The sequence below is a fragment of the Oncorhynchus mykiss genome, chromosome 16 (assembly GCF_013265735.2).
Source record: "Oncorhynchus mykiss isolate Arlee chromosome 16, USDA_OmykA_1.1, whole genome shotgun sequence".
Classification (NCBI taxonomy): domain Eukaryota; kingdom Metazoa; phylum Chordata; class Actinopteri; order Salmoniformes; family Salmonidae; genus Oncorhynchus; species Oncorhynchus mykiss.
Window position 1 is genome coordinate 28,447,275 of NC_048580.1, and position 108,565 is coordinate 28,555,839.

Consider the following 108,565-nt stretch of genomic DNA (forward strand, 5'->3'; position numbering starts at 1 on the left):
GTGACAAAAGTTTATTACAAAAACAGGAGGGCAGGCAATCGACAGGTCAAGGGCAGGCAGAGGGCAGTAGTCCAGAGCAGAGTCCGAAAGGTACAGAACGGCAGGCAGGCCCAGGGTCAGGGCAGGCAGGCAGTGGTCAGTAATCCAGGGTGGTATAACAAGGTACAGAACGATAGGCAGGCTCAGGGTCAAGGCAGGCAGAATGGTCAAAAACCGGGAAGGCTAGAAAACAGGAACTAGAGACAGACAAGAGCACGGGAAAACCGCTGGTAGCCTTGACGAAACAAAACAAACTGGCAACAGACAAACAGAGAACACAGGTATAAGTACACAGGGGATAATGGGAAGATCGGCGACACCTGGAGGGGGTGGAGACAAGCACAAAGACAGGTGAAACAGATCAGGGTGTGACAGTAACTAGACAGTCGTTATTATTACTTAACTCCAATCACACACGAAAGGTGTGTTAATCCCTGTTTGGAGATTATACGATGATCAGTCTAGCTAGTTTGTGTTTTCAATTACTCTCTGTCATTTACTCATTGTTGTATTTGACACACGTTTCTTTCTTAGTCTCGTTTCTTTATTTAGTTTTGGGTTACAGGTAAAAACATTTTTTAAATAAATGCATACAAAGATAACCCTGACACATTCTCCCCCCCGAAGAACGCATGCCGCCCACCCATTCCTATTCCACCCATACTTATCAATTCCCCTCCCACCCATCCATCCCCTGAGTCTCCTCTTAGGTTCCCCCAAATCCCCCCCTGCCCACCCACACAACAATACCAATGTTAAGTAACATAATGGCAAGCATGGAATATTAAAATTTTTGCACTTCAAAATTGAATTCCGTAACTTTTCCCCGGAAGCATTCAACTGCAGGGCACTCCCACATCATATGAAGGAATGTTCCTACCTGATTTAGGGGACACAGTGAACAGTGTGGAGTTGGGGCCAGTTTCATTGTAAAACATTTAATTGGCGTTAAATACAGTCTGTTAACAAACTTAAAATGTACAATTAATGGTTCAGATTATGGGATGCCAAGGTCATATTTACAGTGCCTTGCGAAAGTATTCGCCCCCCTTGAACTTTGCGACCTTTTGCCACATTTCAGGCTTCAAACATAAAGATATAAAACTGTATTTTTTTGTGAAGACTCAACAACAAGTGGGACACAATCATGAAGTGGAACGACATTTATTGGATATTTCAAACTTGTTTAACAAATCAAAAACAGAAAAATTGGGCGTGCAAAATGATTCAGCCCCCTTAAGTTAATACTTTGTAGCGCCACCTTTTGCTGCGATTACAGCTGTAAGTCGCTTGGGGTATGTCTCTATCAGTTTTGCACATCGAGAGACTGACATTTTTTCCCATTCCTCCTTGCAAAACAGCTCGAGCTCAGTGAGGTTGGATGGAGAGCATTTGTGAACAGCAGTTTTCAGTTCTTTCCACAGATTCTCGATTGGATTCAGGTCTGGACTTTGACTTGGCCATTCTAACACCTGGATATGTTTATTTTTGAACCATTCCATTATAGATTTTGCTTTATGTTTTGGATCTTTGTCTTGTTGGAAGACAAATCTCCGTCCCAGTCTCAGGTCTTTTGCAGACTCCATCAGGTTTTCTTCCAGAATGGTCCTGTATTTGGCTCCATCAATCTTCCCATCAATTTTAACCATCTTCCCTGTCCCTGCTGAAGAAAAGCAGGCCCAAACCATGATGCTGCCACCACCATGTTTGACAGTGGGCATGGTGTGTTCAGGGTGATGAGCTGTGTTGCTTTTACGCCAAACATAACGTTTTGCATTGTTGCCAAAAAGTTCAATTTTGGTTTCATCTGACCAGAGCACCTTCTTCCACATGTTTGGTGTGTCTCCCAGGTGGCTTGTGGCAAACTTTAAACAACACTTTTTATGGATATCTTTAAGAAATGGCTTTCTTCTTGCCACTCTTCCATAAAGGCCAGATTTGTGCAATATACATAGGATTGTTGTCCTATGGACAGAGTCTCCCGCCTCAGCTGTAGATCTCTGCAGTTCATCCAGAGTGATCATGGGCCTCTTGGCTACATCTCTGATCAGTCTTCTCCTTGTATGAGCTGAAAGTTTAGAGGGACGGCCAGGTCTTGGTAGATTTGCAGAGGTCTGATACTCCTTCCATTTCAATATTATCGCTTGCACAGTGCTCCTTGGGATGTTTAAAGCTTGGGAAATCTTTTTTGTATCCAAATCCGGCTTTAAACTTCTTCACAACAGTATCTCGGACCTGCCTGGTGTGTTCCTTGTTCTTCATGATGCTCTCTGCGCTTTTGATGGACCTCTGAGACAATCACAGTGCAGACTTGATTACACACAGGTGGATTGTATTTATCATCATTAGTCATTTAGGTCAACATTGGATCATTCAGAGATCCTCACTGAACTTCTGGAGAGAGTTTGCTGCACTGAAAGTAAAGGGGCTGAACAATTTCTCAGTTTTTGATTTGTTAAAAAAGTTTGAAATATCCAATAAATGTCGTTCCACTTCATGATTGTGTCCCACTTGTTGTTGATTCTTCACAAAAAAATACAGTTTTATATCTTTATGTTTGAAGCCTGAAATGTGGCAAAAGGTCGCAAAGTTCAAGGGGGCCGAATACTTTCGCAAGGCACTGTAGGTGCTGGCTTTGGGGGATGACCAGTGAGATATACCTGCTGGAGTGTGTGCTACGTGTGGGTGTTGTTATCATGACCAGTGAGCTGAGATAAGGCGGAGCTTTACCGAGCAAAGACTTATAGATGACATGGAGCCAGTGTCTGGCGACGAATATGTAGCGAGGGCCAGCCGACAAGAGCATACAGGTCGCAGTGGTGGGTGATGTATGGGGCTTTGGTGACAAAACGGATGGCACAGTGATAGACTGCATCCAATTTGCTGAGTAGAGTGTTGGAGGCTATTTTGTAAATGACATCGCCGAAGTTGAGGATCGGTAGGATGGTCAGTTTTACGAGGGTATGTTTGGCGGCATGAGTGAAGGAGGCTTTGTTGCGAAATAGGAAGCCGATTCTAGATTTAGTTTTGGATTGGAGATGTTTAATATGAGTCTGGAAGGAGAGTTTACAGTCTAGCCAGACACCTAGGTATTTGTAGTTGTCCACATATTCTAAGTCAGAACTGTCCAGAGTAGTGATGCTAGTCGGGCGGGCGGGTGTGGGCAGCAATTGGTTGAAAAGCATGCATTTAGTTTTACTAGTGTTTTAGAGCAGTTGGCGGCCACAGAAGGGGTGTTGTATGGCATTGAAGCTGGTTTGGAGGTTTGTTAACACAGTGTCCAAAGAATGGCCAGATGTATACAGAATGGTGTTGTCTGCGTAGGGGTGGATCAAGGAATCATCCGCAGCAAGAGCGACATCATTGACATTTACAGAGAAACGAGTCGGCCCAAGAATTGAACCCTGTGGTAACCCCATAGACTGCCAGAGGTCCGGACAACAGGCCCTCCGATTTGACACACTGAACTCTACCTGAGAAGTAGTTGGTGAACCAGGCGAGGCAGTCATTTGAGAAACCAAGGCTGTTATCTGCCGATAAGAATATGGTGATTGACAGAGTCGAAAGCCTTGCACAGTACTGCCTTTTATTGATGGCGATTATGATATCGTTTAATACCTTGAGCGTGGCTGAGGTGCACCCGTGGCCAGCTCCGAAATCGGATTGCACAGCGAAGAAGGTACGGTGGGATTCGAAATGGTCAGTGATCTGTTATTATTATTATGAAGACTTTAGAAAGGCAGGGCAGGATGAATATAGGTCTGTAACAGTTTGGGTCTAGAGTGTCACCCCATTTGAAGAGGGGGATGACCGTTGCAGCTGTCCAATCTTTAGGGATCTCAGACGATATGAAAGAGAGGTTGAATAGACTGGTAAAGGGGGTTGTGACAATGGCGGCAGATAATTTTAGAAAGAGAGGGTCCAGATTGTCATGCCCAGCTGATTTGTACGGCTCCAGGTTTTTCAGAACATCTGCTATCTGGATTTGGGTGAAGGAGAAGCTGGGGAGGCTTGGGCAAGTTGCTGTGGGTGGTGCGGAGCTGTTGGCCGTGGTTGGGGTAGCCATGAGGAAAGCATGGCCAGCCGTAGAGAAATGCTTATTGAAATTCTCGATTATTGTGGATTTATCGGTGGTGACAGTGTTTCCTCGCCTCAGTGCAGTAGGAAGCTGGGAGGAGGTGCTCTTAGTCTCCATGGACTTCACTGTGTCACAAAACATTTTGTCGTTAGAGCTACAGGATGAACATTTCTGTTTGAAAAAGCTAGCCTTCGCTTTCCTGACTGACTGCGTGTATTGGTTCCTGACTTCCCTGAAAAGTTGCATATCGCGCTGGGACTATTCGATGCTAGCGGATTCCTGCACAGGATGTTTTTGTGCTGGCCGAGGGCAGTCAGGTCTGTTCTTAGTTCTACATTTTTTGAAAGGGGCATGCTTATTTAAGATGGTGAGGGAATTACTTTTAAAGAACGACCAGGCATCCTCTACCGACGGGATGAGGTCAATATCCTTCCAGGATACCCAGGCCAGGTCAATTAGAAAGGCCTGCTCACAGAAGTGTTTTAGGGAGCGTTTGACAGTGATGAGGGGTGGCCGTTTGACCACGGATCCATAGCAAAGAGGCAGTGATCGCTGAGATCCTGATTGAAAACAGCAGAGGTGTATTTGGAGGGCAAGTTGGTCAGGATAATATCTATGAGGGTGCCCATGTTTACGGATTTAGGGTTGTACCTAGTGGGTTCCTTGATCATTTGTGTGAGATTTAGGGCACCTAATTTAGATTGTAGGACTGCTGGGGTGTTAAGCATATCCCAGTTTAGGTCACCTAACAGAACGAACTCTGAAGATAGATGGGGGGCATCAATTCACATATCAATTCACATATGGTGTCCAGGGAAAAGCTGGGAGCTGAGGGGGTCTATAACAGGAGGCAACAGTGAGATTTCTGGAAATTGTGGAAAACTGAGTTTAATTGTATTTGGCTAAGGTGTAGGTAAACTTCCGACTTTAACTATATATATACAGTATATCACAAAAGTGAGTACAACCCTCACATTTCTGTAAATATTTGAGTATATCTTTTCATGTGACAACACTGAAGAAATGACACTTTGCTACAACGTAAAGTAGTGAGTTTCCAGCTTGTATAACAGTGTAAATTTGCTGTCCCCTCAAAATAACTCAACACACAGCCATTAATGTCTAAACCGCTGGCAACAAAAGTGAATACACCCTTAAGTGAAAATGTCCAAATTGGGCCCAATTAGCCATTTTCCCTCCCCGGTGTCATGTGACTCATCAGTGTTACAAGGTCTCAGGTGTGAATGGGGAGCAGGTGTGTTAAATTTGGTGTCATCGCTCTCACACTCCCTCATACTGACTGGTCACTGGAAGTTCAACATGGCACCTCATGGCAAAGAACTTTGAGGAAATCCAAGGCTTAAAAACAAAGGTGTCCATGTATGCCGATGACTCAAGTTTTATATTAAGTCCGCAAGCTAGATACCTGCAATGTCTCATTGAAGATCAAGATAACTTTGGAACATTGGATCTTTAAAAAATACAACTTTTACATTACCCATGCAGTTTACCTATAAAATGGGCTGATGGTGAAGTAGACATACTCGCTATTCATATCACAAAAGATAGAAATAAGCTCTCCACAATCAATTTCAATAGAAAACTTGCCCAGATTAACTCCTTAGTCATATCTCAGTTTACTCACTTACTTATGGGTTGAGATTATTAAATATAAAAGCACTAATCCTCTCTCTAAAAGCTTCACTCATTCAAAAGTTTGTTTAACCCTAAAGTAGATTACTAAATAGATTACTAAGAAAAGCTCATCCATTGTTTAAAAAATGGCCTTTTTGCCTTTGTGCAGATTGCCATGTCTCATTTTGAATGAATTGAAAATTATACTTTTTTCAAAGTATCTCTCTTTTTCAAAAAAGCATTGCAGAGCTGGCTACAATTTCAGTTTCATCCCCCTGAAAAGATAGAACAAATATTATGGCTGAACTCAAATGTGCTGGTTGATAAAATACCTGTATTTATGGTAAATGTCTGAAAAGGGTATTTTGTTCTTAAATTATATTGTAAATTGGAATGGTAGAGTTATGTCCTTCATGGAGTTATCAGAATTGTACGGGAAGGTCTGCTCAATCCAAGAGCACAACCAATTGATTACAGCATTACCCCAAAAATGGAGGAGGCATGTGGCAGCGGGAGGAGGTAGTGAACTGGTCTGTCTGCCCAATATAAAGGATCAAAATTGGTGGGGGAATAAAAATAGCATAAATAGGAAAGTATACCAGTTTCATTTGAGGACCAGGATGTTGACAACTGTGCCATACAGATTGCAAAATAGTTGGGAAGAGATTTTTGATGTACAGATTCCATGGTACAGGGTGTATGAGTTGATATATTAAACAACGCATCACAGCATAGTTGAAAGATATGGGTTGCGTAGAAACCCGAAGTGGGTGGCCAGCAGAGATCGATGGGATGGGCTGAGGGAAGCTGAGGGTTGGGATGTGGAATTGGAGACACGTGTGAGTGGAGTTGCTGTGTGGGAGATAGAATGATGGTCAAAGAAAAACGTTTTTTTATTTATTTTTAAGTAAAAATAAAACACAATTACAAGTCAGTTTGAATTACACTGAGGGGCAGTGTTTTTCAACTAATGCCGGATTGCCTGAGGCTGATGCCGTGCAGGTGTTTGTACACATGCATATACACACACTCTCATTCAAATAAACATATACATATACTATTACATGTGCATGTCTGGCACATGTAATAGTGCCAGACATGCACACAAACATATACAATTGGCATTGCTGTTATGATTTTAGTTGACCTTAATGTCTTTTGTTTTAAATGTATTATTTTGTTTTATATATTTTTTTGCTTTGTTGTTTTCTGTTTTCTTCTCTTTAGTTCATTCTCTGTTTCGGGATATTCAATAAAAATACAAACAATACCACTTCTGTCCTATAAATATACAAACAGGGATTGAACGCATGCTCTTCAGATTACAAGACCAAATGACTTAGCACATCTCTGTTTCCTCCTTAGAATTTCAACATTCTGGAAAGTAGGAGTTGTGTAAATGAAAATGTAAAACTATTTAAGAGAAGCTGGGGATTGAACCCAGGACGTCATACATGCAAAGCATGCACTCTACCACTGAGATACATCCCCTTTCCGGGAAAGGAAATAACATAAAAATTATAATAACTTGTTCAAGTATGCCATTATATTCTTGAGATATGTGTTGACTGAATATAAGCAAGTGATGTCTGCTTGTTTTGCCTTTTTCTTGCTCACTCTAGGTTAAATGAAAACTAAATCTCTAAAATATTGTTACTTTTTAAACAAAGTGATTATTATTATTATTAATTAATTTAGAATGATATAAAATCCCCTTAGATATTCTCAGATATTCTCACAGATCCTAATGGAAAGTGCCCCTTAGATATTTATTTAGAGTCCTCCAATCCTCGAAATGTAATTATAGGCGGAGAGTTACGTCATTGAAAAAATTATTTTTCAATATACTGTAGACCTACCGTAGGCGAAATGAGTCTCACTTGTGTTGAGTAATGTCTAATGAATGTCTAATGAATGACACCTACTCATTCCAGTATTTTTCTTTATTTTTACAATTGTCTACATTGTAGAATAATAGTGAAGACATCACAACTATGAAAAAACACATATGGAATCAGTTAAGAACCAATTCAGTTAAGAATCAGTTAACTGATTCTTAACTGTAATTTTTATTTGAAATCTTGAAGAAACTTTCAAAGTTCTTGAAATGTATTTACTGACCTTCATGTCTTAAAGTAATAATGATGGATTCTCATTTCTCTTTGCTTATTTGAGCTGTTCTTGCCATAATATGGAGTTGGTCTTTTACCAAATAGGGCTATCTTCTGTATACAATCCTACCTTGTCACAACACAACTGATGGGCTCAAACAGATTTTTAAAGCAGGTTTCTCTGGTTACACTTGAACTTGTTATAGTGGGCAAGCTAACTAATTATATTTTTACATAAGGCTCAGGCATTCTATCTTAAAAAAATTACAGAAGGCTAGATTTACTAAATTAACTGGTTCTATTCAAACTGTCACACCTAGATCTGTTTCAACTGTCTTTGTGCTTGTCTCCACACCCCTCCTGGTGTCGCCCATTTTCCTCATCCCCAGTGTCCCCTGTTTGTCTGTTGCCAGTTTGTCTTGTCTTGTGTCAGGTCTTACAGGCGTGGTTTCCCATCTCCCTGCTTTCTCAAGTTCTGTTTCCTAGTTTCCCCAGGTTCTGACCATTCTGCCTGCCCTGAACCCGAGCCTGCCTGCCGTTCTGTACCTGCCTGACTCTGACCCGTTTACGAACCTCTGCCCATCCTGACCCCGAGCCTGCATGCTGTTCTGTACCTTATTGACTCTGCCCTGAATTACGGACCTCTGCCTGACTTTGACCTGTCTTTTGCCTGCCCCCTGTTTGGGTCAATAAACATCTGTGGCTCTAGCTGTCTGCGTCTGGGTCTTATCCTGAGTTCTGATACAAACTCAAACCCTATGTAAATTCCTTTTACTTCTGGGTATGTGCGCCTTACGGAAGAGATGACAAACAAAGGGATGACATGCCCGTACACCTCTTCCAAATGTCCCTTGTCCCCATAGGGTGAACTGGCGATAAGCTGCCAGCCTGTATGCTCTGCAAACAATATCATAAGAAAAGTTAGTCTGATACCAAATCTAAATCACAATGTATTTATATTGAGTAGAATGAGATTTCATGAATGATGATGCTGTCTGCAATTCGAGCTCCGGTTGTCTAATCAAAAGGTGAATTTGTTACCACCACACCAAACAGTGCTTGTGTATAATTTTCCAGAGCTTGAAGAATATTTTCAAGAATAATGGATAAATATCATACAATCCAGGTGTGCAAAGCTCTTAGACTCTTACCCAAAAAGGCTCACAGCTGTAATCACCACCAAAGGTCATTCTACAAAGTATTGACTATTTATGTAAATGATTTATTTCTGTATTTCATTTTCAAAAGCATGTTTTCACAATTATGGGGTATTATGTGTAGGAAAAAAAATATTGCATCGGTTTTGAATTCAGGTTGTAACAACCTATTCCAAAATGTGGAAAAAGTAAAAGGGTATGAATACTTTCTGAGGCACTGTATATGAGAGGACTCGGTCAAGTTGGGCACCATTCAATGTGCAGATATTAATAAATCCTGTTGGGGCTAGGGGACAGCATTTTCACTTTTGGATGAAAGGCGTGCCCAGAGTAAACTGCCTCCTACTCTTTCCCAAATGGGAATATATGCATATTATTATTATTACTGGTGGATAGAAAACACTCTGAAGTTTCTAAAACGGTTTGAATTATGTCTGTGAGTATAACAGAACTCATATGGCAGACAAAAACCTGAGAAGAAATCCAAACAGGAAGTGAGAACTCGATTTTGAAAACAGTGCCATTTGATGTCCATTTTAGATGTGGATGTGCATGCACTTCCTAGGGCTTCCACAAGATGTCACCGTCTTTAGATTCTGGTTGTATGATACTACTATAAAGGAGGAGTTCATAATAGCTCTTTGAGTGAGTGGTCTGGCAGAAAGCCTCGTTGTCATTGCGCGCGGTCACGAGAGAGTGTCCTCACGTTCCAATGCATTTCTTCAGACAATGAAATTCTCCGGTTGGAAGCTTATTGCTGATTAATGTTTAAAACATCCTAAATATGGATTGCATACATCATGTGACTTGTTTCTACGATCTGTAACGGAACTTTTTTAGTTTTTGTCTGGAGGAATTTGCTCGTGCTTTTTGAGGTTTGAATGCTGGGCTGAACAAGCGGCTAAATGATGGGCTTTATGGAACTTTATGGAACAAATCAGTCATTTATTTTCAAACTGGAATTCCTGGAACTGCCTTCTGATGAAGATATTCAAAGGTAAGTGAATATTTATACTGTTTTTTGTAGCTTCTGTTGACGCCAAAATGGCGGCTATTTCTTTGGGTTCTGAGCGCCGTTCTCAGATTATTACTTTTCCATAAAGTTTTTTTGAAATCTGTCACAGGGTAGAGAATCTGTTGCATAGAGGATACGTTTATCTTTAATTCTGTGAATAACACTTGCATCTTTTATCAATGTTTATTGTGAGTATTTCTGCAAAATCACCAGATGTTTTGGAATCAAAACATTACTGCACGTAACGCGCCAATGTAAACTGAGATTTTATATATATATACTGTATATATGCACATTATCGAACAAAACACACAATACATGTATAACATGATGTCCTATGAGTGATGGAGATAATCAAAGGTTAGTGATTCATTTTATCTATAATTCTGCTTTTGTGACTATCTTTGGCTGTGAAAAATGGCTGTGTGTTTTTGAATTTGGTGGTGATCTAACATAAATATATGTTATGTTTTCGCTGTAAAACAAAAATCGGACACGATGGGTAGATTAACAAGATGTTTATCTTTCATTTGCTGTATTGGACTTGTTAATGTGTGAAAGTTAAATATTTCTAAATAATATTTTTTGAATTTCCCGCGCCACCTTTTCAGCTGAATGGGGGGGGAGTTCCCCTAGGGGAACGCCTAGCCATGACAAGTTTTAATGTCTGTGCAGTCAATGTTGTGGGCTATTGAAAATAGCATTACATTGTTTTATCTGTATTCAGTACCGGTTTGTCAACAATAGCTTTTTGTATGACAAATATCAGCTATAGCCTGTTTCACAGAGTAGGCAGAAGAGTACAGCACAGTGTAATCAGACTTTGTGCACAGACATTAATATCTGCACATTGAATGGTGCCCAAATTGAGTGATTCCCCTCATAGAAATACTTTGGCATTTAACCCTTTCACACGTACCATCACACGGGTGTGATCGTTCTACAGTGGTCCCTGAAGCGTACGATCACACCCGTGTGTTTAGAACACTCATTTAGAATGCTCGTTTAGAACGGCAGTTTCGAATGACGCAACAATCAGCGTTTGAGCTGACCACACTTTTTTTCAGAAACTATTTACACAAACACAGTCTTTACAAAGTTATGTCCAGAATGTCAGCAGTTTATTTTTGGATGCATTGTTCAGATATTCACAGAAGTAAATATAGCATAACACAATCATCCTAACCGGAAAAATGTAGGCTACATTTGTCCTAGCGCTGAGGAAAGATTGACCCAACACAAGCAGTCATATTTTCTAACTCTCGGCTGACATAAACTACAATATGAATTAGCTAATAGCAATATATAATTAATCACATCACGGGTGAGCTCACCATTGATCGAAATAACTAGGTAAAACACTTTATAGAAATCGAAAGTAATCCGACGATTAGTTTCAGCGCGCAGCCATGCATTTTTTCCTCACAGAAACCGAAGATAATAAGAGAAGACGAGATGAGTTTGGTCTGTTTATAGTATGCATGTTGAAGGGGTGTGTCATCTACCGTCGTTCACATCCCATCATTAATTAATCCGGAAGTCCTCAAAAAATTTGTGAACTCTTACTCACCTCATTTTGTTATAACATCTTTGGTCAAACAGACGTGAATCCCAGAATGCATTGTATGTCAACAAACATGGCTACACAGCTGGAATTAGCTTAGCTCATCATAATCAGTACAACCTTCAAAAAAGTATTTTACACACATAATATGTGCCCATTACAATCTGTGCAAGAATCGGAATGCATGATTTGTCACCTAGAATTGAAAACATGTGAATAAAACCGTAAATACACAAACAATTGCCACACAAAACATTTTCTGATAGTGATTTATTGATACAAGTGGCACATGCTGGCAGTCAACCACATAACCTCCCACTCTGCGCCATTCAGTGTTGTTGTTTATGTATGTTGCTAGTGAGCTAAGCTGTAGCATTAACAATGTCTTTCAAAAGGAGACAACTCACAAATGTGGAAATTCTGGAGATTTTTTTTAAATGAAAGTCAGGAATCAGATTCTGACAGAGGAGCTGCCCCCCAACCTTGTAGTCATTGAGAACCCTGAATCTGAATTTCCCTTGTCCATTGAGGAAGTACCAGTTCCCTTTGAAGATGCTGGTGGTGATGGAGGCAGACCGACAGTGGATAAAGTACAGGAGTTCTGTGGTAGCTGGAAGGCCACCAGTCATTTCTCCCCTCCTGGCCCTGCTGTTTGCTTTGACGAGTCCCAGTCTGGAGTGCAACGCCCCTTGCCATTTCCAACTGAGGCAGAGTGCTTCAAGTTGTTTCTGACAGAGGAGCTGGTGGGAGACATAGTTGAGGAGACCAATCGCTATGCCTTAGAGCTACAGGAGAAGAGAGAGACAGGAGTGAGGGGGAAACTCGCTAAATGGGTGACAACCACAATTAGTGAAATGTATACCTTCCTGGTGACCGTCCTTCTCATTGGAATAGTAAAGAAGAACTCCCTAAGAGAATACTGGTTTACACAGGGTCCACCACTGACATCCAACATTATGAGGGGCTTGGGGTGTCCGGGTCCGTGGTGATGACCATGCTGGCTCCTCATCTCGGCAAGGGACACACTTTGTACGTGGACAATTGGTACAGCAGTCCCACACTCTTCCAGCATCTGCAGCAATAAGTGACTGACTGACCTGACAGGTGATCTGACATGTGACTTGCCATGATACTATGCCTTTAGAGATGGGGGTGGAAATGCAGTTGTTGTTCAGTCACTGCATGAATATTAAATATGGGTTATGCATATTCAGTTTTTTGTCCTCTAGTAAAACAAGTTGTTGAACCAACTACCAATACTGCAATAAAATAGATTACTATTACATATTGGCATATGTGTTTTCTTGCTGTGTTTTCATCCAGTAAAACTGTTAAAGAGTGTACGTTAGCATACAAAAGCTGTCCTCATTCTTCAGCTCCAAAGATGTCCAGCTCCAGTTATAATATTGGCAAATAATGTTTCTGGTTTCTGAAAGTACAGAATAAAGAGGAATTATTAATTAGAATACAATATAAGGATATAGCAATAAAACAATACTACAAAGAAGTAACATAATAAACACTGCTATAAAAAATAGTTTATTGCATTGACAAAATCACAGATTTGAGTTATAACAGTAAGAAACTAACTTTTGAGCTCCACAAGGGGGCAAGGCAGGGCAGAACAGAGCTATGCTGAATAGACCATATAAACAAACCATGGTCATATTTTTATTTATTTAACTAGGCAAGTAATTTAAGAACAAATTATTATTTACAATGATGGCCTACACCGGCCACTCGGACAACGCTGGGCCAATTGTGCACTGCACTATGGGACTCCCAATCACAGCCAGTTGTGATACAGCCTGGATTTGAACCAGGGTGTCTGTAGTGCCATAGACCGCTGCGCCACTTGGGAGTCATAAGGCCAGGGTAGCTTCAAAATACAACACAAGCTAATAGTTTTCTGACGCAACTAGCATTGTTTTACAGAGCTAATAGAATAATGTAGCTAGGTAAGCATGATTGACAATAACACCACAAAGGTTATAAAATGTGTAACGTTACCTCACGTGTCCGCAGTTATAAGGAATATATTATGATCTACAGCTACAGCAGAAACGGCATACGGAAACTATTATTATAACGTAATAAGGCACTTACTTTGATAGAAACGCAGCCTGGATTTGAACCAGGGAGTCTGTAGTGACGCCTCTAGCACTGAGATGTAGTGCCATAGACCGCTGCGCCACTTGGGAGTCATGAGGCCATGGTAGCTTCAAAATGCAACACAAGATAATACTTCTCTGACGCATTTAGCATTGTTTTACAGAGCTAATAGAAGAATGTGGCTACATAAGCACGATTGACTATAACACCATAAAGGTTATACAATGAGTAACGTTACCTCACGTGTCCGCGGTGATAAAGAATATACACAAATATATTATGCTCCATACATGCAGTACGCTACAATAGAAATGTGGAATGGAAAATGTGAACACGTGTGCAGACGGGAGATGAGCTGCAGACGTGAACTGCACAAACAATTGGGAAGTGCTTGGGGAATTTTGTCCGTGTCAGAAATGTCCCAAAAATGTAATTATCCGCAAAAGTAAAAATGACTATTTTTATGTGAATGAATGAGGAGGCGGAACACACCTAAATTCAAACTGTTTTTAGAAAATAAAAACTTGTTAGAAAATCATTTGAAATTGAAGTTAAAACAACCTATACATATAAACAGTCTGTGTGCTTTAGTTTGAGGGCAGCGCGGATAAAATGTACTGTTACGTATCAATCACATTCTGGAATGGAGAGGACATTCTAACATCACATGCATAAAAAAACTCACGCTGGGGCGACCGTTAGAGATATTTGGAACTCACGCATGAAAGGGTTAAAACGCATGTGGATGAGCGAACATAGAAACTGATATAAAAACTGGACTTCTTATTCAGAAATACATTGTGCCTTTTGTTTGACAGTAGAAAAAAATAGTTCAGCGGTGACAGGACAACAACCTCTCTCTCAACGTCAGCAAGACAAAAGAGATGACTACAGGAAACGGACATCTGAGCACTCCGCCATCCACATCGACGGGGCTGTAGTGGAGTGGTTCAAGAGCTTCAAGTTTCTCTGTGTCCACATCACTAAGGAATTAACACGGTCCACACACACCAACACAGTCGTGAAGAAGGCATGAGAGCGTCGCTTCTCCATCAGGAGGCTGAAAAGATTTGGCATGGGCAGCTGCACAATTGAGAGCTTCTTGACTGGATTCCTAACGACTTGGTATGGCAACTGCTTGGCAATCGACCGCAAGGCTCTACAGAGGGTAGTGTGTACAGACCAGTGCATCACGGGGGCCAAAAGTCCTATCATCCAGGACCTCTATACCAGGCAGTGTCAGAGGAAGGCCCTAAAAATAGCCAGGAACCAAAAGGAAGCTGAACAGCTTCTTAACCCCAAGCCGTAAGACTGCTAAATACTTAACTAAGTAGCTACCCGGACAATCTGGATTGACACCACTTTTGATTCATCACATACTCTGCTGATACTGCTTATTATCTATCGTGTTGCCTGGTCACTATACCCCTTCACATTGACTCGATAATGGTACCCCGTGTATATAGCCAAGATATATAGCCACTCATTGTGAATTTATTCCTTGTGTTATTATTTTTACATTTTTCTTTCTGCCTTGTTGAGAAGGGCCCGTAAATAAGCATTTCACTGTTAGTCTACACCTGTTGTTTACAAAGAATGTTACAAATAACATTTGATTTGATATGTTACGTCCTGCTAAAAATGTCTGTATATACAGTGCATTCGGAAAGTATTCAAATCCCTCGACTTTTTCCACATTTTGTTACGATAAAGCCTTATTCTTAAATGTATTACGTTGTTTTTTCCCCTCATCATTTACATACAGTACCCCATAATGACATAGCAAGAAAAGGTTTTTAGAAATGTTTGCAGATGTATTAAAAATAAAAATGGAAATATCATATTTACATAAGTATTCAGACCCTTTACTCAAGCTTTATACCACTTCAGCTGACGCTTGGCATTGCGCATGGTGATCTTAGGCTTGTGTGCGGCTGCTCAGCCATGGAATCCCATTTCATGAAGCTCTAGACAAACAGTTATTGTGCTGAAGTTTCTTACAGAGGTAGTTTGGAACTCGATAATTAGTGTTGCAACCAAGGACAGAGACTACTTTTATGCGCTACACACTTCAACACTCGGCGGTCCCGTTCTGTAAGCTTGTGTGGCCTACCACTGATCTGTTGTTGTTCCTAGACGTTTACACTTCACAATAACAGCACTTACAGTTGACCGGGGCCGCTCTAGCAGGGCAGAAATTTGATGTACTGACTTGTTGGAAAGGTGGCATCCTATGCAACATTGAAAGTCACTGAGTGATTCAGTAAGGCCATTCATTATACTGTCAATGTTTGTCTATAGAGATTGCATGGCTGTGTGCTCGATTTTATACCTCTGTTAGCAATGGATGTGGCTGAAATAGCCAAATCCAGTAATTTGATGGGCGTGTCCACATACTTTTGTATATATAGTGTATATTAACTGATGTTAACCCAAGTAAATTCAAATATCCAAGTGAATTGCACCGGGACAGGATTATGAGAGCAGCAGACTGTGATGAGCTGTGGCAACATCTCCTCCACTGAGAACATCTGCACTGGAGCAATGAACCTAGAGCAGGTAACAAGGGTTACTTCAGTTAAAGCATCCAGGTATAAATGCAGTATGATGCAGTTATAATGCATTGTAAGACTCGTCATGTATGATCCCTTAATAATGTATTATAAAGAGCTCTTAATGATCGAGATAAAATAACATCCAGTTTGAGACAGTTGCCAATTTTATGCATAGAGAGGCATTACATGCTGTATATTATAAGCCTTGTTTTAAGACATTATAAAGGCTCACAAATGGATACTTTAAGTGTTACCCATACTTCTCATGTTTGTTTCTTCAAAAAAGTATGTACAAGTTATAAAGCGTTATTCATAGGTAGCACCTCCGTCACTCGGCCGCGTCATGCCATTGCTATGAAGGTTCTTAAGCTCTAAACCCAGTCATTCTGAACACAGGCTAATTTACACTATAGTGACCTGAAAACAGGTGTCAGGTGGGTATGCCAGCTAAAGAACAAAATGTTTAAAGACGGCTTCAAAAAAGTTGAGTAAAATCAATCAAATCCCTATAAGAGTGCAATGGCTGTTTATGGCTGGCTTTAGGACCATGTGGAGTATCGCTCAGAGAGAAGCTGCCACCCAGCGCCAACTTTCTCTTACCTTTGGAAAGCAGAGAGCAGCGGCTGTGCCAGACAGTTTGCTTTGCCAGTCAGCCGTTTAGACAGATTGCTTTGAATTTGATGTAGGCCTTGTAAGCCTAGCCAACAGCTGTTGGCATATGCGGAGTGCCAAACAGGCTAGGAAAAGATACGCTTCCCCTACAGTAAATTGAATTACATTTGGAGAAAACTTTTTTGGGGGAGAATTAGTTCCTCCTCCGAGCTAGATTGACATCATATTGTACAATTTGTGTCTCCCCTTTTCGTAGGCCTAGGTTAGATGTTCAAGACAAAGTCATTTTTACTAATCTGTTTTTTTAGTGTCAGCAGAGTAGGCTTGTAACAATGTACGCTGAGAGTCGGGAAGCAAGTTCAGGTAGTGAATACATTTAATAAATAAAAGAACAAAACAAGAAACGCAAACAGCGCACTGACATGAAACAGCAACAATGACGACTGGGGAAAAAACCAACGGGAGTGACATATATAGGGCAGGTAAACAAGGAGGTGATGGAGTCCAGGTGAGTGTCTTTATGCGCTTGATGCTGGTGACAGGTGTGCGCCCTGACGAGCAGCCTGGTGACCTAGAGGCAGAAGACGGAACAAGGCTACCAATTTCTGTCGTATAAAAAAACATGTTGCTCATGTCTCCAGTCATATAAAGCGTAGTAGAATTGTATGAAATGTGTTTATAAAAGGTGACATGTTTTCCAAATAGCATTTTTGAGTATTGAAATTGTGTAGAAATGCAGTAAATTAGCTTTTAAAATAATTCCTTCCACCCCCTCCCACACCAAACCTTGCCATACCCTAGGTTTAGCTGAACTGACGCCACTCCCTGGAAATGCGATGACATTGCTAAAGTAGCCAAATATTAGTAGGATACGACTTAAGTTCCTCAAAAATAGCTAGTAACTAAAGTCTGGTGATGTCCCCTCAATCTTAGCTAGCTAGCTAATGTTAAATGCCACTTTAATAATGTTCACATATCTTGCATTACTCATCTCATATGTATATACTCTATTCTATAGTATCTATTGCATTTTAGCCTGCCGCTCTGTCATTGGATTACTGTACGGAAACCAAAAAACCCTGGCAGGAAAACGACAAGGCAATGTGATGCCTTGGAACTGGGAAACAGATACCGGGTATTGGAAGAGTAGGAGGTCTTTGCCGCTGGCCCCAAAGGAACAAACAACTCTGCCCGGAAGCAAGTGGATCCCCCGCCATCTAAACAATTTACAACGAAACAGCCCTACTACTAGCCCCAAACATTATTTATTTGAATGCTAGAAGCTCGATCCAAAAGTTAGATGTTATTGAAATATTGGTCTCACAATCAAATGCTGACATATTGATTATATCTGTATCCTGGCTCTGTGTCTCTGTTCCAGACTCAGATGTTCTGTTAGCTGGGTACAAAATATCTACAGAGCAGACAGAGTGGGTAAAGGTGGAGTTATTGCCATACATGTTCTTTTCATAAATGTTTACCTCCTTGGCGGATAAACACGCCCCATTAAAGCGACTTAGGGTAAAAAATCTAACTAATCCTTGTTTCTCCTCTGATTTGAAAATCCCTTTCCTGCAAAAGAATCAAGCATGGGCCTTGGCGAGGAAAACTGGTAAAACAGCTGATTGGCTCCTTTTTAGGCAATTGAGAAATAAATTGACCGGAGGAACAAAAAAGGCAAAATCTAGGTATATTCTTAGTGCTATGACAGAGTCTGCTGGTGATCCCTCTAAATTCTGGAAAACCGTTAACTCACTTAAACGAAGAAACTCCTCGACGTCCCTGTCAAAGCAAATTATATCGGAATCTGGGATCGTCAGTGACTAGACTGAAATTTGTGGTGTTTTTAATAGGCACTTTATTTCTGCTGGTTTTCTTTTTGAAAGAAGAAAAAATGGCCTATATGATCCTGACCGGTCTATTGTTTCAGCCCCTCGGCCCCCAGCTGATGTGGAAAACAGTAAGACGGTTTTTAATTTCCAAAAAGTCACAGAAGATGAGGTCTTGTGCAGTGACGCACATCTTTAATCAAACAGTCGTAGGAAAGATCCCTAAAGCTTGGAAAACATATTTTGTTTTACCACTCCTCAAGGGAGGTGATGGTAGTGAATTTGATATTTATTGTCCCATCTCTAAGCTCTCCTGTTTGGCAAAAATTATTGAGCCATTGGTGAATAGGCAACTACAATCATTTTTAACTGTTAACAATACTCTTTCTAGCAATCAATCTGGCTTCAGACCTAAACACAGTACCACTATGGCCATTATACGTGTTGTAAATGATATTGCTAATGCCCTAGATAATTGAAAGTACTGTGCCCCCTTTGTTCATAGATTTGTCTAAAGATTTTGACACTGTAGACTATGCAATACTTTTGCGTAAACTGTCATCAATAGGACTGGGATCGGATGCCTGTCGTTGGTTTCATGACTAGCTAAAGGATAGAAGTCAGGCTGTTAGAGTCTACGGCATCTAGTCAGAGCCATTGGAGTTGGTTAAAGGGGTGCCACACGTTTCTATACTTGGTTCATTACTGTTTACTCTCAACAAAAACAATATCGGTGATGAGGTAAGAAAGTATAAATTAATCTATATGCTGATGACACTGTCATGTACAGTTGAAGTTGGGAAGTTTACTTGCACTTAGGTTGGAGTCATTAAAACTCATTTTTCAACCACTCCACAAATGTCTTGTTAACAAATTATAGTTTTGGCAAGTCGGTTAGGACATCTACTGTGTGCATGACACAAGTAATTTTTCCAACAATTGTTAACAGACAGATTATTTCACTTATAATTCACTGTATCACAATTCCAGTGGGTCAGAAGTTTACATACACTAAGTTGACTTTGCATTTAAACAACTTGGAAAATTCCCAAAAATGATTTCATGGCTTTAGAAGCTTCTGATAAGCTAATTGACATAATTTGAGTCAATTGGAGGTGTACCTGTGGATGTATTTCAAGGCATACCTTCAAACTGAGGGCCTCTTTGCTTTACATCATGGGATAATCAAAAGATATCAGCCAAGACCTCAGAAAAAAATTGTAGACCTCCACAAGTCTGGTTTATCCTTGGGATGAACCAGACCACGTTCATCTGTACAAACAATAGTACGCAAGTATAAACACCATGGGATCACGCAACCGTCATACCGCTCAGAAAGGTGACGTGTTCTTTCTCCTAGAGATGAACGTACTTTGGTGCGATAAGTGCAAATCAATGCCAGAACAACAGCAAAGGACCTTGTGAAGATGCTGGAGGAAACAGGCACAAAAGTATCTATATCCACAATAAAACAAATCAAATTTAGACATAACCTGAATGGCCGCCCAGCAAGGAAGAAGTCACTGCTCCAAAACTACCATAAAAAAGCTAGACTATGGTTTGCAACTGCACATTATGACAAAGATTGTACTTTTTGAAGAAATGTCCTCTAGTCTGATGAACCAAAATAGAACTGTTTGGCCATAATGACCATTGTTATGTACGGAGGAAAAAGGGGGAGGCTTGCAAGTTGAAAGAAGAACACCATCCCAACCGTGAAGCACGGGGGTGGCAGCATCATGTTGTGGGGGTGCTTTGCTGCAGGAGGTCTGGTGCACTTCACAAAATAGATGGCATCATGAGGTAGGACAATTGTGTGGATATATTAAAGCAACATCTCAAGACATCAGTCAGAAGATTAAAGCTTGGTCGCAAATGGGTCTTCCAAATGGATAATGACCCCAAGCATACTTTCAAAGTTAAGCAAAATGGTTTAAGGACAACAAAGTCAAGGTATTGGAGTGGCCATCACAAAGCCCTGACCTCATTCCTATAGAAAATGTGTGGGCAGAACTGAAAAAGAGTATGCGAGCAAAGTGGCCTACAAAACCTGACTCAGTTACACCAGCTCTGTCAGGAGGAATGGGCCAAAAATCATCCAACTTATTGTGGGAAGGTTGTGGAAGGCTACCTGAAACATTTGGCCCAAGTTAAACAATTTAAAGGCAATGCTACGAAATACTAATTGAGTGTATGTAGTAAACTTCTGACCCACTGGGAATGTGATGAAAGAAATAAAAGCTGAAATAAATCATTTTCTCAACTATTATTCTGACATTTCACATTCTTAAATTAAAGTGGTTATCCTAACTGACCTAAGACAGAGAATTTTTACTCTGATTAAATGTCAGGAATTGTGAAAAACTGAGTTGAAATGTATTTGCCTAAGGTGTATGTAAACTTCCGACTTCAACTGTACATTACTCTATTGCTTTAACGGAGGACTAAGCTTTATCGTAGCTGGAGACATATTTTAAGATATTACAAGGTTATTTTTTACAGTTGAAACTTGTTTTAAATGCAAAGAAAACACAAGTCCAAAACGTTGGTTAAAAATACACTTGCACTTACGAGCTTAGATGGCTCTTGAATTATTAATCAGGTTCTGCATATACAGTGGGGCAAAAAAGTATTTAGTCAGCCACCAACTGTGCAAGATCTCCCACTTAAAAAGATGAGAGAGGCCTGTAATTTTCATCATAGGTACACTTCAACTATGACAGACAAAATGAGAAAAAAATCCATAAAATCACATTGTAGGATTTTTTATGAATTTATTTGCAAATTATGGTGGAAAATAAGTATTTGGTCACCTACAAACAAGCCAGATTTCTGGCTCTCACAGACCTGTAACTTCTTCTTTAAGAGGCTCCTCTGTCCTCCATTCGTTACCTGTATTAATGGCACCTGTTTGAACTTGTTATCAGTATTAAAGACACCTGTCCACAACCTCAAACAGTCACACTTCAAACTCCACTATGGCCAAGACCAAAGAGCTGTCAAAGGACACCAGAAACGAAATTGTAGACCTGCACCAGGCTGGGAAAACTGAATCTGCAATAGGTTTGAAGAAATCAATACAGTTCATGTCCAGGCCTGTCTGAAGTTTGCTACAGAGCATTTGGATGATGCAGAAGAAGATTGGGAGAATGTCATATGGTCAGATGAAACCAAAATATAACTTTTTGGTAAAACGCAACTCATGTTTGGAGGATAAAGAATGCTGAGTTGCATCCAAAGAACACCATACTTACTGTGAAGCATGGGGGTGGAAACATCATGCTTTGGGGCTGTTTTTCTGCAAAGGGACCAGGACGACTGATCCGTGTAAAGGAAAGAATGAATGGGGCCATGTATCGTGAGATTTTGAGTGAAAACCTCCTTCCATCAGCAAGGGCATTGAAGATGAAACGTGGCTGGGTCTTTCAGCATGACAATGATCCCAAACACACCGCGCGGGCAACGAAGGAGTGGCTTCGTAAGAAGCATTTCAAGGTCCTGGAGTTGCCTAGCCAGTCTCCAGATCTCAACCCCATAGAAAATCTTTGGAGGGAGTTGAAAGTCCATGTTGCCCAGCAACAGCCCCAAAACATCACTGCTCTAGAGGAGATCTGCATGGAGAAATTGGCCAAAATACCAGCAACAGTGTGTGAAAACCTTGTGAAGACTTACAGAAAACGTTTGACCACTGTCATTGCCAACAAAGGGTATATAACAAAGTATTGAGATAAACTTTTGTTATTGACAAAATACTTATTTTCCACCGAGCCTCTTAAAGAAGAAGTTACAGGTCTGTGAGAGCCAGAAATCTGGCTTGTTTGTAGGTGACCAAATACTTATTTTCCACCATAATTTGCAAATAAATTCATTAAAAATCCTACAATGTGATTTTCTGGATTTTTTTTCTCATTTTGTCTGTCATAGTTGAAGTGTACCTATGATGAAAATTACAGGCCTCTCTCATCTTTTTAAGTGGGAGAACTTGCAAAATTGGTGGCTGACTAAATACTTTTTTGCCACATTGTAAATGATTAGGGTTGTGGCTGGATGATAATCTGTCTTTTAAAATGCATTTTTACAAACTTTGTAAATGACTAAAAACCAAGCTAGGCTTCCTCCATAGAAACAGGACATGTTTGTCCTCCACAAATAGAAGACAAATTGTGCAAGCTACTTTTATGTCTGTTATAGATTATGGGGATATTATTTACATGCATGCTACGGCATTCACACTTAAACCGCTGGATTGTATTTATCATTGCGCACTTAAATGTATTACGGGTGCTAGCTACAGAACTCACCACTGTGTTTTATATCCAAATGTGAGTTGGACTTCGCTGTCCATGAGAGGAGAACAGCATGCTTTCGTGTTTGTCTCTAAAGCACTTCTGAATAAACTACCTTCTTATTTTTCATCACTTATCAACATTAGAATTATTATTAAGGATTGCACTTGAGGCCCCTGCGATCTCCACAGAGTTGGGTATGGCTGCCTTTTCCTGTTTCGCTCCTTGCTTATGGAATAGCCTGCAGACCAAACTTTAACTTGAGTCTCTTGTCCCCCTTGTCACGAATCCCACTGAAGATGATGCCTCTTCCTGTTCGGGCGGGGGTCGGCGGTCGTCCTCGCCAGCCTACTAGCTGCCACCGATCCCCTTTTTTTGTTTCATTTAGTTGTGTCTGATTTGTTGCACCTGTTTCGTGTTTAGGTTTTGGTTGTGGACTATTTAAACCCCGTTGGCCCGTCGGCTTTTGTGCGGGCTTGTTTTTCTGTTTATGGTGTTTGATTATTCTTGTGGTTTCTTTGTTCTGATCAGTTTCGTCCTGTTTGTTTGGACTGGGACTTTACGTGCCCTTGTGTGTGTAGTGTGACCGTCTCTCTGTTTTTTTGGGAATATTACAGATCCACATCTTTTGAACTACCCTGCTCTCTGCGCCTGACTCCTGCACTCACTACTTTTTGAAGCCGTGACACCCCTTGCCCATTTTAAACATTTATTGGAGGATTTTTATTTTAGTATTGCTTGTAACTGCTTCGGGTAATGCAAGTTCGTGTGCTATTAGGGGAATAACCTGTATGTGAATGTAACAATCTGCTGTTGTATTTTTTGATTGCTTGTCTTCTGTAATTTCTTCATTGTAGCTAAACTGTATGTGTAAACATGTATACGCAGGGCCCAGCTGTAAAAGAGACCTTGGTCTCAGTCTGTGTTCCTTGTTGAAATAAAGGTATAATAATAATATTTATATAGTCTTACTCCATTCCTTTACTTAGATGTGTGTATTGGGTATTTGTTGTAGAATTGTTAGATATTACTTGATAGATATTGCTGAACTGTTGGAACTACAAGCGCAAGCATTTCACTACACTCGCAATAACATCTGCTTACCATGTGTATGTGACCAATCAAATTTGATCTGATTTATACTGCATCTAAACTAAATTTGGCAACTTAAAAATGATGACAAAAGGTTTTCTGTATAAATAATTTTCCAAGGCACTGTAATGCAAATCTTCATCAGTGCTCATTGAGTAGAATGCTCAGTCGGGCATCAATCCTAAAACGAATGTTCAAAACAGTATTGTGACTAAACATGCAACCCATGATTACCGAGATGCTTTAAGTAAGGTGTTACTGATATGTCCTTGTCATTGCTGTGTGGTGAGGTAGGCTGTGAATGTGGGTGCAGGTCAGGAATATTCTCTCCCTGTTTAAGTGATTCTCATTTAATGTTGTTTGCTCTACAGGTGGCCCACTGTTCTGTAAGTCCAGCCAAGCATGGTTCAAGACTGGAGTGATAACAATGAATGAGCATGTAAATGGTACCAATTCTTGAGCGACTGAGATTCATGTTTTTGCCAAAACTTCCAGATTCGGGTACTTTTTTAATAAGATGGTCATTGACTTCTCCTTCCCGGCAACAACCACTGCCCCTAACATCAACACAGGTCATGTCTCCCCCAGCTCTTCTTTTCTCTTTTTCTCCCCATTTTTCTCCATGTTCTTGCTGTCAGGCTGGTAGTTCCTACAATCTCTCTGTTTGGCAGTGTCAAGAAACTTTATTAATGCACTTAAAGTGAACAAGGTTATTATTTTTTATTTTATTTAACCTTTATTTATACAGGTTTTTCTCATTGAGATAATATCTCTTTTTCAAGAGAGACCTGGTCCAATAGCAGCAGGGGAAACAATGTTTCAGACAAAACAACTTACATACACTAACACAACATTAAACAAAACTGTAAACACACATACAGTACAACAATTACATATTACATTACAAAACACAAAAGTCTTGACTAAAAAAACAGCTGTCCTAAAGACAATTATACTCTTCTATGATATATACAGTATATAACATCACTATGTAGCGTGAACCGTGAAAATATAACTTTCCGCTCCACAACCAGGGTAATGAAACGTAATGTTTACATTTGTGGTACCAAAGAAACAAACTAGCAATTTGACAAAAACGTGAATGTCAGGAATAATCTTTTTTTTAGGCACTTTTCCTCCCAATTTTATGATAGCAAATTGGTAGTGACAGTCTTGTCCAATCGCTGCAACTCCCCTACAGACTTGGGATGTCGAGAGCTATGCGTCCTTCAAAATAAATACCTGCCAAACCTGCTTCTTGACATACTGCTCGTTTAACCCAGAAGCCAGCCACACCAATGCATCGGAGGAAACACCATCCAGCTGGCGACCAAATTCAGCCTGCATAAGCCTGGCTCACCACAAGGGGTCGCTAGAGAGTGATTGGACAAGGAAATCCCAGGTGGCCAAACCCTCCCCTAACCTGACGACGCTGGACAATTGTGCGCCGCCTCATGGGTCTCCCGGTCACGGCCAGCTGTGACACAGCTTGGGATTGAACCAGGGGCTGTAGTGACACCCCAAGCACAGCGATGCAGTGCCTTAGAGCGCTGCGCCACTCGGGAGAGGATTAATCATTCTATGAAACTAATGAACAAAACATTTTATGAATCAGTAATATTTTGTTATAACTAGGGCTGTGGCAGTCACTAAATTTCATCAGCCGGGGATTGTCAAGCAAATAACTATCGGTCTCACGGTAATTGACCGTTAATTAACAAACACATTTAGCATTTCCTGGCTTACACACATAGCCTACAAGCTATGTGTGTCATTTTCAAAAGTAGAATAAATCCATGTAATATAACCTACTCCTTCACAATAAATCCATTATTTGTTTTAGACAGGTCTAAAGAAGCATGATATGAAGAAAATGTAGTCTATTTCAGCAGAAGCTGTCCTTATGTTAGGTCCTGATGTGGCTATGCCAAATGGCTGTGGGCTACACTAGTTCATTTAGCAGACAATATTTGCCTATAATTCCGTGACATCATTTCATGTTATTTTATAGTATGAAGAATACAAAAAAAACATAAAATCTACATATTTTCTCCAGACGATTTGAGGGAGTGCGCACATGCAGCTATTCTGTGTTGAGCGGTTACCAAAGAAATGGGTACTCCTATATTCTTACTTTAGAGTTATTCATGTAACTTTATTTGTTCTACAAACGTTGGGCTGTATGATGAGACTCCAATGATGGTTTGAAAAAAGTTGCTTGAAAGGCATGAGCTCTGCTTTGTTTTTTTGCACAGGCTGTGCACACTCCAATAGTCTCTCATTCACAATTTGACAAGCACTTGATAATGCCTAGAATTTCACGGCATCACCTTTGTGGCCATAATGCACCATAAAAAGATCCATGCCTTTTGTGCCCTTCTCCCTAGATGTGCTGCACAATCAGAAGCGCCTCTCACTCACATGGCTTTCTGTCAAGTGATAGGTTCTTTTTCATAGGCTTACAAGTGGAGACAGACAAATCGGGGATGTAACTGCGTTTTTCCTTATTCAATTACGAGGTGTATATTGAAGATATTGGAAGAACTGTCCACATTTACTTTTCGTCAACCAACAAGATGAGTATGCCTAACAAACAGCAAAAGCACTAGCCTATGTCAATCTACTATCCCCGATAGTACAAAAGTCGACCTACTCTAATCTGTGGGAGAAATAAATATTCCAAACATAGTCTGGGACAGTTGTGGGATGCGATATATCCCAAGTTTATACAACCATTAGCATCAAAAAAAATGTTTTATGCAATGTGGCTGACACAACAGATCAGAACATTTAGCTTAAAATGTTGATAAACTATTAGGCTATTTCTTCACATTATAAGCGCACCAATGCACACATAGGGTGTAAGCGCAAATGTTACATTAGCAGAAAACACCATTATCAAAAGTGACAGCAAATGCAATTATGCATGTAATACTTTTATTATAACGGTGCATTTTTATGGTAAAAATTATCTTCCCCAAACTTGAAACTCACAGGCTTCTTACAATTTATATGCCAGCTAGGCTCTACACCTCTTGTAAAGTGGATTAATGTGCTTTATTTCAAGAGGTTATTTGGCCAATATAGTTGGAATACAAACCTTATTAAAACAGCCTATGGGCTAGGCTACATGATTGTGTGCAACTATGATTAGAAAAAGTCGCTACATTTTATTTTTTTTTCTTATGCTTGGCATCATTCACAAGTGATAATATACAATTCACAAGTGATAGGTTAATATTGTCAACCATCAGATTATTCTTGATTTAATCTTGTCTTTACATATACTAAATAATATGTGTGACATTTGTTTTGATTTAGAATGGACCATTATCATGCACTTGTATCGAAACAGGGGCAGCGGGAAATAGTACATGTCATCTCAAATCAAATCAAATTTTATTGGTCACATACACATGGTTAGCAGACGTTAATGCGAGTGTAGCGAAATGCTTGTGCTTCTAGTTCTGACAGTGCAGTAATATCTAACAAGTAATCTAACAATGGGCTACACTATGCACTTAATGTAATGGCAGATTTCCTCCTCTTCGTCTGAAGAGGAGTAAGGATCGGACCAAGATGCGGCGTGGTAAGTGTTCATGTCGTTTATTTTAAAAACATAAACTGAACACTAAGAATACAAAAACAATAAACGATGACGTGAATAACCAAACCGAAACAGTACCGTGTGGCGACAAACACAGACACGGAAACAAACACCCACAAACCAACAGTGAAACCCAGGCTACCTAAGTATGACCGAGAGACTGAAAAACAGCTTCTATCTCAAGGCCATCAGACTGTTAAACAGCCACCACTATCTAGAAGAAAAATAAACGCACACCTATTAAGACAAGGTGCTGGCCAGCGGAGTGGAAACTTGAAAATAAAAGAGAGCCAGCCGCACACTCTTGGAGCTCAGATGCAAAAATGTTATACCAACGTTTCGACAGCCAAGCTGTCTTCATCAGGGTATAATCACAAACACTGCGGGATGAGTCGTTTATATAGTGTCAAAAGACACAGGTGTCTGTAATCATGGCCAGGAGTGGCTTAATATCATTGGTTAATAATCAAATATTAAAAAGTCATAAAAAGAACAGCATACAAACAAATGGATAGCATACGATCATAGATTAATTTGACTATACAAGTTTACACACAATTACAGTGGCAAAGTCACAATAATCACAAGAATGGCTTCAGATCAAAGTCTACGTTGAGACCGAAGGGCGCAAGGGTCTTTAAATTAAAGATCCAGGCAGCCTCTCGTTTTAACAATAAATTATCAAGGTCACCCCCTCTCCTAGGGAGGGTGACATGTTCGATGCCAATATAACGCAGAGACGAAATCGAGTGGCCTGCCTCCAAGAAGTGGGCCGCAACTGGATAAGTAAAGTTTTTACACCTAATGGTGCTACGATGCTCTGAAATACGTACTTTTAATTCGCGCTTTGTTTTACCTACATAATTTTTACCACAAGGACAAGTTATAAGATAAATAACTGCCTTAGTGGAGCACGTAATAACACCTTTTATTGGGATCGATTTCCCTGTTTGTGGGTGTTTGAAGGATCTACATTTTTAAGTGCCATTGCATTGAGCACAGCCATTACATTTGTAATTTCCATCCAGTAGGGGCGCAAATAGACGTTGTTCAGGAATATCTTGGGGTGGTAAATCAGAGTTTACCAATTGGTCTCTGAGATTTCTGCCCCGCGAGAATACGACCAAGGGAAGGTCCGAAAACACATTACCGAGACTATCATCGGATTTTAGGATGTGCCAATGTTTGTGAACAGAGCACTTTGAATAGCGGGTAGTTAGAACACAAGAATGCGTCTTTTTGCGAGACTGACCTTGAAAAAGGTCATGTCTCGTTTTGTTTTGAATTTTCTCAATGGCAATATTAATCTGATCATTCTTGTAGCCCCTCTCCTTGAACTTTCTTTGCGTCTCAGCCATATTTCTGTCGAAATCGGACTGTTTTTTGCAAATTCTTTTGATTCGACAGAATTGGCTGTAGGGCAAACTATTTTCAACTAACATTGAGTGGCTGCCGCCAACACACTGACACTGACACTGACTCAACTCCAGCCACTTTAATAATGGGAATTGATGGGAAATGATGTAAATATATCACTAGCCACTTTAAACAATGCTACCTTATATAATGTTACTTACCCTACATTATTCATCTCATATGCATACGTATATACTGTACTCTATATCATCGACTGCATCCTTATGTAATACATGTATCACTAGCCACTTTAACTATGCCACTTTGTTTACATACTCACCTCATGTATATACTGTACTCGATACCATCTACTGTATCCTGCCTATGCTGCTCTGTACCATCACTCATTCATATATCCTTATGTACATATTCTTTATCCCCTTACACTGTTTATAAGACAGTAGTTTTGGAATTGTTAGTTAGATTACTTGTTGGTTATTACTGCATTGTCGGAACTAGAAGCACAAGCATTTCGCTAAACTCGCATTAACATCTGCTAACCATGTGTATGTGACAAATACAATTTGATTTGATTTGATTTGATTCTCAGAGACAACTAACTCCTGCCTCTGATTGAGAACCATACTAGGCCGAAACAGAAACACAAACATAGAAACACAAAACATAGACTGCCCACCCCAACTCACACCCTGACCATACTAAATAAAGACAAAACAAAGGAAAATAAAGGTCAGAACGTGACACTTAAATATCAAATGGAGGACGCTTTTCCCCGTGGTTTATTTTCATGCCAGCCAGGTAGGCTATACTCCTGTTGTAAATATAAGCAATGTGCTTAATATTAGGAAAGTTGAGAAATAAATATAGTAGGCCTAGCCTATAGAAAGCTGATGGAATCCTCGTCTTTTTATTAGCGGCCAATGACCCAACACACCTCCAGGCTGCGTAAGGGCTATTTGACTAAGAAGGAGAGTGATGGAGTGCTGCATCAGATGACCTGGCCTCCACAATCACCTGACCTCAACTAAATTGAGATGAGTTAGCCCACAGAGTGAAGGAAAAGCAACCAACATGTGCTAAGCATCCTTCAAGACGGTTGGAAAAGCATTCCAGGTGAGGGTGGTTGAGAGAATGCCAAGAGTGTGCAAAGCTGTCAAAGGCAAAGGGTGGCTCCTTTAAAGAATCAAAAATGCAAAAAAAAATTTTGGGGGTACTACATGATTCTATCATGATTCTACAAATTTCCATTGGTCAAATGTCCATTGCTCGTGTTTCGTGGCCCAAGCAAGTCTCTTCTTCTTATTGTTGTCCGTTAGTAGTGGTTTCTTTGCAGCAATTCAACCATGAATGCTTGATTCACGCAGTCTACTCTGAACAGTTGATGTTGAGATGTGTCTGTTATTGAACTCTGTGAAGCATTTATTTGGGCTGCAATTTCTGAGGCTGATAACTCTAATGAACTTATCCTCTGCAGCCGAGGTAACTCTGGGTATTCCATTCCTGTGGCTGTCCTCATAAAAGCAAGTTTCATCATAGGGCTCAATGTTTTTGTGACTGCACTTTCTTGAAATGTTCCGTATTGACTGACCTTCATGTCTAAAAGTAATGATGGATTGTTGTTTCACCTTCCTTATTTGAGCTGTTTTTGCCATACTATGGTCTTTTACCAAATAGGGCAATCTTCTGTATACCCCCCTACCTTGTCACAACACAACTGATGGGCTCAAACTCTTTAAGAAGGAAAGAAATTCCACAAATTCACTTTAAAGAAGGCACACCTGTTAATGGAAATGCATTCCAGGTGACTTTTTCATGAAGCTGGTTGAGATAATGCCAAGAGTGTGGAAAGCTGTCATCAAGGCATAGGGTGGCCATTTGAAGAATCTCAAATATAAATTATATTTTGATTCGTTTAACACTTTTTTGGTTACTACATGATTCCATATGTGTTATTTCATAGTTTTGATGTCTTCACTATTATTCTACAATGTAGAAAATAGTCAAAATAAAGAAAAGCCCTTGAATGAGTATTTATGTCCAAACATTTGACTGGTACTGTATGTAAGTGTGATATTTCAGTTATTTTATACATTTGATAAAATTTCCAAAAGACTGTTTTTGCTTCATCATGAGAGGTTATTGTTTGTAGAGTTATGATGGGAAAAAATATGTAATACATTTTAGAACAAAGCTGTAACGTAACAAAATATGAAAAAAGTCAAAGGGTCTGAATGCTTTCCAAATGCACTGTATACTTTGAATTAATGAAGCCATGTTTAACATCAGTTGTACAGCTGTAAAGTACACAACGAACATAAGCTACCATACATTCTATTCTTTAACTGATGTTGTATGTTAACTATAATAATTGTATATTGTTAAATCAAACTAAATGTGAAAATGATTATTTATCATAAATGCAAGAAATGTTTAGCTTTTTTTGCCAGTTAGTTTATTTTGTAGAAATATTTACATTTATTGTCATGCTTGGTATGTTTCAATAGACTAAACTAACTCATGACATGTACTGTAAGCTCTAAGCTATTGCAAATTGGAAACCAAAGATCATGTCCAAAAATGAATCCAATCTTCCAACAAACAGATGGATATCTTGCCAGTTGGAAGATTGGATTCATTCATTTTTGGAGGGAATTATGAACATGATCATTGGTACCCAGTAGCACAAGGATAGGGGATGAATTTAAAGCATGCTATCTAGTCACTGTGTCAATTAAATGTGAAGAACAATAAAACAAACATTTACTATGTAGCACAATGTCTGTGCCATACAAATACCAGAAGGTTTCATAAGAAATGTTAAAATTAAAGCTGCAAGATTCCTAATTTAAAGCTGCAATATGTAACCTTTTGGGTGACCTGACCAAATTCACATAGAAATGTGAGTTATAGATCTGTCATTATCATTGAAAGCAAGTCTAAGAAGTGCTAGATGTGTTCTATGTGCGCTATTTCTATGCGTCCCATTCTTAAGCATCGTTTTTGCATCTTTAACTTTCATTTTTGTACACAAGCTTCAAACATCTGAAATTACAATATCTTTGAATATGTTTTTTACACCTGAATTAAGATGTTATTGCTGTAAAAGGACATTTGGGATTCAACCTCTCCTGGGATTTGAACTTACAACCTTCTGGTTGCCAGTGACCAGAAATGTTCTGCTTTTTGGGCATGGCAGCGATTGGCCACAGATTTATTGGGAAGAATAAATTTCTGCACTTTGCTAAAGGTTTCTCAGACTGTTATAAATGATCTATAATTATTATATATTACAGTAAACACTGGCTACTGAGTAGCAGTAAAAATACAGTAAATATACAATTTACAAGGGTGTTATTGCCCTAAAATAACTATGGTATGTTGCTGTATTCTGATTCCAGTAAACTTGGAACCTCTTGGTCAGAGGTGTGTTGATGTTTCTGCATTGCCACCAGGTACATATTTATTACCAGGAACATAATAAGGGTATGGTTAGGGTACAGTGTTGTTCCCTGGGGTACATAAAGGTAAAATATACACATAAGGCACCTTCAGAGGTACTTATATGATCTCACATGGTACTGTTTTGTGCCAAACGTTGGTTAGTGGAAGTGTTGCACCAGTTTAAGTGGTCTATGGTTATGTTAATTGAGGTTGAGCACCTCTTTTGTCCACTACCAATTCTGCAGTCTTTGTAAGAGCATGCGACAATAGAGAAGAACTGCACTGTAAAGGGGTTACTGAGCATTTTACAGTAGGCAGATAGTTGCCAGGAGGTTAACTTTTTATTTACAATAACTTTCTGAGTTGATCCATATGCTTTGGTGCATTTTGACCTCTTTTGATTTGAAATAATCTTTCCATACATATTTTTCCATACATACTAAAATCTGAATAAAATTGAAATTGTATCTTTGAAATGGTACCACAAACAAGGTTGCAGGTCCACCCATCAAAGAATGTTGACTTGAATGGGAATATCCATTATTCTAAATTCTGTTGTCAATCTTCCATAGGAAACCTATTGAAATCACAGAAAAATGGATAATAGGACATTCCCATTCAAGTTAACATTCAACAGGGTTGGACCGGTGGCCATCTTGTTGGTAATAATGCAAAGTTAAAATGTTAATTCAATTAAAATGTCAATGGTGTACCAGCTTAAATGCAGTGGTCACACACTACAAACTTCAGCTAACTTTAGCCACTGTTAGCTAACAATCAATGGAAGTGATAGTGGCAATTGTGCAAATGATTTACAATGGCCAAATCTCCCTTTACTGCACACGTTATTATAGAACCATGCCCCCTATCACTTCCATTTTTTATCACTTCAAATGGCCTCAAAAACAAATGTAGAACAATGTTTGAAAAAATCTATTTTAAAAGTTTTATTTAACTGTATGTTGCCATATGGAAATACTGCGACAACGGTAATACTCTTTTATTAATGATATTAGTAGTTGGGTTTTCTAATAAAAATGAGGTGTTTGAATTATAATTGTATTGTTTTATTCCTTCACACTTTCTGAAAATATGTTTTCTTAAAAAAACTATTAAATCTTGCCCTATTATATATTTATACATATAAAAATAATTGTATTTTCCATGCATATGTAAATAAAGTCGTATGTTATCTTGGCCAAATGTTATCTTTTTGGGTGGAGGGGGAGATGTAAAGATGATTGTTTTATGATAATCATTTGTGGAGCAAATGAATAACTAGCTCTTAGCTAGTTATGTGCGTGGTAGCTAGTTATTATCTAGTTAAAAGGCCATGGTGTATTTTTTCATTTAGGGAAGTAAGGGGGTAAAGAGAAATTATATGTTGCCACATGGTAACATTATGCGGTAAAGGTTTGTTAAGTAACGAAAAACCAACTATGTAGTTGATTTGGCCGATAACATTTCTAAATTGCACGATTGCATCTATCACGAGCATCGTTTTTTTGTTAGCAGTGGCTCAAGTTAGCTGAAGTTTGTAGTAGATTTAAAGAAAACCGAACCACGATTTACTGATTTTCCTGACCCATAGACTACTTTTTCGGTGAGGAACCATCTAACATCAAGTTGTAAAATCCTGAACTTCCCCTTTAATATTTGTACACATTCAGTGAGCATGTCCAATTGTTTGCTGTTATTCAGGCGAGGCAGCTTCTCCATCACCCCCTGGTCCATCTTCTGATGTATTCTGCATCATCTGCTTCAACTGGCTTTTGAAAAACCCAGCCTGAGAGAAAGAGACATGTGTAGAGAGAGATTATGACGTTATTTAACACTTTTTGGGCAAATTTATTGCATAGTAAGAGTATAAGAATGTGTACTACATATTGGATTCCTGCATCGGCCCAGGTACCCACTGTTTCCTTGGAGTAGGGAACTGTCTATTATTGGTGCAGAGGCGTTCACAACTGAAACTTTCATTCACCATACGCTGGTCATATAATTTGCGTTTGACTGGTGTGGCTGGCAAAGGTTAGAAGATTGTTGCAGGCTATATTAAATTCTGGCAATGCTTTATTTAAGTTTCAATTAAACAATTTGATAACCAAACCAATTTAGCCTGCAAAGGTTTTGAGTTGTTATAAATTAAAAAACTGTATTTTTCCTGCAAGTGATCGTGTTTTTCAACTAAATAAATAACATAAACATAACATAAAGGTTAGTAGAACTAGCTACTAGCTGAACTTGGTTACACAACTAACAGAGGACAGAACAATGATAACCTAACATAAAAACAAAAACAAGTTGCTGGCTGGCCCGTGTCTCTGATATTTGATGAGGAGCCTTTCACTATATAAGCAGGCTATTTTTAAAAGCGATTGAGTTATCAATGTGCCACATTGCGAAAATAAAAATAAATAATTTGTATGGTTTCCTTTTTCCAACGGTTAAATAAACATGCAGACAAATTAGGAAAATCAATGGGCTTGCATCCAATTTAAAAAATGGATGCAATTTGGCAGGTTCACAGATAATCTCTCGGAACAATTCTTTGTAGGAGGGTCGATTCGTGGAGAACAATCTGTCCTGGTGTCGAGTGGGTATCGGAAATGTGGCAGGCGTGGGGCGGGTCTGGCTCCAAAAAACGGACCCATGCAGAACTCTACTATACACAGTGCCTTCAGAAAGTATTCACACCCATTGACTTTTTTCACATTTTGTTGTGTTATAGCCTAAAATGTATTACATTGTCACTGGCCTACACATAATACCCCATAATGTCAAAGTGGAATCATGTTTTATTTTTTTTAATTTTTTTTTACAAAATAAAAATAAATAAAAGCTGAAATGTTTTCAGTCAATAATTATTTAACCCCTCTGCTATGGCAGGCCTAATTAAGTTCAGGACTACACATTAGCTTCACAAGTCACACAATAAGTTGCATGGATTTATGCGTGCAATAGCAGTGTTTAACATGATTTTTGAGGTAGTCATTTTTGAATATCTCATCTCTGTACCCCACACACACATCTGTACCCCACCTGTAAGGTCCCTCAGTCGAGCATTGAATTTCAAGCACAGATTCAACCACAAAGACCAGGGAGGTTTTCCAATGCCTTGCAAAGAAGGGCACCTATTGGTAAACATCTGAGTAGTTATTAATTACACTTTGGATGGTGTATCAATACACACAGGAATGTAGAAAACCGCTCAGGGATTTCAACATGAGGCCAATGGTGACTTTAAAACAGTTACAGAGTTTAATGGCTGTGATAGGAAAAAACAGGATGGGTCAACAACATTGTAGTTACTACACAATAATAACCTGAAGGACAGGGGGAAAAGAAGGAAGCCTGTACATAATTCAAATATTCCAAAGCATGCATCCTATTTGCAACAAGGCACTAAAGTAAAACTGCAAAATAATTTGGCAAAGCAATTCACTTTTTGTCCTGAATACAAAGTGTTCAGGGGGCAAATCCAATACAACACATTACTGAGTGAGTACCACTCTCCATATTTTCATGCAAAGTGATGGCTGCATCATGTTATGGGTATGCTTGTAATCATTAAGGACTGGGTATTTTTTCAGTATAAAAAATAAACGTAATGGAGCTAAGCACAAGCAAAATCCTAGTGGAGACCTGGTTCAGGCTGCTTTCCACCAGACACTGGGAGATTAATTCCCCTTTCAGCAGGACAATAACTTAAAACACAAGGCCAAATATACACGAGTTGCTTAGTAAGAAGACAGTAAATATTCCTGAGTGGCAGAGTTTCAGTCTTGACTTAAATCTACTTGAAAATCTATGGCAAGACCTCAAAATGGTTGTTTAGCAATGATCAACAACCAATTTGACAGAGCTTGAAGAATTTTGAAAATAAAAATGGGCAAAGGTTGCACAATCCAGGTGTGGAAAACTAATGAAATGTCTTCTTCCAACTCACTCTCAAACACTTAAATCCCCTGAAGGCAGCTCACTTTCTAGCCCACTTGAATAGCCCCCACGATATGCAACTTTTCAGGGAAGTCAGGAACCAATGTACTCAGTCAGTTAGGAAAGCTAAGGCTAGCTTTTGCAAACAGAAATTTGATTCCCGTAGCACTAATTCTAAAGTTTTCGGACACTGTAAAGTCCATGAAGAATGAGAGCACCTCCACCCAGCTGCCCACTGTACTGAGAATAGGAAACAATGTCACCACTGATAAATCTACGATAATCGCTAATTTTAATAAACATTTTTCCACGGCTGGCCATGCTTTCCACCTGGCTACCCCTACCCTGGCCAACATCTCAGCAACCCCTGCAGCAACTTGAGTGTTCAGTGTGTGAAATTGGAGGGCCTGTTGTCCGGACCTCTGGCAGTCTCTATGGGGGTGCCACAGGGTTCAATTCTCGGGCTGACTCTTTTCTCTCTATATATCAATGATGTCACTCTTGCTGCTGGTGATTCTCTGATCCACCTCTATGCAGACGACACCATTCTGTATACATATGGCCCTTCTTTGGACACTATGCTAACAAACCTCCAAACGAGCTTCAATGTCATATAACACTCCTTCCGTGGCCTTCAACTGCTTTTAAATGCTAGAAAAACTAAGTGTATGCTCTTCAACCAATTGCTGCCCGCAACCTCCCGCCCGACTAGCATCACTACTCTGGACGGTTCTAACCTAGAATATGTGGACAACTACAATTACCTAGGTGTCTGGCTAAACTGTAAACTCTCCTTCCAGAATCACATTAAGTGTCTCCAATACTAAATAAAATCTAGAATTGGCTTGCTATTTCGCAAAAAGCCTCCTTCACTCATGCCACCAAACATACCCTCATAAAACTGACCATCCTACCGATCCTTAACTTTGGCGATGAATGTAGTCTATCACAGTGCCATCCGTTTTATCACCAAAGCCCCATATACTACCCACCACTGCGACCTGTATGTCCTTGTTGGCTGGTCCTCACTACATATCCGTCGGCAAACCGACTGGCTCCAGGTCATCTATAAGTCTTTGCTCGGTAAAGCCCAGCCTTATCTCAGCTCACTGGTCACCATAGCAACACCCACCCGTAGCACACGTTCCAGCAGGTATTTTGCACTGGTCATCCCCAAAGCCAACACTTCTTTTGGCAGCCTTTCCTTCCAGTTCTCTGCTGCCAATGACTAGAACGAATTGCAAAAATCTCTGAAGCTGGAGTCTTATATCTCCCTCACTAACTTTAAGCATCAGCTGTCTGAGAAGCTTACCAATCACTGTACATGTACACAGCCAATCTGTAAATAGCACACCCGTCTACCTTATTCCTTTTGACATTACTTACCCGCTTGCTCTTTTGCACCCCAGTATCTCTACTTGCACATTCATCATCTGCACATCTATCACTCCAGTATTAATGTTGTAATTATTGTAATTATTTTCGCCTCTAGGGCCTATTTATTGCCTTCCTCCCTACATTTGCCCACACTGTACATATATTTTTCTATTTTTATTTTATTTTGTGTTATTGACTGTACGTTTGTTTATGTGTAACTCTGTGTTGTTGTTTTTGTCTCACTGCTTTGCTTTGTCTTGGCCAGATCGCAGTTGTAAATGAGAACTTGTTCTCAACTGCCCTACCTGGTTAAATAAAGGTTAAATAAAGATGAAACACTCTCAAACACATAGATCCCCTGAACGCAGCTCACTCTCTAGATCCCAATCACCTGAATTCTGATCACCTGTTCACACACCTGTATGTCATTATCACACACTATTTAGTTCAGTTCTTTGCACCCCATCATTGTGAGATATTGTTTGTTTTGTGACACACTTCTATTCGGAGCTCTGTTTTCCCTTAATTGAAATCCTCCCGTGTATGATAGTTTTTGCCTGCCTCACTAACGACGCTTTTTGCCTATTCCCTGCCTGTACTTTCGGATTTCTTGTTATCAACCTATTGTCTGATCTCCCGGACGGCGTTACTAGCCTTTTCCCTGCCTTTACTGTTGCCTTTTTGGACTCCCTGTGTATGACCTTCTGCCTTCCCCTGGACCCAGCTACCTGCCTCCTGTGGTCCTTCACAAATAAACACCTGCTGCGCCCTGCTCTTGAAACCAGCTCTCTGTCTCCCATCGTGTTCATTGCACATACCCAGAACGATTCACAGCTGTAATCGCTGCCAAAGGTGCTTCTACAAAGTATTGACTCAAGGGCGTCAATACTTAACTAAATTATATATTTCTGTATTTCATTTTCAATACATTTGCAAAAAAAATCTAAAAACATCTTTGCACATATGGGGTATTGTGTGTAGATGGGTGAGATTTTTTTATTTAATCTATTTTGAATTCAGGCTGTAACACAACAGAATGTGGAATGAGTTGAGGGGTATAAGTACTTTCTGAAGGCATTGTATGCTGTACATGGCACATTACATGGATATGAAAACGACCCTGGTTTTAGAACTACTTAATATAAAATGGTGATGTACATTAAAACCTTTGAGTATACTGTAGATATTCAACATATGAGAGTGAAATTGATTATACCAAATATGTAATGAATATTACCTTATAAAGCCCAGCTGTGATCAAAGCTAACAGCAGCAGACCTCCCACAACACCCCCAATGACCCCCTTTGTGAAGTTAACCTCAGGATACACCTCCACCTGAGTTTCAATCTGAGGATGACAAATGCATGTATTTTCAACTGAAGCTAAATTAAGTTATCAATCTTACTGGGCGGCAGGGTTGGAGTCAATTTGAAATTGAAGGCAGTCAATTCAGGAAGTAAACTGAAATTCCAATTCAATAAGTAAAACATTTTAATATATATTTTTTATAACTTTGCAATAAGCTGAAAAGGAGAAGCTGTTCAAGCCAAACGTTTTTACATATTTGGATTTTAAATTAAATTCACTCCCTGAATTGACTGATTTCAATTCCAATCGACCTCAACCCCGATTTGAGGAGATAACATCTAAAAGGCTACCTTTTGTATAGGTGGGTTGTTTTTGGAGTCCGAAGAATAATAGATGTATTGGTTTCTGTCATAATCTACAGTGGCACTGCTGACCAAGTTGAACTGGGCAGACTCAAGACCAATCTGAGAGCAGAGAGAAAGAGCGAGGAATGTTAGTAAGGAGACATGTTCTGTAAATTAGCACAGCTAGCATTGGGGGAAAATACTGTATACAATTATCCATACCTCCATCCTTTCATTTATTACCTGTTCTATCCATTGAGAGCTGAGGTTACCAGTGATGTTATAAGAGTTACGATCCAAATTTCGAATGAAGCTTTTGCACATGAACACCCCACAATTTGCGACAGAGCAGTCCTGTAGGATAGGGGGAAGAAAAAATAATTGCGATCACTTTTGAACTAATGACAATCGAACACATTAATATAATAGAATACATTATTTACTATTAACCCATGAATAAGCATTACAACTATTTATATATGCATTTTAGTTGGTAAGCATTTATAACATATATTATAATTTATAAAGCATTTATACTCCTTTATGGACAATTTATAATGGGTTATTCATGAGTTATAAAGTGTAACACAAATCAAGCATTTTGCCTTCATACAGAATCAGGCAACTACCTAAATGTAATTCTGTTTACATTTAACAGCATTTCTAGACACAGCAAATCTGTAATAACACCTGTAACAACACTTGGCTTCAACATCTAAACAATTATAGAATATATGTTTAGCCATTAGATTATGTGTTAAACAAATAATCTATTAGCAGAAAACCTGTCATTGCTACTGTTCGTGACACTCAAGGCAAGTTGGTGTTAGGTGTGACCGTTGCAATACCAGGAAGTTGCAATACCAGGAAGTTGTTGAGAAATATTATTTCAAATAGAAGTGGATGGCAATATAAAACTGAAATGGGCTAGCACTATTCACCACAGCATGATTTTTCTGCAGCTGGTCCACAAACTCTGTGGCAGTAGGTTCCTCATTCTTGTGTCTTTGACAACCTTGAATCTGAAACACAAAAGTTTCCTGTCAATTCCAATCATCACAAAACTGAAATAAAACCTGCAATATCCACCTTCTTTGTCATATTTCTTGGGATTGAACATAGTGCTTACTTTATATTTGTGCATTTATCATTACTAATGTATTTATACACTGAACAAAAATATTGTGTTTATATGTCTAGTGTTGGTCCCATGTTTCATGAGCTGAAATAAAAGATCCCAGAAATGTTACAAAAAGCAAAAAGTGTGCTCTTCACGGATGAATTCCGTTTTCAACTGTACTGGGCAAATGGCAGACCGAGTGTATTGCGTTGTGTGAGATACTAGTTTGCTGATGTCAATATTGTGAACAGTGGGGTTATGGTATGGGCAGCCATAAGCTACAGACAATCAAACACAATTGCATTTTATCAATGTCAATTTGAATGCCGAGATACTGTGACGAGATCCTGAGGCCCATTGTCGTGCTATTCATCCGCTGCCATTACCTCATGTTTCAGCATGATAATGCACGGCCCAGTTTCTAGTCCCTCCTGCAGCAAAGCACCCCCACAACATGATGCTGCCACCCCCGTGCTTCACGGTTGGGATTGTGTTCTTCGGCTTGCAAGCATCCCCCTTTTTCCTCCAAACATAACGATGGTCAATATGGCCAAACAATTATATTTTTGTTTCATCAGAGCAGAGGACATTTCTCCAAACGATCTTTGTCCCCATGTGCAGTTGCAAACCGTAGTCTGGCTTTTTTATGGCGGTTTTGGAGCAGTGGCTTCTTCTTTGCTGAGCGGCTTTTCAGGTTATGTCGATATAGGACTTGTTTTTACTGTGGATATAGATACTTTTGTACCTGTTTCCTCCAGCATCTTCAAAGGTCCTTTGCTGTTGTTCTGGGATTGATTTGCACTTTTCGCACCAAAGTACGTTCATCTATTGGAGACAGAATGCGTCTCCTTCCTGAGAGGTATGACGGCCGCGTGGTCCCATGGTGTTTATACTTGCATACTATTGTTTGTACAGATGAATGTGGGACATTCAGGCATTTGGAAACTTCTTTTGATTTTCCCATGATGTCAAGCAAAGAGGCACTGAGTTTGAAGGTAGGCCTTGAAATACATCCACAGGTACACCTCCAATTGACTCAAATTATGTCAGTTAGACTATCAGGAGCTTCTAAAGCCATGACATCATTTTCTGGAATTTTCCCAGCTGTTTAACGGCACAGTCAACTTAGTGTATGTAAACTTCTGACCCACTGGAATTGTGAGACAGTGAATTATAAGTGAAATAATCTGTCTGTAAACAATTGTTGGAAAAATTACTTGTGTCATGCACAAAGTAGATGTCCTAACCGACTTGCCAAAACTATAGTTTGTTAACAAGACATTTGTGGAGTGGTTGAAAAACGAGTTATAATGACTCCAACATAATTGTATGTAAACTTCCGACTTCAACTGTATATATATATATATACACACACTACCGTTCAGAAGTTTGGGGTCACTCAGAAATGTCCTTGTTTTTTAAAGAAAAGCACATTTTTTGTCCATTAAAAAAACATCAAATTGATCAGAAATAGAGTGTAGAGATTGTTAATGACTCTTGTAGCTGGAAATGGCAGATTTTTTATGGATTATCTACATAGGCTTACGAGGCCCATTATCAGCAACCATTACTCCTGTGTTCCAATGGCACGTTGTGTTAGCTAATTCAAGTTGATCATTTTTAAAGGCTAACTGATCATTAGAAAACCCTTTTGCAATTATGTTAGCACAGCTGAAAACTTTTGTCCTGTTTAAAGAAGCAATAAAACTGTCCTTCTTTAGACTAGTTGAGTATCTGGAGCATCAGCATTTCTGGGTTTGATTACAGGCTCAAAATGGCTAGAAACAAATACATTTCTTCTGAAAATTGTCAGTCTATTCTTGTTTGAGAAATGAAGGATATTCCATGCGAGAAATTGCCATCTTGTAAACTGAACATCTTGTACAATGCTGTGTACTACTCCCTTCAGAGAACAGCACAAGCAGACTCTAACCAGAATAGATAGTGGGAGACGCCGGTGCACAACTGCGTAAGAGGACATGTACATTAGTGTCTAGTTTGAGAAACAGATGCCTCACAAGTCCTCAACTGGTAGCTTCATTAAGTAGTACTTGCAAAACACCAGTCAAAACACATCAACAGTGCAGAGTTGACTCCGGGATGTTGTCTTTCTAGGCAGAGTTCCTCTGTCCAGTGTCTGTGTTCGTTTGCCCATCTCAATCTTATCGTTTTATTGGCCTGTCTGAGATATGGCTTTTTCTTTGCAACTATGCCTAGAAGGCCAGCATCCCGGAGTCGCCTCTTCAATGTTGACGTTGAGAATGGTGTTTTGCGAGTACTATTTACACACAATACCCCATAATGACAAAGTGAAAACAGGTTTTAAGAAATGTTTGCAAATGTATAAAAAAAACAGAAATACTTTATTTACATAATTATTCATACCCTTTGCTATGAGACTTGAAATTGGGCTCAGGTGCACCCTGTTTCCATTGATCATGCTTGAGATGCTTCTACAACTTGATTGCAATCCACCTGTGGTAAATTCAATTGATTGGACATGATTTGGAGGGCTGGCACCACTTTTGACAATGTTATGTCAGAGCAAAAACCAAGCCATGAGGTCGAAGGAATTGTCTGTAGCCCTCCGAGACAGGATTGTGTCGAGGCACCGATCTTGAATTGTACCAAAAACATTTCTGCAGCATTGAAGGTCCCCAACTTCACAGTGGCTTCCATCATTCTTAAATGGAAGAAATGTGGAACCACCAAGACTCTTGCAAGAGCAATCGGGGGAGAAGGGCCTTGGTCAGGGAGGTGACCAAGAACCCGATGGTCACTCTGACAGAGCTTTAGAGTTCATATGTGGAGATGGGAGAACCTTCCAGAAGGACAACCACCTTTTTAGCACGACCAATCAGGCCTTTATGGTAGAGCTGCCCGATGGAAGCCACTCCGCAGTAAAATGCACATGACCGTCATCTTGGAGTTTGTCAAAAAGCACCTAAAGGACTCAGACCATGAGAAACAAGATTATCTGGTTTTATGAAACCAAGATTGAACTCTTTGGCCTGAATGCCAAGCGTCACATCTGGAAGAAACCTGGCACCGGCCCTACTTTTAAGCATGGTGGTGGCAGCATCATGCTGTGGGGAAGTTTTTCAGTGGCAGGGACTGGGAGACTAGTCAGGATCGAGGGAAATATGAATGGAGCAATGTACAGAGAGATCCTTGACGAAAACCTGCTCCAGAGCGCTTAGGACCTCAGACTGGGGTGAAGGTTCTCTTTCCAACACGACAACAATGCTAAGCACACAGCCAAGACAACGCAGGAGTGGCTTTGGGACAAATCTCTGAATGTTCTTGAGTGGCCAAGCCAGAGCCCGGACTTGAACCCCCTCGAGCATCTCTGGAGAGATCTGAAAATACCTGTGCAGCAATGCTCCTCATCCAACCTGACAGAGCTTCAGAGGATCTGCAGAGAAGAATGGGAGAAACTCCCCAAATACAGGTGCGCAAATCTTGTAGCATCATACCCAAGAAGACTCAAGGCTGTAATCGCTGCCAAAGGTGCTTCAACAAAGTACTGAGTGAATGCTCTGAATACTTATGTAAATGTAATATTTGAGGGGGGGGGGGGGGTTTATACATTTGCAAAAATTAAAGAAAACCTGTTTTTGATTAGTGATTATGGGGTATTTTGTGTAGATTGATGAGGAAAAAAATGATGTATTACATTTTAGAACTGAATGTGGAAAAAGTCAAGGGGTCTGAATACTTTCCATATAGACTATCTACCAATCCCAGGCCTTTTTAAAGTTTGAGACATTGAAAATCAAGACAAACTGGAGCCAAACAGAATACTGGGCAGCTAAACCAAATGTTTTTTTTTCTGTCTAAGCTAAAAAAAAAAAAAAATTGCTTTCACATTGTAATTTGCTAAATGACGTACGGCAAATGTCTCTTCAATATCACTGTTCACCACTTAATCCCATTTTAACAGGGTGTAATTCATTCATTATTGGGAGATTAGACCAAGTTTACAATACCAGAAAGCTTCAATTCTCCTATTTTTTTATCAGTTGCATAGGGTAGGGGGTGTTGTGATTAAAAAAAATAGTTTCCAATCCTCTCACCTGTATACCATTTGGATCAGCCCAGATGTCTTTGTCACCAAGCTTCATTGGCACCTTGATTATCACAGTAAGATTGAAGCCTCTTTCATAATTTTCAACCTGAGAAAGAAGGGGGTATTTTAACTTATGCTATACATTTGAGACATATTAAGTAAATGACACATAAATACTGTATATTAGTATATTATCCTTACCTCAAAGGATTGTTTCACATGTTTCTGCAAATCATTTTTCCCGGCAGTGAAATTAACATAACTGGTTGAATCCTCATTTCTAAATAAATGGGGGGAAGATTTAGTGAAGACAAATATTCAGAACAGCTGGGCTAGATTAAGCCTGAGTCATACACTACCAGTCCAAAGTTTAAGAACACCTACTCATTCAAGGACTTTTCTTTATTTTTTTTTGCTATTTTCTACATTGTCGAATAATAGTGAAAACATCAAAACTATGAAATAACACATATGGAATCATGTAGTAACCAAAAAAGTGTTAAACCAATCAAAATATAATTTATATTTGAGATTCTTCAAATGGCCACCCTTTGCCTTGATGACAGCTTTGCACACTCTTGGCATTATCTCAACCAGCTTCATGAAATAGTCACCTGGAATGCATTTAAATTAACAGGTGTGCCTTCTTAAAAGTGAATTTGTGGAATTTCTTTCCTTCTTAATGCGTTTGAGCCCATTAGATGTGTTGTGACAAGGTAGGAATGGTATACAGAAGATAACCCTATTTGGTAAAATTCCATACTATGGCAAGAACAGCTCAAATAAGCAGAGATAAACAACAGTCCATCGTTACTTTAAGACAGGAAGATGGGTCAATACGGAAAATGTCAAGAAAGGGCAGTCACAAAAACATTGAGCACTATAATGAAACTGGCTCTCATGAAGACAGGAATGGAAGACCCAGAGTTACCTCTGCTGCAGAGGATAAGTTCATTAGAGTTATCAGCTTCAGAAATTGCAGCCCAAATAAATGCTTCACAGAGTTCAAATAACAGACACATCAACTGTTCAGAGGAGACTGCGTGAATCAGGCATTCATGGTTGAATTGCTGCAAAGAAAGCACTGCTAACGGACTCCAATATGAATAAGAGACTTGCTTGGGCCAAGAAACACGAGCAATGGACATTAGACCGGTGGAAATGTGTCCTTTGGTCTGGAGTCTGAATTTGAGATTTTGGGTTCCAACCGCCATGTCTTTGTGAGACACGGTGTTAATGAATGGATGATTTCCACATGTGTATTTCCCACTGTGAAGCATGGAGGAGGAGGTGTTATGGTGTGGGGGTACTTTGCTGGTGACACTGTCTGTGATTTATTTAGAATTCAAGGCACGCTTAAACTACATGGCTACCACAGCATTCTTCAGCGATATGCCATCCCATCTGATTTGGGCTTAGTGGGACATTTGTTTTCAACAGGACAATGACCCAACACACCTCCAGGCTGTGTAAGGTCTACTTTACCAGGATTGTGTCAAGGCACAGATCTGGGGAATTGTACCAAAATAAATCGCTGCAGCATTGAAGGTCCCCAAAGAACATAGAGGCCTCCATCATTCTTAAATGGAAGAAGCTTGGAACCACCAAGACCCAAACTGAGCAATCGGGGGAGAAGGACCTTGATCAGTAAGGAGACCAAGAACCCCGATGGTCACTCTGAAATAGCTCCAGAGTTCCTCTGGAGAGATGGGAGAACCTTCCAGATGGACAACCATCTCTACAGCACTCCACCAATCAGGCCTTTATGGTAGAGTGGTAGAGTGGTCAGACGGAAGCCACTGTATTGACTGTATTACCACCACACTGGCGGTCACGAGTCATGAAGGCAGTTAAATTCCATGTGACCGTTTGGTCATGGCAATTAGGCTTCTCCAAGCTCTAATTCTGCTGATGGTCATTAGTAACCACCAAACTTGCTAACTGCCTTGTACTCAGCACTCTATTGTTCCTTTAACCAGTTAGAGCTCTAGGGGCGCTATTTCATTTTTGGATAAAAAACGTTCCCGTTTTAAGCGCGATATTTTGTCACGAAAAGATGCTCGACTATGCATATTCTTGACAGTTTTGGAAAGAAAACACTCTGAAGTTTCAGAATCTGCAAAGATTTTGTCTGTAAGTGCCCCAGAACTCATTCTACAGGCGAAACCAAGATGATGCATCACCCAGGAATTAGCAGAATTTCTGAAGCTCTGTTTTCCATTCTCTCCTTATATGGCTGTGATTGCGCAAGGAACGAGCCTACACTTTCTGTCGTTCGCCCAAGGTCTTAGCAGCATTGTGACGTATTTGTAGGCATATCATTGGAAGATTGGCCATAAGAGACTACATTTTCCAGAGGTCCGCCCGGTGTCCTTTGTCTAAATTTGTGCGTAATCTTCAGGTGCGGTCATTTTCTCCTGGGATTCAGGAGAGAAAGCATGTATCCAAGAACGATGTATCAATGAAGAGATATGTGAAAAACACCTTGAGGCTTGATTCTAAAAAACGTTTGCCATGTTTTCAGTCGATATTATGGAGTTAATTTGGAAAAAAGTTTGCGTTTTGAGGACTGAATTTATGGATTTTTTTTGGTAGCCAAATGTGATGTATAAAACGGAGCTATTTCTAATACACAAGGAATCTTTTTGGAAAAACTGAGCATCTGCTATCTAACTGAGAGTATCCTCATTGAAAACATCAGAAGTTCTTCAAAGGTAAATGATTTTATTTGAAGGCTTTTATGTTTTTGTTAATGTTGCGTGCTGGATGCTAACGCTAATGCTAACGCTAAATGCTAACGCGAAATGCTAACTCTAGCTAGCTACTTTTACACAAATGATTGTTTTCCTATGGTTGAGAAGCATATTTTGAAAATCTGAGATGACAGTGTTGTTTACAAAAGGCTAAGCTTGAGAGATGGCATATTTATTTCATTTCATTTGCGATTTTCATAAATAGTTAACGTTGTGTTATGCTAATGAGCTTGCTGATAGATTTACACAATCCTGGATACAGGGGTTTTTTCATAGCTAAACGTGACGCAGAAAACGGAGCGATTTGTCCTAAACAAATAATCTTTCAGGAAAAACTGAACATTTGCTATCTGAGAGTCTCCTCATTGAAAACATCTGAAGTTCTTCAAAGGTAAATGATTTTTTTGAATGCTTTTCTGTTTTTTTGTGTAAATGTTGCCAGCTGAATGTTAATGCTAAATGCTACGTTAGCCATCAATACTGTTACACAAATGCTTGTTTTGCAATGGTTGAGAAGCATATTTTGAAAATCTGAGATGACAGTGTTGTTAACAAAAGGCTAAGCTTGAGAGATGGCATATTTATTTCATTTCATTTGCGATTTTCATGAATAGTTAACGTTGCGTTATGGTAATGAGCTTGAGTCTGTATTCACGAACCCGGATCCGGGATGGGGAGATCAGAAAGGTTAATCACTGACATAAATGCAAATGTAATCAAAAATCTAATCTAACACTTCATGAGATCCTATGAGCTCATGTTGCACAACATTTCTACAGGCTATGCAATTGGGGGAGAAAGCAGTTCGGATGGGTCTGCCATATAGGATTGGTCTGCCATAAAGAAGGCTTCTGTCCATTTGAGCTGGTCAGTCTGTGTTGGTAATCTGTCGAATTCAACTTTTTTAATGCATTGTGTAGTGGAGCTCCAGAACTTTCTGGAGGATCAAGTTTTGAAACCATTGGAATTAGAGTATGATAGCTAAAGAGATGGAGAAAACACCTGTGTCCGGATTACATCTTCAAACTAAGGGCAACCATGTCATGAAATTAGTGACAGGGAGACGCGTTCATCATGCATCATGATTTATACAGGTAAGACAGTCTAGCGTTAGCTAGCTACATTTTCAGATATTAAACGTTTCGAATTTTGACAGAAAGTGGTTTATTTCAAGCAAAATTGTACTGTTAGCTAGCTAACTAACGTTAGCTGGCTGGCTCCCTAGCTGACGTTATTATTTGTATAGCAGACCCGTTTGCTTTTCTAGTTAGAAACTAATGTTAGCTAGCTAACATTGAACCTGGTTGGTTAGCTCCCAGCATATTCCCAGCATATAGTCATGACATGATTTGGCACTGTGTTCATTGTTGTTTAACTGGCTAACTTTATGGGACTTGTTGTAACGGTTTTGACTTGAGGTTATTATTTATAGGGGTGCCAGGTAGGTTGTGCCTACCAGAGAAAACATTGGTTTCTCCTTTTAGTTTGGGAGGGAATGAGTCCCATCTGGTCCGTCAAGTCTACACCAATACAAAGGACTTATGTAAAAGTCAGGATGGAAATAAACTTTTCATAAACCCTCAAAGCACTGAGATATCAGCTGATGTACGAAGGGCTATATAAATACATTTGATTTTTGATTTGAAAACATTGAAAAGAACTTCAAAAACAACTATATTCTTTTGCGTGGGTTGTATTAGCAACATCAATGATTACACACACATAATAATATAACACAATGAGTTCTGGTTCCTCCAGAAATGTCCTGTACCTCGGGCCTAAAAAGAGTCCAGCCCGGTAAAGGAGTTCAGTGAACTCAAGTGACTTTTGTCACGCAATGTTTGTCCGTTCATTCCGTGTAGCGTAAACCCAGTATTAATCATACAATCAATATAACAATTATTTTACCACAGAACTTTAAAGCATATCAACTCTTACTAAGTCCTCAACTACAACTAACGACATAAATCATCACCGTATACATCACATCAAAACAAATGAAATACCGTATACAAAAAGGTGGTAGTCAATCGGTCAGTCAGACAATCCAATCCGCCAACAGATCTCCAGCGGAGAAAGGCCACGAAGAACGGAGAGGTGTAGTCCACGGACGCAAAGAGTGGATCCGATCCTGGGTAAACTCTTAGGCTACAAAACACACGTATAAATCCTCTTAAGTCTACCCCTTCCTTTTTCGAACATTCTGTTAAAAATCGCGCAACTTTTCAGCATCCTGCTACTCATGCCAGGAATATAGTATATGCATATGATTAGTATGTGTGGATAGAAAACACTCTGAAGTTTCTAAAACTGGTTAAATCACGGCTGTGACTATAACAGATTGTGTGTTTCATCGAAAAGCGCAAGAAAAACTGCTCTCTGAAAGCTAAAAATAATTTCCATGCGTCACTTTCATGGGTTGTTAAAAGGGCACAAAATTAATTATGGACCTGCATGCAATTCCTACAGATTCCACACGATGTCGCCATTGTCGTCATTTTCCAGGGACTTTTTTGTTGGTAAATCCAACTAACTGGATTCAATTTCTTCCGGTCTCCACCAGGATGTTTTGAATGTGCACATTGGCAGCCATTGATTTGAAGACGAGGAGCTATTGAATACACATCGCCCTGTAATCATTTTGATAGATTATAAACGTTTACTAATACCTAAAGTTGGATTACAAAAGTATTTTGAAGTGTTTTGTGAAAGTTTATCGTCGACTTTTTTAATTTTAAAAAATGACGCAGCGTTTTAAAACTATGTTTTTTTCTGAATCACACAGCTTCCATAGAAAGCTATTTTGGGTATATATGGGCCGATTTAAACGAAAAAAAGACCCAATAGTGATGTTTATGGGGCATATAGGAGTGCCAAGAAAGAAGCTCGTCAAAGGTAATGAATGTTTTATATTTTATTTCTGCGTTTTGTGTAGCGCCGGCTAAGCTAAATCTTTGTTTACGTCGCATTCAGGCATTTTGGGGTGTTGCATGCTATCAGATAATAGCTTCTCATGCTTTCGCCGAAAAGCATTTTAAAAATCTGACTTGTTGGCTAGGTTCACAACGAGTGCAGCTTTAATTCAATACCCTGCATGTGCATTTTGATGAACGTTTGAGTTTTAACGAGTACATTTAGCATTTAGCGTATTGCATTTGCATTTCCAGGTGTCTACTTGAGACATCTGCGTCTCAAGTAGGAGCAAGAAGTTAACGGCAACAAAACAAACCGAATAGAGAAGCTTCAGAACTGAGGGTTGAACACATCCTCATTCACGTCTCCATCACAACCCCACTTTTGCGCAGCTGATGCTGGCTATTTAATTGGGAATTAAAGGGAAAGCACCCTATTGGAAGGAGAAGCACTGAGACGGTTCAGAATAATTCAGGGCCGTCACAGTGTGATCTTACACCTTTTTTTTTTACCTAACTAGGTTCATTGTTTACCTAGATTGCTAGCTAGCTACATGTCTTAAGCTAAAGTGTACAACACCCGTTGAATATGGCCGTTGTCAGTAAACGTAGACAAAAAAGCGTAATGAAATTGTTGCTAGCAGAGCTGATTAGGCTGTTTTCATGTTATCCAGAGGTAAACAAATTGTGCGCTCTGAACGCTCCGACAGCGAAACGAGATGGGTGGGGCTAAAGCTGAAGAGGGTGTGAACGATGCTGAATGGGTGTAGACAAAGAAGATCTCTTCACTAGTTACCAAAACATTCGAAGGCCATTTTCTCAAAAGTGAGTTTACAAGTTTATCAATTTTTAAAGCAGAATTAATTTCCCATTGTTCCTCACAAATGCAGTGTACGATATACCATTTTGTAGCTCGGAGTCTCTGCTTTTATCCAATGTAAAACACTTTTGTAAAAAACTATGTAAAATGTTGCTACATAAGACCAAATCCAGGTGTTGAGTCACATATTTATTTCCCTCACAGAAAAGAATGTTAACTTTTGTACTATGTGGAATAGTAGATTGACATAGGCTAGTGCTTTGCTGTTCGTTAGGCCTACTCATCTTGTTGGCTGACGAAATGCAAATGTGGACAGTTCTTCCAATATCTTCAATTTGCACCTCGGAATTGGATAAGGACACACACAGTTGCGTCCCCGATGAGTCTGTCTTCACTTGCAGCCTGTGAGAAAGACCCGATCACATGAGCCATGTGAGTGAGAGGTGCTTTGTAGTACGCAGCACTCAGGGAGAAGGGCACAATGCAGCACACCGGGCCAGCACACAGGTGCTTTGTAGTACGCAGCACTCAGGGAGAAGGGCACAATGCAGCACACCGGGCCAAGGGCACAACAGCCACTGGTCGCAAAAGGCAAGTTTTTTTTAGGGTGCATTACGGCGACACAAAGGGGATGCCGCCAGGAAATTTGAGGCGTTATCAAGGGCTTGTCAAATTGTGAATGAGAGACTGATGTAGTGTAGAGTCCGCACAAAAAACAAAGAAGGATCTCATGCCTTTCAAGCAACTTTTTTCAAATCATCATTAGAGTCGCATCATGCAGCCTTACAATGTATTAAAAATCAAAACATATAGCTCAACGTTTGTAGAACAACTAAAGATACATTAAAACATCTTAAGGCTAGGGGGCGGTATTTTCACTTCCGGATGAAAAGCGTGCCCAAAGTAAACTGCCTGCTACTCAGGCCCAGAAGCTAGGATATGCATATTATTAGTATATTTGGATATAAAACACTCTGAAGTTTCTCGAACTGTTTGAATGATGTCTGTGAGTATAACAGAACTTATTTGGCAGGCGAAACCCCGAGGACAAACCATCCAGGAATTTATTTTTGGGGGGGCACTCTTTTCAATGGTTTTCTATGGGCATCTGGATTTGTAAAGCACTTGCTTGCAGTTCCTATCGCTTCCACTGGATGTCAACAGTCTGTAGAAATTGGTTGATGTTTTTCCTTTGTGTAATGAAGAAGTAGCCCTGTTCAGAACAAGGGTCGGGTGAAGTGTACTGTTTGATAGAGGCACATGACCTGAAAAGCTTGCTCACTTTGTTTTCCTCCGGTATTGAACACTGTTTATCACGTCTTAAATTGTATCGATTATTTACGTTAAAAAATACCTAAAGTTGTATTAGGAAAGTTGTTTGAAATATTTGGATAAAGATAACAGGTAATTTATGAGATATTTTGTAGTCATGTTGCGCAAGTTGAAACTGGTGTTTTTCTGGATCAAACGCGCCAAATAAATGGGCATTTTGGATATATAACGACGGAATTGATGTGATGTTTATGGGACATATTGGAGTGCCAACAGAAGAAGCTCGTCAAATGCATGAATTATATCTTTATTGCTGAGTTTCGTGTCCCGCCTGGCAGGTTGAATTATGATTGTCTGTCTTTTTTTGATGGGAGGCTGTCCTCAGATAATAACATGGTTTGCTTTCACCGTAAAGCCTTTTTCAAATCTGATACGTTGGCTGGATTAACAACAAGTGTAGCTTTAATTTGATGAATTGCATGTGTGATTTCATGAAAGTTTAATATTTATAGTAATTTAATTTGAATTTGGCGCTCTGCAATTTCACTGGATGTTGTCAAAATCGATCCCGCTAAAGGGATTTGATCCCTAAGAAGTTGTTAATAACTCTAAATTAAGGATATAGTACAACCTATTTCTTTGTTACCGCTCAACACAGGATAGCGGCATGTGTCTCAAATTGTTTGGAGAAAATATCCTTTCTATTTTATTCAGCTATTCTCAATTGTATTCTTTATACTATAAAATAATATAAAATAATGCCACGGAATTCTAAGCAAATCCTGTCCGCTGAATGAAGTAGTGAAGCCCACAGCCATTTGGCATAGCCAGATCAGGACCTAACATCAGGACAACTCTGAGTATGCTTGTAGCGGAATCCTGCATGGATTTGTTCATCTGAAGTAGACTACATTTTCTTCATATTATGTTTCTTTAGACCTGTCTGAAGTAAATAATGGATTTCTTGAGAAAGTGTAGGCTATATTACATGGATTTATTATACTTTTTCAAACAGATGTTCCAAAGGTCTGCGTCAGTGGCTTGTAGGCTATGTCTGGAAGTCAAGGAGATGCTGAATGTGTTTATGTTATTAGACTGTCAATTACCGTGAAACTGACAGTTATTTGCTTGACAATCACAGGCGGCCAAAAATCGTGACCGCCACAGCCCTAAGTCTGATGAAACCAAGATTAAACTCTTTGGCTTGAATGCCAAGCATCACGCCTGGAGGAAACCTGACACCATCCCTACAGTGAAGCATGGTGGTAGCAGCATCATGCTGAGGGGATGTTTTTCAGCGGCAGGGACTGGGAGACTAGTCAGGATAGAAGGAAAGATGAACAGAGCAAAGTACAGAGGGATCCTTGATGAAAACTTGCTCCAGAGCGCTCAGGGTCTCAGACTGTGGCGAAGGTTCACCTTCCAACAGGACAATGACCCTAAGCAGACAGCCAAGACAATGCAGGAGTGGCTTTGGGACAAGTCTCTGAATGTCCTTGAGTGGCCCAGCCAGAGCCCAGACTTCAACCTATATTTATACCAGTGAAGGCTACTGAAGGGAGGACGGCTCATAATAATGGCTGGAATGGAGCGATTGGAAAGGCATTAAACACATAGGAACCATGTGTTTGATACCGTTCCACTCATTCTGCTCCAGCCATTACCACGAGCCCGTCCTCACCAATTAAGGTGCCACCAAGCCTCTTTGATTTGTACAGTTTATTGACTGTATACATCTCGTTTATAATTCCTGAAATTAAAGCTAGACAGTCAGGGAATATTGGAAATTCCAAAAACGATGGATAAGGACTATCTTTTGCAAATTTTGACAGTGAGGACATAACACATTTTCAGTGCGACCCTCCAGACCTTGTGCAGCCCCCAGGGCAAACTAAGTTTTACACACCTGAGTTAGAGCATTGATGTACGTGATCCAACTGCAAAATGTTGTGTTTTTAAAAAATGTACGCAAATAATGTCTGAGGGACATAAAAGGCCCTATATTTGTAGAACGAGCTAGACCCACATATAGGAAAATATGGTATAAAAATTAAATAGCACATACCTTTTAATCACAACAAAAATGCTGTATTTCACACCAATCTCTTTCACTTTGGAAAGTTCACTCTTTGGCGAGTGTGTATTTCCACTAAACAGGATGAGACGGGGTAATGCAGTTACTACAAATATTGCTAGACAAAACATCATAAGACATGATAACTTTATCTGAGTGTGTACCGCACATACCTTGAGGCATTTGCAATGAATGTCATCATTTGGCCAAATTGAGTGTTTCTATCAATCCCATAGGAAATTACTAAGAGAGCCTGAGATGAAGGGAAGGAGAATACAATGTTTATTTAAAATATTACCTTAGACTCCTGTAGAAGCGCAGCAAAAAAAGTATGTCATACGGGCATTAGGCGACATTACCATAAATTCCCTTTTAGGGTTTCAGTGAGACGTTATCCCACTGACGTTCTGAGAACGTTCTATGGACTTTAAAACGTTTAAAACATTATCATTGGGACCATAAAGGGATGTTCAGTACAGATCCCGGTTTGGTCACAGTATAAAGTTATAAAAAAGGTATTTTGGTGACGACTAGGGAATTTTACAAATAGGCTCCTATTGGTTTCTGAAAGGACGTTATCCTTTGGGGCATTCAATGTCAATGTTCAGAAGGAGACATTTCAGGCAGGTCCTGGCCTTCAAACAATAATTGGTCGTTAGGAATTTCCCAGAATGTCACAAAATGGAGAAAAGGATGTTGTGGCATGGTCCTGTGGATGTGTTGTCTAGTTCCCAGTTTGTTCTGGGGATGTCCCCTAGAACGATTTTAGGACATTCTTAAAACCTTCTGTCATGGTCCCCTGTTTTTTTTATTTTATCTTCGTTATGGAGACGTCCCCAACGATGGTTAAAGGATGCTCTTAGAATGTACTGTCATGGTTCCCTGGAGTTTTTTTGGTCTAGTTCACGGCTTGTTCTGGGGACTAGAACAAATCTAAAGATGTTTTTTGTATGTTCCCAAGACATGCATTTTTTCCTGTCATTGGGAAGTTGTTTGATGGTCCCAAAGAAATGTTCTCTGGGGGACCTTTGTCTAGATCCCTGTAAGGTACAGTACCAGTACGTCACTGAGGACCATGTCAGGACTTTGTTTTTTTACATTCTCAGGACATACATTTTACTAATCATTATGACTTTGTGTGATGGTCCCAAGGGAACGTTTTCTGGGGGACCTTTGTCTAGTTCCCTCTAAGTTAACAGGACATTGTTGAGGACAATATAAGGATATCCTCAAGACATCCTCAGGACATTTGTTTTATAAGTTAAGTAATGAAATGGGAGAGGGTGTTTGAGCTAAGTGGGACACTGTTCAGCTAAAATAATGTAAATGACAATAAAATTACATATAACATGATCACTTTTAGAGTACTTACATTTCAATATGACCCCATTTGAGATTTGAACTCACAACCTCTGGATTTGAAATATATAGATGTCTGCTGCACCACAAGATCTGGAGCATACTCAGAAGTCCCCCACACATTTCTTGCCTATAACACATCTCACTGCACTTAGCAAAAGAGTGCCATTGGCACTGGTATTTTAGTTATCAGTTAATCTGACTATTCTCTAATCGATTTGATTGATCTATTTCTGCAATTTGTGGCTTTTCTGTATAGTTGTCTAATGTTAGTGGGGCATATTACTCTGTTTTAATGTAACTCCTGAATCACTAAGAAATAAAATAGTTTTTCTTGAGTGTATTTTTAACCAAGCTTAATTTACTTAGAAGTGCAAACTGTAGCAATACAGGTGGAATCAGGCATTGACACAGACATGGTGGCATAGCAGGACAATCCGAATGCGGTGAACCAAGAGGTTGTGAGTTAAAATGCCAGGTGAGGACATGTTGAATAATACTTACTGTATAAATGAACATGTGCAATGTATTCATGTATGTCAAAGTGTGTCAAATATGTTGAAAACACTGTATGTTAAAAGCACTGTTTGTGTGTAGGTGTCCCTAAACCTACCAACAGACAAAGAGCTGTTAATAGATCAGTAGTTCACCAATCAGGGCCTTGATGGGCTCGACAACAGTAACTAGGGGTGATGTGTAATGAAACGAGTGTGTGAATCCCCAGGTAGGTGGGTATAATGTTTTTTTGGGGGGGACTATCAGACTATCCTGATGACTGATACACTGAATGTCCTGAGAACGTCCTAAAATCATTCTGACCTGACCTTCAATGACATCCCAGGAACATGGAGGGAACTAGACAAAAGTCACCTGGAGAACATTCCTTTGTGACCATCACACAATGTCCCGATGACAGGAAAAAATGATATCTTGAGAAGTCCCTAAAAACGTATTTAGGGACATCCCCGGGAACAAGCCAGGAACTAGACAAAAACCTACACAGGGCCATGACACAATGTCTACAGAACATCCTAAAATTGTCCTTGGGGACGGCCCCGGAACAAAACAGGGAACTAGACAAAATCTCCACAGGACCATGAAACAATTTCCTGACGACTTTCGGTAACCATTTCCTGACTTTCTGTGGACGTCCTAATGACATTTTTTTTTTGCAGGGAGTACAGATTGCTTCTACAGTTCAATAGGATGTTTTATTTAGTAAGTAATAGGGATGTTATTACAATACAGTCTCGTTTTACTGTTATTGTAATGATGAACATATGTTGTAAGTGAGACAGACCTTAGAATCGCTTTTGAAGATTGGCTTGTCAATGGTGCAGTCACTTAGTCCCCACATTACATTTCCCACACTGTCTGATGAGTTACACTCCACTCTTCCCTGGAGAGCAATGACAGGACAATGACAATTTATGTCAACTTCAGGCAATAGTTCACTGAAATTACCAATGAAACACTGGAAATGTACATACTGGACCTACAGAAATGACTATCACTTAAACAATATAAATCCTTCCTGCCCCTCAAACACCGAGTTTATAGCTACTCACTCCCTCTCCTTCCTTATATGTACTCTTACCTGGAGTATGGTGAACTTCCTGAATGAAAGTCCTGCAGGGTATTTGAGAATAACGTGGCTGTTGTAAGAGTTCTCTTCCCTGCTTTCGACTGACACTGTCACATTTATCACCTCATCTATGCCAACCCTCACCTCTGAACTCCTGAGAGAAGTGAGAAAGAGAGCGCAAAAGTAATAAAGAAATGATTCTCATTGTCATTACATCATGCTTGTTTTCCTCAACCTTTGCCTATCATTGACATCATCATCCTATCCATCTTCATCATCATTTTCATCTTCATCCATTTTACTCGTCAGCTGCTGCAACGCTCTAATCGACATTCTAATCATCATACTTTTTACTTTAAAAAAAAGTTTAATCTTACCCAGTAGAAAAACAGAAAGGCTCTGAGTCAATGCTAGTTATCTTACCTAGTGAAATTAAAATCCACTTTCAGGTTGTCAATGCAGTTGTTATCAGCGCCACAGTTGATCTCAAAACCTAACTGTGGGATGAAGAAAGATGTTCACCAAGTTCACTTAACACGTTACCTTCTTCACAATGACTAGGATATAGATGTATCTTTACCCCCCCCCCCCTCCACACACACACACACACTCTCAACAGCCTTTTTTGAGGGATTTCAAATCAACTTTGACACAGTTTTTATTGTCAAAAGTTAAGAGAAGAAACATACAGGATGATATGTTGAAGTCGGAGACCGCGGGGAAAGGCTAGAGCTGAGGCCACCAGGAGATGTTGTTGGCAACCCTTCAAATGTGAAGTCAAGTTCATTGGACAGTTCATTGAGGGAGTCCTCTGGGCAAGCCTATAAAAAATAGAATCTTCAGAGACATTTTATCATTCAAACTCCTCTAAAGAGGTTTACTGTACTGTGATATTGTTAACATTGACATGTCAAGGCTCTATGGCTGTATCCTTTAGAGTGTTTAGTAATGACAGAGGGGAGAAACCAATGAGCATGCGCTTTTGAGGTTGTCGACATGTGACAGCCATAAAGCCCAGACTTAAAGCTGATACAATTTGATGTGTACTCCACATAATAGTCACATAGTATGTCATTCCAAAGTTTCAGCTGCTATTCTCTCATTGGATCCCGAAAAATACTCTAGAGCACTAAAACTACACCTGAAAAAGGCACATCATTCAACTTATGGTGACAGTAACGCCCTTGTTTGCTGTATTGTTGTAGGCTAAAGCTTCTTCGTCATATGAACCTATCATGTACAGAAAAGGTGGCCAGGAATTTATTCTGCAATGGTTATGAAACTATATATTATGTTTTATGTTTATAAATTAAATATAGTTTACTTGAGACATTTGAAATTACAGTAGACTATTCAGACGTATACACAGTAGCCTAGCTCTGGATAGTTTCTCGTTACTACTGTAAAGTGGGTCCAATTCAATGAGAGATGGGACGTTGTAGGCTACTTTGCGAGTATGAAACCATAACCGTCAGAAAAGGAAAAATTCTGTTTCCTAGTGTTCCCGGTTCTGATTATTTTGCCTGCTCTGACCCCAAGCCTGCCTGCCGTCCTGTACCTGCCTGACTCTGACCTGATTACGAACCTCTCCCTGCCCTGACCCCGAACATGCCTGCCGTCCTGTACCTGCCTGACTCTGACCTGATCACAAACCCTTGTCTGTCCTCGACCTGCCCTTTGCCTGCCCTTTGCCGCCCCGTGTTTACAATAAATAATCTGAGAACTGTACTATCCGCCTCCTGTGTCTGCATCTGGGTCATATCCTGAGTCGTGGTAGTCACCAAGTGCATTCAGAAAGTATTCACACAATTTGACATTATCCACATTTTGTTGTTACAACCTGAATTGTAATTTAATTAAATGTAGATTTGTTTTGTCATTGGCCTGGCCAGTGACAAATGAAAAGCTGAAATGTCTTGAGTCAATAAGTAAAAAAATAAAACTTGTTATGTCAAGCCAAAATAAGTTCAGGAGTAAAATGTGCATAACAAGTCACATAATAAGTTGCATGGACGCACTCTCTGTACCCCACACATGAAATGATCTGTAAGGTCCCTCAGTCGAGCAGTGAATTTCAAGCACAGATTCAACCGCAAAGACCAGGGAGCTTTTCCAATGCCTCGCAAAGAAGGGCGGAGAGAGGAAGGAAACCACTCAGGGATTTCACCATGAGGCCAATGGTGACTTTTAAACAGTTACAGAGTTTAATGACTGTGACAGGAGAAAACTAAGGATGAGTCAACAACATTGTAGTTACTCTCCTCATGGCCCACTAGATATCATCAGAATGAGATAAAATAGATAATCTGTAGATTTTCCCACCTATGCATTTATTTCTGATTTGGAGCCAAGCTCAAAAAATGACAAATTAAAAATACTTTGCCGACTAAGTTCACTCACCTGAATGCCAGATTCGAGTTTTTGGTATATGAGCGCTGTGTTGTTGGGCATGAGGTTATACTAATACTGGTCATTTTCTTGATTGATAACTTTTTGGCAAACCCAAATGGAGGGCTAAGATTCAAACCTACCTCAATAAAGAAGTTATGAGAGAAGCATTGCTCTTGAAGTCTTAATGTAATAGTATTCGTTTCCTCCCGTATCTTTGGACTGATATAAGCACGATAGTTTGGAGCTTGGCGGGTCACATCCAGAGTTAAAGTATAGTTAATCTTTGCTTGAAGATCTGGAGCAAAAGAGATTGCATTTAATGAAAAGGATAAGCTACTCGCATGCATATGTACGGTGCCTGTATTCAGACCACTTTACTTTTCCCAAATGTTTTTAACGTTACAGCCTTATTCTAAAATGGATTAAATAAAACATGTTACTCAGCAATCTACAAACAATACCCCATAATGACAAAGAAAAAACAGATTTTTAGAATGTTTAGCAAATGTATTAAAAATAAAAAACAGAAATACCATATTTACAAAAGTATTCAGACCCTTTGCTATGAGACTTGAAATTGAGCTCAGGTGTATTCTGTATCCTTGAGATATTTCTACAACTTGGAGTCCACCTGTGGTAAATACAATTGATTGGACATGATTTAGAAAGAAACACACCTGTCAATGTAAGGTCCCAAAGTTTACTGTGCATGTCAGAGCAAAAACCAAGCCATGAGGTCGAAGGAATTGTCCGTAGAGCGCCAAGACAGGATTGTGTTGAGGCACAAATCTGGGGGAAGGGTACAAAAAAAATTCTGCAGCATTGAAGGTCCCCAAGAACACAGTGGCCTCCATCATTCTTAAATGGAAGAAGTTTGGAACCACCAAGACTCTTCCTAGAACTGGCCACCCGGCCAAACTGAGCAATTGGGGGAGAAGGGGGGTGACAAAGAACCTGATGGTCACTCTGACAGAGCTCTGGAGTTCCTCTGTGGAGATGGAAGAACCTTCCAGAAGGATAACCATCTTTGCAGCACTCTTCCCATCAGGCCTTTAAGATAGAAGCCACTCCTCAGTAAAAGCCACATGACAGCCCACTTGGAGTTTGCCAAAAGGCACCCAAAGACTTTCAGACCATGAGAAACAAGATTCTCTGGTCTGATGAAACCAAGATTGAAATATTTGGCCTTAATGCCAAATGTCTTGTCTGAAGGAAACCTAGCACCGTCCCTACGGTGAAGCATGGTGGTGGCAGCATCATGCTGTGGGGATGTTTTTCAGTGGCAGGGACTAAGAGACTTAACAGGATTGAGGGAAAGACGAACGGAGCAAAGTACAGAGACATCCTTGATGAAAACCTGCTCCAGAGCGCTCAGGACCTCAGACTGGGACGAAGGTACACAGCCAATACAACGCAGGAGTGGCTTCGGGACAAGTCTCTGAATGTCCTTGAGTGGTCCAGCCAGAGCCTGGACTTGAACCCGATCGAACATCTCTGGAGAAACCTGAAAATAGCTGTGCAGCAACGCTCCCCATCGAACATGACAGAGCTTATGATCTGCAGAGAAGAATGGGAGAAACTCTCCAAATACAGGTGTGCCAAGCTTGTTGTGTCATACCCAAGAAGACTCGAGGCTGTAATCTTTGTCAAAAGTTATTCAACAAAGGACTGAGTAAAGGGTCTGAAATACTTATGTAAATGTGATATTTCAGTTTTTAATTTTAATACATTTGCAAGCATTTCTAAAACCCTTTTTTTTCTTTGTCATTATGGGGCATTGTGTATAGATTGATGAGGGAAAAAAACACTTTATTAATCCATTTTAGAATAAGGCTACAACGTTACAAAATTTTGAAAAAGTACTCCGAATGCACTGTAGATAAGAACAATTTTGAGGTCAGAAACCTTTTGTGTCTGTTGTTTGTCTGGTCATGGTGAAACAGACTTTAGCAATGTTTCTCAGAGGTGTACTGCAGTCCACCTGGTTGGTGGGGATTTTGGGTGGGTTGAAGGAAACTCGTGCCATCAATGTTACAATAGGCCTGGACCTGGAAGAAAAAAAATATAATGTATCAGTTTGATACTCAAAGTATACGTACATTCCACAATGAAGGGTGAGTTATTGGCCTCTAAAGCCTCATTTCCATTGACACCTAAATTAGGGCCAAATTCGAGCTGGCTCAATTTTCAAATTTGAGCTGGTTCAGGGAGTCCCGGGCCAACACAGCCCAGATTCACAACTGGTGCTGGCTGGATTAGGTTCAGGCTGTTGACGCCGTTACAATGCCACCACCAGCTAGCTGATCACTCGCTCAATGCTGATACATTTGGCTTTGGGTTTGTTGCTGCTCGCTAGCTGAGCTACTGCAATAGTCAGACATGACACTCCACTTAGTTTGATATGTTTCATTCTTATGGTATGTGTTAATTTGTGGATTCCCATCATCCATTTCGGATTGGATTTGACAAATTACAATTCATGTGATATGTTACGTACAAAGTGTTACACATTTGCCAAACGTTCAATATGTTAGGAATTTGCAAAATGTATTAAATGTTACCAATTCCAATTTTTTTGTTGATAATGTTAAATAGGTGGCAAATGTTAGCTGGGTTCGGGGTGAAGGTTAGGAGTTAGGTAAAAGGGTTAAGGTTAGGGTTAGCTAACATGCTAAGTAGTTGCAAAGTAGCTACCTTTGGGTTGCTTCACATTTGCGTAATAAGCCCACCCTCCTTGTGTTTTTGCAACATTCTGTCTTATGCAACGATTCCAAATGTAAGATATCATACTAATTTGAGTGTCCTGGATTTACATTCACTATGAGACCAGGCTGCTGAACAATAACCTTTTGTTAGAACAGTGTCGTTTTTGGTTAGCAGCTAGCTAATGTTAGCTTGAAACGACCCTGCAAACAAAAATGAGTCATTAGGACTTTGTGTCGTGGTCCTGTGGAGGTTTTGACTAGTTCCCAGCTTGTTCCGGGGATGTCCCCTTTGATGATTTGAGGACGTTGTGTCATGGTCTCGTGTAGGTTTTTGTCTAGTTCACGTTTTGTTCGGGGGACATCCCAAAGGATGTTTTTAAGACCCTCTTAGAATGTTCTGTCATGGTTCCCTGCAAGTTTTTGTCTAGTACCCAGTTTGTTCAGTGGACGTCCCCAAGGACGTTTACAGGGCCTTCTTAGAACTTTCTGTCATGGTCCCCTGGAGGTTTTTGTCTAGTTCCCAGCGTGTTCTGGGGACGTCCTTAGAACCATTTTTAGGAGATTCACAATATTTAATTTGTTCCTTTCATCAGGATGTAATGCAATGTTCACAAGGAACGTTTTCTGGGAGACTTTTTTCTAGTTCCTTCTATGTTCCTTGGACATCATTGAGAACCGGGTCAGGATGAATTTAGAACAAATGTTTTTAGGTCAACTGCAACCAACATTGAGCACCATCCCAACACGAGGTGCTCTCTCGGTAAACCATCAATATGTGCTAAGATCACCCGCACAGCTGATCTCAATTGCAACCACTATTGGTCAACATATTACCACTCCCTAAATCTGTTTATTGTTTGTGTTTTGGGATCCCCATTAGCTTTTCCAGAAGCAGCAGCTACTCTTTCTGGAGTCCACAAAAAAAATGACATGAAGTAACAAAACACTGATCCACTTATAGACAAGGACAGTCACACAAATTTAGAATGCAAAAAAAAAATACAACAAAAATATTGTGTGTTAGAGTGTTTGTGTGTGTGTCCTCACAGTCCCCGCCGTTCCATGAGATGTTTAATCAATCTAAAGGTAATTTTGCTGTTTTGCTTGAGTAATTGGAGATGGAAGAGAAATCCATGCGATCATGGCTCTGTATAATACTGTGCATTGACGTGAATTCGTTTTGGGCTTGTTGACTGAAGAGACCCTTGGTGGCATGTCTTGTGGGGTATGTATGGGCAGGGCTCAACATTCATGGCTGCCTGCTGTCCTGGCCACATCTGCCAAGCTTACAAGGCCAGTTAATCAATCTTTCATATGGTCTGCTTGGGCCAGTACATTTAAAAACACTCCAAAACAGACAATAATAATTTATATTTGTATTTAATCCTTCATAATCTTCCCAACATCTGATGCTTCAAACTTGTTATCAACCAGCATTCGGTTTCCAATTGGAGTCAAGAATGTCAAAACCTTCTCTCTCCATCTCGAGTGAGCACCACCTCAGTACATCCTGGCTACTCAATCAGGAAAGAATATATATATATAGTGAAAAATAAATTGTTCAATATAATTGCTTAAAAAACAGATTCATTCCCGAAGCTGTGCCAATTATTCATCAGCAGAATATCAACTGTCCGGTGGCAAGACCACGCAACTCCTCATACATCTGATTGCTGCATGGAAAGAAATGTGTTCTAATAAGTCCAGTCACTGTGCAACATTCCTAAATGCAATCTCGTTAAAGACAACACTTTTGATGGCAATTATTGAAAAGAGCAGGATCCCAGATTTCCAGTACTGTTTGATTTATTTCCCAACTACAGTTTTTGCGCAATTGGCAGGGTTTTAGAATCTGGCATGACAATAAAATGTGTCTGGCATGACAATAAAATGTGTCTGGCATGACAATAAAAAAAGTAACTGCAGGAAGTGCGTAACGGCCATTCGAGTGCATAAACGGTAGGCCTATATTCACTGCAAAAATCGCATTATTTTTTTAGGCTCTAGTGCCATTAGGGTAAACAATGCAGATGAGCAACCCCATGCTTCAGCCATGCATCAGGTGATAATGCTTATTGCTAAAATAGCACACCTGCCAGCAAAATGGACCATGTACAGGACCTAAAGATATTACCTTTCTTGAATATTTTATTGGGCTCATTTCTGGAAGGGAATATTACATTTCAAACAGTTTCATATGTTAAGGCTATATGTCATCATTGAGAGGGGGGGATGGTTTTACATTGAACAAAAATATAAAAGCAACATGGCACAATTTTTACTTGAGTTACAGTTCATATAGGGAAATCAGTCAATTGAAATTAATTCATTAGGCCCTAATCTATGGATTTCACATGACTGGGAATACAGATATGCATCTCTTGGTCACAGATACCTTAAAAAACGGTAGGGGTGTGGATCAGAAAAACAGTATCTGGTGTGACAACCATTTGCCTCATGCAGTATGACACATCTCCTTTGCATAGACTTGATCAGGCTGTTGATTGTGGCCTGTGGAATGTTGTCCCACTCCTCTTCAATGTGCAAAGTTGCTGGACATTGGCGGGAACTGGAGCACGCTGTCGTACACTTCGATCCAGAACATCCCAAACATGCTCAAGGGGTGACATGTCTGGTGAGTATGCAGGCCATGGAAGAACTGGGATATTTTTGGCTTACACAAACTGTGTTCAGATCCTTGCGACATGGGGCCATGCATTATCATGCTGAAACATGAGGTCATGGCGGGCAGATGAATGGCACGACAATGATCTCATCAGGATCTCGTCACAGTATCTCTGTGCATTGAAATTGCCATTGATAAAATGCAATTATGTTCATTGTCCATAACTTATGCCTGCCCATACCGTAACCCCAGCACCACCATGGGGCACTCTGTTCACAACGTTGACATCAGCAAACCACTCACCCACACAACGCTATCTGCCATCTGCCCGATACAGTTGAAACTGGGATTCATCCCTGAAGAGCACACTTCTCCAGCATGCCAGTGGCCATCGAAGGTGAGCATTTGCCCACTGAAGTCAGTTACGACGCCAAACTGCAGTCAGCTCAAGACCCTGGTGAGGACGACGAGCACGCAGATGAGCTTCCTTAAGAAGGTTTCTGACTGCAAATATTCTTCGGTTGTGCGAACCCACAGTTTCATCAGCTGCCCGGGGCTGGCATGGTTACACGGGATCTGCAGTTGTGAGGCCGTTTGGACGTACTGCCAAACTCTCTAAAACAACATTGGAGGTGGCTTATGGTAGAGAAATTAACTATACATTCTCTGGCAACAGCTCTGGTGGACATACCTGCAGTCAGCATGCCAATTGCACGCTCCCTCAAAACTTGAGACATCTGTGGCATTGTGTTGTGTGACAAAACTGCACATTTTAGAGTGACCTTTTATTGTCCCCAGCACAAGGTGCACCTGTGTAATGATCATGCTGTTTAATCGTCTTCTTGATATGCCACACCTGTCATGTGGATGGATTATCTTGGCAAAGGAGAAATGCTCACTAACAGGGATGTAAACAAATTTGCGCACAAAATATTGGAGAAATAAGCTTTTTATGGGTATGTAACATTTCTGGGATTTTTATGTAGTTTTTTTTTTTTAAATTTCAGCTCATGAAACATGTGACCAACAATTTATGTTTTATTAATTACTAATCTTGCTATTTTCAATGTTCCTGATAGGTTGATATTTCATCGGGGCCGGGGGTAGAGAACCAAGACAAATCTGTCTGGTATCTAATTCTTTGACGCATTTTAAGAAGTCCAGCGCTAACCTGCAGCTGCATGTTAAATGTAGCCTGTTGGTTGCATTTGACCCTCAGTGTATCAATCATCAGGACAGAAACATTTTAAAATAATCAGTTTCATTACACATCACACCTTTTTACTATTGAAGAGTCCGTTATGGCCCTGATTGGTGAACCACTGATTCAGTCAAAGGTCTTTGTCTGTTGATAACATGACGGGAAAACCCACATACACAAACCAGTGCTTTTAACATAGTTTTTTCAACTTACATGATTACATTGTGTATGTTCAAATGTACATTATGTCCTCAAGGCAAATATTATATCCTGGGATTTGAATTCACAACCTCTTAGTTCACAGCATTCCAATCATCCTGCTAAGCCACCATGTCTGTGTCAATGATTCAATTCACCTGTATCACTACACTTGACTTCAATGCAAAAAATTAACTCAAGAAAAACTATTGTATTTAATCATAGTGATTCACGAGTAACATTAAAATAGAGTAATATGCCCCCATCAACATTAGACAACTATACAGAAAACCCTCAGTGCTGAATTAAGTCAATCAAATCAATGATGAGAGAATAGTCAGTTTAACTGATATGGTGAAATTGTGGCGCTGCAGAAAGATCAGTGTAATCCAAATCAGAGGTTGTGAGTTTTAATCCCAGATGGGGTCATATTGAAAAGTCAGTACTATGAAAGTGATTGTGTCAAATGTTACCGTTGATAAACGTTTTTTTTAAACTTTAGCTGAACAGGGTCCCACTTATCGTAAAATTCCCATCACATTTTATTACTTTACTTATAATGTTTTGGGACACCTGGGACCATAACGCAACGTCCTGACGACTGGTAAACAAATGTCCTGAAAACGTCCTGACATGGTCCTCAACACCGTCCAGGAAACTGACAGGGAACTAGACAAAGGTCCCTGAGAGAATGTTCCCAGAGGACCATCATGCGACATCCTAATGACTAGTAAAATGAAGTATCCTTAGGATGTCCTCCGTTTGCTGGGGAGCTAGTTAGCCAATGTTGCTATCATGGATTTTAGCTAGCCAGGTCATATTGATACATTGAAAGCAAGCTAGATACATATTATTTAAATTTATATTTATATATATATATATATATAAGCTAGCTAGCTAGTAGCCTATGCCATGGTAAGCAAGGTAAGAATTTAGCTAGCTAGCTTGCCTATTCATTGAGTTAACAAATGACAATAGTAACCATTTAACTAACTAACAAGCTAAACACTTGGCAAGCTGGTACTAGCACTATGGGGTAATGGAAAGTAAATAAAAATTGTTTATCAGCATTTTGTTAGCTAGTTATGATCATTTAGCTATCAGCAAGGGCATTCTACAAATTCTAGTTAGCTAGCAACATTAGTCCATTAGTGTTAGCTAAATTGGCAAATTCATAAGCAACAACCTGACATAATTTCTAAATTCTAGAGGCAATGAATAAACAATTCGAGCTGTGCCCATCAAGGCCTGCCCAACTTGGCTTGAATTTAATTGCCAATGGAAACAAAGCTCAAAATATTATTTGGAGATACCTGAGTAAGAGAACAGCCCCCTTTGATCCCACGGCCAAGTCTGGGAGAGAATCCAAACTCATGTCCAGGGAAGTCTGACTGATGGACAGTCCAAAATACTTTAATCCAGACTGTACATCTGAGGCTGAAATTTTCTATCAAGAGATGGAAAGAAAGAGAAAAAGACACAGTAGATATAATCCAATTTTCTATTAGACCTTCAATTATCTCTGCTGTGTTTCTCTAGTGGATTTACACTTTAGTTTAAAGAATGGAGACAATGTCTGTCTGTCTCTCTTTATGCTCACATCCTCCACCCTCATTCAATTTCTATCTTTCTCCCATATACCTGAGATTTGATTTTGCTGATTCCACTACTCGTCCCATGGAATATGTAGACACTTCCTTGACCATCGTTCTCTAGAGGTGCTCCGACTGCTAAATCATTAAATCCATCCATATTCAGGTCAGGCAGTGGGGCAAGAGAAGTTCCAAACCTGCCCATTTGTCCTGCATCCCCCACCAGTGTCATCTCAGCATTTAATTGACAGGCCACCCCAGACTGGGAGAAAAACAGGCAATCAGTAAAAGTGATCAGGCTGAAACATGTTTCTATCAATTGTTTTGTCAGATTTGGTCAATTATGAGGTGAATCAAAAAAAGATCTACCAATTACCCAGTCATTGATGGTACAGACATATACCCTGCCCTCTCTGTCTCTGTCTGTGAACATCGGAGCTGATATGAGGACTAGGTCGCTATATGAGTCTTTATTCACATCCATTGCACAGACCTCTGCACCAAAATAAGCGCCAATCTGAAAGAATGAGAGAACCACAATTATGATTATTTCCCCACCAGATAACAAATAACCTTTCTGACAGATCACACTAACACTTAATTTTTTTATTCTCACTATTAATTAAATCATGCATTGGCATACATGCCCACATTATTGGTGCATTTCTACTGTCAGGCTTTGTAGCAGTGTTTGGTCAAAAAGTCCAAACATCCTGGGCCATGAACCTACCCAGACTTGGGGCCAGACTGGGAGATGGTGGAAGATACATTATTAACTTCTCTTGGATACTGGGCACTATTTTCACGTCCGGATGAAAAGCATGCCCAAAGTAAACTGCCTGCTACTCAGGCCGAGAAGCTAGGATATGCATATTATTAGTACATTTGTATAAAAAAACAATCTGAAGTTTCTAAAACTGTTTGAATAATGTCTGTGAGTATAACAGAACTGATTTGGCAGGCCAAACCCCGAGCACAATCCATCCAGGGAAAACATTTGAGGTCAATCTGTTTTCCATTAGTTTTCTATGGGAAGCCCTTTTTAACAGGAATCTGGTTGCAGTTCCTATGACTTCCACTAGATGTCAACAGTCTTTAGAATTTGGTTGATGTTTTTCCTTTTGAGAAAAATTCTACTGTTTTCTACTGAATTCTACTGTTTGGTGCACATGACCTGGACCGCGCTTCACGTTGTTTTTATCCGGTATTGAACACAGTATTTCCCATCTTAAAATGTATCGATTATTTACGTTTTAGGGTACCTGAAGTTGGATTAGGAAAGTTGTTTGCAATGTTTGGACCAAGTTTGCAGGTAACTTATTAGATACTTTGTAGGCATGTTGGGCGAGTTGAAACCGATGTATTTCTGAATCAAAGCGCCAAATAAATGGAAATTTTTGGGACATAAAGAAGGACATTATCGAACAAAAGGACCATTTGTGATGTTTCTGGGACATTTTGGAGTGCCAACAGAAGAAGATCTTCCAAGGTCAGGCATATATTATATCGCTATTTCTGACTTTTGTCGCACACCTGCCTGGTTGAAATCTGATTATCATGTGTTTGAATGCGGGGTGCTGTCCTCAGATAATTGCATGGTTTGCTTTCGCCGTAAAGCCTTTTTCAAATCTGACACCTTGGCTGGATTAACAATAAATTAAGCTTTATTTTGATGTATTACACATGCGATTTCATGAAAGTTAAATATTTATAGTAATTTAATTTGGCGCTATGCAATTTTACTGGATGTTGGCCAAGTGGGATGCTACCATCCCACGTATCCATAAGAAGTTTTAACAAAACAATGGTCAACAATTTTACTGAGTTACAGTTCATATTATCAAATTCAAATACATTTTTTAGGCCCAAATCTATGGATTTCACATGACTGGGACCCAGGCCCAACCACTAGAGAGCCAGGCCCAGCCAATCAGAATGAGTTTTTCCCACAAAGGCTTTATTACAGACATAAATACTCCTCAGCACCCCCACCCTTCCCCTCAGACAATTCCGCAGGTGAAGAAGCAGGATGTGGAGGTCCTGGTCTGCGTTTTGAGGCCGGTTGGACGTACTGCCAAATTATCTAAAATGACATTGGAGGCAGCTTATGGTAGAGAAATTAACATTCTATTCCTTGCCGCAGCTTGTATGTGAGGAGTCTGAATAAATATATGTGCATATTATGTGTGCATGAGCAAATTATGGAGTGAGTGTTTGTGTGTGTGTTGGAGTGACAGTGTGTTGGGCCCTGTGAGTGTGCATAGAGTGCAAAGATTGAAATAAAAGGTCGATAAAGGTATAAGGTTAACTCAGATAGTCAGTGTAACTATTTTGTTAGCTATTTATCAGTCATATTGTTTGGGGACAAGCTGTTAAAGAACCTGTTGGTGTCAGACTTGATGCACCGGTTCCTCTTGCCGTGCTGCAGCAGATTAAATAAACTTGTTCAACCTCCCGTGGGGGAAGAGGCACTGTAGTCAGTGTGTGTGTGGACCATTTTAAATCTTTAATGATTTGGACACCGATGAAATTGAAGCTTTCTAACTGCTCCACTGCCACCCTGTCGATGTGGATGGGGGAGTGCTCGTGGTGGAAGTGACGTTGCCTACCCTCACCACCAGGGGTCAGCCCGTTAGGGAGTCCAGAATCCAGTTGCAGAGGGAGGTGTTCAGACCCAGAGCCTAAGCTTGGTGACGAGCATAGAGGGGCCAATGGTGTTGAACGCTGAGCTGTAGTCAATGAACAGGATTCTCACATAGGTATTCATCTTCTCTAGGTGGGTGAGGGTAGTGAGGAGAGCAATTGAGTTTGCGTCATTTATGGATCTATTGGGGCAGTACGCAAAATGGAGTAGGTCTAGGGTGGCTGGGACGGTGGAGTTAATGTGTGCCATAACCAGCCTCTCAAAACACTTCATGATTACAGAAATGAGTGCTATAGGGCGGTAGTCATTGTGGCATTAAGTTTTAGAGTTCTTAGGAACAGGAATGATTGTGGTCATCTTAAAATGTGGAGATTACAGACTGGGACAAGGAGAGGTTGAAAATGACCGTGAATATGCCTGCCAGCTGTTCTGCGCATGCTCTGAGAACGCGCCCTGAAATATCGTCGAGGCTCCCAGCCTTGCAAGTGTTGACCTGATTAAAGACCCTTCTCACATCGGCCTCAGAGAGCGAGATCACCCAATCCTCTGGGTCGGTGATGGCCCTCACAGCCGACTTGATGTTGTTGTCAAAGTGTGCATAAAGCGCATTGAGTTCGTCTGGTAGAGAGGCATCATTGGGCAGATCACGGATGAATCTTCCTTTGTAATCCGCAATGGACTGTAGCCCCTGCCGGAGTCTCATAGTCCTATAGCATATCCTCAGACTCTGGTGACCATATCTCAATGGAGTGAATCGCAGGAACTTCCTGTTTCAGCTTCTGTTTGTCATGATCTGATTTGTTTAATGGCGGAAGAGGGAGGGCCTTGTATGCTTGCTTGTGGGTAGAATAGCAGTGGTCTGGGACTTTATCGCCTTTAGTGGCATTGGAGACATGTTGATGGATGTTGGGCATCACGTATCTTAGTGACGCCAAAATAAAATCGCTGACAACCAGAAAGTCAGCCTCTGGGTGTAGGTTTTCCTGCTTGTTTATAGCCATGTAGAGTTTGTTAAGCGACAGTTTGTTAATTTATTGTCCTGAGATGGAGTGCATACAGCAGTCGTGATAACACCTGAAACCCCCCTTTAGGAGGTAGAAGGATTGGCATTTGACCGCCAGGTATTCCAAGATGGGTGAACAGTGGGTCAACACTTCCACCACGCTGGAATCATCACACCAGTTGGCAAACCCCTCTCCACCTCAATTTCCCCGACTCTACTGTCCTGTCCGCCCGGTGAATGGAGAATCTATCGAGTTGGATAGACATGGGGGGTATCTTGTCCGATAGCCATGTTTCTGAAAAGCAAAGAATATTGCAGTCCTGAGAGTCCAATTGGTAGAAAATCCATCCATTTTATCATCAAGTGACTGTACATTTGCCAGTAGGATGGAGGGAAGAGGTGTCCGGTTTTCCCTTCACCTTAATCTCACCAGGAATCCCCCTCTCTTGCCTCTCTAATGTCAATGTTTCCTCTTGGGTAGCCCAAAAATTGGGTTGGAATTACAGAGAGAGCCCAGGGCAGATGAGTCGAAGTTGAAGCTAGAATTGTGGTAAGTAACTGCCGATCTGATGTTCAAGAGTTCTTGTCGGTTGTAAGAAATAACAACAAAAATAAAACGTCTAAATAATCACAAAATATCTAAGTTGGGTCGGAGCGTGCAAAACAGCGGCCATCCAGTACAGTACCATCTTAGTGTCAGGCCTGGTGATGGAAACACAAATAACACTACCACTTCCACCCCAAAAATGTCTGCTAACACCAGTGCTATAGTGAAAAAGCACCATATATAGTATGAACAAGTCAAATAATAAGTTGCAGGGACTCACTCTGTGTGCAATAATAGTGTTTAACATGATTTTTGAATGACTCATCTCTGACCCCACACATACAAATTTTCTTTTTACAATAGTAATACTGCAATGCAATTCTCTTTTTGTCCTGAATACAAAATGTTGTTTGAGGCAAATCCAATAGAACACTTTAATGAGTATCACTGTCCATATGTTCAAGCATAGTGGTGGCTGCATCATGTTTTGGAAATGCTTGTAATCATTAAGGACTGGGGAGTGTTTCAGGATAAAAAATAAATGGAATTGGGTTAAACACAGAATCCTAGAGAAAAACCTGCTTCACTCTGCTATCCACCAGACACTGGGAGATGAATTCACCTTTCAGCGGACAATAACCTAAAACACAAGGCCAAATATACACTAGAGTTTCTTACCAAGAAGACAGTGAATCTTACTGAGTGGCCAAGTTACAATTTTGACTTAATTCTACTTTAAACTCAATGGCAAGACCTGAAAAAAATGGTTGTCTATCAATGATCAACAACCAAAAACAGAGCTTGAAGAATTTTGAAAAGAATATTGAGCAAATGTTGAACAATCCAGGTGTCGAAAGCTCTTAGAGAGACTTACCCAGAAGTACTGACAGCTGTAATCGCAGCCAAAGCTGCTTCTACAACGTATTGAATGTGAATACTATAAATTGGAATATTTGTATTTCATTTTCAATACATTTGCTCAAATTTCTCAATTTGTTTTTACTTTGTCATTATGGGGTAGATCGGTGTGTAGATCGGTGAGAAGAGAAATCTATTTAATCAATTTTGAATTCAGTCTGAAACTCTCAAAATGTGGAATAAATCAAGGGGTATGATTAATTTCTGAAGGCACTGTAGTAGTCTATAGTCTAATTTTGCATTTCAAACAGGCTTAAATTACTTAAATAGCAAGAAATAGGTTGAAACACAATGCCTTGTTGATGTTAGTAGCCTAAAATGAAGACGGTTGAAATCGTTAGATGCCTACTCAAATGTGCCTACTTTCAGCACCATGAGTTGTCCATTTCCGATTGATTGTGCCACGCCTGCGGTTTCAGCACCACAATGTAAGTTACTCGAATCTGGCTTATTGTGAGGTCAATAACTCTGATAAATGCATAATGGGCAAGAAACATCATGTTTAAAAAAAATATATATATATTATATATATTATATATATATTATATATATATATATAGTAGTAACAAGCTATTAAAGTTGACCTCCGGTCATTCTCCTCATCTTCTCGCTCTCCTTCTCAAAATGAACAGAACATAGGCTAGTCTGCCAGCAAGATATTTTTTGGGACTAGGCCAAATAAAAATATATTTTCAGAAGAAGCATTTGACTTGCCTCCTGAACTGCCACTGTAGGCCTACACAGCAGAGAATTGATCAGGCAGCACACAAAAGGTTTTGATCAGCAAAAGCAGAGCAGAGAATTGCAGTGTGTAATGGAGCTTAGTTTTATTTATTTATCTTAGAAATATAACTTTTCTGTGTGCTTCTCTGAGCATGCACTTCATAGCCTATAGTCTAAGGCTATGGATAATTTGATTGAGACCACATTAAATAGCCAATAGGTGCACTAGATATTGCGCGGCAGGTGGAGAATCAAAGATGAGGAGTGGCATCGTCACACATTGATATCTAGCAACTAATTCTAAAACACTGAGAAAATTGACATTTCATTAATTACAAATTACATGACTAGATTTTAAAATGACTAAACCTTCCCCTTGACTGTAATTGAACAAGCATGACCCTCCCCCGTTTTTCTCCAAGTATCAATTCTGTACATTTTGATCCATCCCTAAGCATGGAGGAAAGGGGTCTACAACAGACCCATGTTTGTAAAGTCTGTTTAATAATACATTCCTTTAGATATTTAGTCTCAACTCCCTGTCCAACCGTCTTGGCCACCAGCACAGTAAGTTGAAATTAAATTGAATTTAACTTTTGGCTTCCCGCAGACTGTTTATGTGCAACCCAATACAATAGGGATCAACACTAGTGTATGTAAATACACCTGCGTTGCTAAAAGCAGCTATAATTGTTGCAATGATTAGGCTGAGTTCGGAAAGTATGCATCTTATAAATATTTTTCACATAAACTTTATACAGTACATTTGAAAAGTATTCAGACCCATTGACTTTTTCCACATGATGTTATGTTACAGCCTTATTCTAAAATGGATTCAATTGTTTTTTTCCCTCATATATCTACACACAATACCTCATAATGACAAAGAAAAAACAGGTTTTCAGAAATACTTGCAAAATGATTAACATTTAAAAATATAAGTATTCAGTCCCTTTATTCCGTACTTTGTTGAAGCAACTTTGGCAGCGATTACAGCCTTGAGTCTTCTTGGGTATGACGCTACAAGCTTGGCACACCTGTATTTGGGGAATTTCTCCCACTCTTCTATGCAAATCCTCTCAAGCTCTGTTTATGTTGGATGGGGAGCATTGCTGCACAGCTATTTTCAGTTCTCTCCAGAGATGTTTGATTGGGTTCAAGACCGGGTTCTGGCTGGGCCACTCAAGAACATTCAGAGACTTCCTGTAGCCACTCCTGCGTTGTCTTGCCTGTGTGCTTAGGGTCATTGTCCTGTTAGAAGGTGAACCTTCCCCCCAGTCTGAGGTCCTGAGCACTCTGGAGCAGGTTTTCATCAAGGATCTCTCTATAATTTGCTTCGTTCATCTTTCCCTCGATTCAAATCCCTGAGCTGAAAAACATATCTACAGCATGATGCTGCCAGCACCATACTTCACCGTAGGGATGGTTCCAGGTTTCCTCCAGACGTGACGCTTGGCATTCAGGCCAAAGAGTTCAATCTTGGTTTCATCACATCTTTATTTTGATTGACAATTTTGCGCATTCATCAAAATCCCATCAGGTAGCCTGATTTCAGATGTGTCATGTAAACATGACTGCATATTCAGTGCCAGCCGTGTTCCTATTGGTCAGTCACCAGGATTGGCTCATATCAACAGTCACACTAAAGGCAAACGAAATGACACTGCCAGAACTTTCGGAGCCTATGACCACACGTAGAGGTACTTAATCAGCAGACCTATACGCTGTCTCACTGAACGGTCTCCTGATATGGTTTAAGTATTGTTGTGGACTTCAAACATATCTTTGTAATTTTTCTATAAAACGGTGTGATTTTGAGAGTGAAAACCTGATAAAACTATAGGAAAACATAGCACAAGGCACCTTTCATTCACCGGGCGGGCCATTTGGGCAACTCTTTTGCCAAATTGGGGAACACCCACTTAGCTTTCACATGATCAAATCTCAAACAAACTAAAATGTTGTTCAACATTCATTAATTCATTGGACAAAAATTCTCAGGTTGAATCCATCACCTATAATAATCATGGAGCAACACTGTGTCATAATTTTATTTTACAATTTGCTACTGGTTCAGGATTTACCTGTAGGTCTGCTGCTACCCACATACTTTTTTTGGAGAACGCAAGTTATGATATTCAACATTGTTTAAGTTGTCTACAAACCTGTCCAGAATATTCTATCGGCTTGTCTGTGTCTCTGGACGGAAGAACCACCACTCGTCCAGTGTGTTTAAATCTTGGAGCACCTAAAATGGTAAACTGGCGAGTGTGTGTCGTAGCAACTGCCATGGAGTACCCTGAGGTGGGAAATTCATAGGGTCAGAGCCAATAATAACAGTGTACGTTTGGGTATTTTTTTTTCAGTAGATTTTCTCACCCATATAGCTATCTGGTTCCATGTTCTGACTCTGTTGTGGTGTAGGGTCTAAAGTGCTGCCTTTGTATTCCTGGTAAGCCCCCTTCCATTGGAAGGCTCCAACAGCTCCCATCTGGAATCCTCTCTGGCAAGGATGGGGAAATGTACTAATTGAAGACTATACATTTTATTTGACTTATATTACATGCAATTATATTTTAATTAGTGACCAGAAAACAGGATTAGTGCTTGGCATGAAAGCCAAGCCAGCCAATGAAGAAGCATGCAGGACTTGAACCATTTATGGACAAGGGAGTATTTCCTACCCTAGGAATGTATGCTGCACTGAATCCCTCCTGGGCCATTTCCATCTTAATAGATTCCCCAGTAGTCTGAGATCCTGCAATACAAAAAAAGACAGTCTGAGATATCACATTCACGTAAGTGGTTTAACAGTGTGAGATGGTCTGATTCCTATCAACATTCACATGAGTTAGTATTATACAGTATGTCCTGTAGGTTACATATTATGTTATTGTTAACAATCAACTAAGGTAGAGGTAGACTCATACAAGCTTTAGCAGGACAGATATTCAAGATGGGTAAACACCTCATTCACACTTCATTAAAAGTTAGATTGCAATGGTGTGGTGGACTGATGAGGACTGTAGTAGCTTGACAGACACATCAAGAAAAGCAACCATACCTTCAATAGGAAAAATGCTGTTCTGTAATGTATCCTTGATTTGGTCAAGTGCTTGGAAGCTGCCCACTTGAAACACGTGGTTGCTTGGTGGAGAGGAGGCAATTGTTTCTAACTCCTTCATTGCTGAGGACGAAGAAAAGGCTCTGCCCACCTGAGGAAATCCAGAAATAGACACTGGTACTTAAAGTCGCTGTTCATTCAAAAATCATAATTTCTGAGTAGTGGCATTATACAGTTGAAGTCAGAAGTTTACATACACCTTAGCCAAATACATTTAAACTCATTTTTTTTTTTACAATTCCTGACATTTAATAATAGTAAAAATTCCCTGTCTTAGGTCAGTTAGGATCACCACTTTATTTTAAATATGTGAAATGTCAGAATAATAGTAGAGAGAATGATTTATTTCAGCTTTTATTTCTTTCATCACATTCCCAGTGGGTCAGAAGTTTACATACCCTCAATTAGTATTTGGTAGCATTGCCTTTAAAATTGCTGAACATGGGTCAAACGTTTCAGGTAGCCTTCCACAACCTTCCCACAATAAGTTGGGTGAATTTTGGACCATTCCTCCTGACAGAGCTGGTGTAATTGAGTCAGGTTTGTAGGCCTCCTTGCTCGCACACGCTTTTTCAGTTCTGTCCACAAATTTTCTATAGGATTGAGGTCAGCGCTTTGTGATGGCCACTCCAATACCTTGACTTTGTTGTCCTTAAGCCATTTTGCTTAACTTTGGAAGTATGCTTAGGGTCATTGTCCATTTGGAAGATCCATTTGCGACCAAGCTTTAACTTCCTGACTGATGTCTTGATATATTCACATAATTTTCCTTACCTCATGATGCCATCTATTTTGTGAAGTGCACTAGTCCCACCTGCAGCAAAGCACCCCCACAACATGATGCTGCCACCCCCGTGCTTCACGGTTGGGATGCTGTTCTTCAGCTTGCAAGCCTCCCCTTTTTTCCTCCAAACATAACGATGGTCATTATGGCCAAACAGTTCTATTTTTGTTTCATCAGACCAGAGGGCATTTCTTCATAAAGTACGATCTTTGTCACCATGTGCAGTTGCAAACCGTAGTCTGACTTTATGGCGGTTTGGAAGCAGGGGCTTCTTCCTTGCTGAGCGTCCTTTCAGGTTATGTCGATATAGGACTTGTTTTACTGTGGATATAGATACTTTTGTACCTGTTTCCTCCAGCATCTTCACAAGGTCTTTTGCTGTTTTTCTGGGATTGATTTGCACTTTTCGCACCAAAGTACGTTCATCTCTAGGAGACAGAACGCGTCTCATTCCTGAGCGGTATGACGGCTGTGTGGTTCCATGGTGTATATACTTGCATACTATTGTTTGTACAGATGAACGTGGTACCTTTAGACGTTTGGAAATTGCTCCCAAGGATGAACCAGACTTGTGGAGGTCTTTGCTGATTTCTTTAGATTTTCTCATGATGTCAAACAAAGAGGCAATTAGTTTGAAGGTATGCCTTGAAATACATCCACAGGTTCACCTCCAATTAACTCAAATTTTCTGGATTTTCCCAAATTGTTTAAAGGCACAGTCAACTTATTGTTTGTAAACTTCTGACCCACTGGAATTGTGACACAGTGAGTTATAAGTGAAATAATCTGTCTAAACAATTGTTGGAAAAATTACTTGTGTCAGGCACGAAGAAGATGTCCTAACCGACATGCCAAAACTATAGTTTGTTAACAAGAAATTTGTGGTGTAAAACTTTTATCGAGACCTGTGACAAAATCCCAAATACAAAAGAGGCATTGATCAATTTATAATTTATTTTTTTAAAGAATATAATAACACGTAATGAAAAATAACATTATTTTGCATAGTATGGTGAACAAAGAAACATTGAGGCAAACAACTTACCCCAATGGCAAATCGAATAATGTTTTTGGCTTCAGCCTCAGAGGCTGCATTTTTCAGCATCCCGCTGTCATTTGATTGTCCATCTGTAATGACTATCATGATCCTCTTTGCCTTTGGTCTGGATCCTCTACTCGTTGAAAAGACCTCTTGGCTTTTTGATCAGAAAAGGTCAAAAAGCCAAGAGCCAAGTTACTTTAACATGTTGTGTGGTAATATTCTGTATGATGACTCTGAGGAAATATACTGTAATATGTCTACATAAATATTATGCACTTACACAACTTTTCTCATGGATGCTGCCGTGTAAGTCCCTCCACCTTGTTGAGTAATACTATTCACTTGATAATCCCGATTCATGACATTAAACGTATTTAAGTCAAAATGTATAGTACAATAGCCTGAATACTGGGCAACTGCAAACTGTAAAAAGGAAGAGAACAGTCGTGTATACAATTATTGACACAATTGATAAGGATGAACAAAGAAATACTGTATAAAATAATTACAAATACTGAGCGATATTGTACGCTCAGAATTAATATATATATATTTATATATTATACTAATACAATTGCTATATAAAAAAAAGAAAAATTGTTAAACAAGTAATCTTTCTTTTCTCAAAAAGATTGAGGTCAAAATTATTGGCACCCCTGTTTTCAATACTCCAGCACCCTCCCTCCCCTTGTGAGGATAACAGCACTGAGCATTTTCTAAAATATTTTATGAGATTTCAGAACACATTGGGAGGGATCTTAAATCATTCCTTCATACAGAATAATTCCAGATCCTTGAAATCCTTTGTCTACACCTATGGACTGCCCTCTTCAATTCAAACCACAGGTTTTCAATGGGGTTCAAGTCTGGAGACTGAGATGGCCATTGTAAAATTTAGATTTCATGGTCAATTAACCATTTCTTTGTGAATTTTGATGTGTGCTTGGGGTTATGGTCTTGCTGGAAGAGCCACTTATGGCCAAGTTACAGCCTCCTGGCAGAGGCCACCGGGTTTTTGGATAAAATATCCTGGTACTGAGTAAAGTAAATTGTATTAGTATAAAATATTATAACTTACCTTTTTGTTTTGGCATACAATATAGCTCACTATTTGTATTATTTATTTTATAGTCTTTTTTTCTGATCTTTATCAAGGGTGCCATTAATTTCGGTAGTGACTGTATCTATCAGTATAATGGAGACACTCAAAATACCAACAAGAAGCTTAGTCATATGAATACCTCAGTGGCATTTTTATTGTTGATCTCGTCATAACAAATACAAATACAATTTCCAGTCTACATAAACTAATAACTACATGTTGCATATTTGACTAAATATGGTTATGTTGAGCAATATCAGGGTTGTGGTCAATTATAATTGAAGTCACTCAATTCAGAGTGATTTGAATAAAACAAAAGGATGATAAATAGCTTATCCTTTTCAGCTTATTGAGAAATCATTGAAAATATATAATTTTTTTCCGACCTCAACCATAATCACCAATGATATTTTGAGTAATCACCAATGAATGCAATTAAAACAGTGCATCTTTTAGCTTTCTTTCTATAATAACATGTAAAAGTAGTTCTTACCTTAGTATCCCTTTCCAGAAATTCCCTGATCAGATCTTTCACGAAGTCTTTCATTTTTTCAAAATCAAATTTGTTAACACTTCCTGACCCATCCAATAGAAAGGCTATGTCTGTTTGTCCAGGACATTCTGGTAAAAATGTGTAGAAAAAGAGCAGAACAGAGCAAAAACAATGTGAAGTCAAATGGTAGAGACCCCCACCATTAGTGCTTAATGTAAATGCTTTAAATGCAATGTAATATTTAGGCATTGCGTTTGTCATTGTCACATTGCAATTTAGCATTTAAGCATTGCATTTAAGAATTGGCACTGATAAACCTCCGTAATTATGTGGCGTGCTGTGGCGTGACACACAAAAAGACAGCATCTGTACCACAATAGGTTTATTTTCTTTTAATATTGACTCAACCAACCAGAATACCTTAAAATACAACCTTGGATTACCTTCCAGAGATGAAGGGACAGGTTGTTTCACATGAAGACTTTGGTCAATTTCAAAGCACATCCCATTGTAGGTGGTGATGGATTTGCACTCTCTTGGGATGGTTGGTCCGCATACCTATAAGGAACAGAAGGTTGGAGAGATGATGAACAAAATGATAATCATCATGAAAAGCAATGCACCAATTTGATTATTTCCTTGTGGTTTTTCATCAATACGGCTAAGACGTGAACACACATTCCACTCACCATGGTGTTTAGTGACTCGGGATCCTTTGTCATTGACAAACCAAGAGACATATTGATCCCATGACTGGGCTCTTTAAAACACAACAGGGGAGAATTTGCGGTATAAACATCTAGATTTGTATTTGTATTTTTAGATCCCCCCCCCCCCCCCCCCCAATTTTTTTATTATTAGATTTTCTTGTTAGAGATTAGTCAAGTACCGTCTCTCAACTCATCTCTTATTCTACAGAAGTCTATTGTCACTGTCAGATGAAAACCTCATATCTCCAAAATATAAACCTTTTAGGAAATAGAAAAAAGTGCCATATTTTACTGTTAACGAACATACAATTATCAAACTTCAAAAGCTATTTTGAATAGTCATAATTTTGTTAGTCCTAGAGTCATATAATGTGTATAGTACATTTAGGGAAGTGACTCCTTTCATTACATGTAAAAAAAATATGGAAAATTGGCAAGAATAGAATTACAAGGTTTTCATCCGACAGCACAGGTAGGCTCAACAGTAATCAAGAAATGTCCCATTGCTAATGAACAGAGATATTTGAGTAGTATATTCTACCATACATACCTTGTATTGACAATGGTATGCAAGATGAATCTCTGACCAGACATCGGTAAACTTGTCCCCTCCTATTTTGCTTATACTGATCCAGGGGGGCACTTATAAGCAAGCTTGTGATAGAGGTCAAAGGTGTGTTTGTTATATTAATTGACAAAAATACAACACCAAAAATGATTAAGCCAATTTTAGATACATAAGATGCGACAAGACATTTTTATACAGATTTAGAACAAAGTTTACTTGATCTGAGCGGTCTAGTTTTAGAACGTCTCAAGACGGCTGCTGGGGTTTCCAAGTTTCAACATGTCAAATCTTGAGCTAAAGTTTTGCTACGAGACTGATCCATTTAGCCAATCAGAGAACAATGTGCTAACGTTTTGTTTTAGCCTTGCAGATTGTTAGCTAGCGATTTTGCTGCAGCTATAGCTAGCCTTGCTTAGCCTTGCTAATATTTCTCTGACAAGTCACAAAGTCTCATCTGCTTGATCTGAATGCCTGGTCTTCAGTCAGCTGTTCTACAACACAACATACTGTAGATGCAGTAAAGAAGTCAATGGAACTCGACCAAAACAATGGAAATGGCATGGAAACATGTGGGGGAAAGGTGCCGTGGGGGAAAAAATTCCCGAATCTCCTCATTGCCCCCCAGTAAAATGTGTCAACATTTAGGCTATTATTTATATGTGTATTTTACACTATGTTGAGGTAAAAATAGTGTTTTAATGCTTGTATGGACGTCATCCCATAGACTCATGCTGCTTACGGCCAAATGCTGACTCAACAGGAACTGGGATTTGTCGGACCAGGCAATGTTTTTCCACTCCTCAATTGTCCAGTGTTGCTGATCGCGTGCCCACTGGAGCCAGTTCTTGTTTTTAGCTGTGTAGTCATCGGCTGCAATAGCCCATCCATGACAAGGACCGATGAGTTGTGAGTCCTGAGATGTTGTTCTGCATTATTTGCCTGTTTGTGTCGCTCCTGTTAGCTTGCATGATTCTTGCCATTCTCCTTCGACCTCTCATCAATGAGCTGTTTTCACCCACAGGACTGCCACTGACTGGATGTTTTTTTGTTTATAGCACCATTCTCGTGCGTGAAATGCCCAGGAGGCCGGACGTTTCTGAGATACTTGGACCGGCACACCTGGCACCATCGATCATACCATGCTCAAAGTCGCTTAGGTCACTTCTTTTTACACATTCTAACATTCAATCGAACAGTAACTGAATACCTTGATGAATGTCTGCCTGCTTTATATCGCAAGCCACTACGAACCATTTTTGTGTACCTAATACACTGACCAATGAGGAAAATCAAATTTTTGAAAATGAAAGAAAAGGTCAAACCAAGTCACTAGACTTATCTCCATATGATTTTTCTTACCTTGATGGGTTATTCTGTACCACCTTGTATCCAAACCCAGCAGCAGGTTCGCTGACATACTTCCAAGCAGCTGGGTCAATGTTAAAAGCCAAAGCACCTTGAGGCACTAAGCAGAGGAGACAATATATCAGAAAGAGCATTACCACAACCCAAACGTTCCACATTTTCTTTCAAAGCATGTATGAGAATCTATTTAAGAGTGAAGATATTGAAACCGATCACAAAAATCAATCTTAAATACTTGACTAGGACAGCTCCACTGAGTGGAGGATATACACAGTTATACGCCCTATACCCACTTTTTTTTCAGTGGGCATTGCCTATACTCATTGCTTAATCCCTACTGTTGCATATCGAAGTGTGGTGGAGGTATACGATTTATTAATTATGTAGGACAACATGCACAAAGTTGCCTACACAATCGCAAAGCACATTAAATATATTCACGTGTCTGGAGCACAATTAGCCTCATTTCAACAGTATGATGTATTTATCTAGGCAAGTCAGTTAAGAACAAATTCTTATTTTCAATGACAGCCTAGGAACAGGTTAACTGCCTTGTTCAGGGGCTGACCTTGTCAGCTTGGGGATTTGATCTTGCAACCTTTACAGTTAGTAGTCCAACACTCTAACCACTAGGCTACCCTGCCACCCTGCTGAATATCATTTGAAGGCAGAAAGAGTGCTCAGCTCTCAACTGGTGGTTGCATGGAGCAGCTCACAAAATAATGACATCGGCACCTGGTAGGTAGGAAAGACGTTTCAACTTCTGGTATCGACCAGTAAATGCTAACTAAGGCAACAATCGGTATGCAAACCAGGTATTGAAAAAGGTTGGTCCGTAATCTTGGTTAGTAGGCTATTTGCGATGCACAATTCATTCGTCATGAACATTTCTAAAGGTTTTCCCAAAAAACCTTGCCAATAAAATGTAGACAAAAATGTCAGTCTACCTGACAGAATGACATAATGTTGATTTGTTTCAATAGGGAGAGCATTTGTTTTGCTCGTTTGTATTAAAGGGCAACTACAACCTCCCAGACTTCAAAAACAGTCTCCTGATATGGTTTAAGCATTGTTGTGGACTTAGAACATACATTTTTTATTTGTTTATTATTTGAGAGTGAAAAATCAGACAAATCTATAGGAAGACAAAGGATTTTTCACACAGAGCGCATTTCCTTCACAAAGAACCCACTTCTCCAGGCACCACAACACCACTGCATATGGCAGATGGAAAGACAGCAGTCACACACAGCATGATGATAAACAGTCCATTCACTCGGACATAATAAGCCATTAGGTCATCATCTTAAGAATACAAAAACACAACCATTAGGCTAGCATTTCCTAATCAAAATGTACAACTATTACTTCCCATTGCAAAAAACATTTCACATTTAGTACAAAGTAACAGGTGATCTAAAGTTTAAATGCAACAATGTTTCACACACAAGTTATTTTCAAAGAGATGGCTAACAGCATTTCAGCTGCAATAAAAATCACAGTTCCACTCACCAGATGATAATAATTTGAAACTTAACTTCTTGTTGAAACATAATCTTGAAAAGGGAAGAACTAACAAATTAGCAACATCATCCTCTTCGATAATACCTGCTGCAGCTGCTGCAAACTAGCCTACAACAAAAGCTAGCTAGCTAGACCTGTTGGCCTTCGAGAAGGCAGAAGTTTCCATACGTTTTCCCATGGTCTAGCTAGCTAGCTTTTGTTAATGTGAAGTCAATGTGATTGGTTGACTCCACTGTCACTCCAACGTTTTGCCCTAATACAGGCAGATGGCAGATGCAACACAGTACACCCACACACTAATCCATTTGGCAAAATATACTGAACAAATATATTATCGCAATATGCAACAATTTCAAAGATTTTACTGAGTTATAGTTTATATAAGGAAATCAGTCAATTGAAATATATTCATTAGGCCCTAAACTATGGATTTCACATGATTGGGAATACAGATATGCATCTTTTGGTCACAGATACCTTAAAAAAAGGTTTAGGGGCGTGGATCAAAAAAACAGTCAGTGTCTGGTGTGACCACCATTTGCCTCATGCAGTGTGACACATCTCCTTTGCATAATGTTGATCAGGCTGTTGATTGTGGCCTGTGGAATGTTGTCCCACTCCTCTTAAAGGGTTGTACGATGTTGCTGAATATAAGTGAGAACTGGAACATGGTGTTGTACATGTCGATCCAGAGCATCCCGAACATGCTCAATGGGTGACGTGTCTGGTGAGTATGCAGGCCATGGAAAAACTGGGATATTTACAGCTTCAAGGAATTGTGTACAGGTACTTGCAACATGGGGCTGTGTATTATCATGCTGAAACATGAGGTGATAGCTTATTCCTGCCCACACCATAACCCATAGCTTATGCCTGCCCAGACCATAACCACACCTCCACCATGGGGCACTCTGTTTACAATGTTGACATCAGCAAACAGCACTCCCACATGATGCCATACATGTGGTCTGCGGTTGTGTCTCAAAACTCAAAAAAACATTTTAGAGTGGCCTTTTATTCTCCCCAGCACAAGGTGCACCTGTGTATTGATCATGCTGTTTAATCATCTTCTTGATATGCCACACCTGTCAGGTGGATGGATTATCTTGGCAAAGGATAAATGCTCACTAACAGGGATGTAAACACATTTGAGACAAATATGCTTTTTTTGTGGGTATGGAACATTTCAGGGATCTTATATTCCATTTCATGAAACATGGGACCAATACTTTACATGTTGTGTTTATATTGTTGTTCAGTGTACTGTATATAACAAGCACATGCAGTGTAATTAATGCTTATATTGTAACAAGTCTTACAATACATTATTAATGTGATAAAGGGGCTGATATTTATGCATCATGGACAGGTTCATAATTACACTAAGTTTCATGTGTAAAGCTTAGAAAAATGCTCATAGCTGTAAGCATGCTATACTTTCAATAATACTAGTATGGCCCTCTATTAAAGAACTAGAGAGCCCAACATGGTCTGAGGGAGGCAATAACCTGTGGCTTCATAAGAGTTTTCTACCACAAGGTTTCAACATAAAATGTACGCTTGCATTTACTTACACCCTCACATTATATGGAGATAGATTTCTATGGAAACAGGACTTAAGTAGTAGCGTAGCAAGCAAAAAGTCAATACAAGAGTAGTAGTAGTAGTAGAGGTAATAGTAGTTGTAGGAGTTTTTTACGGGGAGGAAAAAATGACATGTGAGAACTCAGGATGTCTAAAATATATCAATGGCTCTGCAAAAACTGGCACAAATGTAGTCTGTGGAGATACAAAATCAAGACTGTAAATATATAACAGTAAGTTGTATGTGTAAAAGTATAATAGTCTCTATCAAGCATTTATGTATGGGAAGACAATCAATCATCTGGGATTAGTATCCAATTGCTACGCATTTAAAGAAGCTTCCCTGACTTATTTTCCAACCTCTTTCCAAATGTACATGTTTTATGTCATTGGATGATACCAAAAATGACCCCCCAAAAAGTCAAATATTGGCAGACAATGGACTGAACATTATTATTTCCAGCAATGTTAGAGTAAATATATTTTGCCTACCTGATAAGTAGAAAGAAAGGGGTATTATCCAATCCATTGTCATGCTCGTATGAACACACAAATGGAAGGAGAGGTCTGAGTTCTGAGGTCTTAAGGCTGTGTCAGTTTGAGAAGAGGAACTTGATAAAGAGGAAATGGCTTAGTTTAACACTTTGTTTGAATAGTTCCAAGTAGCAGCTGAACTGATGGGGTGAAACGCTAACAATATTTTATCCAATCTTTTCCACTCTCTCTCCATTTAGCTTTCCCCCTTTCTCTTGCTGTATAACAGGATTCCCCAATAGGCGGCACGTGGGCCAAATTTGGCTCGAAGGTGATTTTATTTTGGGAAAAAACATTGACAAATGTTTTATTTATTTATTATTTTTCATTGTTTGACATAAAATACTATAAAATCACCAGGAAATCAGATCAAAGTTATTTCAATTCAGGGAATATTTTCCTAAGTATTCCCATGCTTAAATAGAGAGGCATATGTGATCGTATCTCATTGTAGTCAAGGTTTGAAATTATTCTGTTTTTGTCAAATAATATATATATATTTCTGAGTCGATTTACGCTGTACAACCGTCCGCTCAAGGAAAATTCGGCCACAGCTGAATGTAATTATAATATTCCTCTCTTTCTTGCACTTTCTGTCTGTCTTTGTCTACTGTAGCTCAATTGGCCTTCTTGCTTTGTCCATATTTATCTGTTTTGCTACTCTTCATCTGGTGTGATAAAGGTTTACAAGTTTGAAGATCATGATGATGATGCTTATGAAGATAATGATTATTATTATTATTATTATGAAGACGACTATGATGAAACACAATTAATGTATGCAGTCAACAGAATATACAAACATTTTTTTAGTCTCATTTGTACTTTCAAAACAGCCCCATGTTGAGGTCAACTGCTTTGCTCTCTATTTTCTGTTAGCTGCTTGTATCACCAGGTGGATATTCTTGATCATATTTACAGTAATTTCTGTTATTACTATTATAAATTCTTACAAATGCCTTATTTGCAAGAATTTGCCTTCTTGTTTGCTATAGTGCATTGTTCAGTGATACTGGTCTTGAGAAAAGCCTTTGAGTTGGAATGTCAACATTAAACAGTCTCCCCTCCCCTTTTTTAATATGGTAATATGTATCGACATCAATATCCAACAGTACATTCTAAATAAATAGGAAGTAGTCATTGCGCCGAGCAGGATGTTCAATGATGTTGTGTAAATTGTCAGTTACTTTGAAATACAATAAGGAAGGAAGCAAAGCAACATATTGTGGATACATACTTTATTCCATGGCTCCATTACAAACATTATACTGAGTTAGGTGTTACAGACCCAGGAATAATATTACATGTTTTGTAAAAACACAACGATGGGAATCTCTTCACCTTAAAAAAGGTGTGAAATGGTAGGGAGAGGGAATGGAGGCAGAACACATTTTTTTTGTAATCTTCTCTCTGAAGCAAGAGCCCAAAGAAAGGTTTCCGTTTCTCTCTCTTTCTCCGTGCTGAGGTACCAAACGAGTAATGTTGCAGAGGGTCGAGTAGAGACGGCTTCTTAGGAGGTGCCGAATAAGACATGGCACTCCCCATGTGGGGGAGGGTGGCGGGTACAGGGAGATGGTGTGAGGGTTAGGAGAGGGATGCTGGTAAAGTGTCCATGCCTAATAAGCGTGGTTGGCCACGAACAGTGATTCTCCAGCGGCGGTGCTGTCTCCGGACGCGACATACTTGCCTTGGCAGGCCAGGCTGTTGGCCTGTGGAAGGAAAGAATAACAACATAAGAACAACATAAACTTGTATTCTGCTGATATTTTCTAAATGTGGAATTGACATTGTGGCTTCTTATACGTCTATAATATAAACATGTAGCCACTGTACAGACATAAATAATCACATTTGAAATATGAGCAAAATAAAATATTTGTTATCTTTTTATATATAATGCTAAAAATATGACAGTCACGTGGAATATATGCAAAATCTATTAAAAAAAATGTGGGAAAATATATTTGGGTATTCATACCAGAGCTCTCTTGATGAACTCCTCCTGGGCAGCCTTTCCGTTCGCAGGTTTGCCACCCCATGCCTTCAGGGCGGATGCCTGGAGGGCACGGCCATAGGAAAAAGTCAATGCCCATGGCCTGTGCAGGGGACACTGGTTCATGACGTTCAGGTTGATGGATGCCTCCTCCTCAGACTGGCCACCGGACAGGAAGGTGACGCCTGTGGGTGAAGAGGGGAAGAAGAGAGGTTATTTTTTTGTAAAAACCTACCTAAAGAAGATACAACACATTGTATATTTCACATACAACACAATTGTATGTGAAATATACACAATAATAAATTATATAATATTGTAACTACATACTGTATGTGAAAGTGCCATATCCATGGAGAGTGAGTTTGTGTTTGTGAAAATGTGTCATAACATCGAGTGTGAGAGGGTGAAGGTGGATGTTTAGAAATGTATATGTGTATCGTGCTGTATATTGTGCTGTATTCAGTGTGTTGTCGGCCGCTCACCAGGAACTGCTGGGGGCACGGTGCGGCGCAGGGCCGTGACGGTGGCCATGGCGATCTCCTGGTGGGTATACTTGTGTGAGCAGGAGTGTCCGGCAGTGACCATGTTGGGCTTCAGGAGGGTACCCTCCAGGTAGACATGGTGGTCGGACAGAGCCTTGTACATTGCGGCCAGGACCTTCTCAGTCACGTACTGGGTGCGCTTCAGGTCGTGGTCACCATCGGGGAGGATCTCGGGCTCAACAATGGGGACAATGCCGTGCTAGAAGAAGGAAGAGGTCATGAGTACTAAAATAGACTTTTAGCCAATGGTGCATGTTGTTGACCTTGACAGTTAACAGTCCAAACAGTAAAGCTTTAGTGGTGAGTGGCTCTCCTCCTATGTTTCCTCTCTATCCCTCTACAGCATGGATTAGCAACTTTGATGTGGGTGGGGGCCACAAAAAATCTGAACTCATCATGAGGGGCTGCAGTTGCCTGCGAGCAAAACATTTTAATGGCCCCTATCTTAACAGTGGAGAGACAATGTTTTAGTTCTACACATTTTGCCATGGGGTGTAGAGAAAATGTTGCTGCTTTAAAGCAAGTTTGATGCATCTCTATAAATTTTGCCACGGGGCGGAGAGAAGATTCTGTAATTTTATAACTAATTAAATGCAATTCTACTCATTTTGGGGCGGGGAGAAGATTTAGCCATTTTTAATAGGATATCTGAGTGAGACTGACTAACAATATCAGTGGCGGCCCCCCGGCCGGTAATTCAACCATGATAACACGTTTAAATAGCTGGCTGCTAAATTAACTCATCAATCTAAATATATTTAGCTGACATGGACTAATTGACTATCAGTGACTGACATAACAAAAACTGCTGATGGACAACCAAATAGTAAGTTGAAACTCTGACTGCCGGGGGCCGCCAGTTGCCCATCCCTGCTCTACACTTACCTGTGTTTTCTGATACTGTGATTTTATAAAAGTGTAATCATTTCTGAGGAATTTACAAGAATTTAAAACATTTATAATAGCTTATTTCATGAAAGTTTAACCCACATGTTTCAAGAGAGTCAATGATTCTAAGGTAACTTGTGGGCCATAGGATAATTGAACCCACAACTTTGTCATTGGTGGCAATGTGCTTTAACTACATGAGCTAATGAACTAACAAGACCCCTGAGGCCTTAAAGGGTTGTGTGATTCTTACCATCTGGCAGATACTGGCATAACGAGCCAAGACATTGCAATTCTCCATGATGGCCAGGCGGGAGGGGGTGGTGGAGGTGATCTTCAGCACACAACGCCACTTGGCGAAGTCACAACCGTCCTTCTTGTACTGGGCGCAACGCTCATACAGGCCATCCAGACCTGATGGAGAAATGGATTGAGATTTGGGAGATAAAATAGAGATGAGTATGGTATCTTGTAAGTAGCCTTGCACAAGAAAACCAGAACCTATATCAAGGTAGCTTGATGGTAGCTTGATGATGACAAGTACATGCCCAGGACAGTAGTCTATTGCAGAGCCTTTCCCCCAAACTATCTCCTTATTGCTGAGTGCCAAGTGAAGATGTATAGGTCCCATTTTTACAGTCTTCAGTATGACCCAACTAGGGATTGAACTCACAACCTTCCAATCTCAGGGAGGACACTCTAACCATTAGGTCACTAGGCCACTGAGTATTTTAGCTAGGTTGGAATAATATATAATCATTTTTGATCTTATAAACAAATGATTGTATGTTGTTGTACTGTATTCCAATTAGTGGGGAATGCCATCGGTTCTTCCTATTCTTCCTCCTTACCCTGAGTGGTGGTCTCTCCATTGGTTCCAGCAAGGGGGACAACACCTTTGTCAACCTTGATGCCTACAACCCAGCCTCTGGACTTGACGTGCTCGGGGAAGGTCTTGCCGGCATCGGTCTTCTGGTACAGGGTCTCGTGGAAGAAGATGACGCCACCAATGCAAGGACCGGCACGGTCGTCAGCGGTGAAGAGGAGCTGACGGTACAGCCTCCTGTTCTCTTCAGTGTTCTCAGCATTGATGCTCTGGAAGCGCTTGGCAACGCTGCCTGTTGGGGGGGAAAAAGCGATAGGGAATGAAGGTTAGACTCACAGAATGAAATAGAACAAATATTATGTTATATCTCTATGGTTAAACTGAATTCCGAATTTGCACAAATCAGTAGTTCAATTGTCCTTAGCCATGTGAATGAAATAAAATTAACTTGAACTGAACTATGAAACGGTTATAGCATTTTGAATGTAGCATTATAAGCTGAAGTGTGGTATTGCTTGTTTTTTTCTCATGTAACGTTTTGAAGAAGTTATAATAAGGTGAAAAAAACACTCATTGTGTACATTGTGACAATGTAGTTGATCTGATTATGAGTATGTCTTTGCATGTCATAAAATATGAGTGCCTTTTCTTTCCATAGGTGTGTGTTTAATAATATGTGTGCAACCAGTTTCTGTTGGCCAGCTTTGCGTACCGGTAGACTCGTCAGCGGCGAGGATTCCCTTGCCCTTGGCGACAATCTTGAGAGCGATGTCACTGAGCTCCTTCTTCTGATCAGGAGTGAGGAAGGGGAATGAGTGAGGCATTTTGACTCTTATCAGAAGGAAGAGAAAGAGTGGGGTGACAATGTTTAAAATTCTGAGGGGGGAGAGAGAGGGCTTGAGATACACAGAAGCGCATACAGAAATAGATAAGTAGCAAATAAACAAAGGTATATTTCATGTAAAGCAGTCAGTGACGTGAAAAGAGTGTAGACTACTTTCACTGTAAAATTACAATATGTGGAAAGGTTCAAAGAAAAGAGAAGTAAGCTATCGATGAAGAAAGTGGCAAGTATTTGCATCTGTCCGTTTGGGTGATTGTCTGTACGTTATTTTAATGTACTATTTTTGTCTGTCTTCCTCTCTTGTAATATATAGGCTTAACATGCCTGTCTGTATGTCTGTCCTGTCTGTATGTTTCCTGTCTGTATGTCTGTCCATTTGAGATTGCTGTGTGACTGTTCTTGTCTGCCTTTCTGTCTATAATTTGCATGCCTGCCTACTGCATGTTAAGCTCTGGTATCTGTTGCAGCAGCCACCCCCACAGCCATGATAGGCATGTGAATGACTTTTTCCATTTTCTAGTCTCTGATAACCCTGACCTTTCCATTGGCTGCTCCCCCCTCCTCTCCCCTCCACTACTCACACTACACCTCCTTTATCCAACCCAGTCTTGTCACAGTACCACTCAACCCAATAGGTCAAACTAAATATAAACATTGGAACACGGCAGCTGTTACCAAAGCACCTCGTGCTTGTGTGGGGCCTCCTTCAGTCGCTAACTCAGATCTATATAGATAACATTATGTGCTGTAGCTGTAGTACAGTACAGTTAATTAAGTACAGTACAGGCTAAGTTAAAAGTGTGCAAAGTGAGTAAAAGCAATTAGTAAGTAATTTACACTTTTTGGTGTAAGCAGGCTAGCATAAAGCAAAGAAATAATGATACCTAATGTAGCAAAGCAACATTGTGGTATGCTAGCTTGGGTGAGCATTTAAGAGATTCATTTCGTATGAATGTTTTTTAGCATAGAGATGTGTCTAATGCATGCATAAAATGTTGATTAGCATTGATGCACCATTGATTGTATAATAACAACAATGCTTCTGAAAATTCTACTCATGCATTTGCTCTTGCAGTTTCATATACGTTTTATAATGCCAGCATACAATGTTTGCAGTGCTCTTTCAATTGTATATCACACACAATATAAAGTACAAGCAGTCAGAGCTATCCTAGATTAAAAAATATGTATATATATACTTTTATTCTAATTAAAGATGTGATAAATATATTAGTAAGATATAAGTGTTTGGGGGGAAAAAAATATATGAATTTCCGTCTTATTAAGATATGATTCGATTCATTTACCTTGGAGGGTTGGAGGAGAGCTGGGAGAAGAGAGGGGAGAAGATCCGACTAAAGTTCGCGACAACCTCCTGGTCCGCCTGGGACACTTTTTATCCTCCTATTGTGACCCCTCACATTTCAGCCGCCGGCTAAAAAAAGAATGGCAAGCAACCGGAGAAGGCCGGTGACATTAAAAAAAAAGAAACATGCTAGTGTAACGCAGCTAGGCGTCCCATGCAATCTGGGAAAGGAAAGGGCAAAGAGGGAATAAATGGGCGATGAGCAGGAGGTGGTGAGAGGGAGAGAAGGATGGTGAGGAGAACAAATAAGAGTGGGTGCACGTTAAATGATGTGATATATGCCGTTTAGCAAACAGTTTTATCTAAAGCGACTTACAGTAGTGCGAGCACACATTTCCATATGGTGATCATCATTATGTTGCAAAAACCATGCCCTACCAACTGAGCCACACAGGACCATATAGGAGTAAAAAGAGGGTAATATGAAGCAAAATCATTGGAAGAGAGGGGAAAAGAGCTGAGAGGCCATGGGATGAGAGGGTTGGGGAATAAATGTAGACAAATATTCAGGTTGGAATAACGAGAGAATCAAGGGCTTTGAGCGAAAATATTTTATATCTGTCAATGTAGAAAGTTTTCAACTGAGATACTTATGACAAGTCATATAAGGTATTAAAAAACCACAAAGGATGGAAACCGCTAAATAATGAAAGTTATTATAAACTGTAACTTGCGAACCAGCTGTGAGTTCACAGAGTTTCACCAGTTAGAATGTTCTGAAAGAGCAACATGGCTAACCTGCTCATAGAAATCCAATCCAGACATGGCAGCACTGTGTGATGATCCTTGACCTTTTCTTGAACTTCTATGGCCTTTGCTTGGCAGGATGGGGTCAGGTGGGTGTCTTGGCAAAGGTTGTATATGCATGAAAACATTGGACTTGTCTGACCTCAAGTTTTTTTCACTTTCTGACCCTATATATCTTTGTTTGTTTGTGAAGTTTACTCACTGTTTTGTTTTCGACACATCTCATCTCCTTTAAATGTTGTGTGGTGTAATGAAAGAAATCTGAAGGCCTTGTGTGTTCACTGTCAGAGTAAAAGTGGGCTGCAGCTGCCAAATGCCATATGTTGGCCAAATGCTGGGGCAAGTCATAATGTGATATGAGACAGCTCATGTCACACATCTTTAGGGTTGTGAGAAGCTGTTCGTTGTGTCTGCAATAGTATTCGAGGCAACTTCAGTTTTACCATGGAAACCTGCAGTACGTTTGCTGATGCATTACCAACAATGACACACAGCCGATGTGTCGGAGACTGAGGCACTGAAATAGACTGATGACTTCCTGAAAATAAGTAACACAGAGTTGAGAATCAGCCCCACTCAAAGTTCTACTGATTGCAGCATGAGCTTTCTCGCATTTAGTGTAGTCTCAAATTACGAAATATATCAAGAGCATGGAATAACCAATAGTGAAGAAAATAGTATCTCATAGTAGAAAATGTATATCTCATGCAATTTCAACATGTGCTTCACAATGTGGTATTTAGGACTTAACATGTTAATTAGTTATTTATGCGTTTTAACTTGCATGACTAGTCATATCAAAACCATATCAATTAAACATAGTAAATAAGAGCATGTAACTTCATGTCACGACTCCTACCGAATGTTACTCCTCTCCCTGTTCGGGTGGCGCTCGGCGGTTGTCGTCACCGGCCTACTAGCTGCCACCGATCCCTTTTCCCTTTTCTGTTTGTTTTGTCTGTTTACTTTCACCTGTTCCTTGTTGAGGTTGATTAGTTGGGCTATTTAAGCAGGTAGGCCCGCCTGCTCTTTGTGCGGGCTTAACTATTTTTCTGTACATATTGTGTTGGGCATTTGTTATTGTGCGCCTGGTATTCTTGGCGAGCGCAATTTTTTCCCTTTGCCTAATAAACGCTATCCTGAACTTTCTGCCTCCTGCGCCTGACTCCGCACCCACTATGCCCAGACCATTACAGAAGCCCGCACCCTGAGCATGGAGTCAGCAGGAGCAGCGGCCACCCCCCTCCCATCGATGGAGGAACATTGGACCAGATTGGACCAGATTATGGAGAGAATGAACCGATGGGAGAGGAGTGGTCTCACCACTTCACCTCCGGCACCTCCCTCCGGCGTCCGGCTCCAGCGCACTTCGTCTTGCGCCCCCGAGGGAGTACGATGGAGCGGCGGCTGGGTGCCAGGGTTTTCTACTCCAGCTCGAGTTGTACCTGTCTACCGTGAGGCCGACTCCCTCGGGGGAGGAGAGAGTGTGAGCATCCTCGTCTCCTGCCAACGCTGTCTGGAATGGCCCAGACTCGGCGAGGGAGCACTATCCGGAGTTCACCCATCCGGAGGGTGGTATTCGACCACCCTCCAGAGGGCTGAGCGGTGGGGGAGCGACTATTCCACCTCAGGCAGGAGAAGAAGAGCGCGCAGGACTTTGCGTTGGAGTTCCAGACCTTGGCCGCTGGGGCCGGGTGGAACGACAGGGCCCTGATGGACCTCTACCGGTGCAGCCTCCGGGAGGACGTCCGCCAGGAGTTAGCATGTCGTGACGCCACTCTCTCTCTCGACGAACTTATAAACATGTCAATCCGGCTGGACAATCTGATAGCTGCCCGTGGGCGTTCAGAAAGGGTTCTGTCAGTTCCATCTCCTAGCACTCCCGCTCACATTCCTATGGAGTTAGGGGGGGGCCACTTCGAGGGGAACCGGAGGGGGAGGCTCCTCCTGCACCAGCTGTGGTCGGAGAACTTCTGTAAGAAGAGGTTGACTAAATTACCACCTCATCGACAGGGGGATTGTGCGATAAACCTCCAGGTAAACACTGCGCTTCCCAGGAGTCACGTGTACCCATTGTCACAGGAGGAGACGTTGGCTATGGAGACATATGTCACGGAATCTCTGGGACAGGGGTACATTCGGCTCTCCATTTCACCCGTCTCCTCAAGTTTATTTTTTGTGAATAAAAAGGAGGGAGGTCTGCGTCCGTGCATTGATTATAGAGGTTCGCTACGGCGGTGGATTAATTTCACGGAGCGCAGTTCTTCACGAAACTGGACCTCAGGAGCGCGTATAATCTGGTGCGTATTCGGGAGGGAGACGAGTGGAAAACCGCGTTTAGTACCACATCGGGCCATTATGAGTACCTCGTCATGCCGTATGGGTTAAAGAATTCTCCAGACGTCTTTCAATCCTTTGTAGACGAGATTCTCAGGGACCTGCACGGGCAGGGTGTGGTTGTATATATAGATGATATCCTGATCTATTCCGCCACACAGGTAGACTGCTGGAGCATGACCTATACGTCAAGGCTGAGAAGTGTGTGTTCTCCAAACGAGCCGTCTCCTTCCTGGGTTATTGCATTTCCACCTCGGGAGTGGTGATGGAGTGTGACCGCGTTAAGGCCATGCGTAATTGGTCGACTCCAACCACGGTGAAGGAGCTGCAGCGGTATTTCGGGTTTGCCAATTACTACCTGAGGTTTATCCGGCCAGGTAGCGGCCCCCATTACCTCACTGCGTTTACGGTGGTCGGCAGAGGCTGACAGAGCCTTCAATCGGTTGAAGGCGCTGTTCACTGATGCGCCCGTGTTGGGCACCCGGACCCCTCTTTAGCGTTCATAGTGGAGGTGGACGTGTCCGAGGCTGGGGTGGGTGCCGTGCTATCACAGTGCTCGGGTACGCAACCGAAACTCCGCCCCTGCGCTTTCTTTTCAAGGAAACTCGGTCCGGCGGAGCCTAACTATGATGTGGGGGACCGGGAGTTGTTAGCTGTGGTAAAGGCCCTGAAGGTGTGGATACACTGGCTTGAAGGGGCTAGGCACCCTTTTCTCATCTGGAACGACCACCAGAATCTGGAGTATATCCGGGCAGCGAGAAGACTGAATCCATGTCAGGCAAGGTGGGCCATGTTCTTCACCCGATTTAAGTTCACAATCTCGTATAGACCAGGTTCCCTGAACACGAAGGCCGACGGGCTGTCCTGTCTCTATGACACGGAGGATCGGCCCATCGATCCTACTCCCATCCTTCCAGCCTCTAGGCTAGTGGCACCGGTGATATGGGAGGTGGACGCGGACATTGAGCGGGCGTTACGGGTGGAACCTGCACCCCCACAATGTCCTACAGGTCGCAAGTACGTGCCGCTTGGTGTTCGTGATCAATTGATTCGGTGGGCTCACACACTACCCTCTTCGTTCATCCTGGTGTGGCGAGGACAGTGCAGGGTCTTAGGGGGAAGTACTGGTGGCCCACCTTGGCTAGGGACGTGAGATTCTATGTCTCTTCCTGTTCGGTGTGCGCCCAGAGTAAGGCTCCTAGGCACCTTCCTAGTGGGAAGTTACAACCCCTCCCCGTTCCACAACGGCCGTGATCTCACCTGTCGGTGGATTTCCGTCTCAGGGGAACACCACGGTCCTGGTTGTTGTGGATCGGTTTTCTAAGTCCTGCCGTCTCCTCCCGTTGCCCAGTCTCCCTACGGCCCTACAGACTGCAGAGGCTTTTTTTACCCACGTCTTCCGGCACTACGGGTGTTGGAGGACATCGTCTCTGATCGGGGTCCCCAGTTCACGTCCCGAGTGTGGAGGATGGAATGTCTGGGGGTCTCGGTCAGCTTGACCTCCGGTTATCACCCCGAGAGTAATGGGCAGGTGGAGAGAGTAAACCAGGAGGTGGGTAGGTTTCTGCGGTTGTATTGCCGGGACCGGCCAGGGGAGTGGTCAAGGTACATCCCATGGGCGGAGTTGGCCCAGAACTCACTCCGCCACTCCTCCACGAACATGTCACAATTTCAATGCGTTTTGGGCTACCAGCCGGTCCTGGCACCGTGGCATCTGAGTCAGACCGAGGCTCCTGCGGTGGAGGAGTGGGTGCAGCACTCCAAGGAGAACTGGAGGGCTGTCCAGAAATCCCTCAAGCAGGCCACCACTGCAGTGGTGAGAGGAGCGCTGACCACCACTGCAGTGAGGTCCCCGTGTTCGTACCGGGGGACAGGGTCTGGCTCTCGACCCGAAACCTACCCCTCCGCTTGCCCTGCCGGAAGCTGGGGCCGCAGTGTGTGGGGTCCTTTAAAGTCCTGAAGAGGATAAACGAGGTGTGTTATAGATTACAACTCCCTTCCTATTATCATATTAACCCCTGGTTTCATGTGTCTCTCCTCAGGCCGGTGGTAGCTGGTCCCCTGCAAGAGGGTGAGGTGCCCGAGGTCCCTCCGCCCCCCTCTGGACATCGAGGGGTCCTCGGCTTACACAGTACGTGCTGTTCTGGACTCGAGACGCCGGGTGATGGGCCTGCAGTTCCCTTGTGGACTGGGAGGGGTATGGCCCGGAGGCGAGGTGCTGGGTACCGGTGGGGTTCCCTTGAGCAAGGAACTTAACCCCCTAAACTACTCATTGGGTGCTGCGCTCTGCTCCAGCCTCTCTAATGTGTGTGTATATAGGGGGGTTGGATAAAAGCAGAAGACAAATTTATATCTAGCATGGACTTACAAATTATATCTTAATTATGTTGGCAGTCATTGATCTACAAGTAATTTTGAATGCCGAACAATCCCAGGCAAAATCAGTAGCATTGACAAATTTTGCACTGTGCGCTGCTTCGCATGCTGACCAATGAGAGGTAGGCATATTCCTGATCTGTCACATATGCGTGTCACCTTTAGCATTCAAATGTTTCTAAAATAGCTTGCACAATATAAAGCTTAATTAGTTGAGTGACAACCATTGTCATTTTCTTGGTTATTTTTCTTAAATGCCTGTTGAAAATAAAAGTAGTCTAAGCTACCACCGGCGACACAACTCTCATCTGGCTATAGGTAGGCTACATGGTGATTGGGGCTTACATTAGATGTTATTTTGATTGTTCAGGTTCACCATCAGCAATAGTTTTGGTAGTTTTGGTTCAGTATATGAGGTCATTTTTAGATTTGCAGGGTAAAGTTGATCATTTCATAATGAAGACAGCAATAACCCTTGCTACCAGCACTGCATGGTAGAAGCAGGAGAAGAAGATAAGCTCATGCCGAGTCCATCAAAACTTCCAATGGGGTCTAAACCACTTGATTATGAGATGGATGAAATATGAAGTTGTGCTATATATTCATTAGCAATTTTTTAAAAGATAAATACTATACATTACTGTCTCTAGCACTTTTAATCTGCAAAAATGACAAATAATTTATTGGGTGATGGTAAAAAAGCAAACATTGCACATGCACGCGCACGCGCACGCACACGCGCACACACACACACAGAGAGAAGTCAGCTCAGACAGATCCTGTTCAGAGAGGCCCAGCTCATGATCTCCATCAGCAGCAGAATTACATTTTGAATGGAAAATGAGTAATGTTAGTGCAACAACTGGTAGTGCATCAAATCGTATCGCATCGGGCAGAATCGCATCAATTCAATCCTCTGGTCGAACCGCATCTCACCAAATCGTTTCAAACTAAAACGTATCACTCCTGTATTGTATCGGAGCCCATGTACAGTGGGGCAAAAAAAGTATTTAGTCAGCCACCAATTGTTCAAGTTCTCCAACTTACAAAGATGAGAGAGAACTGTAATTTTCATCGTAGGAACACTTCAACTACGACAGACAAAATGAGGAAAACAAATCCAGAAAATCATATTGTAGGATTTTTAATGAATTTATTTGCAAATGATGGTGGAAAATAAGTATTTGATCAATAACAACATTTTATCTCAATACTTTGTTATATACCCTTTGTTGGCAATGACAGAGGTCAAACGTTTCTGTAAGTCTCCACAAGGTTTTCACACACTGTTGCTGGTATTTTGGCCCATTCCTCCATGCAGATCTCCTCTAGAGCATTGATGTTTTGGGGCTGTTGTTGGGCAACACAGACTTTCAACTCCCTCCAAATAATTTCTATGGGGTTGAGATCTGGAGACTGGCTCGGCCACTACAGGACCTTGAAATGCTTCTTACGAAACCACTCCTGCGTTGCCCGGGCGGTGTGTTTGGGATCATTGTCATGCTGAAAGACCCATACATGTTTCATCTTCAATGCCCTTGCTGATGGAAGGAGGTTTTCACTCAAAATCTCACGACACATGGCCCCATTCATTCTTTCCTTTACACGGATCAGACGTCCTGGTCCCTTTGCAGAAAAACAGCCCCAAAGCATGATGTTTCCACCCCCATGCTTCACAGTAGGTATGGTGTTCTTTGGATGCAACTCAGCATTCTTTCTCCTCCAAACACGACGAGTTGAGTTTTTACCAAAAAGTTATATTTTGGTTTCATCTGACCATATAACATCCTCCCAATCTTCTTCTGGATCATCTAAATGCTCTCTAGCAAACTTCAGACGGGCCTGGGCATGTACTGGCTTAAGCAGGGGGACACGTCTGGCACTGCAGGATTTGAGTCCCTGGCGGCGTAGTGTGTTACTGATGGTAGGCTTTATTACTTTGGTCCCAGCTCTCTGCAGGTCATTCACTAGCTTCCCCCGTGTGGTTCTGGGATTTTTGCTCACCGTTCTTGTGATCATTTTGACCCCACGGGGTGAGATCTTGCGTGGAGCCCCAGATCGAGGGAGATTATCAGCGGTCTTGTATGTCTTTCGTTTCCTAATAATTGCTCCCACAGTTGATTTCTCCAAACCAAGCTGCTTACCTATTGCAGATTCAGTCTTCCCAGCCTGGTGCAGGTCTACAATTTTGTTTCTGGTGTCCTTTGACAGCTCTTTGGTCTTGGCCATAGTGGAGTTTGGAGTGTGACTGTTTGAGGTTGTGGACTGATGTCTTTTATACTGATAACAAGTTCAAACAGGTGCCATTAATACAGTTAACGAGTGGAGGACAGAGGAGCCTCTTAAAGAAGAAGTTACAGGTCTGTGAGAGCCGGAAATCTTGCTTGTTTGTAGGTGACCAAATACTTATTTTCCACCATAATTTGCAAATAAATTCATAAAAAATTCTACAATGTGATTTTCTGGATTTTTGTTTCTGATTTTGTCTGTCATAGTTGAAGTGTACCTATGATGAAATGATTACAGGCCTCTCTCATCTTTTTAAGTTGGAGAACTTGCACAATTGGTGGCTGACTAAATACTTTTTTTCCCCACTGTATCTTTCTGGGTAAGTCTCTGAGAGCTTTGCACACCTGGATTGAACAGTATTTGGCCATTATTATTTAAAGAAAATGTCAAGCTCTGTCAAGTTGGTTGTTGATCATTGTCTGCTGGAAAGCAGTGTCTACTGGAAAGCAGACTGAACCAAGTTTTCCTCTAGGACTTTGCCTGAGCTTAGCCCTATTCCATTTATTTTTATCGTACAATCCTCTCTAGTCCTTGCTGATGACAAGCATACCCATGACATAATGTAGCCACCACCATGCTTGAAAATATGGAGAGTGGTACTCAGTAATGTGTTGTACTGGATTTGTCCTAACCATAACACTTTGTATTCATGACAAAAGTACATTTCTTTGCCACATTCTTTGCATTATTACTTTTATGCCTTACTGCAAACAGGATGCATGTTTTGGGAATAATTGGATTCTATACAGGCTTCCTTCTTTTCATTCTGTCATTTATGTTACTATTGTGGAGTAACTTTAATGTTGTTGATTCATCCTCAGCTATCTACTGTTTTAAAATCACCATTGGCCTCATGGTGAAATCCCAGAATGGTTTCCTTCCTCTCCGGCAACTGAGTTAGGAAGGGCGCCTGTATCTTTGTACCCATCTACCAATAGTGGACCTTTCTTGCGAACCATTGGAAAACCTCCCTGGTCTTTGTGGTTGAATCTGTGCTTGAAATTCACTGCCCGACCGAGGGACCTTACAGATATGTAAGTATGTACAGTATGTGTGGGGTACAGAGATTGGATAGTCATTAAATAATCATGTTAAACACCATTATTGCACACTGAGTGAGTCCATGCAATTTATGATGTGACTCGTTAAGCACATTTTTACTCCTGAACTTGTTTAGGCTTGCCATAACAAAACGGTTGAATACTTATTGTCTTAAGAAATGTTGGCTTTTCAATTTTAATTCATTTGTAAATATTTCGAAAAATGTAATTCCACTTTGACATTATGGGGTATTGTGTGTAGCTCAGTGACACAAAATCACAATTTAATCCATTTTCAATTCTGTCTGTAACAACAAAATGTGGAAAAAGGGGAGTGAATATTTTCTGAAAGCACTAATCAAAATACATGATCAACTAAAAGAAAATAATAGACATTAAAAACGAATACTTGTGTTTTCTCAGACATACTTTAAAAAAAGGAATGACTTTACTGTAGACAGAAAAAATATCTGATGAACCTACAGTATAGGGGAAGTGAAAGAAAAAGGAGAAATGGTCTGATTATCTTGGACATACTTTTTTTCTGTTGTTTCTTTTCACAGTAAGTGCATCAAATCAAATCAAATTTTGCATATGGAGTACATGATGTCATCACGATAATTAACATAATGAGAGAAAACACCCTATGAGAGAAAGGTTCCCCTTTACCCATACCACTCCGAGGTGTAGTCTCCTAGGTACAGATCTAGGATCAGCTTCCCCTCCCCGAACCTTAACCAATAGCAGGGAAATTTAAATACTAACGTAAGATCATTGTCTAGAGGTAACTTCACTATACACCCCTACGGGTCTGGCTTAAATTGGACCATGTGGCCTGAATGAATGGGAGTAGAGAACCCTAGAGCCAGCGAGAGCGAAGGGCCCTCAAATCACTGTGGGCCAAAACTGCAGAATATCTCTCTAATTTATGTTTAGCCCTAATAATACATCACATTACATGTGGCACAAATTCCCTTACAACACAGTTGTTGCTCTGAAAAGGTATCGGACAACAACTGCACGTATCATGCTGTCATTACCATCCATTCTATTTCTATTGCTACCACTTCCCTTTGTTTATGTATCACGAGCATAGCCTTGGACCGTTTTATTAGTTACTGATAGCTTGCAGACACAACCATATTAATGGCAATGACTGCATACTCAACATGGAAATGATGTGCACTCACATGGGATATTATATTATGAATGAATCAATTTGTTCATTTTATTTGACATATTTAAAGGTACATATAGAGCTGTTTCAGCAAAGTAAGCCAAATATACACAATATTAGCCAACAATACATATAATGATTCAAAAATATATCTTTACAGAATATTTTTGTTGGTGAGCATTAAGTTATTACCCAGCAAACAGGGGACGTCCTAAGGACATTAGGTGACATTCCCATTAGTTCCCTTTAAGGGATTCATGGAGAACATTCAAGGAATATGAAAACATTACGTTAACCTTGGGACCATAACAGGATGTTCAAGTACAGGTCCAGGTTTGGTTGCAGCATAACATTATAATAAGGTATTTTGATGTCCATTAGGGAACGTTACGAAAATATTATTATCTGGTTCTGATAGGACGGTGTCCATGGGACATTCAATGACCACAGAGGGACATCTCATGATGGTCAAGAGGACGTAATGTTCTTTGGGGGATGTTTGTATAGTTCCCAGTAAATTACCAGGACGTCACTAAGGACCATGTCAGGACCTTTTTAAGAAATTCTCAGGACTTTTATTTTACTAGTCTTGAGGTTGTCGCGTAATGGTCCCAAGGGAACATTCTCTGGGAGACCTTTATCTAGTTCCCTGTAAGTTATCAGGATGTCACTGAGGACTATGTCAGGACTTTTTTGGGAGGTTTTCAGGACTTTCATTTTAATAGTCAGTAGGATATTGCTTGACGGTCCAAAGGGAACATCCTTGCCAACAAAAATGTGTCGTTAGGACATCCCCAGAACATCACAAAATGGTCAGCTAAAGAAGTCAGGACGTTGTGTCATGGCCCCCTGGAGGTTTTGACTAGTTCCGGTTTGTTCCAGAGACATCTTGGGAATATTTTTAGAACGTCCTGTGATGTTGTGTCATGGACCCCTCAAGGTTTTTCTAGCTCCTGTCTATACCCCCCCCCCCCCCCCCCAACTGATAGTGGGATGGCAGAGTCCGAGTTTCCCTAATGGCTCAGATCAGGGTTCTACATACACCATAGACATATACATAGCCTTCGGAAGGTTTTCAGATCCCTTGACTTTTTCCACATTTTGTTACGTTACAGCCGTATTCTAAAATGGGTTGAATATTTGTTTTCCCTTAGCAATCTACAAACAATACCCCATAATGACAAAAGAAAACAGGTTTTTAGACATTTTTACTAATTTATAAAAATGTAAAATAGAAATACCTTAATACATAAGAATTCAGCCCCTTTGCTAAGAGACTTGAAATTGAGCTCAGGTGCATCCTGTTTCCATAGATGTTTTATTTAATTTAATGAACAAATTCTTATTTACAATGACAGCCTACCATGGCCAAACATGGACGATGCTAGGCCAATTGTGCAGCGCCATATGGGACACCTGATGACGAAGATTCTCTGGTCTGATGAAACCAACATTGAACACTCTGGCCTGAATGCCAAGCGTCACGTCTGGATTAAATCTGGCACCATCCCTATGGTTAAGCATGGTGGTGGCAGCATCATGCTGTGGGGATGTTTTTCAGTTGCAGGGACTGGGACGCTAGTCAGGATCGATGCAAAGATGAACAAAGAAAATTACAGAGGTTCTTGATGAAAACCTGCTCCAGAGCGCTCAGGACCTCAGACTGGGGCAAAGGTTCACCTTTCAACAGGACAACAACCCTAATCACACAGCTAAAACAATGCAGGAGTGTCTTCGGGACAAGTCCTTGAGTGGCCCAGCCAGAACCCGATCGAACATCTCTGGAGAGACCTGAAAATATCTCTTCAACAGGTATTGCTTTATCATTATGGGGTATTGTGTGTAGATTGATGAGGGGAAAAAACGATTTAATACATTTTAGAATAAGGCTGTAACGTAAAAAAAATTGGAAACAGTCAAGGGGTTTGTAAGACACTGTACATCATTTACACACACACACACGCACGCACGCACATGAGGGAGAAGTCAGCTCAGACAGAACTAGCTCATGATCTCTATTAATAGCAGAGTTTAATTTAGAATTGAAAGTTAATAATGTTAGTGAAACAAATGTTAGTGCATCGAATCGTATTGCATTGAACAGAATCGCATCGATTTGATCCCCTGATCGAACTGAATCTCACCAAATCGTTTCAAACTAAAACGTGTCGCTCCTGTATCGTATCGGAGCCCATGTATCTACGTATATAGCCCATGTAGATACCATTTTGTTGTCATGCAAAGTGGGATTAAAATTGATTTAATTGTCATTTTTTTAGTCAACTATCGACACACATACTCTGTAATGTCAAAGTGGAAAAAAACTTTTAAAATTAAAAAAATGTATATTGGAAAATAAAACAATAATATATATTCATGAGATAAGTATTAAAATCCCTGAGTCAATACATGTTAGAATCACCTTTTGCAGCGATTACAGCTGTGAGTCTTTCTGGGTAAGTCTCTTAGAGCTTTGCACACCTGGATTGTACTATATTTGCCCATTATTCTTAAAAAATTATTCAAGATCTGTCAAGTTGGTTGTTGATCATTGCTAGACAGCCATTTTCAAGTATTTCCATAGATTTTCAAGCTGATTTAAGTCAAAACTGTAACTAGGCCACTCAGGAATATTCAATGTCGCCTTGGTAAGCAACTCCAGTATATAGTTGGCTTTTTATTTATGGAAATGTTTCTGCTGAAAGGTCAATTTTTCTCCCAGTGTCTGTTGGAAAGCACATTGAACCAAGTTGTTCTCTAGGATTTTGCCTGTGCTTAGCTCTATTCCGTTTCTTTATATCCTACAATCTTTCCTAGTCCTTACAAATGACAAGCAAACCCATAACATGATGCAGTCAACACCATGCTTGAAAATATGAAGAGTGGTACTTAATGATGTGTTGGATTTGCCCCAAACATAATGCGTTATACTCAGGACAAAAAGTGTATTTCTTTGTCACATTTTTGCATTATTACTTTTGTGCCTTATTGCAAACATGATGCATGTTTTTGAAGAATAGTATTCTATACAGGCTTCCTTCTTTTCATTCTTTCATTCGTGCTAGTATTGTTGAGTAACTATAATGTTGTTCCATCCTCAGTTATCTTCTATCAAAGCAATTAAACTAACTTTTTTCAAATCACCATTGGCTTCATGGTGAAATCCCTGAGTGACTTCCTTCCTCTCCGGCAAATGAGTTAGGAAGGGCACCTACATCTTTGTAGTGCCTGGGTGTATTAATACACCATCCAAAGTGTTAGTTAATAACAGTACCATGCTAAAGGGAATATTCAATGTCTACTCTTTTTTTTACCCATTTACCAATAGGTGCCCATCTTTGCGAACCATTGGAAACCTCCCTGGTCTTTGTGGTTGAATCTGTGCTTGAAATTCACTCCTCGACTGAGGGACCTTAAGGAAAATTATACAGAATGTGTGGGGTACAGATATGAGATATGGGTAAGCACATTTTTACTACTGAACTTAGGCTTGCCATGTAGGCCGTCATTGTAAATAAGAATTTGTTTTTAAATGACTTGCCTAGATAAATAAAAATTAAAATAACAAAACAGTTGAATACTTATTGTCTCAAGAAATTTCAGATTTTCATTGTTAATTCATTTGTAAACATTTCTAAAGACATACAGTAATTCCACTTTGACATGATTGGGTATTGTGTGTAGCTGAGTGACACAAAAATCGCAATTTAATCCATTTTCAATTCTGGCTGTAACACAACAAAATGTTTAAAAAGTCAAGGGGAGTGAATACTTTCTGAAAGCACTAATCAAAATACATGATCAACTAATAGAAACAAAGACATTATAAACTAATACTTGTGTTTTCTCAGACATAATTTTTAAAAAGGAAGGACTATTAGGCAGAATATTAATTAAATGGATCTACAGTATAGGGGAAGTGAAAGAAAAAAGGAGAAATGGTCCGATTATCTTGTTTTTCACAGTCTGTATGTGACCAACCGCCATAATTCGGTCTAATGTAGCAACATTTGAAATTGTGTTTTTGTTTACATTGGATAAAAGCAGACACACAGAGCTACAAAATGGTATATCATACACTGTATTTGAGGAACAATGGGAAAGTAATTCTTCTTTGAAAGTTGATAAACTTGTAACCCCACATGAAAATGGCTCTTAAGTGTTTTGGTTCACCTACTGGAGAAATCTTCTTTGTCTGTACCCATTCATCATTGTTCATACCCTCTTAAGCCAGCTGCACCCATCCCTTAAAGGATTCACATGTGAGGTAATGTGCTAAACAGTGAGTAGTGTAGTAAAGATTAAGACTAAAAGTGGTAAAGGTATTGGCCCACAATAAGGAAAAATTCCAGGGAAACAGTGTCACGTTCTGACCATAGTTTCTTTGTTTTGTCTTTGTTTTAGTATGGTCAGGGTGTGAGTTGGGGTGGGCAGTCTATGTTCTTTTTTCTATGATTTGGGATTTCTGTGTTTGGCCTGGTATGGTTCCCAATCAGAGGCAGCAGTCAATCGTTGTCCCTGATTGAGAACCATACTTAGGTAGCCTGTTTTCACTCTTGAGTTGTGGGTGATTGTTTTCTGTTTTGTGTCTGCACCAGACAGAACTGTTTCGGTTTCATTTCATTATCTTTGTTGTTTTATTCTTTAGTGTTCTGAGTTATAATAAATATCATGAACACGCTGCACATTGGTCCTCCAATCCTTCCTACTACTCCTCCTCGTCAGAGGGGGAAGACAACCGTTACAAACAGAATGTGACCAGAAAACAATATTTTATAAATATTAGATGATGCTTACCCAGACACAATAGTCTAAATTAATGGGTCACGTGAAAGAAATGGTATAACCCCAGCCACATCTTGTAAACGATATAGCGAAATGAATACTTGACACATTTTCTTGATAACTTCATAAGGAAATAATTGTATCCCATAAGGAAATGGGAAAATAGACTAGAGACAGCTCTCTCTCTGTCCTTCTCGTGGTCCAAATCACACATAGGACTATTGATAAATTAATAACTTTTGATTTGTGAAATTTATGGGTGTGGTTTTGGAAAAATCAAATGGTACAAAACTACTTATTATGTGCATTGGTTGCTCAGTGGATTGTGGGTATGCATATAATTGGTACCATTGGAAAGAAAACACTGAAGTTTGTAGACATTTTTTAATAATGTAGGAGACTATAACACAATAGATAGGTTAGGATAAAATCCAAAGAAAAACCAACCAGAATTTATTTTATTTGAGAGCCCATGCTCTTCCAATGGAACGTATAGGGAAATAATGAAATCTAGCTCCCAGTATGCAATTC

General features: G+C 40.3%; 2 protein-coding genes across 3 annotated transcripts; both read right to left on the reverse strand.

Annotated features, from left to right (window-relative positions):
- Nucleotides 1-31,504: 31,504 nt before the first annotated feature.
- LOC110491788 (integrin alpha-X) lies at nucleotides 31,505-86,903 on the reverse strand. 2 transcript variants are annotated; one of them, XM_021565550.2, is made up of 30 exons: nucleotides 86,780-86,903; nucleotides 83,174-83,279; nucleotides 81,797-81,900; nucleotides 81,226-81,296; nucleotides 80,980-81,094; nucleotides 80,537-80,664; nucleotides 79,222-79,364; nucleotides 78,945-79,095; nucleotides 77,056-77,206; nucleotides 76,676-76,749; nucleotides 76,371-76,494; nucleotides 76,157-76,290; nucleotides 68,533-68,673; nucleotides 68,206-68,418; nucleotides 67,878-68,011; nucleotides 61,740-61,882; nucleotides 59,975-60,129; nucleotides 58,133-58,264; nucleotides 57,867-57,940; nucleotides 57,456-57,597; nucleotides 57,159-57,257; nucleotides 54,673-54,752; nucleotides 54,491-54,574; nucleotides 44,870-44,948; nucleotides 44,676-44,774; nucleotides 40,421-40,501; nucleotides 39,723-39,833; nucleotides 39,486-39,599; nucleotides 39,064-39,174; nucleotides 31,505-34,296 (listed from the first exon to the last, which is right to left on the reverse strand). In XM_021565550.2, the coding sequence occupies exons 1-30, from the start codon at nucleotides 86,820-86,822 to the stop codon at nucleotides 34,204-34,206; spliced, it is 3,429 nt and encodes a 1,142-aa protein (XP_021421225.2). In that variant the 5' UTR covers nucleotides 86,823-86,903; the 3' UTR covers nucleotides 31,505-34,203. The 2 variants fall into 2 exon arrangements, with proteins under 2 accessions (XP_021421225.2, XP_021421227.2); XM_021565552.2 differs by lacking the exon at nucleotides 86,780-86,903 and adding an exon at nucleotides 84,692-85,008.
- A 1,139-nt stretch (nucleotides 86,904-88,042) lies between these two features.
- Nucleotides 88,043-93,371, reverse strand: LOC110491790 (fructose-bisphosphate aldolase A). The gene is made up of 7 exons (XM_021565553.2): nucleotides 93,225-93,371; nucleotides 91,786-91,904; nucleotides 91,099-91,365; nucleotides 90,501-90,661; nucleotides 89,300-89,558; nucleotides 88,800-88,999; nucleotides 88,043-88,530 (listed from the first exon to the last, which is right to left on the reverse strand). The coding sequence occupies exons 2-7, from the start codon at nucleotides 91,895-91,897 to the stop codon at nucleotides 88,438-88,440; spliced, it is 1,092 nt and encodes a 363-aa protein (XP_021421228.1). The 5' UTR covers nucleotides 91,898-91,904; nucleotides 93,225-93,371; the 3' UTR covers nucleotides 88,043-88,437.
- Nucleotides 93,372-108,565: the final 15,194 nt, after the last annotated feature.

Coding starts and splice junctions, on each gene's coding strand:
- LOC110491788 (XM_021565550.2), bottom strand. CDS start 86,822: ATGACAATGGATTGGATAATACCCCTTTCTTTCTACTTATCAG. Junction 68,419..68,532: donor TCTGTACCATCAATGACTGG/GTAATTGGTAGA, acceptor TTTTTCTCCCAG/TCTGGGGTGGCCTGTCAATT. Junction 57,598..57,866: donor GTGGATTTTAATTTCACTAG/GTAAGATAACTA, acceptor CACTTCTCTCAG/GAGTTCAGAGGTGAGGGTTG.
- LOC110491790 (XM_021565553.2), bottom strand. CDS start 91,897: ATGCCTCACTCATTCCCCTTCCTCACTCCTGATCAGAAGAAGGAGCTC. Junction 91,366..91,785: donor CGCCGCTGACGAGTCTACCG/GTACGCAAAGCT, acceptor CCCCCCCAACAG/GCAGCGTTGCCAAGCGCTTC. Junction 89,559..90,500: donor ATGCCAGTATCTGCCAGATG/GTAAGAATCACA, acceptor TCCTTCTTCTAG/CACGGCATTGTCCCCATTGT.